The following is a 143,257-nucleotide window of genomic DNA, read 5'->3' as shown; positions in this document are numbered from 1 at the left end:
ACCTAACCCTAAAACTAACCTTAAGCATCAACCTGACCTTAGCCCTATCCCTAGCCCGACCCCTAACCCTAATCTTGACTCTAACCCTAACACCCAGAATTATAGTCTAGGGCCCTGTGTCCATGGAACTTTTCAGCCACAAGTATTTCTCTCAAACTGTAACTCAGGGCAAAAAATTAATCTAACCAAACCTATGCCTAACCCTAACTCTAAACTTCATCCTATCTTTAGACCTAACCCTAACACTAACTAACTCTATGCTTAGCCCTAAACTTAAAACTAAGTCCAAATCTTCAGGGCTGCATGTCTGGGGGCCTGTGGAGGGGGAACTTTCATCCCCAAGAATGGTGCTCAACCTGTAACTCTTTTTCAAGGCAACAAAATTGCCTTGCTGCTAATTCTGGTCCTAATCCTAATTCCAATTCTACCCCTACTCTATCACTACCCCTAAACCAAACCTTCATCCTAATCCTAAATCTGAATATAACCCTAACCCTAACCATAACTCTAGTCCTTACCCCAATGGTAACCATAGACTTTGCCCTAACCCTAATCCTATCACTAACCCTAGGTTTAGCCCTAACACTTAACCAAATCCTAAACCTAACCCTAATCCTAATCCTGTGACTCTAAACTTCACCTAGCCTGAGCCCTATATTTAACCCTAGCCCAAACTCTGACCCTAATCCAATTTGCCCTATCCCTAATCCTAACCCTAACACAAACCGTAACTTTAATGTTAATCCTCAACCTGAGTCTAATTCTAACCCTAAACACTAATCTTAACTGTAAAACTAGCCCCAACCTTAATCATAGCATTAACCCTAAACTTGGCCCTATCCCTAACCGTAACCTCAACCATAGCCCTCATCCTAACCCTAACCTTACCCCTCAGCCCTAGCTCTTAACCCTAACTCTCGCCAAAACCCAAACCCAAACCCTAAACCTACATGTAAGCCTAACTCTGTCCCTAATCCTCTTCCAAGGCCTAACACTAACTCTATTCCTAACTCTAAAATTAGCACTATGCCTCGCAGCTAATCTAACAGTTACCCTCACCCAACCCTAACTCTAGCTCAAACAGTAGCCCTAACCCTAAATTTAGCCCTATGGCTAACCCTAAACTTAATTCTAATCCTACTTTTAGCCCTAATACTAGCCCTAGACCTGGCCCTAGCCCTAACGCTAACCCTAACACAAATCCTAACCATCACCCTAAACCTAGCCATGAATCTAACCTTAACTCTAACCCTAGATCTAGTCCTTGCTCTTATCACTAATCCCAATTCTAACCAAAACCTAACCCCAAACTTAACCACATCTCAAATCCTATCCCTAACTCTTATCCTAACTCTAAGCATAACCCTAACCATAACCGTAGCCCTACAACTAGATCTGCACCTAACCCTAAGCCTATCCCTACCTTAGTGGCTAGAGCCCGGCCCTGGGAATAAGAAGGTCATGGGTTCTAAACCCAGCTCTACTGCTGATCTGCTGGGTGACCTTGTCTTAGTCACTTCACTATTCTGGGCCTTAGTTCCCTCATCTGGAAAATGGGGATGGAGAGCTGGAGCCTCACGTATGACATTGATTATGTTCAACATGATTACCTCGTATCTACCCCAACACTTAGTACAGTGCCTGGCACATAGTAAGTGCTTAAGAAATACCCTGATTATTATTATTATTATTACCTAACCCTTACAGGAGCTCTTGTCTCACACTGACTAAAACAATAACCCTAAACCTAACCCTAACCTCAAAACCAAACCTTATGCTTAACCTAACCCTAATCTTAAACCCAAAACTGACCCTAACCCTAGCTCTAAACCTAAACCAAGGCCTAACTCTAAAGCTTATCTTTATGCAAACCCTATGCCCAAAGCTAACCATACTGCTACCCCTAAAGGTAACCCAACACTAACCTTAACTCTATGTTTTACTCCTACCAGAGCTCTAGTCCAAACCCTAACACTACCCCTATCCTAACCCTAATCATAAACCTAAACCTAATCTCGATCCTAATTATCATCCTAACCCTATATCTTCCCCTAAACCTAAACGTAAATAGAATCCAAAACCTAACTCAAGCCCTATCCCTAACCATAGCCCCAACCCTAAACCTACCCCTAATCCTACCCCTAATCCTAATGCTAAATTTAATTCTAACCCTAGCCAAACTCTAAATTTTATGCAGTGGAAAGAACCCAGGCTTGGGACTCATTCAGTAGTATTTACTGAGTGCTTACTATGTGCAGAACACTGTACTAAGAGCTTGTAATGTACAATTTGGCAACAGATAGAGACAATCCCTGCCCATTGATGGGTTTACAGTCTAATCAGGGGAGACAGACAGACAAAAACAATAGCAATAAATAGAATCCAGGGGATGTACATCTCATTAATAAAATGAATAAGGTAATAAAAATAAACACAGATGGGCAGATGAGCACAGTGCTCAGGGGAGGGGAAGGGAGAGGAGGAGGAGCAGAGGGAAAGGGGGGGAAAAGGGGCTTTGAGGGGAGGTGAAGGGGGGGGCAGAGCGGCAGCAAAGGGAGCAGAGGGAAAAGGGGAAGCTTAGTCTGGGAAGGCCTCTTGGATGAGGTGAGCTCTCAGTAGGGCTTTGAAGAGGGGAAGATAATTAGTTTGGCGGAGGTGAGGAGGGAGGGCATTCCAGGACAGCGGGAGGACATGGCCCAGAGGTCGACGGCGGGATAGGCGAGAATGGGGGACGGTGAAGAGGTGGGTGGCAGAGGAGCGGAGCGTATGGGGTGGGCAGTAGAAAGAGAGAAGGGAGGAGAAGTAGGAGGGGGCAAGGTGATGGAGAGCCTTGAAGCCTAGAGTGAGAAGTTTTTGTTTCATGCGGAGGTTGACAGGCAACCACTGGAGGTTTTTAAGAAGAGGAGTGACATGCCCAGAGCGTTTCTGCAGGAAGATGATCAGGAAGGCAGAATAAAGAATAGATTGGAGTGGGGAGAGACTGGAGGAAGGGAGTTCAGAGAGAAGACTGACACAATAATCCAGCCAGGATGTTATGAGAGCCTGTACCAGTAAGATAGCCATTTGGGTGGAGAGGAAAGGGCGGATCTTGGCGATATTATAAAGGTGAGACCGGCAGGCCTTGGTGATGGATTAGATGTGTGGGGTGAATGAGAGAGCTGAGTCAAGGATGACACAAAGGTTGCAGACCTGAGAGACGGGAAGGATGGTCGAACCATCCACAGTGATAGGGAAGTCAGGAAGAGGACAGGGCTTGGGAGGGAAGATAAGGAGCTCAGTTTTGGACATGTTGAGTCTTAGGTGGCGGGCAGACATCCAGGTGGAGACGTCCTGGAGGCAGAATGAGCCTGAAGGGAGGGGGAGAGAATGGGGTGGAGATGTAGATTTGTGTGTCAGCTGCATAGAGATGATAGTTGAAGCCGTGAGAGCGAATGAGATCACCAAGGGAGTGAGTGTAGATGGAGAATAGAAGAGGGCCGAGAACTGACTCTTGAAGAACTCCTACAGTTCGAGGATAGGAGGGGGAGGAGGAGCCTGCGAAGGAGACCGAGAATGAACGGCCAGAAAGATGAGGAGAACCAGGAGAGGACGGAGTCCGTGAAGCCAAGGTGAGATAGGGTGTGGAGAAGGGGGTGATCAACAGTGTCAAAGGCAGCTGAGAGGTAAAGGATGATTAGGATAGAGTAGGAGCCATTGGATTTGGCAAGAAGGAGGTCATGGATGACCTTTGAGAAAGCAGTCTCGGTAGAGTGGAGGGGACAGAAGCCAGATTGGAGGGGGTCCAGGAGAGAATGGGAGTTAAGGAATTCTAGGCAGCGAGTGTAGACGATTCGATCTAGAAGCTTGGAAAGGAAGGGTAGTAGAGAGATAGGGCGATAACTGGAAGGGGAAGTGGGGTCTAGAGAGGGTGCTTTTAGGATGGGGGAGACATGGGTATGTTTGAAGGCAGAGGGGAGAGGGGAAGAAGCCATTGGAGAGTGAGCGGTTAAAGATAGAAGTTAAGGAGGGGAGGAGGGAAGGGGCGATGGTTTTTATAGATGAGCGGGAATGGGGTCCGAAGTACAAGTGGAGGGGGTGGCACTTGCGAGGAGGGAGGAGATCTCTGAAGATACTGCAAGGAAAGAAGGGAAAGTAGGGGAGAGGGTTAGTTGAAGCTGTGGGAGCGAATGAGTTCACCAAGGGAATAAGTGTAAATGGAGAACAGAAGAGGGCCAAGAACTGACCCTTGAGGAACCCCTACAGTTAGAGGATGGGAAGGGAAGGAGGAGCCTGCGAAGGAGACTGAGAATGAACAGCCAGAAAGATAAGAGGAGAACCAGAAGAGGACGGAGTCCATGAAGCCAAGGTGAGATAAGGTGTGGAGGAGAAGGGGATGGTCTTCAGTGTCAAAGGCAGCTGAGAGGTCAAGGAGGATTAGGATAGAGTAGGAGCCATTAGATTTGGCAGGAAAGAGGTCATGGGTGACCTTTGAGAGAGCAGTTTCGGTAGAGTGGAGGGGACGGAAGTCAGAGGTTATGGGTTCTAATCCCTACTCCGCCACTTGTCAGCTGTGTGACTTTGGGCAAGTCACTTAGCTTCCCTGGGCCTCAGTTACTTCATCTGTAAAATGGGGATTGAGACTGTGAGCCCCACGGGGGACAGGGACTGTGTCCAACCAATCTACTTGTATCCACCCCAGCACTTAGTACAGTGCCTGGCACATAGTCAAGCACTTAACAAATACCATAATTATTATTATTTTTATTATTATTCTTTACTCTAGCCCTAACCTTAATTCTTAACCCAATCCTAACACTAGCCCTAACCATAACCTTAACCCTAACTTTAAATTTAACACTAGATCTAGCCCTTAATCTCACTTTATCTCTAACCCTAGGCATAGTGCTAACCCTTACCCCAGCCCCAGCCCAAGATCTAGCCTTAACCTTAACCCTAACCTTAAACCTAACCCTATCCCTAACACCATCCTAAACTATGAACCTAGCCATATCCCTAATCCTAACCCTAAACCTAAACCCCACCATAAACCTAGCCTTTGGAAATGCTGTCTCTAAACCTATTCCTAATGATAACCCTAGGCCTACCCTTACCCAAATCTTAACCCTAACCCTAGCCCCAAGACGAGCCCTAGCCCTAACCCTATCAGTAACTCTAACCCTATCCATAACCCTAACCCTAACTCTAATTCTACTCCTAATTCTAGCCATAACCCTAACCCTACCGGCAAACCTAACCATAATCTTAACCCTCACTCTACCCGTACCCCTTACAGGAACCCCAGCACTAGCCTTAACTCTATCTGTACTTTGTACAGGAACCCGAGCACTAACCTTAAACCTAACCCTAACCCTAACTCTAAGTCTAAACTTAAGCCTTTTCCTAGGCCTAGACCTAGCCATGACCTAACCGCTAACGTTAACCCTCGCCTTTAGTGTAACCCTAATCTCACCTTAACTGTAATGCTAACCCTCTGACCCTTACTATAACCCTAACCCTAATAATGACTCTAACCCTAGCTCAGACCCTAACCCTAACCCTAACCCTACCCCAAGTTTTAACCCTAACCTTAGCCCTAACCCTAATTCTAACCATACCCATAATGGTAACCTGAACTCTAAACCCAAATACTAATCCTACCCCAAAGCCTAGCCCTAGCCCTAACCATAAACCTAGCATTTACTCTTACCCTGGGCCTAGTCACAACATCAACCCTAACACTAGCCCTGGACTTAGCCCAGGCCCTTACCTTAACTCTAACCCTAACCCTTAACCCTAAATTTAGCTCCAAGTCTCACCCTAACCCTAAGACCCTAGGGCTAACCCTGACTCTAACCCTAGTTTTAAGTCTAACACTATCTCTAACCCTTGTTCTAGCACTAGCCATAACTTTGAACTGAACCCAACACTAGGTCTACCTCTAACCATAACTCTACCCAGAGCGCTGACAATAACCGAGAGCAGGGATTGTCTCTCTTTATTGTTGTATTATACATTCCAAGCGCTCAGTACAGTGCTCTGCACACAGTAAGTGCTCAATAAATATGATCAATAAATAACCCTAACCATAACCATATACCTAAATCTATTCCTAACTCTTAGCTTAAACCTAACCTTAACTCTACCCCTAACCATAACTCAAGCCCTAACCATAACTTAACCCTAATAGTTACTGTAATCCTAACCTAATAATTATCCTATCATGAACCCTAGGCCTAGTCCTAGCCCTAAACCTAGCCCTAGCCCAAGCTCTAACCTTAACCCTAACTCAACCCTAATATTAACCCTACTTCTAGGACTAACCTTATATATAACATTCACCATAGCCCTGGGCCTAGCCATAGCCCCAATCATAACACTAGCCCTAGGCCTAGCTCCAGCCCTAACCCTAACGCTAATCCTAACCCTACCCCTTAACCCAAATTTAACCCTTAGTGGTAAACCCAACCCTAACCCTAATTGTGTGCCTAACTCTGTTTCTAGCCCTAGCCATAATAGTAACCTTAACCCTAACCCTTATCCTAACCTTAACACAACCCTAACTGTAGCCCTAAACCAAAGCTTAACCCTCTTTCTAACCCTAACCCTAATGCTTACCCTAATCATAACTCTAACACAATCTTTAACCTTATCCTAAGCCTAGCCCTCACCCCAGCCATAACCCTAAACATAGCACTGATATAGCCCTAAACATAATCCAAGCCCTAGCCCAAATCCTGACACTAATCCTAGCTCTAATCCTAAACCACATCATAACCCTAAACCTAAAACTAATGCCATCCCCAAACCTAATCCCAACTTTTACCCCAGGCCTAAAAGTAACCCTAACAATAACCCTAGCCCTAAGCCTAACACTAACCTTAATTCTAAATGTAAACCTATCCCAACATTAGCTCTAACACTAGCCTTAGCCCTAACACTAATCCTAACCTTAAAGCTAATGCTAATCCTAGGCCTTACCGTAGTACTTACCCTAACCTGAGCCCTAGCACTAACCGTAAAGCTAACCCTAGCCAGAGACATATTCCTAACCCCAACCCTAACCTTAACTCCAGCCCTAATCCTAAACCTCACCGTATCCCTTACACTAATTCTAGCCATAATCCTAACCCTAACCCTAACCCTAGCCTAGGACTAGGCTTAACCCTAACCCTATGTCTAACACTAGTCCTAATGATTGCCCTAAGCATTGCCCTAACCATAACCCTAACCCTAGCTCTAGGCATAACCTCAAGCCTGCCACTAACCCTAACACTAACCCAAAACTAACTTTAACCCTTACTTAACCCTAACCCTAACCCAAAACCTATACCCAGCCCTAACCCTAAAAGTAGCCCTAACTCTAATCCTAACTTTAACCTTAACCCTAACCATAGCCACAGGCCTAGGCCTAGTCCTAACCCTAACCCTAACTCTAACTCTAATCCTAAACCTAACTTTAACTTTACTACAGCCACGGGCCTAGGGCTAAACCTACCCTTACCTTTTCCCTCACCCTTATAGGAGCCCTAAACAGAATCCTAACTCTAACTCTAATCCTAATCTTCACCCTAAACCAACTCTAGCCCTGGATCTAAGAAGAACCCTAACCCTAACCTTAACCCAACCCTAGCTCCATCCATAACCCTAGCCTACCCTTACCCAAAGCATAAACCCTACTCTATAGCTAACATAACTCTAATCCCAACCTTAATCCTAAACCTGATCATAGCCCAAACACTAACCCTAGCCCATTCCTCCACCCTAAACTTATCCTTAATGCTAACCCTAGCCCTTTCCCCAACCCTAACCCTGTCCTTAACACAAAGCTTAACCTTTGCTGTAGCCTAACCCTAACATAAGCCCTAGCCTCAGCCCTAACCATTAAAGCCTTAACCTTAACTCTAAGTCTACCTTCCCCTACCCTTCCCCTCTACACTAACCGTAACCCTAATCTTAGCCCTTGGAAGAGTATTAGCCTTAATCCTAACACTATCCTTAACCCTAACTCTAACCCTAATATGAATCCTAGCTCTAACCTTTGCCCTAACCCTAAAACTATCCCGAATCCTAACCCTAATCTAACCCCTAACTCTAACCCTAGTCCTAGTCCTAACCCTAAACCTAATCCTATCCTTAACCTTAACCCTCACCCTAATTTGGTGTTAGGTTTAGGCCCAAGGTTAAGGTTAACTTTTTGTCCTGGAAGAATTACAATTGCAGAGACATACTTGGGGCTGAAAATTTCCACACACACACAGGGCTGTAGACCCATTTCTGGGAGTTAGGGTTAGCGTCAAGATTAGGGTTAGGGCTATGGCTAGGGCTAGGACTAGGATCAGGTCGATGTTTAAGGTTAGTTTTAGGGTTAGGTTTAGGGTTCTGGTTAAGGTCAATGCTTGGCATAAATTCAGGATTTAGGGCTTTAGGGTTAGAGTTAAAATTATTGCTCTTGTTAGCATTGGGTCAGGTGAACTTTAGGGTTGTGGTCCTGTTGAGACTCAGGGCAATTTCTTGCCCTGGGACAGTTTGAGATGGAATGATATTCTTGGAACTGGAAGAGTCCACCCACACACACCTCCAGATATGCTTCCGGAGGCCAGAGAGTTAGGGTTAGGGTGAGACTTAGGTGTAGCTTTAGGGCTAAGGTTAGGTTGAGAATTGGGGTTCGGGTTAGGGTAATGGCTAAGGTCAGGGCAAGCATTAGGGTTAGGGTTAGGGTTTGGTTTAGGACTAAGGTAAGGTTTAGGTTTTAGGTTAGCACTAGGGTTAGTAATTAGTGTTCTTTGTTAGTGTGAATGTTAGCTTTAAAATTAGGGCTAAGGGGACAGCTAAGGCTAATGTCAAAGTCAGGTCTAGTTAGGATTAAGATTAGGGTTATTTTCAAATTAGAGGGTTGTTGTTCAATTTATGACTAGGATTATTCATTCATTCAGTCGCATTTAGTGAGCGCTTACTGTGTGCAGAGCACTGTACTAAGCACTTGGAAAGTACAATTTGGCAACAGAGACAATTCCTACCTAACAGCAAGCTCACAGTCTAGAAGGGGGTGACAACAAAACAAAGCAAGTAGACAGGCAACAATACCATCAAAATAGGTGAATAGAACATCATTAATGCACATCATTAATAAAATAGAGCAATATATATGTAGAAATATATTCAAGTGCTGTGATGAGGGGAAGGGCGTAGAGCAAAGGGAGAAAGTAGGGGCCATAGGGAGGGGAGGAGGAGCAGAGAATTGGTTAGGGTTAGGGTTAGAGTTAGGGCAAAGCCTAGGCCCAAGTCTAGGGTTATGGTCAATGTTGTGGTTAGGTTTTGGAAAAAGGTCTGGGTCAGGGTTATGGCTAGGGCTGGGATTAGGGTTAAGATTGGGGTTACAACGAAGGTTGGAGCTAAATTTCGGGGTTTGGTTTAGGGTTAGCAGTAGGGCTAGAGCTAATTTGGAGGGAAGGGGTAGGCTTGGGGTTAAGGTTAGTGTAAAGGGTTAAGGCTCAGTGTAGGGGTAGGGTTCATGTTAGAGATATCATGCCACATGTCCACTTTGTGATTTTGGTCAAATCACTTAGCTTCTCCGTGCCTCAATTATCTCATCTGAAATATGGGAATCAAGACAGTGATCCTTATGTGAGACATTGACTGTGTCCAACCTGATAACCTTGAATCAACTTCAGCTCTTCAGCCAGTGCTTGGCCCAAAGTAAACACATAATAACAGTTTTTTTATCATTATTCTTATGATGTTACATAGAGTTAGAGTTAGTGGGAGGCTTAAGGCTAAGCCTAGATTTAGGGTTAGGGTGAGAGTTACCTTTAAGTTTAAGATTTGGTAAAGGATAATGTTAGGGTTAGAGGTAGGGTGAGGTTTAGGTTTAGGGTCAGAGTTCGGGTTGGAATTATATTTAGGATTGGGTTTAGGTTTATGGTTAGGGCCAGGATAAGGTATGCTGCAAGGATACAAGGATAGGCTTATGTTTGGATTTAACCTTTAGGGTTAAGGTTAGGGTTGGGGTTAGTGTAAGAGTTAATTGTAGACATAAGGCTGGGCCTAGGGCTAGGGTTATTGTTAGGTTTAGGGCTAGGCTTAGGGCTAAGATTGGTTGTAGAGATAGGGTTAGGCTTGGGGTTTAGTTTATGGTGAGGGTCCAGGGTTGGTGTTGCGGTTAATTGTAAACTGTTAGCTAAGGGTCAGGTTAGAGTATGGCTAGGGTTAGGGCTAGGCCTAGGGCTTGGCTAGGGTTATGAATAGGGTTTGGGTTTGGGTTAGGGAGAGGATTAGGGTAAGGAGTTGGCCTAGGGCTAGGCCTTGCGGTAGGGTTTGGTTTTGGGGTCAGATTGAGGTTTAGTGTTATGGTTAGTATTAACTCTAGGGCTAGGGTTAGGATTAGTTTGGGGTTAGAGTTGGGGTTAGAAATGGGGATAGTTATAAGAGCTAGGACTACGTCTAGGGCTAGAGTTAGGGATAGGGTTATGGCTAGATTTAGGGTGATGGTTAGGATTTGTGTTAGGGGTATGATTAGTATTAGGTCTATGGCCAATCTAGGGTTAGGGCTAGGGCTAAGAGTCGGATTAGGGTTAGGGATAGGATTAGCTCTAGGGTTAAGTTTAGGGTTAGGGTTAAGGATGGAGCTAGAGTTAGGGTTGGGTGAGGGCTAATGTTAAATTTACTAGTAGGCCTAGTCCTCATTTCAGAATTAAGATTAGGGCCAGGCCTCGAAATTGGATTATGGATGAGGTTGGTTTTCCAGATAAATTTAGGATTTGGGTTTAGATTTTGGTTAAGGTTAGGGTTATGGCCAGGGTTAGACTATGGTTAATAATAATAATAATGTTGGTATTTGTTAAGTGCTTACTATGTGCAGAGCACTGTTCTAAGCGCTGGGGTAAACACAGGGGAATCAGGTTGTCCCACGTGGGGCTCACAGTCTTAATCCCCATTTTACAGATGAGCGAACTGAGGCACAGAGAAGTTAAGTGACTTGCCCACAGTCACACAGCTGACAAGTGGCAGAGCTGGGATTCGAACTCATGAGCCCTGACTCCAAAGCCCGTGCTCTTTCCACTGTGCCACGCAGGCTGAGTGGTAGGGTTAGGACTAGGATGAGGGTTATGGTTGAAGTTTCGGTTAGGGATTGGCCAAGTTTAGGGTTAATACCATGGTTAATGTTGGGGCTAGAGTTACAGTTAGGGTTAACGCTTAGGGTTAGAATTTGACTCAGGCTGAGGATTAATGTTGCCATTAGGGTTTGGGCTAGCGTTAGGGTGGTGGTTAGAATTAAGGCAATTTGTAGTCCTGGCATATTTTTGGGGGCTGGAAAAGATCACACACATGGACTCCTGCCCCCCTCCCACCCCGCCACATGTTGGGGAGTTAGGGTGAAGTTTATGCCTCCCTTTTTTAACCTATGTTGCTTTAACTCTAACTCTAGGGTTAGGTTTAGGGTTCAAGTCAGCTTTATTGTTTAGTTTAGGATTAGTTGTTTTTTTAACACTTGAGTCAAGGTTTGGGTTAGAGGTAGGGGAAGCCGAAGGTTATTGTTAGGTACAGGTTTTAAGGTTGGGTTAGGGCTGGGGCTAGGCCTAGGTCTAGGCTAAGAGCATAAATTAGGGTTATGGTGAGGTGTAGGGTTAGTATTAATGATACGGTTAGTGTTAAGGACCAGCATTTAGGGAATGGTTTTGGGTTATTAATAGGTTTAGGAATAGATTAGGGTTATAGATCACTTTAAGGCCAAGTGAAGAGGTAGGGGAAGAGGCAGGTTTAGGATTACTGTGAGGTTTAGGGTTTAGGGTTAGTTCTAGGTGTACAGTGTTAGGGCTAAGGTAAGTGTTAGGTTAGTGTTTGGTTTAGCACAGTTTGTTGCCCTTGAGAGAGTTGCTGTGTGAAAAGCATTTCAGGGCTGGAAGAGGCCACTCACACAGCCTCCAGACAGGCTTCTGAAACCCCCATGGAAATTAGTGTCAGGGTGCGGATTAGAGTTAGGTAAAAATTTAAGGTGAGGGGTAGAGTAAGGGTTGGGTTTAGGGTAAGGGCCAGGATTAGGGTTAGGAATAGGACTACGTTCATTATTTATAATAATAATAATAAGGATAAGATTGCTACGCAGTTACTATGTAAACCCACCCTCAGGCATCCCCAGTCGCACTTTGAGAACTCAGGGAGTTAGGGCTAGGATTAGGGTTAGGGATAGGAATAGGGTTGGGTTTAGGGTTAGGGTTATGGCTAGGGTCACGAAAAGCATTATGGATAGTGTTAGGGTTTTGTTTAGGGCTAGGGCAAAATTTGGGTTTAAGGTTAAGGGATAGGGTTGGCAGTTGGAGTTCGTTGTTAGTCTAAATATTAGCTTTAGTGTTAGGGCTAAGGGAATGGCTAGGGCTAAGGTCAGGTCTAATTAAGGTTAGGATTAGGGTTATGGTTAGGTTTAAGGTTATTGGTCGATTTATGAGTAGGATTAGAGCTGATTAGGGTTAGTTTTAGGATTTGAGTTTGGGCAAAGCCTAGGCCTATGTTTAAGGTTACAGTCAGTGTTGCAATTAGGTTTTGGGTTAAGATTTAGGGTTAGAGGTTATTGATAGTGCTAGTATCGGGGTTAAGATTGGGGTTATGACTAGTGTTGGAGCTAAATTTCGGGTTTGGTTTAGGGTTAGCAGAAGGGATAGTGTTAATTTGAAGGGAAGAGTTAGGCTTAGGGTTAAGGTTAGTGTAAAAGTTAAGGCTCAATGTAGGAGTAGGATTTGTGTTAGAGATGTCTTGCCACATGTTCACTCTGTGAATTTAGTCAAATCACTTAATTTCTCTGTGCCTCAATTGTCTCATCTGTAATATGGGGATCAAGACATTGATCTCTATGTGAGACACTGACTGTGTCCAACCTGATGCCCTTGTATCTACTGCAGCCCTTAGAACATTGCTTGGCCCATAGTAAGTGCTTAACCAATGCCACAGTGTTTTAATCATTATTCTTATGATGATGAATAGATAGGGTTAGGGTTAGTGGGAGGCTTAAGGCTAGGCCTAGGGCTAGGGTTAGCATGAGAGTTACCATTCAGGTTAAGGTTCGGTAAAGGGTAATGTTAGAGCTAGAATTAGGGTTAGGTTTAGGTTTAGGGTCAGGGTTCAGATTGGGATTATGTTTAGGATTGGCTTTAGGTTTAGGTTTATGGTTAGGGCCAGGAGCAGGTTAGACCTAGGCAGCTAGGTTTCAGGGATAGGCTTATGTTTGGATTTAGAGTGGAATTAAGTTTAGGGTTCATGTTAGGGATTGGGTTGGTGTTATGATCAGTTTTAGACTTGAGGCTGAGGCTAAGGCTAGGGTTATGATTAGGTTTACGGCTAAGCCTAGGCCTAAAATTGGGTGTAGGCTTGGAGTTTAGGTTGTGGTGAGGTTCCAGGGTTGGTGTTATGGTTAATTGTCACCTGAAGGTTAAGGGTAGGGCTAGGGTATGGCGAGGGTTTAGGTTAGGTATAGGGCTTGGCTAAGGTGAGATATAGGGTTGGGTTTGTGTTAGGGTTAGTGTCAGGAGTCAGGCTAGGGCTAGGCTTTGGGGTAGTGTTTAGTTTTTGGGGTAGGTTGAGGTTTAGTGTTATGGTTAGTGTTAACTCTAGGGCTAGGGTTAAAATTAGTTTGGGATTAGGGTTGTGACTAGAATTAGGGTTAGTCGTAAGAGTCAGGGGTACGTTTAGGGCTAGAGTTAGGGTTAGGATTATGGCTAGGTTTAGGGTGATGGTTAGGATTTGTGCTAGGGGTATGATTAGTATTAGGTCTAGGGCCAATCTAGGGTTAGGACTAGGGCTAAGAGTAGGATTGGGGTTAGGATAAGGGTTAGGGTTCACACTTGGGCTATGTTTAGGGTTAGGGTTAAGTTTGGAACTAGAGTTAGGGTTGGGTGAAGATTACCATTAGATTTACTACTAGGCCTAGTGCTAATTTTAGAGTTAGGATTACGGTTAGGCCTTGGAATAGGATTAGGGACGGGGTTAGGTTTCTGGGTAGGCTGTTTTAGGGTTTGGGTTTTGGTTAGGCTAAGGGCTTAGGGCTCGGGCTAAGAGGTAGGGTTAGGGTTAGGATAAGGGTTATAGTTGAGGTTATGGTTAGGTATAGGACCAAGTTAAAGGTTAATGTTATGGTTAGGTTTGGGGCTAAGGTTACAGTTAAGATTAGTGTTTAGGGTTAGGATTAGATTCAGGCTGAGGATTACTTTTACCTTTGTGGTTTGTATTAAGGTTAGGGTTAGGGTTTGGGCAAGTTGGGTTAGGGTTAGGGTTAGGGTAAGGGTTAGGGTTAGGGTCAGGGTCAGGGTTAGGGTTTGGGTTTGGGTGAGAGTTAAAGGTAGGCTGAGGGCTAGGCCCAGGGCTAGTTTCAAGGTGAAGTTTAGGGTTAGAGTTATGATTAGTGTTAGGGTTCGGGCTAAACTTAGGGTTAATGATAGCGGTAGGCCTAGTGCTAGGGTTGTGGTTATCCTCAAGTCTAGAGTTAGGTTAGGGTTAATGTTATGTTTAGATTTAGGATTAGGGTGAAAATTTGGTTTTGGGGTAAAAGTAGGGGTAGAGTTGGGATTAGGTTTAGGGCCAGGGTTAGCATCAGGGCACTTTTTTGCCTTGAACAAAATTTACAGGTTGAGCACCAATCTTGGGGCTGAAAGTTTCCCCCCTCCACAGGCCCCCAGACAGGCAGCCCTGAGGATTTGGACTTAGTTTTAGGATTAGGACTAATGTTAGATTTGGATGGTGTTAGGGTTTAAAGTTGGGATGAATTCTAGGTTTAGGGGTTAGGTGTATTTTGGGGTTAGGTTTATAGGCCCAAGGGAAAGGTTAGGTTAATTTTTTGCCCTGGAAGAGTTACTGTTTGAGAGACATACTTGGGGCTGAAAGGTTCCACGGACACAGGGCCACAGATCCATTTCTGGGAGTCAAGATTAGGGTAAAGTTAGGGCTAAGTGTAAGGCTAGGGCTAGGGTCAGGTTGACGTGCAAGGTAAGTTTTAGGGTTAGGTTGAAAGTTCTGGTTAAGGTCAGCCCGAGCCAGGATTTTGGGCTTTAGGGTTAGAGTTAGGGTTGTTGCTATTGTTAGAGGTGGGTCAGGTTAACTTTAGGGTGGTGGGTCTGTTTAGGGTCTGGGAAATGTCTTACCCTGGGAGAGTTTGAGATTGAATTCAATAGTATTTATGGAGCGCTTACTATGTGCACAGCCCTGTACTAAGTGCTTGGAATGTACAATTTGGCAACAGATAGAGAGAATCTCTGCCCAATAATGGGCTCACAGTCTAAACAGGGGAGACAGACAGCAAAGCAAAGCAGAACAAAACAAAACAACATCATCAAGATGAATAGAATCATAGAGATAGAGACACCATTAACAAAATAAATAGGGTAATAAATGATATATACAAATATGCACAGTGCTAAGGGGAGGGGAAGGGGGAAGAGCAGAGGGCAGGAGAAGGGGGGATGGGAAGGGGAGGAGGAGCAGTGGGAAGGGGGGCTCAGTCTGGGAAGGCCTCCTGGAGGAGGTGAGCTCTCAGTAGGTCTTTGAAGAGGGGAAGGGAGTTAGTTTGGTGGATGTGAGGAGGGAGGTCATTCCAGGACAGTGGTAGGATGAGAATCAGCGTGGCTCAGAGGAAAGAGCCCGGGCTTGGGAGTCAGAGGTCATGAGTTTGAATACCGACTCTGCCACTTGTCAGCTGTGTGACTTTGGGTAAGTCACTTAACTTCTCTGTGCCTCAGTTACCTCATCTGTAAAATGGGGATTAACTGTGAGCCTCAAGTGGGACAACCCGATTACCCTGTATCTACCTCAGCGCTTAGAACAGTGCTCTGCACATAGTAAGCGCTTAACAAATACCAACATTATTATTATTATGTGGGCCGGGATCGAGAGCAGGAAAGGTGCAAATGGGGGACTGTGAGGAGGTGAGCAGTAGAGGAGCACAGTGCACGGGGTGGGCAGTAGAAAGAGAGAAGGGAGATGAGGTAGGAGGGGTCAAGGTGATGGAGAGCTTTGAAGCCAAGAGTGAGGAGTTTTTGTTTCGTGCAAAGGTTGATAGGTAACCACAAGAGGTTTTTGAGGAGAGGAATGACATCCCCAGAGCATTTCTGAAGGAAGATGATCCAGCCAGCGGAATGAAGAATAGACCTGGAGTGGGGAGAGACAGAAGGAAGGGAGATCAGAGAGGACGCTAACACAATCATACAGTTGGGATATTATAAGAGCTTGTACCAGCATGGTAGCAGTTTGGATGCAGAGGAAAGGGGGCATCTTGGTGATATTGTGAAGGTAAGACTGGCAGGGTTAGATGATGGATTGGATGTGTGGGGTGAAAGGAGGCTGGGGGGTGGGGGACAGAACAGGAAGGTGTTTATGGCCAGGCCTGAAAGACAAAGGCTGGGGGTGAAAAACTGGAACGAGAAGGGTTTGGGCCAGCCCTGGAAGGCCAAGGCTGTGGGGTCAAAACTGAAAAGAGAAGGGTTCAGGGCCAGGCTTGGAAGGCAAAGGTTGGAGGGCCAAAACTGGAAAGAGAAAGGTTTGGGCCCAGGTCTGGAAGGTAAAGGCTGGGGAGCCAGGCCTGAAACGAGAAGGATTCAGGGCCAGGCCTGGAAGGCAATGGCTCGGGGGCCAGGCCTGGAAGGTATAAACTGGATACCGAAACTGGAAAGAGAAGGGTTTGTGGCCAGACCTTGAAGGCAAAGGCCAAGGGTAAAATCTGGACCTAGAAGTATTCAGGGCCTGGCTGGAAGACAAAGGATAGGGGGCCAAATCTGGAACGCGAAGGGTTCGGGGTACGGCCGGGGGGCAAAGGCTAAGGGACCAGGTCAGGGATGAGAAGGGTTTGTGGCCAGGCCTGGAAGGCAATGGTTGGGGGCCCAGGATTGGAAAGAGAAGGATTCGAGTCAAGGAGTGGAAGGCAAAACCTTTGGGGGGGAGGGGGCAAAACTGGAACAAGAAGTGTTCAGGACCAGGCCGGGAAGGCAAAGGCTGGGGAGCCAAAACTGGAAAGAGAAGTGTTCAGGGACAGGAAGCAGCGTGGCTCAGTGGAAAGAGCCCTGGCTGTGGAGTCAGAGGCCATGGGTTCGAATCCTAGCTCTGTCATTGTCAGCTGTGTGACTGTGGGCAAGTCACTTCACTTCTCTGTGACTCAGTTCCCTCATCTGTAAAATGGGGATTAAGACTGTGAGCCTCACGTGGGACAACCTGATTACCCTGTATCTACCCCAGCGCTTAGAACAGTGCTCTGCACATAGTAAGTGCTTAACAATACCAACATTATTATCGATTAGACTGTAAGCCCGTCGAATAGACTGTAAGCCCGTCAGTGGGCCGGGATTGTCTCTATCTGTTGCCAAATTGTACATTCCAAGTGCTTAGTACAGTGCTCTGCACATAGAAGCAGCATAGCTCAGTGGAAAGAGCCCGGGCCTGGGAGTCAGAGGTCATGGGTTTGAATCCTGACTCTGCCACTTGGCAGCTGTGTGATTGTGGGCAAGTCATTTAACTTCTCTGTGCCTCTGTTACCTCATCTGTAAAATGGGGATGAAGACTGTGTGCCTCATGTGGGACAACTTGATTACCCTGTATCTACCCCAGCGCTTAGAACAGCGCTCTGCACATAGTAAGCTCTTAACACATACCAACATTAGTAAGCGCTCAATAAATACTATTGAATGAATCAAGGACTGGAAGGTAAAGGCTGTGGGGGCAGGCCTGGAGGGCAAAGGCTGGGGGGCCAAGATTGGAAGGAGAAGGGGTTGGGGCCAAACCTGGAAGGCAAATGCTGGGAGGGCCAAAACTGGAACGAAAAGGGGTTGGGGCCAGGCCTGGAAGGCCACGGCGGGGGGTGAAAAGCTGGAAAGAGAAGGGTTCGTGCCAGCCCTGGATGGCAAAGCTTGGGGGGCCAAAACTGGAAAGAGAAGGGCCAGACGTTGAAGGCTAAAGCTGTTGGTCCAGGCTTGGAAGGCAAAGACTGGGGTGCCAAAACTGTTAAAAGAAGGGTTTGGGGCCTGGCCTCGGAGGCAAAGGCTGGTGGAGGGGCAAAACTAGAAAGAGAAGCATTCTAGGCCAGGTCTGGAAGGCAAATGCTGGCGGGGCAAAAATGGAAATAAAAGGGTTTGGGGCCCGGTCAGGAAGACAAAGGCTGGGGGTTCAAAACTAGAAAGAGAAGGATTTGGGGCCAGGCCTGGAAATAAGAGTCTGGGGAGTCAACACGGGAACAAAAAGAGTTCGGGGCCAGGCCTGGAAGGCAAAGGCTGGCGGGGAGGGGAGGGGAGAACAAGGAAAGAGAAACGTTAGGGACCAGGTCTGGAAGAGAAAGGCTGGGAGACCAGGACAGAATTGAAAAGACTATGGGGCAAAGGAGGAAATGCAAAAGCTGGAGGGCCAGGCATGAAAGGCAAAGGCTGTGGGCCAAAACTGGAATGAGAAGGATTCAGTGCCAGGCTTGGAAGGCAAAGGCTGGGAGGGCAAAACTGGAACGAGAAGGGTTTGGGGTGAGGCCTGGAAGGAAAAGGCTGGGGGGCTAAAAAGTTAACAAAAATGGTTTAAGGCCAGGCCTGGAAGGCAAAGGTTGCGGGTGCAAAAGTGGAACGAGAAGGATTCTGGGACATTTCTGGAAGGCAAAGGCTGGGGTTCAAAACTGGAAATAGAAGGGTTCGTGGCCAGGCCTTGAAGGCAAATGCTGAGGGGCCAACACTTGAACGAAAGGGGTTTGGGGCCAGGCCTGGAAGACAAAGACTTGGGTGGCAAAACTGGAAAGAGTAGCTTTAGGGACCAGGTCTGGAAGGGAAAGCCTGGGTGGTCAGGGCAGAAATGAAAAGGGTATGGGGCAAAGCACAGAAGGCAAAGGCTGGGGGCCAAAACTGGAATGAGAAGGATTTGGGTCTGGCCTGGAAGACAAAAGCCTGGGGGGCAAAATAAGAAAGAGAAAGATTTGATGCCAGGCCTGGAATGCAAAGGCTGGTGTGCCAAAACTGTAATGAGAAGGGTTTGGGGCCACGCCTGGAAGCCAAAGGCTGCGGGGGGGGGGGGGGCAAAACAGGAAAGAAACAGTTTGGAATAAGCCTGAAAGGGAAAGGCTAGGGGGCCAAAACTGGAATAAGAAGGGTTCGGGCCAGGCCTGGAAGGCAAAGGCTGGGGGAGCAAAACTTGAATGAAAACGATTCCAGGCCAGAACATGAAGGCAAAGGCTGAGGTGCCAAATCTGTAATCAGATAGATTCGGGGCCTGGCCTGGAAGTCAAAGGCTGGGGTGCCAAAACTGGAAAGAGAAGGGTTCAGGTTCACTGAACTGGAAGAAAGATTGGAGGCCAGGCCTGGAAGGCAAAGCCTGGGGGTCCAGGCCTGAAATGAGAAGCGTTTGGGGCCAGGCCTGGAAGGCAAAGGCTGGGGACCAAAATTGGCACAACAAGAGTTTGGAGCCAGGCCTGGAAGGTAAAAGCTGGGGGGCCAAACCTGGAAGGTAAAGGCTGGGGGGCCAAAACTGGAACAAAAAGGTTCGGGGCGAGTCCTGGAAAGCAAAGTCTGGGGGCCCAAGACTGGAACAAGAAGGGATATGAGGCAGGCCTGGAAGACAAAGGTTGGGGGCCCAAAAGTAGAAAGAGAAGTGTGCAGGGCCTGGTCTGGAAAGCAAAGGCTGGGGTGCAAAACTGGAAGAAGGACTGGGGGACAGGCCTGGAAGGCCAAGCCTCGGAGGCCAGGCCTGAAATAAGAAGGGTTCATGGCCAGGCCACAAACGCAAAGGCTGGGGTTCAAAACTGGAAGGAGAAGGGTTCAGGGCCAGGCCTGGAAGGCAAAGCCTGAGATGCCAAAACTGAACCGAGAAGGGTTTGGGGACAGATCTGGAATGAAAAGGCTGTGGGGCAGACCTGGAAAGCAAAGGCTGGGGGATAAAACTGGCATGAGAAAGATTTAGGGCCAGGTCTGGAAGGCAAAGGCTAGGGTGCCAAAACTGGAAAGAGAAGGATTCGGGGCCAGAATTGGAAGGCAAAAGATGGGGGGCCAAATCTGGAACGAGAAGGGTCCGGGGCCAGGCCTGGAAGGCAAAGGCTGGGGTTCAAAACTGAAACCATAAGGGTTCGGGACCAGGCCAGGAAGGCAAAGGCTGGGGGGCTCAAACAGGAACGAACAGGGCATGGGGCCACTGCTGGAAGGCAAAGCCTGGGGGGGCCAAAACTGGAATGAGAAGGGTTTGGGTCTAGGCCTGGAAGGCAATTGCCGGGGGCCAGTCTTGGGAGGCAAAGGCTGGGGGGCCAAAACTGGAACGACATGGGTTGGGGGTCAGGCCACAAAAGCAAAGGCTGAGGGCCAATACTGTAATGAGAAGGGATCTGGGGCAGACCTGGAAGGCAAAGGCTGGTGGGCCAAAACTGGAAAGAGAAGCGTTTGGGGCCAGGCCTCGAAGGCAAAGTCTTAGGGGCCAAAACTGGATGAGAAGTGTTCGGGGCCACGCTTGGGAGGCAAAGGCTAGGGGACCAAAACTGGAACGAGAAGGGCTCGGGTCCAGGCCTAAAATGCAAAGGTTGAGGGGCCAAACTGGAATGAGAAGGGTTCAGGACCAGGACTTGAAGGCAAATGCTGGGGGACCAGAACTGTCAGGCAAGTGCTGGGGAGGCAAAACAGTAACGAGGAGGGTTCGGGGCTGTGCTGGGAATGCAAAGAGGAAGGTGAGGAGGTCGGCCAATGGCTGCTGCAGAGCTATGTCTTGACAACAGCTGGCACTGTCAGGGGAGAACATGCCAGGGGCCATTAGTACAGGAGGCCAAGACTTTGTTTCCCAGGCCACTCTCTGGGTGAGCTGGGACTCCCCCCCGGCATGCAACTGGAAGGCAGAATTAGGAAGGATGTATGAGAGGAGTTAGGACCCCAAACATGCCAGCTGGAGATGAAGGAGACCCTCAGAGCCCACTCATCTCTGGAGAACCACTCGTCTTCCAGCACGGCGCCCAAGGTGGAGAGGGAGGGTGGGAGGGGGATGAGGGGAGGCACAAGAGAACACCCGGGAGAGAAGGGGTGGGGGAGAAGGGGAGAGAGAGAGGGAGGGAGAGCAGTGTGGCTCAGGGGAAAGAGCCCAGGCTTGGGAATCAGAGGTCATGGGTTTGAATCCCAGCTCTGCCACTTGTCAGCTGTGTGCAAGTCACTTCACTTCTCTGGGCCTCTTCTGGAAATGGGGATTAACTGTGAGCCTCACGTGGGACAACCTGATGACCCTGTATCTCCCCCAGCACTTAGAACAGTGCTCTGCACATAGTAAGCGCTTAACAAATACCAACATTATTATTAGAGGAAGAAGGGATCTGGGTCCAGGCCTGGGATGCAGAGGCTGGGGGGCCCAGACCTGGAAGGCAAAGGCTGGGTGCCAAAACTGGAATGAGACGGATTTGGGGCCAGGCCTGGAAGGCAAATGTTGGGGTGTCAAAACTGGACCAAGAAGCGATTGGCGACAGACCTGGAAGGAAAAGGCTGGGGGGGCAGAACTGGAAAGCAAAGGCTGAGGGGCCAAACTGGCACAAGAAGGATTTGGGTACAGGCCTGGAAGGCAAAGCCTGGGGTGCCAAAACTGGAAGGAGAAGGGTTCATGGCCAGGCCTGGAAGGCAAAGGCTGGGATTGCAAAACTGGAACAAGAGGGTTTTGGGCCAGCCCTGGTAGGCAGAGGCTGGTGGCCAAAACTGAAAAGAGAAGAGTTCGGGGCCAGACCTGGAGGGCAAAAGCTGGGTGCCAAAACTGGAATTAGACGGGTTCAGGGCCAAAGGCCAGGATGCCCAAATTGGACCCAGTAGTGTTCATGGACAGACCTGGAAGGAAAAGGCTGGGGGACCTGGCCTGGAAGGCAAAGGTTGGGGGCCAAAACTAGAAAGAGACGGGTTTGGGGCCAGGAATGGAAAGCAAAGGCTCGGGGTGGGCAAGACTGGAAGAAGAAGGGATCTGGGACAGGTGTGGAAGACAAAGGCTGGGGACCCAAAACCTGAAAGAGAAGTGTGCGAGTACAGACCTGGAAGGCAAAGGCTGGGATGCAAAACTGGAAGAAGGATTGGGGGGACCGTCCTGGAAAGCAAAGACTTTGGGGCCAAAACTGGAACGAGAAGTGTTCGGGGCCATGCTTGGAGGGCAAAGCCTGGGGTAGCAAAATTGGAACGAGAAGGGCTCGGGGCCAGGCCTGGAAGGCTAAGGCCAGGGGGCCAAAAATGAAAGGGAAGGGTTTGGGGCCAGTCCTAGCAGGCAATGGCTGGGGTTGGGGTGGGGGCAAAACTGGAACGAGTAGGGTTCGGGGCCAGGCATGTAAAGTAAAGGCCTGGAGGCCAGCCTTGAAAGTCTAAGGCTGGGAGGCCCAAAATGGAATGAGAAGGGTTCAGGTCCAGGCGTGGAAGGTAGAGTTTGGGGGGCCAAAACTGGAATGAGAAGGGTTTGGGGCCCAGCCTGCAAGGCAAATGCTGGAGTGTCCAATCTGGAACGAGAAGGGCTCGGGGCCTGGCCTGCAAGACAAAGGCTGGAAGGTCAAAATTGGAACGAGACGGGTTCTAGGCCATGCCTGGTAGGAAAAGGCTGAGATGCAAAATTGGAATGAGAAAGATGGGGGCCAGGCATGAAAAGCAAAGGCTGGTGGGGGGCAGACCGGGAATGAGAAGGGTTCGGGGCCAAGTCTGAAAGGCAAAGGCTGGGGTGCCAAAACTGGAAAGAGAAGGGTTCAGGGTCAGGTCAGGAAGGCAAAGGCTGGTGGGCCAAAACTGGAATGAGAAGGTTTCAGGGCCAGTCCTGGAAGGCAGAGGCTGGGGGGGCAAAACTGGAATGAGAAGTGTTCGGGGCCAGGCTTGGAAGGCATAGGTTGGGAAGGCAAAACTGGAAAGAGAACTGTTCGGGGCCAGGCCTGGAATGCAAAGGCTGTTGTGCCAGGCCTGAAATGTAAAGGTTGAGAGGCCAAAACTGGAGGGAGAAGAGTTCGGGGCCAGCCCTGAAATGAAAAGTCTGGGTGGCCAAAACTAGAATGAGGTTTCTAGCCCTTTTCTTTCCAGCTTTAGACCCCCAACCTTTGCCTTCCTGGACTGGCCCCGCACCCATCTTGTTCTAATTTTAGCCCCCAGCCCTTGCCTTCCAGGTCTGGCCTTCTAGTCTTTGACATCCAGGCCTAGACATGAACCATTCTCTTTCCAGTTTTATCTGCCCAGCCTTTGCCTTCCAAGCCTGGTTCCTAATCCTTCTCTTTCCAGTTTTGTCCCCCCAGCCTTTGCCTTCCAGGCCTGGCATCGAACACTTCTCTTTCCAGTTTTGGCCCCCCAGCCTTTGCCTTCCTGGCCTGGCCCTGAACCCATCTCGTTCCATTTTAGCCCTCCAGCCTTTGTTTTCCAGTTTTGTCCCCCCAGTCTTTGCCTTCCTGGCCTGGCTCCGAACCGTTCTCATTCCAGTTTTGGCCCCCCCAGCTTTTGCCTTCTAGGCTTGGCCCCGAATCCTTCTCGTTCCAGTTTTGGCAGACCAGCTGTTGCCTTCCTAGCCTGGCCCCGAACCCTTCTTATTCCAGCTTTAGCCCTCCAGCCTTTGCCTTCAAGGCCTGGCCACAAACCTTTCTCTTTCCAGTTTTGCCCCCCCTTCCCCCAGTCTTGCCTTTCTGACCTGGCCCCCAACCCTTCTCTTGCCAGTTATGCCCCCAACCCAGCCTTTGCCTTCCAGGCTAGGCTCCCCAAACTTTGCCTTCCAGGCCTGACCCCAAACCCTTCTTGTTCCAGTGTTGGCCCCAAGCCTTTGCTTTCCAGGCCTGGTCCCATACACTTCTCATTCCACTTTAGTCCTATCAGCTTTTGCCTTACAGGTCTGGCACCGAACCCTTCTCATTTCAATTTTGGCAACCCAGCCTTTGCCTTCCTGGCCTTGCCCGAACCATTTTCTTTTCATTTTTGGCCCCCCAGGCTTTGCCTTCCAGGCCTGGCCACGAACTCTTCTTGTTCTAGATTTGCCTGCCCAGTCTTTGCCTTTCAGGCCTGGGCCCGAACCCTTCTCGTTCCAGTTTTGACTCCTGAGACTTTACCTTCCAGGCCTGGCCCTGAACCCTTCTCGTTCCAGTTTTGGTCCTCCAGGCTTTGCCTTCCAGGCCTGGCCCCGAATCCTTCTCGTTCCAGTTTTCGCCCCCGAGCCTTTGTCTTCCAGTCCTGGCCCTGAACCCGTCTCGTTCCACTTACAGGTCTGGTCCAGAAGCCTTTGCCTTCCCGTCCTGGCTCCGAACCCTTCTCCTACCAGTTTTGGCCCCCCAGCATTTGATTTCCTGGCCCAGCCCAGGAACGCTTCTCTATCCCGTTTTGGCCCAACAGCCTTTGCCCTACATGCCTGGCCCCCCAGCCTTTCCCTTCCAGGCCTGGTCCCAAACCCTTCTCGCTTCAGCTTTGGACCCCCAGCCTTTGCCTTCCAGTCCTGGACCAGAACCCTTATGGTTCCAGTTTGGTGCCCCTAGGCTTTGCCTTCCAGGCCTGGCCCCCCCCAGCCTTAGCCTTCCAGGCCTGGCCCAGAATCCTTCTCATTCCTGTTTTGGTCCCCAGCCTTTGCCTTCCAGACCGGGCCCCAAACGCTTATCGTTCCAGTTTAGGCCCATCAGCTTTTGCCTTACACGGCTGGGCCCCCAGCCTTTGCCTTCCAGGTCTGGGCCTGAACCCCTCTGGTTCCAGTTTTGGCACCCCAGGCTTTGCCCTCCCGATTTGACTCCAAACCATTTTCTTTGTAGTTTTGGCGCCCCAGCCTTTGCCTTCCAGGGCTGGCCATAATTTCTTCTCATTCTAGTTTTGCTCCACACCTAGTCTTTGTCTTCCGGGCCTGGGCCCGAACCCTCTTGTTTCAGTTTTGGTCCTACAACCTTTCCTTTCCAGGCCTGTCCTCCCAGACTTTGCCTTCCTGGCCTGGCCCTGAACCTTCTTATTCCAGTTTTGGGCCCCCAGCTGTTGCCTGCCCGGGCTAGGCCAAACCCTTATCGTTCCAGTTTTGGCCCCCCAGCCTTTGCCTTCAGGCCTGGCCTGAACTCTTCTCGTTCCAGTTTTGGTGTCCCAAGGCTTTGCCTTACAGGCCTGGCCAAGAACCCTATTTCCGGTTTTGTCCCCCAAGCCTTTGCCTTTCAATCCTGGCCCAGAACCCTTCTCATTCCAGTTTTGCGTCTGCACCCTTCACCTTCCTGGCCTGGCCTCGAATGCTTCTCCTTCCAGTTGTGGCCCCCAAGTCTTTTCCTTCCAGGCCTGGCCCTGAACCCTTCTCGTTCCAGGCCTGGCCCCCTAGCCTTTGTCTTTCAGTTCTGGCCCTGAACACATCTCGTTCTAGTTTTTGGACTCCAGCCTTTGCCCTCCAGGTCTGGCCATCCAGTCTTTTCCTACCAGGCCTGGCCCGGAACCCTTCTCATTCTAGTTTTGTCCCCCACAGCCTTTGCCTTCCAAGCCTGTCCCCGCACCCTTCTCGTTCCAGATTTGCCCCCCCCCCCCCACTTGACCTCCTGGCCTGTCCCATATCCCTTCCCGTTCCAGTTTAGGGCCCCTAGCCTTTGTTTTCCATGCCTAGCCCTGAACCTTTCTCCTTCCAGGTTTGGACCCCCAGCCTTTACCTTCCAGACATGGCCCCAAACCCTTCTTGTTCCAGGTAAAACACACCATCCTTTGCCTTCCAGGTCTGGACCCGAACCCTCCTCGTTCCAGTTTTGTCTCCCGAGCCTTTGCCTTCCAGCCCTGGCCCCAAACCCTTCCCGTTCAAGTTTTCACCCCCCAGCCTTTTCCTTCTATTCCTGGACCCGAACCTTCGCTTTATAGTTTTGGCTCCCAAGTCTTTTCCTTCAAGGCCCTGCCCCAAATCCTTCTTGTTCCAGTTTTGGATCCCATCTTTTTCCTTCTATGCCTGGCCCCCTAACCTTTGCATTCCAGGCTTGGCCCCAAATCCATCTCTTTCCTGATTTGGCACCCTCGCATTTGCCTTCCATGCCTGGCTCCGAACCCTTCTCATTCCAGGCCTGGTGCCCCAGCCTTTGCCTCCATAGCCTGGCTGTAAACCCTATTGTTCCAGTTTTGGCCCCCCACCATTTGCCCTCCAGGCCTGGCCCTGCAACCTTCTCTTTCTGGTTTTGGCCCCCTAGCCTTTGTCTTCCTGGCCTAACCCCCAAACTTTGCCGTGCAGGCTTGGCCCCGAACACTTCTCGTTCCAGATTTGGCTCCCCGGCCTTTGCCTTACAGGCCTGGCCCCAAACCCTTTTCTTTCCATTTATGTCCCCCTAGGCTTATCCTTCCAGTTTTGGCCCCCTAGCCTTTACCTTCCAGGCCTGGTTCCCCTGTCTGGAAGGAAAGGGCAGTTGTGCCTCCGCAGTCCCCCACACACCCAGTCTTTGCCTGACCCTGAACCCTTCTAGTTACTGGCCTGGCCCTGTACCATTCTCATTCCAGTTTTGACCCACAAGCCTTTGCCTTCCAGGTCTGGGCCCGATCCCTTCTCATTCTAGACCTGGACCCCAGCCTTTGCTTTCCAAGCCTAGCCTCCCAGCCTTTGCCTGCCAGGCCTGGCCCCAAACTCTTTCTGTACCACTTTTACCCCTCCAGGCTTTGCCATCCAGACCTTGCCCCCCATCCTTTGCCTTCAAGGCCTGGCCCCGAACTTTCTTGTTTCAGTTTTGGCCCCACATCCTTTGCCTTCCAGGAGTGCCCCCCGGCCTTTGACGTCCAGGCCTGGCCCTGAACTCTTCCCTTTCCAGGCCTAGCCCCCCAGCCTTTGCCCTCCAGGCCTGGTGCCCCAGCCTTTGCCTTCCAGGCCTGATGCCGCAGCCTTTGCCTTCATGTTCTGGCAGTGAATCCTCTCTGCCACTTTTGGCCCCCCAGCATTTGCCTTACAGGCCTGTTCACAAAACCTTCTCATTCCAGTTTTGACCCCTCAGTCTTTGCCTTCCAGGTCTGGCCCCAAACCACTCCCATTCCAGTTTTGGCTCCAAACCCTTCTCATTACAGTTTTGGCCCACCAGCCTATGCCTTCCAGGCCTGGCCCCGAACACCTCTATTTCCAGTTTTGGACCCTAGCATTTGCTGTCCAGGTCTTGCCCAAACCTTTCTCATTCCAGTTTTGCCCTCCCAGCCTTTGCCTTCCAGGACTGGCCCTGAACCCTTCTCTTTCCACTTTTAGCCCCCCAGCTTTTGCCGTCCGACCCTGTCCAGGAAATCTTCTCATTCCAGTTTTGGTCTCCCAGCCTTTGTCTTCCAGGACTGGCCCCTGAACCCTTCTCTTTCTAATTTTTGGCCGCCCAGCATTTGCCTTTCAGGCCTGGCCCCGAACCCTTCTCTTTCCAGTTTTGGCCCCACAGCATTTGCATTCCAGGCCTGGCCCCGACTCCTTCTCATTCCCATTTTGCCCACCAGCCTTTGCATTCCAGGCCTGTTCCTGAATGCTTCTCTTTCCAGTTTTGGCACCCCAACCTTTGACTACCAGGCCTATTCCCGAACCCTTCTCGTTCCAGTTGTGGCCCCCCACCCTTTGCCTTCCAGGCCTGGCCCCGAACCTTTCCTTTTTCAGTTTTGGCCCCCCAGCCTTTGCCTCCAGACCTTGCCTGGAACCCTTCTCGTTCCAGTTTTGCTTTCCCAGCCATTGACCTCCAGGCCAGTTCCCGAAAACTTCTCCTCCCAGTTTTGGCCCCCCAGGCTTTGCCTTCCAGGTCTTGCTCAGAACACTTCTCTTTTCAGGTTGGGCCCCCCACCCTTTGCCTTTCAGACCTAGCCAACCAGTTTTTGCCTTCCAGGCCTGGCCCCCCAGCGTTTTCCTTCCAGGCCTAGCCCCGAATCTTTCTCAGTCCAGTTTTTGCCCCCATCCTTAGCCTTCAATGCCTGGCACCCCAGCCTTTGCCTTCCAGATCTGGACGTGAACCCTTCTTGTTTCAAGCCTGGCCACCCAGCCTTTGCATTCCAGGCCTGGTCCCCTACCTTTCTCGTTCTAGTTTTGGACCCCCAATCTTTGCCTTCCAGGTCTGGCTCCCCAGCTTTTTCCTACCAAGCCTAGCCCCGAACCCTTCTTGTTTCTGCCCTTGCCCCCCAGGCTTTGCCTTCCAGGCTTGGCCCTGAGTCCTTCTCGTTCCAGTTTTGCCCCCCTTCCCCCCACCAGCCTTTTCTTTCCAGACCTGTTCACGAACCCTTCTCATTCTAGTTTGGGTGCCCCATCCTTAGCCTTTCAGGAATGGCTCCCAACCTTTCTCTTTTCAGTTTTGGCCCCTCAGCCTTTGCCTTCCAGCCCTGCCCCAGATCCCTTCTCATTCCAGTTTTGGCCCACAACCCTTTGCCTTCCAAGCCTGGCCTCGAACCTTTCTCGTTACTGATCTGGCCTCATACCATTCTCGTTCCAGTTTTGGCCCCTCAGCCTTTGCATGCCAACCTGGCCCCGAATCATTATCCTTCCAGTTTTGGGTCTCCAGCCTTTTCCTTATAGACCTTACCCAGAACCCTTCTCGTTCCAGTTTTGGCCCCCCCAGTCTTTGCCTTCCAGATCTTGCCTAGAACCTTTCTTTTATCAGTTTTGCTGCTCCCCCCGCCCCCGCCTTGTCGTTCCAGGCCCGGCGCTTAATTCTTTCCTGTTCCACTTTTCACCAACCCAGCCTTTGCCTTCCAGGCCTGGCCTGAACACTTTCTTTTCAGTTTTGGTCCCCATGCCTTTGCATTCCAGACCTGGCCCCGAACCCTTCTCTTTCCAGTTTTGGCCCCCCGGTCTATGCCTTCCAGGTCTGGCCCCAGACTCTGGTGGGTCAAGTTTTGGCCCTGACCCTTTGCCTTCCCAGGCCTGACCACCAGACCCTTTGCCTTCCCAGGCCTGACCACCAGCCTTTGCCTTGCAGACCTGGGCCCCTGGCCTTTGCCTTACAGGACTGGCACCGAATCCTTCTCTTTCCAGTTTTGGCCCCCCAGGCATTGCCTTCCAGATCTGGGCCTAAACACTTCTCGTTCCAGGTTTTCACCTCCCAGCCTTTGCCTTCCAGGCCAGACCCTGAAGCCTTCTTGTTCCAGTTTGGCTCCACAGCTTTTGGCTTCGAAGCCTGGCCCCGAACCCTTCTCGTTCCATTTTGAGCCCTCCAGCCTTGGCCTTCCAGGCATGGCCCCAAGCCCTCCCATTCCACCTCTGGCACCCCAGCCTTTGCCTTCCAGCCCTGGCCTGCAATGCTTCTCGTTCCAATTTCGGCTCCCCAGCCTTTGCCTTCCTGGCCTGGCAGCAAACCCTTCTCTTTCTAGCTTTGGCCCCAAAGGCTATGCCTTCCAGAGCTGGGCACCCAGCCTTTACGTTCCAGGCCTGGCTCTGAATCCTACTCGCTCCACCCCTGGCACCCCAGTCTTTGCCTTCTAGGCCTGGCAGCAAACCCTTCTCGTTCCAGGTTTTGTCCCTCAGCCTTGCCTTCCAGACCTGGCCTCGAACCCTTCTCATTCTAATTTTGTCTCTCTAGCCTTTGCCTTCCAGGCCTGGCCCCACGTCATTTTCCTTCCAGGCCTGGGCCCCAGCCTTTGTCTTACAGGCTTGGCCCCGAACGCTTGTCATTCCAGTTCTGGCCCCCTTGACTTTGCCTTCCAGGCTGGCCCTGAACCCTTCTCGTTTCAGTTTTGGCCCCCCAGTCCTTGTCTTCAAGGTCTGGTCCCAAACGCTTCTCTTTACAGTTTTGCCCCCATGGCCTTATCCTTCCAACCCTGGTCCTGATCCATTCTCGTTCCCATTTTGGAGCCCGATCGTTTGCCTTCCAGGCCTGGCCCCGAACCCTTCTTGTTCCAGTTTTGGCACTTCAGCCTTGGCCTTCCAGGTTTGGTCCCATGTCCTTCTCATTTCAGGCCTGTCTCCCTGAGGCTTGGCCTTCCAGTTTTGGCCCCTCAGCCTTTGTCTTCCAAGCTCGACCCCTAACCCTTCTCGTTCCAGATGGCCCCCCAGCCTTTGCCTTCCAGGTGTGGACTCGAACGCTCATCTTTCCAGGCACAGACCCCAGCCTTTGTCTTCTAGGTGTGGCCCTGAACACTTTTCATTCCATTTGGCCCCCCAGCCTTTGCCTTCCAGGTGTGGCCTCGAACCCTTATCTTTCCAGGCACAGACCCCAGCCTTTCTTTCCAGGCCTGGCCCTGAACCTTTCTCTTTCCAGTTTGGGCCCCCTAGTCTTTGCCTTCCAGGCCTGGCCCGAACCCTTCTCTTTTTAGTATTGGCCCCCTAGCTTTTGACTTCCAGGCCTGGCCCGAACCCTTTTAGTTCCAGTTTTGACCCCTCAGCCTTTGCCTTCCAAGTCTGGCCCCAAATCCTTCTTGTTTCAGTTTTTGGCCCCCAACCTTTTCCTTTCAAGCCTGGCCCCGGACCCTTCTCGGTCCAATTTTGGCTCCCCAGCCTTTGCCTTCCAGGCCTGGCCCCCATTCCTTTGTATTGCAGGCCTGGCCCCCGTTCCTTTGTATTGCAGGCCTGACCCCCTGGCTTTACCTTCTTGTCCTGGATCTGAACCATTCTCAGTCTAGTTTTGGCCTTCCAGCCTTGTCCTGCCAGGCCTGGCCTCAAACCTTTCACGTTCCAGTTTTGGCCTCCACCCTTCGCCTTTCAGGCTTGACCCCAAACCCTTCTCTTTCCAGTTTTTGCCCCCCAGACTTTGACTTCCAGGCCTGGCCCCAAGCCCTTCTGGTTCCCCTTCCCCACTTCACCTCCCCTCAGCTAAGCCCCCTTTCCCTCTGCTCCTCCCCTTCTCCCCTTCTCCCCTCAGCACAGTGCTCATTTGTATAGCTCATTTTATTACCCTATTTATTTTGTTAATGAGGTGTACATCTCCTTGATGCTATTTATCGTGATTATGTTGTCTTATTTTTGTCCGTCTCCCCTTATTAGACTGCAAGCCCGTCACTGGGCAGGGATTGTCTCTATCTGTTGCCTAATTGCAAGTGCTTAGTACAGTGCTGTGCACATAGTAAGCGCTCAATAAATACTATTGAATGAATGAATGAATGAGTTCTAGTTTTGGCCCCCCAGTCTTTGCCTTCCAGCCCTGTCCCCGAAACCTTCTCATTGCAGTTTTGGCCCCCCAGCCTTTGCTTTCCATTCCTGGCCTCCCAGCCTTTGCCTTCCAGGCCTGGCCATGAATCTCTCTCATTACAGTTTGGGCACCTCAGCCCTTGTCTTCCAGGTCTGGTCCCCCAGCCTTTGTCTTCCTGGCCTGGCCCCCTAGCCTTTGCCTTATAGGTCGGGCCCTGAACCCCTCTCATTCCAGTTTTGGTCCCCCAGGCTTTGCCTTCCAGGCTTGGATCCCAACCCTTTTCGTTCCAGTTTTGGCTCCCAAGCATTTGCCTTCTAGGCATGGCACCGAACTCTTCACAGTCCAGTTTTGGCCCCCCAAACTTTTGCTTCCAGGTCTGCCCCCGAACCCTTCTCATTCTAGTTTTGGGCCACCAGCCTTTGCAGTCCAGGCCAATTCCCAAACCCTTATCATTCCAGTTTTGGGCCGCCAGCCTTTGCCTTCTAGGCCTAGGCCTCCAGCCTTTGCCATCCTGGCCTGGCCCCCCAGCCTTTGCATTTCAGGCCTGGGCCCAAACCCCTCTCATTTCAGTTTTGGTCCCCCAGGCATCGCCTTCTAGGCCTGGCCCTGAACTGTTAACAATTTAGATTTGGCCCCCCAGCCTTTGGATCCAGACCTGTCTCTGAACCCTTCTCATTCTACTTTTGTCACCCCAGCCTTTGCCTTCCAAGCCTGGGCCCGAGCCCTTCTAGTTCCAGTTTCCAGTTTTTGCACCCAAGCTTTACTTTCTTGGCCTAGCCTCCCAGCCTTTGCTTTACTGGCCTTGTCCCCCAGCCTTTGACTTACACACCTTGCCCTGAACCCCTCTCATTCCAGTTTTGGTCCCCCAGTCTTTGTCTTCCAGGTCTGGCCCTGAACCCATCTTGTTGCACGTTTTGCACCTCAGTCTCTGCCTTCCAGGCCTGGGCCTCAGCCCTTCTACTTCCAGTTTTGGCCCTCCAGCATTGCCCTTCCAGGCCTGGCTCCAAACCCTTCTGGTTCCAGTTTTGGCCCTCTAGCCTTTAGCTTTCTAGTTCTGGCCCGATCCCTTCTTATTTCAGTTTTGGCCCCCCAGCCTTTGCTTTCCAGACTGGGCCTGAACCCTTCTCGTTACAGTTTTTGACTCCCATTCTTTTCTTTCCATGCCCGGCCCCCAGCCTTTGCCTTTCAGGCCGGGGCACGAACCCTTCTCTTTCCAGATTTGGCACCCAAGCTTTGCCTTCCAGGCATGGCCCAACAGCCTTTACATTCCAGAGCCAGTCCCGAACCCTTATTATTCCAGTATTGGCCTGCCAACCCAGGCCTCCCCGGCCTAGCCCCCCGGCCTTTGCCTTCCTGGACTTGAACCCCAGCTTTTGCCTTACAGGCCCGGTCCTGAACCCCTCTCATTCCAGTTTTGATTCCCTATACATTGCCTTCCAGGCCTAGTGCCAAAACTTCTCATTCCAGTTTTTGCCCCCCAGGCTTTTCCTTCCAAACCTGGTCTGAACCCTTCTCTTTCCGGGCCTGAACCCCAGCTTCTACCATCCAGTCCTGGCCCTTAACACTTCTCATTCCAGTTTTGGCACTCCATCCTTTGCAACACAGGCCAGGTGCAGACCACTTCTCATTCCAGTTTTGCCCCACCATCCTTTGCATTCCAGGCCCAGTCCCAAACCCTTCTCGTTCCAGTATTGGCCCCCCAGCCTTTGCCTTCCAGGCCTAGACCCGAACCCTTCTCACTCCAGTTTTTGCCCCCACACTTTGCCTTCCATGCTTGGCCCTCCAATCTCTGCCTTCCAGGCCTGGCCCCGAACCCTTTTCATTCCAGTTTGGCCTCACTGCCTTTGGCTTCCAGGACGGTCCCCCTGTTCCCAACTGAATCGTCCACCACATGGACTCGGGAGCTCTCCTCCCAGGCAGCGGTTCCTTGGACTGCCCGCCCCCCATTTCCAGGCTAGCTCTTTAGCAGCCTTTTTGGCCACCGACCGCCGACTTTGGCTGCTTTTTAGCCACCGACCGCCGACTCATCCACGCCGGAACCGCCTCTCTCTCCCGGGAAACTGAGCCTTGTCACCGCCCGGACCCTTGGCGCCATTACCATGTGGGTGAGCGCAGCCTTGGCCCGCCCGGCCCCGATTCCCGACAAGCACCCCCTTCAGCTGCCGCTCGCTGACTCATCTGCGCCTCCTCCGCCTCCCCGGAGGAGCTGAGCCTTGGACCGCCCGGACCCCCGCCCGCCTCATCCTTTCCCAACCTGGACCTCAGCACCCCCGCTCGGGAATTCCGACACTAAGGATCTTCATCCCCATAGACCCCCAGCCACCAGTTCCCATTATGTTTCCCTGCTCGGGCCTGGGGACACTGCGCTCCCCTTCTCTACCCTGGGGACATTGTGCTCCCCAACCGCCTTTCCCCTACTCCGCCTGAAGCGGCCATTTTGGGAAGGCCTCACTCCCTCTTCCCTTTTTGAGGTGATTCATCTCCCCCGCCCCCGCCCCGGGCGACGATGTCTTTGTTCTCACCGTGTTACCTTACCTTCGCCGCCGCCTACGACCGCAGCCACCCCCCGCCCCCCAGAAAAACTCAGGGCCCCCGCCGCCACCTCAGAGACATTTGGTCATGAGTTCTGGGACAATCTCGGCCGCTAGCCGCTTGACTTTGAGTTTGATTGGGTCGGGTCTGGTCCACCCCCGACCCTGGTCATCGCCCGCTTATTAACACTAATGTATTGTATCATACTGTATCATGTTGTTGTATTACCGATTTCGTTTGTTACTGTTTATTGTTGTCAATGCTGCCACCCACCTCTCTGGCCTCACCATGTCCCACCTCCCCCCCTCCTCCCTCCCGCCCCTTCCTATCCTCCCCGTCCCCTTCCCCTCTCTCACTCAGCTCTTTCCCGCTCTCTCCTCTGCCTCCTTCCCCCTACCCTCCCCCGCCCTAGAACCCCACTTTACCAGCGCTACCCCTCTTCCCCTTCCCCCTACTCTCCCTCCCATCAAACCCCCTCCTCACCCCCTCCCCCATCCCTCTTCCCCACCCCCGCCCCATCCCAGTCCTCCCGTCCCACTGCTACCCCTCATCCCCCTCTCCCCGTCCAGGGCCCCGCCACCTCCTTCCCATCCAAACCTTCCCCTCCCCCCGCTCTTTCCGCCCTCCCCCCTTGCACCCACAGCTACTTTCAAGTATGGCCTCTGGAACCCCCGCTCCATTACAGATAAACTATCTTTTGTCCATGACCTTTTCCTTTCCCGCTCTCTCCTCCTCGCCCTTTCAGAAACGTGGTTCACTCCCGAAGACACGTTCTCCGCCGCTGCTCTCTCCAGCGGAGGCCTCTCCTTCTTCCACTCCCCCAGACTCACCGGTAAGGGAGGAGGCGTCGGCTTCCTCCTCTCACCCCCTTGCCGCTTCCGCACTATCCCTCCTTCCCCTTCCCTCTCCTTCCCCTCCTTCGAAGCCCATATCAAATACATTCGCCTCTACCACCCCCTCCAGATACTTGTCGCTGTCATCTACCACCCTCCTGGTCCCACCTCCGACTTCTTTAACCACCTAGACCCCTTTCTCACCTTCCTTCTCTCCTTCTCTCTGCCCACTCTGATCCTCGGAGACTTCAACATCCATATGGATGTACCCGATGACTCCTCTGCTGCCCTCCTGCAATCCCTCCTCAACTCTGCCGACCTCCACCTCCACCATACCGCGCCCACTCACCGACTCGGTCACACCCTCGATCTCGTCATCCCCTACCGCTGCACTCTCTCCTCCCTCACCAACTCTGAAATCCCTCTCTCTGACCATAAATTTCTCACGTGCCTCATCTCTCACACTGCAAACCTTCGCTACTGCCCCACAGAGACCTCCACTCTCTTGATCCCATCCGTCTTTCCAAAAGACGATCCTCACCTTGCCGCCCTGTCCTCACTTCCCACTCTCGACGATCAGGTCTCCGCTCTCAACTCCACCCTCTCTACTCATCTCAACTCTCTCGCCCCCCTTTCCCTCCACCGCTCTCGCTCCACTAACCCACAGCCCTGGATCACCTCCTCTGTCCGCCTCCTACGCTCCTATGCTGGAGCTGCTGAGCGCTGCTGGCGAAAGTCCAAGCACCAAGCCGACCTCCCACACTTCAGTTGAAATGAATGAATTGAATGAAATACCACAATTGTTAGTAGGAACTCCTGTCCAGCCCCGACACTCTTTCCTCAGCGGTGTTGAAGGAAATTTCCCGCATGGACTGATAATGGGACTAGAAGTCAGGAGACAAAAGTTCTGTTAAAAGGAGACAGTTCCCCTAAAACCCACCCTTGTTCCCCTAAAGCCTACCCTACTGAAAGACCTCCCTGAAGGTAACTAGAGCACAGACCATGTCTCCTTCCTGCCCAGGACAGGCCTGGTTGCTCTCTTTTTTATTTTCATGGTATTTGTTACTCTATCCCAAGCACTCTAGTAGATACAAGGTAATCAGTTCGGGCACAGTCCCTGTCCCGTGCAAGGCTCACAGTCTAAAGTTGAGAGAGAATGGGTATCAAATGCCCCTTTTAATAAAAATAATAATTATCATACTTCTTAAGAACTTACTATTTGCCAAGCACTGTTCTAATCGCTGGGGTAGATACTAGTTAAGCTGGGGGGACACCGTCCCTATACCACATGGGGCTCACAGTCTTAATCCCCCTTTTATAGATGAGGTAACTGAGTCCCAGAGAAGTGAAGTGTCAGGGTCACACAGGGTCACACAGAAGCCCAGGGTCACACAGTTCATTCATTCATTCAATAGTATTTATTGAGCGCTTACTATGTGCAGAGCACTGTACTAAGCGCTTGGAATGAACAGGTCGGCAACAGATACGTGGCGCAGTGGAAAGAGCACGGGCTTTGGAGTCAGGGCTCATGAGTTCGAATCCCAGCTCTGCCACTTGTCAGCTGTGTGACTGTGGGCAAGTCACTTAACTTCTCTGTGCCTCAGTTCCCTCATCTGTAAAATGGGGATTAAGACTGTGAGCCCCACGTGGGACAACCTGATTCCCCTGTGTTTACCCCAGCGCTTAGAACAATGCTCTGCACATAGTAAGCGCTTAACAAATACCAACATTATTAGATAGAGACAGTCCCTGCCATTTGACGAGCTTACAGTCTAATCGGGGGAGACAGACAAGAACAATGGCAATAAATAGAGTCAAGGGGAAGAATATTTCGTAAAAACAATGGCAACTAAATAGAATCAAGGCGATGTACATTTCATTAACAAAATTAAGAAAATAAATAGGGTAATGAAAATATATACAGTTGAGCAGACGAGTACAGTGCTGAGGGGATGGCAAGGGAGAGGGGGAGGAGCAGAGGGAAATGGGGGGAAAAGAGGGTTAAGCTGCGGAGAGGTGAAGGGGGGTGGTAGAGGGAGTAGAGGGGGAAGAGGAGCTCAGTCTGGGAAGGCCTCTTGGAGGAGGTGAATTTTAAGTAGGGTTTTGAAGAGGGGAAGAGACTCAGTTTGGCGGAGGTGAGGAGGGAGGGCGTTCCAGGACCGCGGGAGGACGTGGCCCAGGGGTCGACGGCGGGATAGGAGAGACCGAGGGACGGTGAGGAGGTGGGCGGCAGAGGAGCGGAGCATGCGGGGTGGGCGGTAGAAAGAGAGAAGGGAGGAGAGGTAGGAAGGGGCGAGGTGATGTAGAGCCTTGAAGCCTAGAGTGAGGAGTTTTTGTTTGGAGCGGAGGTTGATAGGCAACCACTGGAGTTGTTTAAGAAGGGGAGTGACATACCCAGATCGTTTCTGCAGGAAGATGAGCCGGGCAGCGGAGTGAAGAATAGACTGGAGTGGGGCGAGAGAGGAGGAAGGGAGGTCAGAGAGAAGGCTGACACAGTAGTCTAGCCGGGATATAACGAGAGCCTGTAGCAGTAAGGTAGCCGTTTGGGTGGAGAGGAAAGGGCGGATCTTGGCGATATTGTAAAGGTGAAACTGGCAGGTCTCGGTAACGGATAGGATGTGTGGGGTGAACGAGAGAGACGAGTCAAGGATGACACCGAGATTGCGGGCCTGAGAGATGGGAAGGATGGGTGATAGGGATAGGGATAGGGAAGGGATAGGGAAGGTGATAGGGAAGTCTGGGAAAGGACCGGGCTTGGGAGGGAAGATGAGGAGCTCAGTCTTGCTCATGTTGAGTTTTAGGTGGCGGGCCGACATCCAGGTGGAGACATCCCAGAGGCAGGAGGAGATGCGAGCCTGAAGGGAGGGGGAGAGGACAGGGGCGGAGATGTAGATCTGCGTGTCATCTGCGTAGAGATGGTAGTCAAAGCCGTGAGAGCGAATGAGTTCACCGAGGGAGTGAGTGTAAATGGAGAATAGAAGAGGGCCAAGAACTGACCCTTGAGGAACTCCACCAGTTAAAGGATGGGAGGGGGAGGAGGCGCCAGCGAAGGAGACCGAGAATGACCGTCCAGAAAGGTAAGAGGAGAACCAGGAGAGGACGGAGTCCGTGAAGCCAAGGTGAGATAAGGTATGGAGGAGGGGATGGTCGACAGTGTCAAAGGCAGCAGAGAGGTCAAGGAGGATTAGAATGGAGTAGGAGCCACTGGATTTGGCAAGAAGGAGATCATGGGTGACCTTAGAGAGAGCAGTCTCGGTAGAGTGGAGGGGATGGAAGCCAGATTGGAGGGGGTCCAGGAGAGAATGGGAGTTAAGGAATTCTAAGCAGCGATTGTAGACGACTCGTTCTAGGATTTTGGAAAGGAAGGGTAGTAGGGAGATAGGGCGATAACTGGAGGGGGAAGTGGGGTCAGGAGCGGGTTTTTTTAGGATGGGGGAGACGTGGGCATGTTTGAAGGCAGAGGGAAAGGTGCCATTGGAGATTGAGTGGTTAAAAATAGAAGTTAAGGAAGGGAGGAGGGCAGGGGCGATGGTTTTATTAAGGTGAGAGAGAATGGAGTCCGAGGCGCAGGTGGAGGGGGTGGCACTTGCGAGGAGGGAGGAGACCTCCTCTGAGGATACTGCAGGGAAGGATGGAAAAGTAGGGGAGAGGGTTTTTGGGGGGGAGGGTAGAGGCGGAGGGGTGACTTTGGGGAGCTCAGACCTGATTGTGTTGATTTTTGTGATGAAATAGGTGGCCAGATCATTGGGGGTGAGAGATGGGGGAGGGGGAGGAACAGGGGGCCTAAGGAGAGAGTTAAAGGTCTGGAACAATTGGCGGGGGTGACGGGCATGGGTGTCGATGAGGGAGGAGAAGAAGTTTTGCCTGGCGGAGGAGAGGGCAGAGTTAAGGCAGGAAAGGATAAATTTGAAGTGTGGGAGGTCGTCTTGGTGCTTGGACCTTCGCCAGCAGCGCTCAGCAGCTCCAGCATAGGAGCGTAGGAGGCGGACAGAGGAGGTGATCCAGGGCTGTGGGTTAGTGGAGCGAGAGCGGCGGAGGGAAAGGGGGGCGAGAGAGTTGAGATGAGTAGAGATGGTGGAGTTGAGAGCGGAGACCTGATCATCGAGAGTGGGAAGTGAGGACAGGGTGGCAAGGTGAGGATCCGTCTTTTGGAAAGACGGATGGGATCAAGAGAGTGGAGGTCTCTGTGGGGCAGTAGCGAAGGTTTGCAGGGGGAGGGGGTGTGAGAGATGAGGCACGTGAGAAGGTTATGGTCAGAGAGAGGGATTTCAGAGTTGGTGAGGGAGGAGATAGTGCAGCGGTAGGAGATGACGAGATCGAGGGTGTGACCGAGTCGGTGAGTGGGCGTGGTATGGTGGAGGTGGAGGTCGGCAGAGTTGAGGAGGGATTGCAGGCGGGCAGCAGAGGAGTCATCGGGTACATCCATATGGATGTTGAAGTCTCCGAGGATCAGAGTGGGCAGAGAGAAGGAGAGAAGGAAGGTGAGAAAGGGGTCTAGGTGGTTGAAGAAGTCGGAGGTGGGACCAGGAGGGCAGTAGATGACAGCGACAAGTATCTGGAGGGGGTGGTAGAGGCGAATGTATTTGATATGGGCTTCGAAGGAGGGGAAGGAGAGGGAGGGGGGAGGAGGGATAGTGTGGAAGCGGCAAGGGGGTGAGAGGAGGAAGCCGACGCCTCCTCCCTTACCGGTGAGTCTGGGGGAGTAGGAGAAGGAGAGGCCTCCGCTGGAGAGAGCAGCGGCGGAGACCGTGTCTTCGGGAGTGAGCCACGTTTCTGAAAGGGCGAGGAGGAGAGAGCGGGAGAGGAAAAGGTCATGGACGAAAGGTAGCTTACCTGTAATAGAGCGGGGGAAATGTTCATGGAGAGACATATCAACATCCACGCCTTGTCCTGCAGTCCCTTTACTTCCCCAACTGCTGTCCATCTCCCTTCCCTTTCTCTCTTCCTCTTTCTTCGCTTCCCTCCACCCCACCCTCTCCCTAAATGAAATTTTCACCCTCAGCTCTTGGGGAGAGGAATGTGTAGCTTGAGGAACATAGGTAATAGGTGAGTGATTTTAAATAGGTCTATGGGGGAACTGGGGCCCCACTTGAGATAAGGAACTAGAGTAAATAAGGACAGACTGCATGTGGTGCCAGGATTTGATTGATTTCCCTTTGATCAGGTACAGAGAGTTGCAGGCCTATTGTAGTCTTGGGAGCTGTTTTTTCTGTATCTGCTCTCTTGAGTGGTAGAGCACAGAGCAGTTTGATATTCACCCCAGGCCCAAACACTTATTTAAATTGCCTCTTACTCTATTTCCCTAATCCATAATTTGTTTTAATGATTGCCTCCCCACAGGGTGTAAATTCCTTGTGGGAAGGGACGGAGCCTACCATCTCGGTTGTACTGTGCTTTCATGAGCATTTAGTATAGTATTCTTCATACACTAATAACTCAGTAAATACCTTCGACTGATAGAGAAGCAACGTGGCATAGTGGAAAGAGCACGGGCTTGGGAGTCACAGGTTGTGGGTTCTAATCCCGACTCTGCCACCTGTCTGCTGTGTGACCTTGGGCAAGTCACTTCACTTCTCTCTGCCGGTTACCTCATCTTAAAAATGGGGATTAAAAAATTTGAGCCCCATGTGGGATGATCTGATTACCCTGTATCTACCCCAGCGCTTAGAACAGTGCTCTGCACGTAGTAAGCACTTAACAAATACTGTTATTAATTAATTGATGGAGGGTAGGGTGGTCTTGGAGGTCAGAAGCTGTTTATCTTCTATGACTGCACTTAGTCTGAAAGCAAGACAAGAAGGATAGAAACTTTATTGAAGATTATTTTTATTTCCTTCGGAATGAAACTCTTGGGAGATTTTTAGTAGAAGAAACAATAATAGTGTTTCTCAAACATGCCAAGTGCCGAATTAAGGACTGGGACAGATGCAAAAAAGCAAGACACACACAGTCTCTGTCCCCCTTGAGAGACACATTCTAAGTCAGAGTGAAAAGAGGTATTGATTCCCCGTTTTACTGAGGAAGAAACCGAGGCATAGAAAAGCTAAGTGTCTTGCCCCAAATCACACAGCAGGCCAGTGGCAAAGTTGGGATTACCACCAGGTCTCCTGATGCCCAGGTTCTCTCCACCAGGCCATGGTAGTTCTCGAATAATACCGTTTACTGAGTACCCACCTGGAGCTGTGTATTACAGTAGGTAAATGGGCAAGTAAAAAATATAAAATGGACACATTCTTTGACACAAAGATCTTCCTCTCTATTAGGAGAGAAAAAGAAATGTTTATGATTGGAGTGAAGTGGAGTTCAGAGGAGGGTGTTTCAGAGAAGCGGCATGGCTCCGTGGAAAGAGCCCGGGATTGGGAGTGTTGCGGGCCGCCCCAAAATGGCGACGGTGAGGCCAACCTCAAGCCCGTGTCACCCGCGAACCGCAAGACAGTTCCTTCAAGTCACGTGATCCATCCAAACTTCGCGTGCGGGCCGGTCGGGTGTAACGGGAATCATAGCAGGAACCCGTCGGGAGTCACGTGATCACGGAAGTGCTTACTGATTGGCTTCTATTCGTATATGTGTCTAGCCCCGAGTGGGCGCCCTGTGCCAGCGTCGGGTTCTGCTGTACCAATAAAGTTGGCAGGGCAGCCCCGGATCGGGTACTGTAGTCACTCGTACCACTCCGGGGTCAACGGGTTGCTCGCCCCTGTCCTACTGCTCTGTTTTTTAACTCGTTCTCTCGGAGTCTTTCGTCCCTTTCTCGACTAAATGAATTCTCCCTATTTTTGTCGGTAACAGTACTGAGAGACCATGGTACTAGGAGCTTTCCCGTTCCCCCCGCGGCACCCTCAGCTGACAGGGTTCTTGATGGGGGAGGGTCAGCCTGAGGGGAGGGGGTTAGGGCCAACCGAGAGGATGGCGAGGGGAGAGTCAAACGGGGTGAGTCAGGTAGGGGAGGCTCAGATATGGGGCAGTCAGGGAAGAGTCAGATAAGGGGAGAATCAAAAGCGGGAAGATCAGAATGGGGAGAGTCACATGGAGGAGGGTAACACAGGGTTTGGGTCAGGTAGCCCCTCCTCCTAACGGCAGTCACTGGGCAGAGGGGGAGGAAAGAGGCTTCAATTTGCAGTTCAAGATGGCGTCAGTTACAGCTGCGCCGGTTCTTAAAGTGGCCGCGGCCCTTTACATGGCAGGATGTGGGGATCGGCTTCCAGTCTCAGCCTTCATTAGTCCGAGGGAGGGGGCGTGGCCAGCTCACCCACACCCGCCAATCAGCGGGTGAGCGAGCAGGCGCCTGGCCCAACGGAAGGGGGCGGAGAGACCTAACAAAGGGCAGCCAATCAGCAAGTGAGAGAGCAGCGGCAGGGCCCCAGGTGGGCGGGGACAGAGGGAGCTCACAAAGAGCAGCCGGGCAGCGAGGGGGCAGCGAGGGGGCAGCGAGGGGGCAGCGAGGGGGCAGCGAGGGGGCAGCGAGGGGGCAGCGAGGGGGCGCTCGGCCCAAGTAAGAGGGGGAGGGGTGAGCACGCGAAGAGCAGCCAATCATGGTGGCTCCGCCAGGCCCCGCCCCCGTCTCTCCTCCGGACCCCGCTCCCCCACCGTGCCCCCACATCCGCCGCAGGAAGAAGGACTCGATCTGGTCCTGGGCGAGACCGAGTGGGGCTGAAGGGACGAGGGCAGAAGCGCCATGTCTCTTCGAGGGCGTCGCCTGACAGGTCTCCCTGCTCGGGTGGGGTGGTTGATGGGGAAGCTGGGCGTCTGCCCCACCGCGGGGGTCTCTCTGGCTGGGTTGAGGAGGGAAGGGAGCACGGCAACCCCTTGCACCCGTCCAGCCTGCCCAGCCTCCTCGTCCGGCCGCCCTCCCGTCGGTGACGTCACCCAGGGTCACGTGGAGGGGCCCGACCCCATGTCCTCCTCTCCTCCCCACGGTGCAGTCCACCCAGGACCCCGCGTCTCCTCAGACACCCTGCCCAGCGGACGTGGGCCGGGGATCCGGTGGGCAGCAGAGCCGGCAGACCCGAACCCATCTCCGGGGGGGTCACAGGGTCCCTACCTCCTCTTCCTCTCACAGAGTGGTAATAATAATAATGATAGTAATAATAAGGATGATAATGTTAGTGATCATTGTGGTAAACAAGAGTTAATCCATCTTGTATCGCAAAAGCCATTTCATAAGACCCCGTGAGTAACGGTATCAAGGGAGGAATTTGAGGAGATGCTGAATTGTCTTACTGACTGCTTTGATGAGGGAGCGAAGTGCCTTGCTGTAGGGCAGGAGAATGATGCTTCTTGCAAAGAGAGCAGGCAGGGAAGGACTGGGGGAAGGAGTAGCCGTCCCCCCTGGCTTTACTCGGTAGCAAGCTTGACAAGGCAGGCCATCGGAGGAGCGAATCAGGACCCCCTTGAAATAGCTGCCATGAGGGAAAAGAGCTGGGCCCTGGGCGGCAGCAAAAGCCATCTAAGAAATGAACCGAGACGCTTACTGCGGCTGCTGGACAACACCTAAGACTCCAGCCAGGATGATGTGCTGGGGACAGGCCGAACTCCTTGAACTCCTCCCACGTGGGACCACCTACATGAGCCTGGGGGAAAGAGTCGGATGGTAAATGTATACACATATATATACACAAGAGAAGCAGCGTGGCTCAGTGGAAAGAGCACGGGCTTGGGAGTCAGACGTCATGGGTTCTAATCCCGGCTCTGCCACCTGTCAGCTGTGTGACTTTGGACAAGTCACTTAAATTCTCTGTGACTTAGTTACCTTATCTGTAAATAGGGGATTAAGACTGTGAGCCCCACATGGGACAACCTGATTTCCTTATATCCCCCCCAACACGTAGAATAGTGCTTGGCACATAATAAGTGCTTAACAAATGCCATCATCATCATCATATGTATGTTTGTGTGTGCATGTGCGTGTGCACGAGGGTATATGTACACATCTACTCCTCTTGATTAGACTAAGCCTGGAATAAAAACTTTCCGCTGTATACTGTGGTGGTTTGGTGTCACTTTGAACTTTTCAGCAAGTGCCCCACCCAGTAGAAGCTCCCGGTTATTTAGAGCTGCCCAGCGCAGGGTGGTGAATCCACAGAGCTCGCCCCAGGGGATCAGAATCTGGGGGAGATGTATCCAAGGATCTCGTCCAAGGAGAGCAGGAATCTGAGTGAAGTTAATCTTCAGGTGCCTGGGTTAGACCAGACAGGGCAAAAGTCTCAGACTATGCTTATCACAACAAAAATAGTAATGATAATGTTAGGTGTTATGCACTATGTGACAGGCCCTGTACTAGGCACAGGTACATGGAAGCTAATTAGTTTGGACACAGTCCCTGTCCCACATGGGGCTCAGAGTCTTAATGTCCGTTTTACAGATGAGTTGACTATGGCACAGAGAAGTTCAGTGATTGTTCAAGGTCACACAGCAGACACCATTATCTACCGCCCTTCTGGTCCCACCACCGACTTCTTCAACCACCTTGACCCCTTTCTCACCTTCCTTCTCTCCTCTCTGCCCACTCTGATCCTCGTAGACTTCAACATCCACATAGATGTACCCAGTGACTCCTCTGCCGCGCGCCTGCTATTGCTCCTCGACTCTGCCAACCTCCTGCTCCACCACACCTTGCCCACTCACTAACTTGGTCACACCCTTGATCTCATCATCTCCTACCACTGCACCATGTCCTCCCTCAACAACTCTGAAATCCCTCTCTCAGACCATAACCTTCTCACCTGCCTCCTCTCTCACACTCTCTCCCCCTGCAAATCTGTACTACTCCCCCACAGAGATCTCCGCTCCCTTGATCCCATCCATCTCTCCAAAAGCATCTCTCCCCATCTTGCCCCCCGTCCTCTCTTCCCACTCTCGATGATCAGGTTACTGCTCTCAACTCCACCCTCTCTACTCATCTCAACTCTCTCGCCCCCCTTTCCCTCCGCCGCTCCGCTCCACTAACCCACAGCCCTGGGTCACTGCCTCTGTCCACCTCCTACGCTCTTATGCTCGAGCTGCTGAGCGCTGCTGGCGAAGGTCCAATCACCAAGCCAAACATCCATTCCTTTATCATTTCCTGACTTAATACTGCCCTCTCCTCCGCCAGGCAAAACTTCTTTTCTTCCCTCAATGACACCAATGCCCATCAACCCTGCCAATTGTTCCAGAACTTTAATTCTCTCCTCAGGCCCCCTGTTCCTCCCCCTCCCCCATCCCTCCCCCCCAACGATCTGGCCACCTACTTCATCACGAAAATTAACACAATCAAGTCTGAGCTCCCCAAAGTCACCCCTCCCCCTTCTGCCTCCCCCCCACCCACTTTCCCATCCTTCCCTGCAGTATCCTCAGAGGAGATCTCCTCCCTCCTCGCAAGTGCTGACTTGTTCAATCCAAGCGCTTAGTACAGTGCTCTGCACATAGTAAGTGCTCAATAAATACTATTGAATGAATGAATGAAAGTGCCACCCCCTCCACCTGTGCCTCGGACCCCATTCCCGCTGAACTTATAAAAACCATTGCCCCTTCCCTCCTCCCCTCCTTAACTTCTATTTTAACTGCTCACTCTCCAATGGCTTCCCCCTCTGCCTTCAAACATGCCCATATCTCCCCCATCCTAAAAAAGGCCCTCTCTCAACCCCACTTCCCCTTCCAGTTATCGCCCTATCTCCCTACTACCCTTCCTTCCAAGCTCCTAAAATGAGTTGTCTACACTCGCTGCCTAGAATTCCTTAACTCCCATTCTCTCCTGGACCCCCTCCAATCTGGATTCCGTCCCCTCCACTCTAACGAGACTGCTCTCTCAAAGGTCACCCATGACCTCCTTCTTGCCAAATCCAATGGCTCCTACTCTATCCCAATCCTCCTTGACCTCTCAGCTGCCTTTGACACTGTTGACCATCCCCTTCTCCTCCACAGCTTCTCTCACCTTGGCTTCATGGACTCTGTCCTCTTCTGGTTTTCCTCATCTTTCTGGTCGTTCATTCTCGGTCTCCTTCGCAGGCTCCTTCTCCCCCTCCCATCCTCTAAATGTTGGGGTTCCTCAAGGGTCAGTTCTTGGCCCTCTTCTGTTCTCCATCTACACTCACTCCCTTGGTGACCTCATTCGCTCTCACGGCTTCAACTATCATCTCTATGCAGATGACACTCAAATCGACATCTCTGCCCCTGTCCTCTCCCCCTCCCTTCAGGCTCATATCTCCTTCTGCATCCAAGACGTCTCTACCTGGATGTCAGCCCGCCACCTAAAACTCAACATGTCCAAAACTGAGCTCCTCATCTTCCCTTCCAAGCCCTGTCCTCTTCCTGACTTCCCTATCACTGTGGATGGTATGACCATCCTTCCCGTCTCTCAAGCCCGCAACCTCGGTGTCATCTTTGACTTGGCTTTCTCATTCACCCCACACATCCAATCTGTCACCAAGACCTGCTGGTCTCACCTTTATAATATCGCCAATATCCCGGCTGGATTATTGTGTCAGCCTTCTCTCTGATCTACCTTCCTCCTCTCTCTCCCCGCTCCAGTCTATTCTTCACTCTGCTGCCCGGATCATCTTCCTGCAGAAACGCTCTGGGCATGTCACTCCCCTTCATAAAAACCTCCAGTGGTTGCCTATCAACTTCCGCACGAAACAAAAACTTCTCACTCTAGGCTTCAAGGCTGTCCATCACCTTGCCCCCTCATACCTCTCCTCCCTTCTCTTTCCACTGACCACCCCACACGCTTCGCTCCTCTGCCACCCACCTCCTCACCGTCCCCCAATTTCGCCTATCCCGCCATCGACCCCTGGGTCACGTCCTCCCGCTGTACTGGAATGCCCTCCCTCCTCACTTCTGCCAAACTAATTCTCTTGCCCTCTTCAAAGCCCTACTTAGAGCTCACCTCCTCCAAGATGCCTTCCCAGACTGAGCTTCCCCTTCTCCCTCTGCTCCCTCTGCTGCCCCTCTACCCCCCCTTCACCTCCCCTCAGCTAAGCCCCCTTTCCCCCCTTTCCCTCTGCTCCTCCCCCCTCCCTTCCCCTCCCCTTAGCACTGTTCTCGTCTGCTCAATTGTATATATTTTTATTACCCTATTCATTGTGTTAATTAAAGGTACATCACCTTGATTCTATTTATTGCTATTGTTTTGATGAGATGTCCATCCCCCTGATTCTATTTATTGCTACGTTTTTGTCTGTCTGTCTCCCCCGATTAGACTGTAGGCCCATCAGTGGGCAGGGTCTGTCTCTATCTGTTGCCGATTTGTACATTCCAAGCGCTTAGTACAGTGCTCTGCACATAGTAAGCGCTCAATAAGTACTATTGAATGAATGAATGATCCCTCTTAGGGTCTTGGGAAAACGAGCATGCCTGTTGGGGGACTGGGGATTGAGGGATCTGGGGAACAGGATAGTACTGAACCTGGGCTGGAGGGGTTAGAGACACACTGTCCTGCAAGTCTCATTCTCCTGTATACCTGGAGGCTTGGTGCCTCCATCTCCACTGAGCTGGCTTCCATGTCTGTATGTGTTTGTGACATGGAAGCAGACTGCCTGGTATCCTTGTACCCTGGTCCAATTTTCCCCATGGTCAGTGACACCAACCAATCCCTGATAATCCTGAGAGTCATCGGTTGGGGGCAGGAGGCTAACCCAGAACAGGGGAAGCAGTCAGTAACTATGGGTGTAAATTCAGGTCTGTCAGGGTCTGCCAGCATTCCCACGATGCAAGGTTTTTCATACAAGGACCGAGCCAGGGAGTGTGAATAGCTCAGTGCAAACCATCCTCACTAGTGCGAAATCAAATTCGTGTAAATGTCTTGCTGGATGCAGGGCATGTCTCCCCATGACTGGTGTCTGACCAGCGCTCATCAAAATGGCAAAGAGCCAGAAATGTGCATGACAGTTTTTATGGGCACAGTGGGCAAGTATGGGAGAAATTTACTCTCAACAACACAATCCTGGATACAGTCTCAGCACCAGAAGTGGAAATGAGAAGGAGCATGGCCAAGTGGACAGATCATAGGCCTTGGAGTCAGAAGGCCCTGTCTTCTAATCCTGGCTCTGCCACTTTCATGTGACAGCTGCCACAGTCAGCTGTGTGACTGTGGGCAAGTCACTTAACTTCTCTGTGCCTCAGTTACATCATCTGTAAAATGGGGATTAACTGTGAGTCTCACGTGGGACAATCTGATTACCCTGTATCTACCCCAGTGCTTAGAACAGTGCTCGGCACATAGTAAGCGCTTAACAAATACCAACATTATTATTATTATTTCATCCATTCATTCAGTCGTATTTATGAAGTTCCTACTCTGTGTAGATCACAGTACTAAGCACTTGGGAGAGAACAATATGACAATAAACAGAAACATCCTGGGTGACCTTGGGCAATTCACTTCACTTCTCTGAGCCTCAATTATCTCAGCTACAAAATGGAGTTCAAGACTACGCACTCTGTGTGAGGCAGAGACTGTGTCCAACCTGATTAACTTGTGTGAACCCCGTTGCTTAGTACAGTGCCTTCCCCATAGTGAGCGCTTAACAAATGCCATAAAGAAAGTCTTTGAACCAAGGACAATCTTTCTCATTATTTTTATTCTTGTCATCATCACCTTTATTATTTATTATCAGTAGTAAACATCAATCGCGTAAAGGAAGCACCCTAAATGACGGTGACGGCGCGCTCCTCCCGACCTCCGTGTAGAAATCCCGGTTTTCCTGAAGTTGCCGATTCTTCTGTCCTTTCGAAAAGGCGACAGGCCCCATAAATGTGACGTGTGCAGTGTGGCTCAGTGGAAAGAGCACGGGCTTTGGAGTCAGGGCTCATGAGTTCGAATCCCAGCTCTGCCACTTGTCGGCTGTGTGACTGTGGGCAAGTCACTTAACTTCTCCGTGCCTCAGTTCCCTCATCTGTAAAATGGGGATTAAGACTGTGAGCCCCACGTGGGACAACCTGATTCCCCTATGTCTACCCCAGCGCTTAGAACAGTGCTCGGCACATAGTAAGCGCTTAACAAATACCAACATTATTATAATAGTTTAGAGGCGAGGTAGTATAATAGAAGTGAGAGGAGCAATTAATGAGCACTTTCTTGGTGCACTGTACTATACTAGAAACTTGGAGAGAATAGAAAAGCCAAGAAATACCTACCAGCCCAACGATCTAACCAGAGAGACGAGTACAAAACTAAAAATAGAAGGTTATAATCACCACAAGATCTGGGATCTCCCATTTTAACTCTATTCTATGCCAGAGTCCAGTACAATAGTGTTGGTAGATGTGATCCCTATCCAACAAGAACTACACTCTAGAGGGGAGGCGGGCATTAAAAAACTTACAAATAAGGGAAATGGCAGAGTTTAAGGACCTGTACACACCACTGTGGGGCTGGGCATGGGGTTTCAACGTCCTTAAAGGCTACAGACCTGAGACCCTTGGTGATGCAAAGCAGGAGGGAGAATATGGTTGGAAAATTCTCTTGGGAGAGAAAAGATTATGTAAATAGTTTTGTTGACATTGGTGATGATGATGAAGATGGAGATTGATGATTAAAAGAATTCACAGTAGATATCTTGTACTCGTGTCCTTCCAAACTTGAGTCGGGTTTCCTCATTTGTTCATTCAATCGTATTTATTGAGCACTTACTGCGAGCAGAGAACCGCAGTAAGTGCTTGGAAAGTGCAGTTCAGCCATAAAGAGAAACGATCCCTGCCCACTCCGGGCTTTGAATCCACAAGGGGGGAGACAGATATCAAAACAATAAAGAAGCATCAGTATAAATAAATAGAATTATAGATATACACTCATCAAAATAAGTGAACAGACATCAATATAAATAGAAGGGGCTGGGAAAGTGAGAAGGCAGATAATAATGTACCTTACAGGTAGAAACAAGAAGGAATGTTACCACATACATGAGCTAATGCTTGAGAAATAGGTATGTAAGATAGGGACAAATGTGTACAGTCTAAGAGGGAGGGATGGCAGGTATCCCATCTCCATTTTACTTGTTAGGACATTCATTCATTCAGTAGTATTTATTGAGCGCATCAAAGTCCAGAGAAGAAAAGTGACCTCCTCAAGGTCATATGACAGGTCAGAGGCAGAGGTGGGACTACATTCCGGTTTTCCAGATTTTCAATTCCATGCTCATTCCTCTGGACTGCAGAGTCAAGGGCAGAGAAGAGACAGAGGAAAAACAGAATAATGGATTAAGACTAACGGTAAGTATCAGTGCCAATAAATCAGTATAACAGAGTTAAGATTGGAAAGTTGGGTAAGAAGGGATGACAGTCAAGTATCTGGAATTCTAGGAGACTCAAGTTCTCTAAATGCTCTATAGGTTACTGCACTCGGGAAGCTGATCTGGGCAATGTCAGCTAAAGAGAGCCAATTTTAAGGAGTATCATCGCTACAGGGGACAAGGACTTTGGGGTGGTGGCCAGTTTACCAGGACTCCCTCCTAAATTCTGATGAGGTCCCTCCATCTTAAACAGGCAAAAGCTTCGACTGGTTACTCATTCCTCTGTACAGCAGAGACTCACCAGTGGCTTAAAAACAATCCAACAGTTTATTGTTTCCCCCTACCAGTCATAATCATAAGAGTTTTTGTTAAATTTGCTAATCACTGTCCTAAGTGCTAACTAAGGTAGATACCAGGTAATCAGGTCAGACATAGTCCCTGTCCCATATGGATTTCACACTCTTAATCTTCATTTTCTATATGAGGTAATTGAACCCAAGAGAAGTGAAGGCACTTGTCCAAAGTCACACAGCGGGCAAGTTGAACAGCTAGATTTGAACCCAGGTCCTTCTGACTCATAGGCTTATACTCCATCTACTAGGCTTCTCTATCCACATTCTTCTCCCACTACACTGCAGCTTGCATTTTTTACTCCTCTCAAGCCAACCTAGTCACCCTACTTCATTCTCATCTTTCCTGCCATTGACCTCTTGATCATGCCCTCTCCTCCCCTTAGAGTTACCTCCCCCATCACATCTGGCTGACCTCAGATCTCTCTTCCTTTAAAGCCTCACTGAAATGCCAGAACAAGTATTAGAGTCTCCTGGGTAGACCTTTAGCGCACTTAAAATAGATTGAAAAAAATAAAAACAGCTGTTGACTGTAAAATTATTCCTGTTCTTTGGCTCTGCATGGTCAACAAGATGCATACATGATTGAGGACGATCTCCAAATTCTATTCTGCAGAATGGTCAACACCACACCTCAGGAGGTGGTCAGTATAAGACCCCGAAGACCCTTTTAGTTTACACTTATACTCCCAAAATATCATCCTTTTCTCTATATGCATTTTTCAATCACTACCATAGACATCTTTATTCTCATATATCTTAGGTATCAGGACTCAGTGGTCAGCAATAAAATTCAGCCACTTAGAAAGGACTCATTAAACCATAGGGATTTCTGATTAACAATTCAACTAGGAGAGGGATTTACTAAACCAGAGGGATTTCATATTAACAATTCCACTCAACAAGAGGGATCTCAGATTAACAAGTGTTTGTCCAAAAAGTGTTACTTCAGCCAAGGGCTATGTTTCTACCCCCGAAGCTGCGGCATCTTGGCTCACATGTGGCAGTTTCATTACATTGCTTTCCACACAGCTCAGCAAGACAATTGAAGGCATAAAATACTTTGTATGTGGTCAAAAGGAAAGTCAACAAAATCCTGACACCAATTGTCATCTGTTCTTATTTACCCTAATTCCTTATATCAACTGGGTTCTCTGTTGAGATCTTCTAAAAACCATTTAGTCCTTACCCATGTTCTTAAAGACACACAATCCTCTTGCCTTCAGCTCCAATTCAGGGAGAGGGTGGGATGGAGGGGAGGGGAAGGAAGGGAAAGAGAGAAAGGGTAGCAGAGGGAAAGGGAACATCAAGGGAGAGGGACAGGAAGTAGGGAAAGAAAAGGATGAACAGGTACAGCATTGATGATGCCATGTCCCTCCATGGGCACCTCTGATGTGTTAATTGACATCAGGTAATTGCAGGGAGAGAGCTGAGCTCATCTTGTCCCAGACTGGTGGACAAGAGGAAGGGGAGTTTGAGAATTTCCAGAGATGTCTTAGTCTCTCAGAGTGTCAGAGTGGATTAGAGCTCAGTGAGTAACACACTGACACCTTCCTTCCCCCCGTCGACCCACAAACACACTAATCACTCCCTGAGGGAGTGGAGAGATGAGGAAAACTGTGGATAAATGCTGCCTCAGCCTTGTCCTGACAGAGTCTCACTGCCTAGGAGCTGCCCTCGCAGGCTGGATTTACAAGTGGTGCGGGTAAGCAAGACAAAAAATGACAAATGGCATTTTAGAGAGGTGATCCAGGCCACAAAGTGAAGTATGGACTGAGTGGGAAGAGTGTAGAAAAAGGAAGACCAGTGAGGAGGGAGATGCTGTATCAGTCTCCTCACTGATCTCCCTACCAGCATATGTAACTTGATCACACAAACACACCCAAGCAATCTTGTCCTTGGTATTTGAAGAAGATGTCACTGAAGCAGTTATTCACCCATTTGTGTATGAGTGTGAAAAATCTAAGGGAACAGCCACAGTCCTGGCTGCATTATCCATGCATCAGTCCATCAGTGGTATTCACTGAGAGATTCCAGTGTGCAGAGGACTGTACTAAGCAGCAGGGAGAGTACAATACATTAGAGCTGAGCACTTGAGTCTAGTTCAAACTAAGTGTTTGGGAAAGAACAATAGAAATAAATAGTCACAACAGCATCTGAGCTGTTTCTCCTTTCCCTCTTACTTTCATGATCCTAACAGAGTTACTGCTTCCATATTCCCTTCCCAGTGGCAGTACACTGTGGTGGTGTCCCTAAGGCACAGTAAAGTTAAAGTGATTTCCCCAAAATCCCACAGCAGGCAATTGGCCTCTCTGAATTGGAACCCATGTCCTCTGATTCCAAGGTCCAGGCTCTTTCGTCTTGGTCATGCTGCTTTCCCACTAGATTTCTAACTATTGTTACATTGGATAGAACAGTCAGACAGAGCAGGAAGACATCCACAGATCTGGGGTCCACCGAGTCCAGACAACCCTCATTAGATAGGAGGGTAGGGCTACTTGGAGTTCTATGCCGGCACTAAAGGCGGGGGCTACTTGAGCCCCATTTCAGGCCAGCAAGGTTAGGGAGAACCCTCTATTTACAGCATGATTATAATTTTAAGAATGATAGAGTATGATAGCGTAAAGCCCCCACTTTGTTCAACCCTACTGTTAACTGAAGGTGCTGTCAATCAGTGGTATTTATTAAGTGCTCACTGTATACAAAGCACTGTGCTAAGGTCTTGTCTCTTGAAGTATCTCATGCCATCCTCTCTCAACATTTCTGTGCAGTTGTACTTTCGACTGCCACTTTAGAGGTGAGGAAATTGATAGCCAGAGAGGTTAGTGGCTTGCCAAAGGTCACCCAGCACTTGGCAGTGCTGGGAGAAGAATCCGGGTTTCCTGACTCCCAGACCTGGGCACTTTCCACTAGACAATGGGGCTAATAAGGATAATATTTATTAAGTGATTACTATGCACCATCCTCTGGGGGAGAAACAAGATAATCAGGTTGGACACAGTCCCTGTCCCCTTTTGGGCTCAGAGTCTAAAATGGAGAGAGATAAGAGATCTTATCCCCATTTAACAGGAGAGGTAACTGAGGCACAGAGAGATCCAGTAACCTGTCCAAGGTCTCCCAGCAGATAATTACCAGAAGTTGGGTCTCCTGACTCCTAGTCCCATCTTTGGTCCACGTAGGAAATTTCCAACTACCTCTGGAGGAGAAAGTCCTGGTTCTGGCCAGGTGTCCACTATTCCCCCAGTGGCTCGATATTCACCCATCAGCACCTCCAGCTCCTCTGGGTTCTCAGGTCCAGAGAAAAAGCTGGGGATGAGGCAGTCTGGCACCAGACAGTCGGCAGTGGTGGAGATGGGGGGTTAAAGGTGGTGAACCATCTCATAGGACATCACTGGCATCAGTGAATAATATGAAGGCATTATTAATGTAGTAATAAAAATGATAATAATACCAATAATAACAAGAGTAATCATGATGATGATAATCCCTTCCTATCTCACCTCACTTCTCATGTGCAGCCTACACTCTGTGTGCGTGGGCTGCACACTTGGGTCCTCTGGCTCTGACCTTCTCACTGTGTCTCCATCTCACCTGTCTCACTACTGATCCCTGACCCACGTCCTACCTCTGGCCTGGAACTCCTTCACTCCTCAAATCCGCCAGACAATTACTCTCCCCTCCTTTCAAAGCCTTACAGAAGGCACAGCTCCTCTAAGAGGCCTTACAAGACTAAGTCTCACTTTTCCTCTTCTCCCACACCCTTCTGTAGCACCCTGATTGCTCCCTTTTCTCTTCCCCCTTCCCCTCCCCCAGCTCTTATGTATATACTTGTACTTTTGTTTATTTATTTTAATGTCTATTCAGGAGAAGCAGCATGGCTCAGTGGAAAGAGCCCAGGCTTGGGAGTCAGAGGGAGGTCGTGGGTTCTAATCTTGGCTCCACCACTTGTCAGCTGTGTGGTCACTTAACTTCTCTGTGCCTGTTACCTCATCTGTAAAATGGGGATTAAAACTGTGAGCCCCACGTGGGACAAACTGATCACCTTGTATCACCCCAGTGCTTAGAATAGTGCTTGGCACATAGTAAGCACTTAACAAATACCACCATTATTATTATTATTATTAGTATTGATGTTTGGTTCCCCTGCTCTAGACTGTGAGCTTGCTGTAGGCAGGGGTCATCTCGATTGCTGTACTATAACTTCCCAAGCGCTTAGTACAGTTCGCTGCACACAATAGGTGCTCAATAAATATGACTGAATGAATGAATGAATCAATCCATCAATCAATCAAGTATTTAAGTGCTCACTCTAAACCAAGCACTGTTCTAATCGCAGGGGTAGACACAAGATAATCAGGTTGGACACAGTTCATGTACCACATGAGAAGAGAACATACATTTAATTTCCAATTTGCAGATGAGGAATTTGAGGCCCAGATAAGTTAAGCAACTTTCCCAAGGTCCCACAGCAAATACCTGATGGAGCTGAGATTAGAATCGAGGTAAAACCTCACTCTCTTCACCTGGCTCTTCTTACCCTGTCTCCATGCCTTTCTCTCCCTTCCCCTTTTATCCTTTATCCACTCCATATTTTCCCTTAATTCCTCTCCCTTGGCTCTCTCTTGGATCCTCTCCTATTTCCTGCTCTCCCTTTTTAATCTCTCTCCTTTTCCTTTCTCTCTTTCTTCCCATGACTCTTCTATCTCCTCCACTCTTCACTTTATCCCCCTGTCTCTTATTTCTTTCTCCTCCTGTCTCTTCTCTTTTTCACCTCCTGCCCCTTCTCTCTTACTCCCCCAGTCCTTTCTCTCTTTTTTTCTTTTCCCTTTCCATTCTCCTTTTCTTTTTTCTCCTCTATCTTTCCCACTCCTCTCAACACAGCTCCCTTTCATTCTTTCTGGTCACCTCCTGGGAAAGGCAGGAAGACAACACAGCTTTTCTTGTTCCCCAAAAACCCACCCTGCTGTGAGCCCACCCTGAAGCCAAGCAGAATGTAGAACATGTCTCTTTGCTGCTCAAGACAGGGCTGGTCTCAGGGACTGAGCATGCTCAGTGAGCTCGCTCGCTCGCTCTGATGTCCAAGAGTTACTATTCATCACTCGTTACTCCCTCCCCTCCACCATGGAACCCAGGAGGTGGAACAGAGAAGAGGCCAGCCTCTTCTCCCACAGGTAGTGGTCCCTTTGGGTCTCACAGAATCCAACATCCCAAGAGGAGAAGCAGAGAGTCCCCCAGGCCTCCTCCCACATCTCCTTTACATTTTCCCAAGAATTGTCTTGCCTGATTCCAATCTGGAGAGTTCCAGGCCTTCCTTGCTGAATTGGGGGCACATTTCCAGCATTGTCTGGGAGAAGACTGAACTGGGACAAAGTGAGATTTGGGAACCTTCTGAGTGGTTTGTTTAACTTTCCTGCAGGGAAATGTGTTTGTCTGGGGCCTATGAAGATAGTAGTCCTGAAATTAACTAGGCATTCATGTTAATTAATCAGAGTTTCTGTTTCTCTTTTCCTCTCTCTGTCATTCCCCATCTCTCTCTACCTCTCAGTCTCTCCACTTCTTTGTTTCTCTATGTCATTTTCTGATTGTCTTTCCATCTATTTGTCTCTGTCTCTCTCTCTGTCTCTCTCTACCAGGTCTCTCTGACTCTCTTCCTGGCTCTGTCTTTCCATCTCTCTCTGTCTCTCTCCCTGTATCTCTGTCTGACACCGTCTCTGTTTCTCTCTATATCCCTTTGTTGTACTCTGTTTCTGTCTCATTTTGTACATATCAAAAATGTATTTTTTACACTGATACACTTTTCCCCACTGGACAGTAATCTTGGTGTGGGCAGGGAAGCTATCAACTGTATCGTATTGTCCCAAGTGCTTGTTACCGTGTGCTACAAGTATGTACTCAATGAATACCACTGATAGATTGATTTGTGTCCCGCCCTACCTCTCCCCCTCCATCTGTCCCTCTCTCCCTCCCTGACTTGTGTCTCCTATCTCTCTATGACTCTTTCAGACTCTCTTTGACTCACTTTGTCTCTTTCTGACTTGGTTTCACTCCCTCTCCACCTCCTGTTTCACCAAATCTGCCTCTCTGGTTCTCTGAGGGGAATTAGCGTACATGATAGAGCACTTACTTGGCCTGGGAGAGGTAGCGGGATTGTTGCTCACATTCTCCACGTGGATCCATTTCCCTCGATCTAGACCAAGATCATTATGGGCATAGAACATGTCTCCCAATTCTGTCGGATTCGTTCATTCATTTGATCATATTTATTGAGCGCTTACTGTGTGCAGACCACCGTCCTAAGCACTTGGAAAGTACAATTCAGCAACAGATAGAGACAATCCCTACCTAACAAAGGACTCACAAGCTAGAAATAGTATTCTCCCAAGAACCTAGTGCTCAATAAATACCACTGATTGATTGATTGTTTGATTTCTGCCTCTCCATCTTCCTCCCATTCTCTGCTCTTCTCTCTCTTTCTGACTCTGTCTCTCTGTTGCTTCCTTTACCTCTGTCTCTCTCTAACTCTCTCTCTCTATCTCAGTGTGTATATCTGTCTCTCTCTGGTTCTCTTGTTTCCTAGGTTTTGCTACTAGAGGTCTTTTCTGATAGTGTGGAGTGAAGAGAATGGATGCCACTGAGCTGTCTATGGGACCGTCTTTCTATTTCAGATTGTATTTGGGGTATCGGGGAACGTGTTCCTCCTCCTGGTTTATACTCAAGTGGTCTCCACCAGACACCAGCTGAATCCCCCAGACCTGATCCTGGCCCATCTGGCCCTGGCCAACACCATGGCCCTTCTCAGTAGGGGGATCCCCAACATCTTGTCACTTTGGGGGCTGAGGAATTTCCTGGATGACGTTGGGTGCAAAATCCTCTTAAACCTCTACTGAGTGGGTCGGGGTCTCGCCATCTGCACCACCTTCCTCCTGAGCATCTTCCCGGCTATCATCATCAGTCCCAACACCTCCCGGTGGGCAGGAATCAAAACTCGATTACCCAAGTACATCCTCCCCTCCTGCCTCTTCTCCTGGACCCTCAATCTGCTGATTGACATGTCTGCACTGTTAGTCGTTACAGGCCCCCAGAACAGCACCAGTGTAAACAGAGTCATCCTCCTGAAATAATGCTCCATAAGTGTCAGCGCAGTCACAAACCTGGTCAATGTGGTGTTCCTCTCCCTCCACGATATGTTCTTTGTGGGATACATGAGCGCAGCCAGTGGCTACATGGTGTTTGTCCTGCACAGACACCACCGGCAGATCTGCCACCTCCATGGGCCCGGCCGCTCACCCAGGATGATGCCAGAGGTCCAACCAAGCAGCCAAGAGTCATTGCCCTGGTCACCCTCTATGTTCTACTCTATGGATGGGATACAATCACCCTGAGTTTATTATTTAATATAAAGAAAATTTCCCATCTCATTCTTAACAGCAACAACATTATGTCCTTCACTTTCTCAGCTGTCAGTCCATTTCTGATCATTCTTAGTGACAGGAGGGTGAGAGTGTTCTGGAAAAGGGTTTCTCACATTCCCAACTGGTATCCCACTTAGGGTCTTAGGAAATAGTGCATGTCCAATGGGGGATTCGGTTATTTGGGGAACGGAGAGTTTTGGAGCTTGGCTGGAGAGGTTAGAGACACCCTGTCCTGCAAGTCTCATTCTCTTGGATCCTGGAGATCTTCATATCCACTAAGCCAGTTTCCACATAAGCCAAATCTACATCTCCTCCCCTGTTCTCTCCCCCTCCCTTCAGGCTCATATCTCCTCCTGCCCCCAGGACATCTCCACCTGGATGTCTGCCTGCCACCTAAAACTCAACATGTCCAAAACTGAGCTCCTCATCTTCCCTCCCAAGCCCTGTCCTCTTCCTGACTTCCCTATCACTGTGGATGGTATGACCATACCAGTCTGTTGTATAATGCTCTCCCAACCACATAATGCAGTGTTCATCACACAGTAGCTGCTTAATAAATACCATTGACGATTAGATTGACTGCTTTAATGCTTGGTCACTCCTCACTTTTAGAAACACCGGTACCCTTGGTTTCCCTGTCATAGTTCTCTTCTCTTTCTCCTATTTCTCTCCCCACTAATTCTCATTGTCAGCCACTGACTCTCCTTCTTTCTCCCACTTCATAATAATGTTGGTATTTGTTAAGCGCTTACTATGTGCCGAGCACTGTTCTAAGCGCTGGGGTAGACATAGGGGAATCAGGTTGTCCCACATGGGGCTCACAGTCTTAATCCCCATTTTACAGATGACGGAACTGAGGCACAGAGAAGTGAAGTGACTTGCCCACAGTCACACAGCCGACAAGTGGCAGAGCTGGGATTCGAACTCATGAGCCCTGACTCCAAAGCCCGTGCTCTTTCCACTGAGCCATGCATAACCACTGGTGATCCACAAAGCTGGTATACTGGGTTTCCTACACTTTAACTGTACACTGGATTGGAGAATTCATCCATTCACATGATTGGTGCTACCCTACTATGCGGAAGATTCCCACATCCATATTATAAACCCCAACCTCTCTCCAACCCCTGCTATGGGGGTTATGGCATGCTTCGGTCTTTGGTCTGCGATGTGGAGGGTACTGACTGCCGGACTGGCATATCTGTGCCCAAGTGTGACTCTGGGAGTGAGAGTTTTAGACATACACTTGAAACCCTGACTTGGTTACTGGCAGACCTGGGCTATGGGTGGGAGCCGGGTTGTCCATGGGGCTACAGGATAGAGCACGCTTACTGTCATGACTCTCCATGGGGGTCCCTGATGGGTTCACTAGCAGCATTTAATTGTGCAGAAAGATCTGGGTTCATCTTCACTCAGATTAGTGAACCAAACAAGGGAAGACACTCTTGGATATTTCCAGAAATGTCCCAGTCAGAGTGTCAAAGTGGATTAGTGCTCAGTGAGTCACTCATTCACATTCCCACAGACACAGACACGCAGATACACAAATCAGTGTGGCTCAGAGGAAAGAGCACGGGCTCTGGAGTCAGAGGTCATGGGTTCGAATCCCGGCTCTGCCACTTGGCAGCTGTGTGACTGTGGGCAAGTCACTTCACTTCTCTGCGCCTCAGTTACCTCATCTGCAAAATGGGGATTAAGACTGTGAGCCCCACTTGGGACAACTTGATTCCCCTGTGTCTACCCCAGTGCTTAGAACAGTGCTCTGCACATAGTAAGCGCTTAACAAATACCAACATTATTATTATTAAATCACTCCCTGAGGGAGGTAGACAGATGAGGAAAGTGGCTGATAAATACTGCCTCCACCTTATCCTGCCAGAATCAAACTGCTTACAAGCTGCCCCCCCAGTCCAAGCACTGGAGACAGGTGAATAGAATAAAGCCATAGATCCGTCAGTTTCAAGGTCAGAGTCTGATCTGGGTAGATTCACTGGGAGAAGGGATTTGTGTGCTGGGCTCAGTGAATGGTGGGTTTTTTTTTTTTGACAAGGCAACAATGAGAGTGAAACAGGGAGTTGGGTCATTCTCTGGTTCAGGAGATATGGAGAGGGAGCTGGGAGCTGGGAGCAGATGGGAAGGTTTAATGTTGCAGACTCATGCAGTCCTTCCTATTGTACTATAATCTCTAATCTACTTTCCCAATGCCAATGGGGCAGTGTTAATAATAATGATAATAATAATAACTGTGGCATTTGTTAAGTGCTTACTATGTGCCAGGCACTATTCTAAGCACTGGGGTAGTTACAAGATCATCACTTTGTACACAGTCCCTGTCCTACACAAGGCTCACAGTCTTAATCCCCATTTTACAGATGATGGAATTGAGGCACAGAGAAGTTAAGTGACTTATCCAAGGTCACACAGCAAACAGGTGGTGGAGCCGGGATTAAAACCTAGGTCCTTCAGACTTCAAGGTCCATGCTCTATCCACTAGGATGGGAAGGCTACATTTGCTTTGGATCCCCAATCCTTGCCAAGCTCAGTCCACACTCCTAGAGTCTCCCCCTCCATCCTGAGCTCTTCTCAATCTAACAATAAGCATGGCTGCTTTGATCTTTGGAAGATTCATAAGAATGTTATGAAGATTCCTATGACGGATCTCTGATCACCAGCAAAGTCCAGTCTTCACACCACAGACTTCTGAAAAAGCTTCTGCCCAATCTCCAACATGTGGCCCCTCAGACTCTGGATCCTGATAGTCAAGGAACGAACTCACAAGCCCCATTCCTTTCTCCATAGGTGTCTCCCGTCTGGTTCTGTTATTGAATTGGGCTGATGGACCACCAGGAGAAGAGTTGGTGGGGGCAGGGGGTAGGCAGTGAAGGCCAAAGGGATTGGGATTGGCTGTTAAGTGGTTTAGAGTATAGACTGTACTCTTCGGGTAGCTCTTTGGGAAATTTTCCTTCCTGAGTTTAATGCTAAAGGAAATAATCCTAAACTGAATTGAAGTCTACCTGGGCATTTTGCCTGAAAATAAAGCATTCTTTTATCTGCATATCTACACTGGCCATGTCCAAAGGATGGCCTGGGAGTCCACTCAAATTAGAATTGGGTGACCCGTCTTCCATAATCTTAGGCCCAGGAGCCTGCACACTGCAGCAACTTAAATGTGATTCAGTCAGGAGGCTCACGGGAGAATGCATTGTTTCCCAGTGATGTCTCCAATAACGATTATCATACTTATTTAGTGCGTACAAAATGTCAAACACTATAGTGCTGGAGTAGAAACAGCGTGACTTAGTGGAAAGATCATGGAGCTCGGAGGCAAAGATCTGGTTCTGCACATGTCCACTGTGGGAACTAAGTCATTTCACTTCTCCATGCCTCAGTTCCCTCAACTGTAAAATGGGGATTCAATGCCTGTTCTCCCTCCTAATTAGAGTGTGAACCCCATGGGGAACAGGAATTTTATTCATTCTGATTAAGTAGTACCTCCTGCAGCACTAAGAACAGTACTTGACACGAAGTAAATGGGGGAACAGTTAGCCTAGTAGAAAGAGCACAAGCCAGGGAGTCAGAGGAACTGTGTTCTAATCTCAGCTCCACCACCTGTCTGATGTGTCACCTTGAGCAAGTCACTTAACTTCTCTGGGCCTCAGTTACCTCATCTGTAAAATGAGGAATATGATTGTGAGTCCTATAAGGGGCACAAACTCTGTCCAACCCATTTGTCTGTTATCTACCTCAGGGTTCAATAGAGTGCCTGGCACATAGAAAGCACTTAACAAATACCATTAAAAAAACCTAAACAAAAATACGTGATAATCACACCAAACAAAGTCTCTGCCCCACATGGGACTCATAGTCCAAGTAGAAGGGAGAACTGGTGTTTAATCTTCAATTTACAGGTGAGGAAACTGAAGCACAGAGAAGTTAATAATAATAATAATAATGTTGGTATTTGTTAAGCGCTTACTATGTGCCGAGCACTGTTCTAAGCGCTGGGGTAGACATAGGGGAATCAGGTTGTCCCACGTGGGGCTCACAATCCTAATCCCCATTTTACAGGTGAGGGAACTGAGGCACAGAGAAGTTAAGTGACTTGCCCACAGTCACACAGCCAACAAGTGGCAGAACTGGGATTCGAACTCATGAGCCCTGACTCCAAAGCCCGTGCTCTTTCCACTGAGCCACACAAGTTAAATAACTAGCCTCAGGGCAAACAGGTGGCAAGTGGTGGAACCAGGATGACTTCTGACTCCCAAGTAGAATATTTAAGAAACAGTAAGACTGTGAATTTTTTACTCTTTATTTTGACCTACTCATTATTTTGAAAGTCTCTCTTTTTTGCTCTCCCTTTGCCTCTCTTTCTTTCCCTTACCTGTCTTTCAATTGGATTCTATTCCTCTCCTTCTCATGATTTTCCTCTCTCTCTTACTCTTCTCCCTCTTTCTTTGCTTCTCATTCTCTCCTTCCCTTTCTCTCTTTCTCTCTCTATACTTCTTTCTTTCCTTTCCCAGTTCTTTTCCATATATCTTCCTTCCCAAACCCAGTCCTTCCCCAGACTTTCCCATTCCTGTAGACAACACCACAATCCTCCTTGTCTCACAACCCAGTAACCCTGGCATTGTCTGTGACTCATGACTCTCAGTCAACTCACATATATAATGTGCCACGAAATCCTGTCATTTTTATCTTCATAGCATCTCTGGAATTGGTACTTTCCCCTCCACCCACACTGCTATCAGGTTGATCCAAGCACTTATAATCATGCTTTAACTAATGCTTCGACCTCCAACTTCACTTCCCTGTCCCTTCCTTTCCCCTCTCTAGTCCATATTTCAAACTGCTGCCCAGATCATTTCTCTTAAAAAATTCAGCCCATGTCAACCCACTCCCTAAAAACCTTCAATACTTGCCCATTCACTACTGCAAGAAACAGAAACTTCTTATCTTAATCAGCTCTCACCTGCCTTACTCGCTGATCTCTTCTTATTATCTCTTTCAATTATGGTACTTTTTGAGTGCTTACTCTATGTCAAGCACTGTTCTAGGCACTGGGAGAGATATAAATGAATCTAGTTGGACATAATCAGGGGCTCACATGGGGCTCAAAGTCTGAGTAATCATAGCCCAACAAATACACTTTATTCTTCTAACACTAACCAACTTTGTACTTTCAACTCCTCTTTTGCAAAGTGTACTGCTTGCCCATTTCCTCCCTCTGGCCTGGAACATCCTCCCCTTTCTCATCTCACAGACCACCACTCTCCCTAGCTTCAGAGCCTTCCTAAAATCACAACTCCTCCGAGAGGCCTTCCCTAAGACCTCATTTCCCTCATTCACTCTGCCTTCTACATCCCCTATGCCTTTAACCCTAGACTCCCTAGACACTTGAGATTCACACTACCCTCAGCTCGACTGAACTTATGTACATATATTTATACCCTGTCATTTGCCCTAGCTATAATTTATTTCAGAGTCTTTCTTCTCCACTAAACTGAAAGCTCCTTGTGGGCAAGAGTTCAACTTACATAAATTGTACTCTCCCAACAGCAGAGTACAAGAAGTCCTCAAAAAATATCACAGAGAGATTAATTTCCCACTCTCATTCTCCATCCTCTTTATTTTTCTCTTTCCTTTCTTATTCTCTTCCTACTTGTTTTTCCTTTCTTGGTTTCATTTCATAGTTTTTGTCCCTCTCTCTTACTCTTAGGTCTCTTTGTCCACGTATCACTTTTTCTCTCCTTCCTACTCTCTCCTCCCTTTGTCTTTTTCACTTTATTCTTGCTCTGGCCCCTATTCGCTTTCCCTCTCCCTTTCTCTCCCTCTCCCTATCACTGCCATTCCCACTTTCCCTCGCTCTCTCTCACACACTTCATCTATTGTTTCTCTCCCTCTTTCTTTTCCACTCTCTCCTCCCTTCAGATTGAGAACCTATATGAATGGACATCTGTGACATTTCCTTTGGGTCTGTGCTGCTGTTACAGACCAGCACTGGGGCGTCAGTAAATGTCTTTCTCCTCCTCTTTTATAACCACATGATTTCCTTCGGTCACTAGATCAGCTCCTCAGACTTGAACTATCCCCATTTGGCCCTGGCCAACACCATCATTTTTTCACCTATGGAATCTCAGAAACCATTACTGCATGGGGAGAGAGAAATTTCTTGGATGGGACTGGATGTAAAGTCATCTTATACATTTACCGGGTATCCCGGGGTCTTGCATCTGCACCACCTGCCTCCTGAGCGTCTTCCAGGCTATCACTATCAGTCGTGGCACCTCCTGGTGGGCAGGAGTCAAATCTAAATTATGCGAGTGTGTTATCCCCTCTTTTCTCTTCTTCTGAGTCCTCAGTTTGCTCATTGACATTAATATACTGATGTACGCAGCTGGCCCACAGAATAGCACCACCGTTCACATTACATATGATCTTAATTATTGTTCAGCAATCATTCTTAGTATGGAGGTTACCCTGGTAAATGCTATTTTCCTTTCTGGCCGTGATCCGATATTTGTAGTGATCATGAGTGTGGCCAGCGGCTACATGGTCATTGTCCTACACAGTCACCACCAGCAGGTCCGATACCTCCACAGGCCTGGCCGCTCCCTGAAGCAGATGCCCGAGGTCCGAGCAGCCAAGAGGGTCATCATCTTGGTCACCGTCTATGTCTTCCTTTACAGCCACCAGTCCATCATGTTCAGTGTTTTACTCAACATGAAAGAAAAGTCTCCTCTGCTGGTGAAAGCCCACCAGCTTTTGTCATTCGCCTTCTCATCTGTCTGTCCATTCCTGGTGATTTACAGTGACAGGAGGGTGAGAATATTCTGGAAAATGGGGTCTCCCATGCACAAAGTGGATCTTTCATAGAGTCCCTTAGAAGCCACTTGCCCTTCCTCTGTGATCTCCTGGGATGGAAATGACCAGATTTCCTGATTCGGGCTGACTCATACAGATGTGGGGAACCACCAGGAGCCATTTCAAGGACTGGCAAAGACAGCAGCTGTGGAGGGAGTTGTAGCTTTTACATAAAAGGAGAAATCTGCCCTCCCCACCTCCCCTTTATCACTAGACTGGAAGGGCAAGTTATGGAGAAACCGTGCAAAAGTGGGAATGGCAGCCACTGCTCTGATGTTATCAGTCAAATTTCCCTGGCCTCACACTTCTGCCACTTAATGTCCAATCTGGTTGTCCCAATTAGGTCCTATCCATGAGGTCCATCTAATCATCTTTATATATTGTTCTCTCACTAATTCTTAAATTCCTCTGCCCAATGTCACTCTCCTCAGCTGCTCTCTGTCCCACACATCCATTCCCTGCAAATTCACTCATTCAATCATTCAACTGTATTTACTGAGTGGTTACTGTGTGCAGAACACTGTTCTAAGCACTTGAGAGAGTACAATACAACAATAAACAGATATATTCCCTGCCCATAGTGAGGTCACAATCTAGAGGGGGGAGTCAGACATCAGTAGAAATAAATTACAGATAATAATAATAATAATGTTGGTATTTGTTAAGTGCTTACTTGGTGCAGAGCACTGTTCTAAGCGCTGGGGGAGATACAGGGGAATCAGGTTGTCCCACGTGAGGCTCACAGTTAATCCCCATTTTACAGATGAGGTAACTGAGGCACCGAGAAGTTAAGTGACTTGCCCACAGTCACACAGCTGACAAGTGGCAGAGCCGGGATTTGAACCCATGACCTATGACTCCCAAGCCCGGGCTCTTGCCACTGAGCCACGCTGCTTCTGTGTTCAGATATGTACAGATGTACAGATATGTGTATATGATAATAATAATAATGTTGGTATTTGTTAAGCACTTACTATGTGCAGAGCACTGTTCTAAGCGCTGGGGTAAACACAGGGGAATCAGGTTGTCCCACGTGGGGCTCACAGTCTTAATCCCCATTTTACAGATGAGGGAACTGAGGCACAGAGAAGTTAAGTGACTTGCCCACAGTCACACAGCTGACAAGTGGCAGAGCTGGGATTCGAACTCATGAGCTCTGACTCCAAAGCCCGTGCTCTTTTCCACTGCGTCACGCTGCTTCTCTGAATCTGTGTACAGATATATACATAAGTGCTGTGGGGCTGGAAGGGGGTTAGGACAAAAGGAGAAAATCAGGGCAATGCAGAAGGGAGAGGAAGAAGAGGAAAGGGAATCTGACCTGCTCCCTCTCAGAGACCTACAATCTGTTAACCCGCCTTGTTTCAATGCACAACTTGATGCCCTCCCTTACTCTCTCCCCTTTCAAAGCGTTATTGAAAGCATATCTCCTCCAAGAGGCTTTCCCAGACTAAGATCTCTTTCCCTTTTCTTCCACTAGACTTCTACAATGTCCTGACTTGTTCTCTTTATTCATACCCTCTTCCAGCCTCATAGCACTTTTGTACATATCTGTAATTTTATTTATCTATATTCATGCCCATCTCCCCCTCTAGACTTTAAGCTCACTGTGGTCAGGGAATGTGTCTCATATTGTGATATTGTACCCTCCCAAGCGTGTAGTATGGTGATCTGCACACAGTAAGTGCTCAACAAATACGATTGACTGACTGTTTAGTTCAGTGCAGACAACAGTCAGTTAATCATATTTGTTGAGCGCTTACAGTCAGTCAATCATATTTTTCTGCACGGAACTAAACTCCCTTGCTCCATTTTTCCTCCACTGATCTTGTACTGTAAGAATACCCTTTGACAAAGGAAAGATGATGTACATCAGTCCATTAACACAACTCGTGAAAGCCAGGTTTACTTAAGAACATAAGGCAGAATGCCCGGAGTGCAGATAAATATGTAAGGCAGAAGACTAGGAGTAAGATGAAAAGCTAGGCTTGTGAAATATATTGAGCAAGAACCCATTACACACCCTGACTAAAATCGGTTGAGACCAGGAGATGGGGAACCCCTCCGGAGAGCAATGGACTCCAGGCCACCCAAGAAACCAATCACAGAAGGACTCAGATGGAGAAGAGAACCCACAGCAGAAAGAATACTGGACCTGAAGGTGGGTGTACCTAAGTGAGTCGATTGTATTGGTCAATATGACTCTCTTCAGTTGACGCTGTATCCATTAGGGATCACCCATCGGATCATGACTGATGTGATATTCCTCCCTCATATGTTGGCAATAAACTGCAATCACTGATTCTGAGCATCTCCTCATTGTAGCTTTATGGTGTTCTGCTTGTCACTTCTGAACACCTTCTTAGTGTGGATGTACAGCATTGGCCCTCTGGGGATAATATCTCCGGAGGTTAATATGTTCTATCAACCCACAGCCCTTAGTCACTACCACAATACACATCCTCAGCTCCTGTCAACAAGAATCAGATCGTTGCTTGGCAGAAATCCAGACATGAGTCTGACTTCATCCATCACAGCTTTATCCATTCCTTTTCTAACTTTGCCATCTCCCTGACCTGACAACAATATCTCTATATCCTCACTGACTCCAGTGCCCATAAAACTCCCTCACCCAAATCCCTATTCCTTCACCCCCCAGTCTTTGCCCCTCATCACTTAGCCACCTCTTTAACAGGTAAAATTGCAAATATCAGACACAGTCTCTCTAAACTCTTCCCTGCTCCTCTCCAGTCCCTCCATCCTCTTGCCCCTTCTTTGACTCTCCCATCTCTATTAGGATCTCAAGAAGAGATTGCCTGTCTCCTTTCAAAATCTACCTCCTCCACCTGCACCTCCAAACCCATTCCTCAGCACCTTATCAAATTACTTGCCAATTATTCCTTCCTTCATCATTTTAAACGTTTCATCTTCTACTGGCTCCTTCCTCACTGCTTTCAAACATGATCGTGTACCCCCTTTTCTGAAAAAAATGAGCACTTTGCCCATGGCTCCGTCCAGTTGTCACCCCACCTCTCAAAACTCCTTGAGTGAGTTCTTACACACCCTGCCTCCACTTTCTTTCCTCCAATTGTCTCTTTTTGACACCCTCCAATCTGGCTTCCTCTCCCTTTGTGGGAAAAGGGAGATTTACCCTGGTGGCCTAGCACAACTGGCTCGACTCTTTCTGAATCTTCCTTTGACCCTCAACAAAGTCAACAGGATACTCACCCTTCTCAGCATTTTTACACATATCCTTCCACTTTTACCTCTGCTGCTTTGGTAATTTAGTTCAGTACATGTCTCATCCTCTAAACTATTACGTGGGCAGGGATCATGTGTAGCAACTCTGTTCTATCACACCTGCCAAAGTGCTTAAAGCAGAGATCATCACATAGTAAGTATCTGATGAACAGATACCATTGGCTTCCCTAGTTTAGTTTTCTCTCCTGACTGTTCTCTTATCTCTCTCCCCACTCCTCAGTTTCAGGCATTGAATCACCTTACAACTCTCACCCCAAAACCATGGGTGACCCACAAAGCCACTGTTCTGGTTTTCCCACACTTCTACTCAGCATATGATTGTATAATTCGACCGATCCATTGATTAAAAAAAAAATTATGGTATTTGTTAAGTGCTTACTTTATGCCAGGCACTGTACTAAGCATCGGGGTAAATGTAAGCTAATCAGATTGGACACAGCCCCTGTCCCACATTGGGCTCACAGTTTTAATCCCTGTTTTACAGATGAGGCCCATAGAAGTGAAGTGACTTGCCCAGTGCCACACAGCAGACAAGTGATGGAGCTGGGATTAGAATTCAGTTTTTCTGATACTCAGGCCTATGCTTTCTCCGCTAGATCATTCTGCTTCTCACTTGCTGCTATCACCTCTTTGCAGAAGACTCCTACATGCATATCACAGGCTCCGACCTCACTCCTGCTATGGGGTTTATGGCAGTCTGTTATCTACGGTGCTGAGGGAGCTGAGCCAGGACTAGATCACCTGTGTCCTTGTATGACACTGGGTGTGAGAGCATCAGACACACACTAGAGACCCAGGCTTAATTCCTGGCAGAGCTGGGCTGTGGGCGAGAGCTGAGATGTTCCTGGGGCTGCAGGATATGACACTGATGCTGCCCTGTCTCTCCATGGGCATCTCTGATGGTCAATTACTAGCAGGTAATTGCGGTGAGAGATCTGAGCTCCTCTTGTCACTAATTAGTGGACAGCAGTGAGGGGGTCTGGGTATTTCCAGAGATGTCTCAATCAGAGTGTCATAGTGGATTACTGCTCAAGGAGTCATTCATTTGTACGTGCACACAGCCACAACCCCACACAGAGTTATCACTCCCTGTGGTATGGGAGAGATGTAGAAATTGGCTGATATATTCTGCCTCAGCCTTGTTCTGCTAGAGCTTCGCTCCCAGACAGCAGAAGCGACAGAGACAGGTGAGTAGGAAAAAGTTATTAATCTGTCAAGTGTGGTTTTAAGGTTGTTTCTGGAGGGGAAGATTCAAAGTGAGAAGGGCTTTATGTTCTGGGCTCAGTGAGTGATGGTGGAATTGTTTGACAATGGGACAATAGGAGAGAAACAGGGGGTTGAGTCTCTGGTCCAGGAGAAGTGGAGAGGAGATAGGAGCAGCGAACAGAGGGGAAAGTTAATGATGACAATGATAACAATAATAGTACTTGTTAAGTGCTTATTTTGTGCCAGGCACTGTTCTAAGTGCTGGGGTATACAGGTTAATCAGGTTGGACACAGTCCCTGCCCACATGGTGCTCACACTCTTAATTCCCATTTTTCAGATGAGGTAACTGAGGCCCCGAGAAGTGAAATGACTAGTCCCAGGTCACACTACAGACAGAAGCAGGGTGACTTAATGGAAAGAGCATGGGCTTGGAAGTCAGAGGTCATATGTTCTAGTGCCGGCTCCACCGCTTGTCAGCTCCGTGAAGAGATTGGGGATCCAGAACAGTTTAGCTGGTTCATTCCCACCCAACACTGCCCCACTGGAGTCGGGATAATAGGCTAGTGATTCCGGTGCAGCAGGGAGGTTCATGCAACATAAACTTTCCAAAGAAGCAGTGTGGTTTAGTGGTTAGAGCCCGGGCCTGGGAATTAGAAGAACGTGGATTCTATTCCCATTTCTGACTCATAATAATAATAATGATGATGATGGTATTTATTAAGCACTTACTATGTGCCAAGCACTGTTCTGAGCACTGGGGTAGATATAAGGTTATCAGGTTGTTCCATGTGGGGCTCACAGACTTCATCCCCATTTTACAGATGAGGTAGCTGAGGCACGGAGATGTTAAGTGACTCGCCCAAGGCCACACAGCAGACACAGGGCAGAGCTGGGATTAGAACCCACTACCTCTGACTCCCAAGCCTGTGCTCTTTCCACTAAGTCACGCCGTTTCCAGCCAGCAGAGTGAAGTGTGGACTGAAGTAGGGAGAGGCAGGAGGTTGGGAGGTCAGAAAGAAGGCTGATGCAGTCTTCCAGTGGGGACAGGATGAGTGATTGCACTAACATGGTAACTTTCAGCAAAACACCACTTCCCCCCTTTCTGTGTCCCTCCACTCGCTGTGACCAATACCAGTCGAGAGTGGCTCCACCAATCCACTGACTGCAAAAGAGGTTGTGATGTACTCTTATCGAACTAAAGGAAACTTGGCCCACAAAACAGAGTGGGTCTGGTCAAGCCCCGTCCATCTATCCACCTCATTCTAATTAACAATAATCATTCCTTTCTTGATTTTTGGAATGACAGCCACGTCTGGTCTTTACCTGAGAAGTCTCTCACATTAGAATCAGGGAAGCCCCTGAAATCCTAACACCTTGCACACATTGCAGCACCTGAGATATGAGCCCATCAGGAGGCTCGCAGGAGGACATAATGCCTGCCCAGTGATGTCTTAAATAATCACTGACATATTTATTAAGTGCTTACTATAAACCAAGCGCTGTATGAAGTGCTAGGATATAAGTAATAATAATAATAATAATGTTGGTATTTGTTAAGCGCTTACTATGTGCTGAGCACTGTTCTAAGTGCTGGGGTAGACATAGGGGAATCAGGTTGTCCCACGTGGGGCTCACAGTCTTAATCCCCATTTTACAGATGAGGGGACTGAGGCACAGAGAAGTTAAGTGACTTGCCCACAGTCACACAGCCAACAAGTGGCAGAACTGGGATTCGAACTCATGAGCCCTGACTCCAAAGCCCGTGCTCTTTCCACTGAGCCACGCTGTCATTTCAGACATAGTCTCTGTCCAACATGGGACTCACAGTCTTAAGAAGGAGGAAGAACTGGTGTTGAATCCTTATTTTGCAAATGAGGAAACTGAAGCCCAGAGAAGTTAATTGGCTAGCCCCAGATCAGACAGATGGCAAGTGGCAGAATCAAGATTAGAACCCATGTCTCCTGACTTGCAGGGAGAATACCAAAGAAGCAGTAAGACTGTAATTTTTTTACTCTGTATTTCGACCAACTTATCTCAGTACGTTTGTCCCAATAAAAATAACTCTTTTTCCTCTCTCCCTCTGCCTCTCCCTCTCCCTTTCCTGTCTTTCTTTCTGATTTCCTTCCTCTCACTTCTTCACTGTTATTTCCTTCTCTCTTACTCTCCTTCCTCTTTCATTCTCTCTATCTCTCTCTCTTCCCTCAGTCTCTCTTTTTCCTCTCTAAATGCCTCCTGTCTCTCCTACTTTCTTTCCCACAAGTCTTTCTACTCGAAGCCTGTCCTCATGCAGACTTTGCCATCACTGTATAAAACAACACCTTCCTCCCGATCTCACAGCCCAACAATCTTAGCATTATCTACAACTCATCTCTCTCATTCAATGCACATATGCGAGATGCTATCAAATCCTGTCACTTCTACTTTTATAGCATCTCTAGAATCCACCCCTTCCCCTCCACCCAAACTGCTACCACACTGATCCAAGCACTTATCATATCCTTCCATGACTTCTGCCTCAGCTTCCTCACTGACCTCCCTGCCTCCCATCTTTCCCCTCTCTAGTCCCTATATCACTCTGCCTCTTGGATAATTTTTCTAAAAAAAAATAAATTCAGCCTATATCTTTCCATTCTTCAAAAGCCTTAAATGGTTGTCCATCCACCTCTGCATCAAACAGAAATTCATTACCATCAGCTCCAAGGCTCTCAATCATTTCACCCCCTCCTACCTTACCCTGCTGATCTTCTATTATTATTTTAATTATTATTGCTGCTATTATGGTACTTAATAAGCACTTTACTGTGTTTTAAGAACTGCTCTAAGCTCTGGAGTAGTTACAAATTAATCAGACTGAATGTAATCCGGGTCCCCCATAGGGCTCACAGTCTATGTAGTCATACCCATCCCAACTTCACTCCTCTAACATTAACCTACTCTTTAAGCTCAGCCTCATCCTTCGCAGATCTGACTCTTTGCTCCCATCTCCTCTCTGGCCTGGAATGCCCTCCTCCTTTTCATCCAACAGACCGCTACTCGCCCTATTCTCAAAGGCATCTAAGAGTCTCCTCTCCCTTGAGAGGCCTTTACCAAGTAAGACCTCATTTCCTGTAATCACTCTGTCTTCCCTGTCGCCTCTGCACTTAAATCTGGACCCCCTAATAATAGTAATGATAATGATGATAATAATTACTGTGGTATTTGTTAAATGCTTACTATGTGCCAGGCACTGTATTAAGTACTGGAGTGGATACCAGCAAATTGAGTTGAACACAGTCCCTGTCCTACATGGAGCTCACAGTCTTAATCCCCATTTTACAGATTAGTTAACTGAGGCACAGAGAAGTTAAGGAACCTGCCCAAGGCCACAGAGCAGACACAGGCCAGAGCTGGGAATTAGGACCCATGACCTTCTGACTCCCAAACCAGTGCTCCCTCCATTATGCCATGCTGCTTCCCTAAGCACTTGATATTCATCTAATCTGTACTGCGAGTATGTACAATTACTTATTCCCTGCCATTACCAAACGGTAATGTATTCCAGTGTCTTTCCCTGCCAGTAGACTGAAAGCTCCTTCTGGGCAAGTAACACAGCTACCAGCTCAGTAGTAGTGTGCATTTCCAAGAGCCTAACAGAGCATTCTACAGAAAATGAGCCCTCAATAAATACTTTTGATAGATTGATTTTTTGATTTACCCCTCTCATTCTCCAGCCCACTCTTTTTTATCCTCTTTCCTCTTTCTCTCATTTTACTTCAGACTTGTTTTCCTTTCATCTGTTTCTTTTCATTGTTCCTTTCCTTCTTTCACTCTCCTCCTTCTTTCTCCCTGCATCACATTTTCTCTCTTCCATTTACCCTCACTTTCACTCTTTCTCTTTGCCCTCTTTCTCCATCTTTCACTCTTTTCTCTCTCTCTTCTCTCTTCTTCCTCTTTTTCTTCTCACTCTATTACTCTTGCTACTTTTCTCATTCCCTCTCTCATTCCCCATCTTTTCCCTCTGCTTCTCTTTCTTTCCCACTTCAATCTTTCCCCTCTTCATTTCTATTGTTCCACTTCTCTCTCCCTCCCTCTCACACACTTAATTTACTTTTCTGTCTCCCTCTCCCTTCCATTCCCTTTTGCCCTTCAGGAGGCCACCTTTACTTCTGACCAAGAACACGTATGAATGGACATCAGTGACATCTTCTTGGGGACTGTGATGCTGCTACAGATCAGCACTGGTGCGTCAGCGAATGTCTTCCTCCTCCTGTTTTATACCTACATGGTCTTCTCCAGCCACAAGCTCAGCTCATCAGACTTGATCCTCACCCACCTAGCTTTGGCCAATACCATCCTCCTCACCTATGGAATCCCAGAGACCATTTCTGCTTGGGGATGGAGAAATTTCCTGCATACCATTGGATGCAAGATTGTCTTATATGTTTACCGAGTGGCCCGGGACCTCGCCATCTGCACCACCTGCCTCCTGAGCATCTTCCAGGCCATCACCATCAGTCCCAGCACCTCCAGGTGGGTGGAGGTCAAAGCCAAATTACCCAAATGTATCATTCCTTCCTTCATCTTTTTCTGGGTCCTCAATCTGCTGATCGACATCAATGCACTGGTGTATGTTTCAGCCCCCCAGAACAGTACCGCAATTCAAATTAGATATGATCTGAAATATTGTTCAGTAAATATTCTCAGTGTGGAAGCCACCCTGATAAATGCCATTATGCTCTCTGGCCGGGATCTGTTCTTTGTGGGACTCATGAGCGCAGCCAGCGGCTACATGGTATTCATCCTGCACCAGCACCACCGGCGGGTCCGCCATCTCCATGGCAGTTCCCCGAGGGCGATGCCCGAGGTCCGAGCTGCCAAGAGAATCATTGCCCTGGTCACGCTCTACGTCCTCCTCTATGGGCGCCATTCCATCATGTTCAGCATTTTAGTTAACAGGAAAGAAAAGTCACCTCTACTGGTGAATATCAACACTGTCATGGTATTTGGCTTTCCTGTCATCAGTCCCTTCCTGGTGATTCACAGTGATAGGAGGATGAGAACATTTTGGAAAAGAGAATCAACTGTTTCCATCGTGGATTCTTCTTAGAGTCCCAAGGAATCTTCCTGCTCTCCCACTCTGACCTAAGAAGGCTCAGAATGAGAGTAATCAGGACCTGCTGACTGAATCCATTTAATGAGGCCTTAGACTTTCCCGATACTGTGTATGCACTACCATCCTTCCGTTCTCACAAGCTCGCAACCTTGGTGTCATCCTTGACTCTGCTCGCTCATTCACCCCACATATCCAATCTGTCACCAAAACCTGCCGGTCTCACCTGCACAACATCGCCAAGATCTGCCCTCTCCTCTCCATCCAAACTGCTATCTTGTTGGTACAAGCTCTCATAATATCCCAAAAGGATTATTGCATCAGCCTCCTCTCTGATTTCCCATCCTCCTGTCTCTCCCCACTTCAGTCTATACTTCACTCCACTGCCCGGATTATCTTTCTACAGAAATGCTCTGGGCAGGTCACTCCCCTCCTCAAAAACCTCCAGTGGTTGCCTATCAACCTTCACATGAATCAAAACCTCCTCACTCTTGGCTTCAAAGTTCTCCTTCACCTTGCCCCCTCCTATCTCACCTCCCTTCTCTCCTACTACAGCTCACCCCATACACTCCACTCCTCTGACGCTAACCTCCCTACGGTGAGTCGTTCTCAGCTGTCCTGCCATTGACCCCTAACCCAAATCCTACCTCTGACCTGGAATGCCCTCCCTCCTCAAATCCACCAAACTAGACCACTTCCCCCCTTCAAAGCCCTACTGAAAGCTCACCTCCTTCAGTATGCCTTCCCAGACTAATCCCTCCTTTTCCTTGCTCCTCCTCCCCTTCGCGTCACCCCAACTCGCTCCCTTTGCTCTCCCCCCATCTCTGACCCACAGCACTTGTGTATGTAAGTACAGATTTCTAATTATAATTCTATTTATTTTTTATTAAGGATGTATTTATATCTATAATTCTATTTATCTGTAGTGATGCTAATGATGCCTGTTCTTTTGTTTTGATGTCTGTTTCCCCCCTTCTAGACTGCGAGCCCATTGCGGACAGGGATTGTTTCTGTTGCTGAACTGTACTTCCCAAGCGCTTTTTACAGTGCTCTACATAGAGTAAGTGAACAATAAATATAATTAAATGAATGACTACAAGAATGCCAGGTACTGCACTCAGATTTGGGGTAAAGAAAATTGGATTGGACCTGTCCCACGTGGGATTTACAGTCTCAATCCCCATTTTAAAGCTGAGAGAACTGAGGCCCAGAGAAGTGAAGCGACTTACCAAAGGTCACACAGCAGATGAGTGGAAGAGGCAGGATTAGAACTCAGTCCTTCTGACTCCAAAGCCTGGACTCTAGCCAGTAGGTCATGGTGCATCCCCTCTGAAGAAGGGGGGAACTGTGTTTTGGCTGAATTGAAGGACTAGGGAACTTGGGTAGGAGGTAGGGTGTGAGCAAGGGCAGAGGTTGGAAAATTGTTGTATTTAATGATCCAAAGTTGACTTGAAAATATACTAAAGCTTGGCAGGAAATAGGCAGGGAGAGGATAAAATGCTCAGTTCAATTTCCTTGGTTTTTCCACTTGTAGTTTTAGTGAGACCTGTCTCTGGAGTGCTCTCTCTGGACTGGAAGAAGGGGAAAGAGACATGAAACAGTGGAAGAAGGAAGAGCAAGAGAGAGGATGACAGTTGAGATTGATCAATCTATGGCAGGCAAAGTTCTGAGCTCTGGGGTGGAAATAACCAAATAGGTTAGGTTGTAGTCCATGTCCCAAATGAGGCTCACAGTCTTAACCCCCATTTTACAGATGAGGTAGCTGAGGCACAGAAAAGTGAAGGAACTTGCCCAGGGTCACACATGAGACAGGTGACAGAGCTGGGATTAGAATTTAGGTCCTCCTGACTCCCAGGCCTGTGCTCTAACCACTAATCATGAGGCTTTCCATGGTTCTGGTGGTTTCAGCCAGGGATGACCCTGACTGCTTTTGGAGGCTTGTTGATGGCTTCCGGCAGGCTGGAATGGGTCAACCTAAATATCCCCGGCAGTCCCCTATATTGCCTCAGGTTATAAAAGGAAGAGGAGCTCTCTATAGGAGTGTTACTCAGTGAGAGAGTAGAAAGAATGTTGACGAGGTCGCTGAGCTTCCAAAAAGTCGAGTTCATTGTCATTCCCCTAGGGTTTGGAGTTTACAACCCTCCAAAACTCTCACCAGGGCCAAGGCTAGCTTACATATTCATCAGCTAGGACACCCTGATTCTTTGTTTTTCAACCACACTTTAGGCAACATCACTTAACTAGTCCTAGGAGTTTATTAGTTCCCTCCACCAACAATCATAGTGATTAAATATCTACTGTAAATTTCAGGTTTTTGTCTGGGGAGGCAACATGATTGGAAACTCAATCCAATGAGTGGTGCTCTGCACAGACTAAACACTCAGTAAATATCAACAATTGATCGATTGATCATTGTTATTGTTAATAATGATAATAATAAGATTGACAATAAGAAGAACACCCATTTTACAGAGGAAGTGACTTGTCCAAGATATCACAGTAGACAAGTGGCGGGGTCGAGATAAGAATGCATGACCTTCTGACTCCCAGACCTTTTCTTTAACCATTATGCTACACCAATCTTCTCCCTGCTTTCCCTCCCTCTCGCTGAGAAAAGTGATGAGGTTGAGACACACAGACAAGGAAGGGGCTGATAGGGGTTGAGACCCAGGCGTGTATGAGGGTGAGAGGGTCGGATTTGCACTAGAGACCAGGCTTGGCTCCTGGCAGAGCTGGGCTGTGGGTGGAAGCTGGGATGTACCTAGAGCTACAGGATTCAACAGTGAGGCTAAATCTGCCCTTTCTCTTCCATCCAAAGTGCTACTTGACATCCAGCCACTTGTCTTGTATTATTATTATTATCATTATTATCCGGGCTTGACTACTTCATCAGCCTCTTTGCTGACCTCCTTGGCTCATGACTTTCCCCACTCTGGTCCATACTTCACTTTGCTGCCCAGTTCAGTTTTCTAAAAAAAATTCAGTCCACATCTTCCCACTCCTCAAGAACCTGCTGGGACTGTCCATTTTACCTCTGCACCCAACAGAAACATCTTGCCATTCGCTTTAAAGTTCTCAGCTTTCCCCCTCCTACCTTACTTCACTGATTTCTTATTTCAATACAGCCCACACATTTTGCTGCTCTAATATCAATCGACTCACTATACTTCAATCATGTCATCAACCCTTTGCCAACGTCTTCCCTCTGGCCTGGAACTTTCTCATCTTTCGTACATGAGAGGTCACCCTTCTCCCTACATTCAAAGCCTTTTAAAAAATCACAGAAGACTTCCCTGACTAAACTCTCATTTGGCCTACTCACACTCTCCCTTCTATGTCACCCTTGCACCTGGATCTATACCTTTTTTCACCCCACCCTCAGCGCCACAAGAGATACGTACATATTCACAATTTATTTTGGTATCCATCTCACCCTCTAGACTGTTTACTTCTTGTACACAGGGGTAATGTCTACCAAATCTGCTACAGTACTCTCTCCTAAGTGCTTACTACAGGACTTCTCACACAGTAATTGCACAATAAATATCAATGCTTGATTGATTGGTTGGTCACTCCTCCCTCCTGGTAACACCAAGCGTCCTCGATTTCCCTAGACTAGTTCTCTCCTGGTTCTCCTCTCTCCCCCAGCTTATTCTCAGTGTCAGTCACTGACTCTCTTTTCACCTCTCACTCCATAATCATGGATATCCCACAAAACCAGTCTTCTGGGTTTCCTACTCTTCCACTTTACCCCTGATCTTGGAGGTCATCTGTCACGTGAACTCTCCTACCACCTCTATGCAGAAGACTCTCACATGCATAATACAGGCTCTGATCTCACTCCTACTGTGGAAGTTATAACATGCTGTGGGTTTGTGGTCTGAGGGTGTTGACCTCAAGACTGGTGCAGCTGTGGCTATGAGTGACCCTGGGGGTGAGAGTATCAGACACGCACTACAGACATCTGCTTGACTCTTGGCAGAGCTGGACTGTGGGTGGGAGCTGGGATGTACACGGGGCTGCCGGATGTGATACAGTTGTTGCCATGTTTCTCCAAGGGCAACTCTGATGGTCAGTTAGCAGCAGGTATTCATTCCATTCAATAGTATTTATTGAGCGCTAACTATGTGCAGAGCACTGTACTAAGCGCTTGGAAGGTACAATTAGGCAACAGATAGAGACAATCCCTGCCCATTGACGGGCTTACATCTAATCGGGGCAGACAGACAGACAAAAAAATAGCAATAAATAGAATCATGGGGATGTACATCTCATTAACAAAATAAATAGGGTAATAAAAATATAGACAAATGAGCAGATGAGCAGAGTGCTGAGGGGAGGGGAAGGGAGAGAGGATGGAGCAGAGGAAAAGGGGGGGAAGAGGGGGCTTAGCTGAGGGGAGGTGAAGGGGAGGCAGAGAGGGACAGAGAGAAAAGGGGAAGCTCAGTCTGGGAAGGCCTCTTGGAGGTGGTGAGCTCTCCATGGATCACTCAGGGGAAGAGCAGAGGAAAGGGGCTTTGTTGCTAAAGGGAGTTGGAGGCAAAGAATAAGGGCCAGTGGTAAGTATATAGGGGAAAAAAAAATGATGCCAGAGAAACAGAAAAAACTAGCTCGATCACTAAACCTCCTCTCCTTGAGGACTCTGACGGGATTTGCCTCTCCTGCCCGCCCGCCGGGGTTTCAACCATTCTGTGTCTCCCTTTCACTCCCAGAAGCCCGAAATGGTGAGTGAAAAGGGATCCAAAGGGAAGCGCTTTTCCTCCCAGTTTTTTTCACTCTGCTCACTCGGGCGCCTGGAAGTCTGAGGAGAAAAGGCGCGTAGAGGCAAAATGGGGCCTGCCAGCATGGCTCCGTGGCAAGAGCCCGGGCTTGGGAGTCGGAGGACATGGGTGGGGTCTCATCCCTGCTCTGCCACTCGTCTGCTGTGGGACCTTAGGCAAGCCACTTATTCATTCAATAGTATTTATTGAGCGCTTACTATGTGCAGAGCACTGTACTAAGCGCTTGGGATGAACAAGTCGGCAACAGATAGAGACAGTCCCTGCCATTTGACGGGCTTACAGTCTAATCGGGGGAGACGGACAGACAAGAACAATGGCACTAAACAGCGTCAAGGGGAAGAACATCTCGTAAAAACAATGGCAACTAAATAGAATCAAGGCGATGTACAATTCATTAACAAAATAAATAGGGTAACGAAAATATATACAGTTGAGCGGACGAGTACAGTGCTGTGGGGATGGGAAGGGAGAGGTGGAGGAGCAGAGGGAAAAGGGGAAAATGAGGCTTTAGCTGCGGAGAGGTAAAGGGGGGATGGCAGAGGGAGTAGAGGGGGAAGAGGAGCTCAGTCTGGGAACGCCTCTTGGAGGAGGTGATTTTTAAGTAAGGTTTTGAAGAGGGAAAGAGAATCAGTTTGGCGGAGGTGAGGAGGGAGGGCGTTCCAGGACCGCGGGAGGACGTGACCCAGGGGTCGACGGCGGGATAGGCGAGACCGAGGGACGGCGAGGAGGTGGGCGGCAGAGGAGCGGAGCGTGCGGGGTGGGCGGTAGAAAGAGAGAAGGGAGGAGAGGTAGGAAGGGGCAAGGTGATGGAGAGCCTTGAAGCCTAGAGTGAGGAGTTTTTGTTTGGAGCGGAGGTCGATAGGCAACCACTGGAGTTGTTTAAGAAGGGGAGTGACATGCCCAGATCGTTTCTGCAGGAAGATGAGCTGGGCAGCGGAGTGAAGAATAGACCGGAGCGGGGCGAGAGAGGAGGAAGGGAGGTCAGAGAGAAGGCTGACACAGTAGTCTAGCCGGGATATAACTAGAGCCCGTAATAGTAAGGTAGCCGTTTGGGTGGAGAGGAAAGGGCGGATTTTGGCGATATTGTAGAGAGAGAGAGCTAGGCTCATTCATTCATTCATTCAGTTGTATTTATTGAGCACTTAGTATGTGCAGAGCACCATAGAAGCAGCAGCATGGTTTAGTGGAAAGAATGCGGGCTTGGGAGTCAGAGGTCATGAGTTCTCATCCTGGCTCCGCCACTCATCAGTTGTGTAACTTTAGGTAACTCACTTAATTTCTCTGGGCCTCAGTTACCTCATCTCTAAAATGGGGATTAAGACTGTGAGCCCCACGTGGGACAACCTGATGACCTTGTTTCTCCCCCAGCGCTTAAAACAGTGCTTGGCACATAGTAAGCACTTAAATGCCAACATTATTATTATCATCATCAATTGTATTTGAATCCCCAAATTACTTCTCGTTCCTTCATCTTCTGATGACACTCAGTGACTCTACCATGTGAATTAAAGAAGTTTGTTCAGTCCCAGGCTGAGAGCATAGTGTTAGATGTGATTACTCCTCAGCGAATCACTCATTCAGGTAGGCACAGAATTCATTACCTGAGGGAGGAGAGAAATGAGGAAAGCAGCTGATAAATGCTGCTTCAGCCTCATCCTGCCAGCGTTCATCAAGCTGCCCACCCAGCCAAAAGGAGAGTGGAGAACAGGTGAGTAGGACAGAGGTCCTACTCACCCTTCTCTTTTTTTTCAGCACCTGGGAGCAGTGCACACCTGATTTATAGCAGAACAGGATGTGTGTGTTGGGATTTGGGACCCTTTTGAAATGACTGGGCTGGGAGACAATGAGGGTTGAACAGGGGATTGGATCTCAGGTCTCAGCTGGGATGAAGAATGCAGATGTAACCGGGAGGGCTGAGTTGCTAACCTACTAAGTCACTGTTGTGTGTTTTTTTTTCTTTCCAAAGACTGGAGGTTCTGGACTGGGGGGCAGTGGTGGGTTGGAAGTGATCTCCGAAGGCTCTAAGCAAGAAAGCAATCTAGAATATTGATTTGAGTGTCTTTTGCGTGCTCCCTAGGATTAGAAAAATCAGGGGACAAGAGGTTTGCTTTTAAGCATGCCCTCTTTAGTAACATCTGCCCCCTTCATCCCACATCCCAATTCAGCTTGATGTTACCCATCACAATTCTCAGGTGACCACTGTCACTTGATCTCCAATGATGTTCATTGGGTTCAGGTTGTTACTACGGGGATGGTGGTGACTGGCCACTGGATCTCACAAATTAGGCGGTAGCTAACCATGATGTCAAGTCATTAATGGTAATAATTATGGTCATAGTATTTATTTAATGGCTACTGTGTGCACACCACCATACTAAATGCTGGGAAACAGTACACAGTTGGGAATTAGAGACAGAATACGACCCTCGAGGAGTTTATGATCTATGAATATTAGTTAATCGAGTAATCAGTTAAACGATTGAATGGATTGAACACTTACTGCGTGCAGAGCACTGAACTCAACATATGAGAGAGTACAAGATAACAATATAATTGACATATTCCCCGCCCACAACCATCTTACAGTCTAGAGGGGGAGACCAAATGAGAGCATAGCATAAGGGAGTGGGAGAAGAGGAAATGAAGGCTTAGTCAGGGAAGGCCTGTTGAAGGAAATGTGCCTTCAATAGAGCTTTAAAGGTGGGGAGAGGAATTGTGGGTCGGTTATGAAGAGGGAGGGTGCTTCAGGCCGTAGGCGAGATGTGGGCGAGAGGGTGGCAGGGGGATAAACGACATTGAGGTACAATGAGTAGGTTGGCATTAGAGAAACTAAGCGTGTGGCCTGGATTGGAGTAGGAAAGTAGCGAGGTGAAGTTAGGAAGGGGCAAGGCGGTTGTGTTCTTTAAATCCCAAGGTTTGTGTTTAATGCAGAGGTGGATGGGCAACACTTAAATTACTCGAGGAGTGGGGAAAAATGGACTGAAAAGTTCTGTAGGAAAAGCTGGGCAGCAGGGCTAAGTATGGACTCGAGTCAGGAGAGACAGGAGACAGGGAGGTACGCAGGCCCGCTGATACAGTGATTGAAGCGGGATAAGATAAGCAGTAAGTTAGTTAAGAATTAGTCAGGGAGAAAATTGGAGGCAGATACCTCGGGAGCAATGAAATATTGAAACAGCATAAGGGATAAGGACAAACGCCCCCAATGAAAACCAAGTCAATAGGGGCTGTGCCTAGAGAAGCTTGAATTTCAGGCTCCTCGTGATTCAGACTCCAAGAAATAAACAAACTTGCAACAAATGACTCCCCTGGCCACCAGCTTTCTCCAAGTTTTATGAGGCCATGATTTTAATTAATTCATTAATTCATTAATAATAATGTTGGTAATTTGTTAAGCGCTTACTATGTGCAGAGCACTGTTCTAAGCGCTGGGGTAGATACAGGGTCATCAGGTTGTCCCACATGAGGCTCACAGTTAATCCCCATTTTACAGATGAGGTAACTGAGGCAGAGAGGTGAAGTGAGTTGGCCACAGTCACACAGCTGACAAGTGGCAGATCCGGGATTTGAACCCATGACCTCTGACTCCCAAGCCCGGGCTCTTTCCACTGAGCCACGCTGCTTCTCTAATTCATTCATTCAATAGTATTTATTGAGCGCTTACCATATGCAGAACACTGTACTAAGCGTTTGGAATGTACAGTTAAGCAACAGATAGACATAATGATGGGCTCACAGTCTTAATGGGGGAGACAGACATCAGAGCAAAACATAACGAAACAAATAGTCGACATTATCAAGATAAATAGAATCAAGAGGATGTACCCCCTCATTAACAAAATAAATAGAGTAATAAATAATATATACAAATGAGCACAGTGCTGAGGGGAGGAGAAGGGGGAAGAGTAGAGGGTTTGGGGACGGGGAGGGGGAGCAGAGGGAAATGGGGGCTCAGTCTGGGAAGGCTTCTTAGAGGAGGTGAGCTCTCAGTACGGCTTTGAAGAGGGGAAGAGAGTTAGTTTGGTGGATGTGAGGAGGGAGGGAATTCCAGGACAGCAGTAGGACGTGGGCCAGGGATCGACGGCGGGATAGGTGTGAATGGTGGACAGTGAGGAGAAGAGCAGCAGAGGAGCAGAGTGTTCTGGGTGGGCAGTAGAAAGAGAGAAGGGAGGTGAGGTAGGAGGAGGCAAGGTGACGGAGAGCTTTGAAGTCAAGAATGAGGAGTTTTTGTTTCACGTGAAGGTTAATAGGCAACCACTGGAAGTTTTTGAGGAGGGCAGTGACAAGGCCAGAGTGTTTCTGTAGGAAAATGAGCCGGGCAGCGGAATGAAGAATGGACTGGAGTGGGGAGAGAGAGGAGGAAGGCAAAACAGAGAGACGGCTGACACAATAGTCCAGTCAGGATATTTTAAGAGCTTGTACTAGCATGATAGCTGTTTGGATGGAGAGGGATGTGCTGATCTTGGCAATATTGTAAAGATGACACCGACAGGTGTTGGTGACGGATTGGATGTGTGGGGTGAATGAGAGAGCTGAGTCAAGGATGACACCAAGGTTATGGGCCTGTGAGATGGGAAGGATGGTCGTGTCTTCCTCAGTGACAGGGAAGCCAGGGAGATGACAGGGTTTGGGAGGGAAGCTAAAGAGTTCAGTTTTAGACTTGTTGACTTTTAGGTGGCGGGCAGACATCCAGATGGAGACGTCCTGGAGGCTGGAGGAGATATGAGTTTGGAGGGAGGAGGAGAGAACAGGAGAGAAGATGTAGATTTGGGTGTCATCTACATAGAGATGATAGTTGAAGCCAAGGGAGCGAATGAGTTCACCAAGGGAGTGAGTATAGATGGAGAACAGGAGAGGGCCAAGAACTGACTCTTGAGGAACCCCTACAGTTAATGGATGGGAGGGGGAGGAGGAGCTGGCAAAGGAGACCGAGAATGAATGGCCAGAAAGATAAGAGGAGAACCAGGAGAGGATGGAGTCCGTGAAGCCAAGGTGAGATAAGACGTGGAGGAGAAGGGAATAGTCAACAGTGTCAAAGACAGCTGAGAGGTCGAGGAGGATTAGGATAGAGTAGGAGCCATTGAATTTGGCAAGAAGGAGGTCATGGGTGACCTTAGAGAGGCAGTCTCGGTGTGGAGTGGAGGGGATGGAAGCCAGATTGGAGAGGGTCCAGGAAAGAGTTGGAGTTGAGAAATTCAAGGCAGTGAGTGTAGACGACTCGTTCTATGAGTTTGGAAAGGAAGGGTAGGAGGGAGATAGGACAATAACTGGAAGGGGAAGTGGATTGAGAGAGGGTTTTTTTAGGATGGAGGAGACATGGGCATGTTTGAAGGCAGAGGGGAAGAAGCCATTGGAGAGTGAGTGGTTAAAGATAGAAGTTAAGGAGGGGAGGAGGGAAGGGGCGATAGTTTTCATAAGGTGAGCGGGGATGGGGTCCGAAGCACAGGTTCAGGGGTTGGCACTTGCAAGGAGGGAGGAGATCTCCTTGCGGATACTGCAGGGAAGGATGGGAAAATAGGGGAGAGGGTTGGGAGTGGGGAGGATGGAAAAGGGGGAGGGGCGACTTTGGGGAGCTCAGACCTGATTGTGTTAATTTTCGTGATGACATAGGTGGCCAGATCTCAATGGAAAGAGCAGGGGCTAGGGAGTCAGAGGTCATGGGTTCTAATCCAGGCTCCACCACTTGTCAGCTGTGTGACTTTGGGCAAGTCACTTAACTTCTCTAGGCCTCAGTTACCTCATCTGTAAAATGGGGATTAAAACTGTGAGCCCCCTGTGGGACAATCTGATCACCTTGTATCCCCCCAGTGCTTAGAACAGTGCTTTGCACATAGAAAGTGCTTAATAAATGCCATCATCATCATCATCATCATCATCATCATCATATCGTTCGGGGTGACGGATGGGGGAGGGGCAAGAACAGGGGGCCTGAGGAGAGAGTTAAATGTCCGGAACATTTGGCGGGGGTGATGGGCATGGGCATCAATGAGGGAAGAGAAGTAGTTTTGCCTGGCAGAGGAGAGGGCAGAGTTAAAGCAGGAAAGGATAAAATAAATTTTAAGTGAATAATATGGCTTGGTGCTTAGACCTTCGCCAGCAGTGTTCAGTAGCCTGAGCATAAGAGCAAAGGAGGCAGATGGAAGCAGAGTTCCAGGGCTGCGGGTTAGTGGAGCGAGAGCGGCATAGGGAAAGTGGGGCGAGCAAGTTGAGATGAGTAGAGAGGGCAAAGTTGAGAGTGGTAACCTGATCATCGAGAGTGGGAAGAGAGGATAGAGAGGCCAGGTGGGGTGAGATGCTTTGGGAGATATGGATGGTGTCAAGAAAGTGGAGGTCTCTGTAGGAGAGCAATACAGATTTGCAGGGGGAAGGAGTGTGAGAGAGAAGGAAGGTGAGAAGGTTATGGTCAAGAGAGGGAATTCAGAGTTGGTGAGGGTGGACATAGTGCAGCGGTGAGAGGTACGAAAGCCTTCTCCAACACCACATTTCAAAATAAGTGTTCCTCTTTCTATCCTGCTCTTTCACTGTCCAGCATTCAGATCCACACACTGTCACTGCAAACACCATAGAATTGACAACTTGTAATTTTGTGGCATCTGTTACACCAGCACATTTTGTAACTTTTTACAGGCTCTTCCTAGCAAGTCTTCCTAATGTTAATCTTTGGCATAATTCTTGACTACTAGTTCCTTTATCGTTGATTATTGATCCCAGGATTGTCAGCTATTTCAATCTTCTTTCCATATCCTACACATGTGTTAAAAACTTCCACTTGTCGTGATCTCTGTTTTCTTGACATTCAAAAGTAGGCCCATCTTTATGCTTTGTTCCTTAACTTTTGGTAACAAACCCTTCACATCTGCTTCACTTTCTGCTAGTAGGGTAGTATCATCAGCATAATGAAGGTTGTTTATATTCCTTCCTCCAATCTCTACTCCCCATTTGTCTTCATCCAATTCGGTTTCTCTCATTATGAATTTAGTATAAAGGATGAACAGATAAAGTGATGATACATCCTTGTCTCACACACTCACTAATGGGAAACCAATCTGCTTCTCCGTATTCTGTTCTTATTGAAAGTCTCCCATTCAACACACAGGTTCCATTCTAATGCAATTAAATGGTCCGGTATGCCCATTTTCCTTAATGTGCTCCAGAGTTTCTCATAATCCACACAATCAAAGGCCTTACTAAAATCAGTAAAACACAAGCAGACTTCCTTTTGACATTCTCATTCATACATTCCTTTATTCAATCCTATTTATTGAGTGTTTACTGTGTGCAGAGCACTGTACTAACTACTTGGAAAGTACAACTCAGTAAAAAAGAGAGACGATCCCTCCCGAGACTGGGCTTACAGTCTAGAAGTGTATAACCATTAAATCATATGGCTATTGAGTGGCTAGCCATACCTGTTGACAAAATTTGGGAAGAACTTTGAAAGATTCCTCTCCAGTTGCCTGAAACCACCTCAATAGGAAGCCTATCACAGCAGGGTGCCTTATTTTAGGGAAGGCAGTGTAAAACTGACCTAACCTCATTTTCCATGATGAGTGGCGCTAATTCAAAAGGAACTTCCTCAAATACTTTTTGCATATTGCTTTCTTTCTGTTATAGTTCCTGTGTGTATTCCTTCCATCTCTGTTTGATTCCACTAGCATCTTTTATTGTCATTCCATCTTTCCTTTGACAAAGCCAATATGAGCATGAAAGGTTCCCTTAATTTCCTTCATCTTCTGAAATAGAGATCTTGTCCGCCCTCTTTTATTATTGACTTCCATTATTTTACGTATGCTGTTAATAGCATTCCTGTCTGTCCTTCCTGGCAGAGCGCTGGAATTCTCGGCTCAGTTCTTTAACTAGGATCTTTTGTCTTCTGAGTTGTGCTTCCTTCCTTTTCCTGGCTACTTGGAGAGTTTACATTTGACATCCGTTTGGGCTTTTTCTGCTTTCTGACCTTTGGCAAACCGGTGTCGCTTTCTTCCTTGATGGCATTTTTCATCTCCGTCCACATTTTCTCTGGTTCCTTGTCTGTGAGATACAGTGCTTCAAATCTATATTTTACATGATCCTTAAACTCAGGGGGGATATTTGTTGGGTGCTATTTGGACAACTGTAAAGTGAAATTGATCTTTTTAAGTTTTAGCCTGAGTTTACACATTCACAGCTCATGATCTGTTCCACCAGCAGCTCCGCCATGTTTTTGCTTCCAAAATCGAACTCCTTTTTCTACAAATCTCTTTCTACAAATAATATAGTCTATTTGATTTCTACATGGTCCATCTGGTGAAGTCCATGTCTACAGCTGTCGTTTAGGTTGGATAAAGAGGGTGTTGGCAATAAAAAGTTGCTTGATTCTCAGAAACAGCTGGTACCCGGCTTGATTCCGACTTCCAAGGCCCTATTTTCCAGAAACCTCCATTTCCATTCCATTACCAGCTTTTGCCTTCCAATCCCCAGCAGTAATCAACACAATCTGATTGCAGCTTTTATCAATCACTCTCTGCACTTCATTGTAAAACCTATCTATTTCTTCTCGTTCTGCATCTGTTGTTGGGCCATACACCTGAAGTATCGTCATGTTGAATGGTTTTCCTCTGAACCTAACAGATACCAGTTGGTCATCGACAGCATTCTATCCAATAACTGTCTTGGCAATTTTCTTCATCACAATTACCATTGCGCCATTTCTTCTTTTTTCAGCATGAGCAGAGTAGTAGATGATAGGCTCATTCAATTGGACAAGTCCAATACCAGTCCATTTCAGTTTACATATTCCTAGGATGTCGATCTTCGATCAGTCCATTTCATCCTTGACTATTTCCAGCTTTCCCTGGTCACACTCTGCATGTTCCACGTTCCAATAAGAAAGGTATCTTTCCAGCTCAGATACTCATTTCTTGTCTGGCAACATCAGCGACCAGAGTTCTTGAAGGCTTTATTCTGACCACATCATAAATACAAACAATACACTGAGTCATCATCCACTCATCTCTGGTAGTTCATCGCGTGCCTTCTGACCTGAGGGGCTCATCTTCCAGCATGATAATTGTAGTTGTCCTGGAATATGTATCCATAGAGTTTTCTTGGTAAATATATGGTAGTGGTTTACCATTGCCTCCTTCCATGCAGAGAGAAATTGAGTCTATGCCATCATCTTTGATCAACATTTTGATAATTTGAGTACCCGCCTTTGACTCTTCCCCAAACCACTGCTGCCCAGCACAGGTGAATCAACTTTGTGTGACACTTCAGCTTAGACCTCTCCATTATGGGTAAGCCTACTGAGGGTATCTCTCAATGGCTTAGTTCTAGACTTCACTGGTGTACACAAACTCTCCTGCCCTGGTAAGGCGTTGATTCATAGGAGAGGAATACTATATTACTTGGGGCAAAATTCTCCTATGAAAAGATAGGGTTAATTTACAGAGAAAAGAGATAAATGGAATTATTTATTGAATAGCTGAATAAACCTATGCCCAAACATGCTGATGCTGGGTTTCAGAAAATACAGTGCTATTAATTCACGTACCCCACCTTATGATTCATTGGCAGGTATATAAAGGTGATTGATATACAGGATCTGTTATCTGCAGCACAGTTTCAATGTCGAGCTGTAGCTCTGTGATCCAGAAGGCTTTGGAGCCACTCCGTCTCTTCGTCGCCCACCTCTGCTCGCTTTTGATCTCATAATCTCCAGGTCATGTCCAACTCGAGGAATGCCTTGGGTAGTTCTTCAGATAGTATCCTACACTCCTGGCACCGGCAGGCAAGTCTAGGTCTAGGACTCAGACCTCCCTATCCTCTAAGCTGGGTTCTTCCCCTTAGGCAGGGGAAACAGCAGGTCACCTTGTCCTATTACCAGTGGTTGTCAATCAGCCATCATATTCGGGAAATATTTTGTGGATCCAAGTAGGAGCCCTTCTGTTGGGAGCTTGAAAAGAAATGGAACTGGAACAAATGTGGGATCTGTGTGGGTTTACAATTTGATATCAGGTCCAATAGCTACAAACATAGGCATTGCCCAATTTGCTTGTGTGCACCCCAGAGTTTAGTACAGTGCTGGGCACATAGTAACCACTCAACAAATAACAAAATTATGATTATGATTGATATTATCCTGAGTTGCTTGTCTTTCTATGTCCTGTAAGTGTGTGCGTCTCTGAGCATCTCTGCGTGTATGTGGGCATGTTTGTGTGTCTTGCCACTCCACCTTCTAATCCTCCTCATTCCCCAGACCAGGTTCCTTTGGATGAAGTCTCCCGACATTCCCGCTGTGAATCCCAGAGAATAGATGCCAGTGAGTTATCTTATGGCTTCCTGCTTCTGCTACAGATCATTATTGGCATCTGGAGAAATGTCTTCCTCCTCCTGGTTGATGCTCACGTGGTCTATACCAGCCACAAGTTGTACCCTTCAGACTTGATCTTCACACAGCTGGCCTTAGCCAACACCATCGTCCTTCTCTCGTTTGGTATCCCTGAGATCTTGTCAGCGTGGGGGCTGAGAAACTTCCTGGACACCATTGGATGTAAAATCCTCTTCTACCTCTGCCGAGTGGGCTAGGTCATTGTCATTTGCAGCACCTGCCTCCTCAGCATCTTCCAGGCCGTCATCATCAGTCCCTGCAACTCCCGGTGGGCGGGGGTCAAAGTCAAACTACCCAGGGGCATCCTCCCCTCCTGCCTCTTTTCTTGGGTCCTCAGTCTGCTGACAGAAGTGACTACACCGATGTACATGGAGGGACCCCTAAACTTCATGGATATTCAGATGAAGTTTATTATCAAATATTGTTCCTCCAATAGTCCAATTGCAGGCACCACTCTGGTAAATATGGTAGTCCTCTCCCTGTGGGACCTGTTCTTTGTGGGGCTCATGAGCACGGCCAGTGGCTACATGGTGTTTGTCCTTCACACACACTAACGGCAGGTCCAGCACCTCCACGGACCTGGTCATCCCACCAGGGCGATGCCCGAGCATAGGGCAACCAAGAACATAGTCACCGTGGTCACTCTGTACGTTTTCCTTTATGGACAAGGGACGGTCACGCTGAGCATTTTAGTCAACCTGAGGAAAAAGATCCCCTCAGCTGGTGAATTCCTCCAAGATATTGCCCTCACCTTCTTGGCTATCAGTCCATTTCTGATCCTTCACAGTAACCAGAGGATGAGCATGAGCAAAATAATAATGATAACTGTGAGGTTTTTAAGCATTTAGTATACACCAGACACTGTACTAAGCACTGGGGTAGTCATAAGGTAATTGAGTTGGACACAGTCCCTGCCCCACATGGGGCTCATGGTCTTAATCCCCATTTTACAGATGAGGTAACTGAGGCCCAGAGAAATGAAGTGACTTGCCCGAGGTCACACAGCAAAGTGGCAGTGCTGGGATTCCTTCCCATTCCCATTCCAATCCCATCCCATCCCATTCCAATGGGATTCCCATTTCCTTCTGACTCCCAGGCCCATGCTCTACTGCTTCTTTGTGTGGAGGCATGCAGCCTCCCCTCCCCCAGAGTCCCTCTATGGCTGCTCATTTTGGGGGATCTTCATTCCTTTATTCATCATTCAATCGACTTTATTGACGGTTTACTATGTCCAAATTAATCAGTAAGCACTTGGGAGAGTACAATATAAATGGACACATTCCTGCCCACAGCGAGCTCACAGTCTAGAGGGGGAGACAGACACAGTCTAAAGAGGCGAGATTTGCTTTGCTTACAGGCAGTAGTGCTCTGGCATCCTGTGTAAGAGTGTTGGCTGGAGGCAGCCTAGGAGGAGCAACCGAAGATTTAGCTTCCCTCCTGCCATTATACCCATCCACATCAACAGAAAGCAGGGAAAACGGTCCTGGAATATGGAGAAAGAATGAGGTTGAGTGGGAATCAGAAGGGCTTCACTAATCGGTCCTCTGGGGGTAGAAACCTGGTCCAGAAGGAAAAGGCAGCAAATAGCCCTTCCCCATCATATTCATTCAATCATATTTTTTGAGCTTACTGTGTGCAGAGCATTGTACTAGGCACTTGGGAGAGTACAATGCCACAATAAATGGACATGTTCCCTTCCCACAGAGATTACAGTTTGTTGGGGGTTGGAGTGGGAGGAGATGGGCAAAAATATGAATAATAATTTAAAGAAGTAAATTTCAGATATGTGCATAAGCACTGTGGGGCTGAGAGAGGGGACGAATAAAGGGAGCAAGTCAGGGCAATGCGTAAGAGAGTGGGAGAAGAAAGGTGGGGCTTAGCCAGGGAAGGCCTCCTAGAGGAGATGTGCCTTCAGTAAAGCTTTGAAGTGCAGGAGAGTAATTCTCATCGAACTTGAGGAGGGAGGGTTAATACCAGGCCAGGGGCAGGATGTGGGCAAGGGGTCGACTTTGAGATAGGCAAGAGAGAGGCACAGGGAGAAGGTTAGCATTGGAGGAGTGAAGTGTGCTGGCTAGATTGTAGTAGGAGAGAAGTGAGGTGAGGTAGGAGGGGACAAGGTGATCAAGTGCTTTAAAGCCAAAGCGGTGGAGTTTTTGTTTGACATGGCGGTGAACGGGCAACCTCTGGAGTTTTTTGAGGACAGGAATGACACATCCTGAATGTTTCTGTATAAAAATGATCCTGGAAGCAGGGTGAAATATGGACTGGGGGGGGAAGGGGGGAGGATGGCAAGTCAGCAAGGAGGCTGATGCAGTAATTAAGGCGGGATGGGGTGAGTGATGGTTTTAGAGTGGTAGCATCTTGGACGGAAGGGAAGGAGCAGATTTTAGAAGTGTTGTGAAAGTGGGACCTACAGGATTTAGCAATGGATTAAATATGTGAGTTGAAGAGTCAAGGATAAGGAAGGAGTCAGCTTCTGGAAGCAAAGACTTGCCTCATCTGGGTGAGCAGTGGGGCCAATCGAACTCTTTGATAGCACCCAAAAGGAGCTCTGCTGGCAGCAGAGGAGCAACTCAGAACGGTCTATGCTTGTGTTTACTGCTTTTATAAAAGAGATTTGTTCATTTTCTCCCCTTGAATTGTATATGGAAATTCAAAATGCACGCACCCATCCCGTTTTTCTCATTTTCTTAGCTAATTCATAGTATATCTTTGTGGATAGTGTGAAGAGATGTGTGATTTTCTGTGAAACTGGCATGACACTGACTAATGTTATTCATTCAGTAATATTTATTGAGCACTTGCTATGTGCAGAGCACTGTACTAAGTACTTGGAATGTACAAATCGGCAACAGATAGAGACAGTCCCTGCCCATTGACGGGTTTACAGGCTAATCGGGGGAGACAGACAGAGAAAAACAATAGCAATAAATAGAATCAAGGGGATGAACATCTCATTAAAACAATAGCAATAAATAGAATCAAGATGATGTACATCTCATTAAAATGAATAGGGTAATGAATCCACACAATTGAGTGGATGAGCTCAGTGCTGAGGGGAGGGGAAGGGGGGGTAGAGGGGCAGCAGAGGGAGCAGAGGGGAAAGGGGAAGCTCAGTCTGGGAAGGCCTCTTGGAGGAGGTGATCTCTAAGTAGGGTTTTGAAGAGGGGAAGAGAGTTAGGTGGAGGTGAGGAGGGAGGGCATTCCAGGACAGCGGGAGGACGTGGCCCAGGGGTCGACAGGTGAGAACGGGGGACGGTGAGGAGGTGGGCGGCAGAGGAGCGGAGAGTGCGGGGTGGGCAGTAGAAAGAGAGAAGGGAGGAGAAGTAGGAGGGGGCAAGGTGATGGACAGCCTTGAAGCCTAGAGTAAGAAGTTTTTGTTTCGTGCGGAGGTTGATAGGCAACCACTGGAGGTTTTTAAGAAGGGTAGTGACATGCCCAGAGCGTTTCTGCAGAAAGATGAGCCGGGCAGCGGAATGAAGAATAGACTGGAGTGGGGAGAGACGGAGGAAGGTCGATTAGACAGAAGGCTGACACAATAATCCAGCCGGGATATTATGAGAGCCTGTAACAGTATGATAGCCGTTTGGGTGGAGAGGAAAGGGCGGATCTTGGCGATATTATAAAGGTGAGACAGGCAGTCAAGAGAGCGGAGGTCTCTGTGGGGGAGTAGTACAGATTTGCAGGAGGAGAGAGTCTAAGAGAGGAGGCAGGTGAGAAGGTTATGATCTGAGAGAGGGATTTCAGAGTTGGTGAGGGAGGAAATAGTGCAGCGGTAGGAGATGACGAGATCGAGGGTGTGACTGAGTCGGTGAGTGGGCGAGATATGGTGGAGCAGGAGTATTAACCTTCCTTTTAATTTACTCTGAGCTGAAACTTCAAAACCAAGTTGGCCCTAATAGAGTCTGGACAGGAGAATATGCTAGAGAAATTGAAAAATATGTGTCTTTTGTATTGGTCTTAAAGTGATGCTAAATGAAACCTGCAGGCTTTTCTATACTTGCAGTTTAAATGGCATGGGATTTAAGGCAAATTATTTCTTGCAGGAATAGAATCCTTGTGAAAGTATATAGATTTCTAGTCTGACCATCCCTCCTTAGTTGTATACAAAAAAAAGACCTAGGAATATAGGAATTCTACTATATTGAGCTCAATTTTGTAATAAATATATTAAACTCTTGAAAATAATCAAGTGGTTCTTACCTATAATTTTTCTTTACTTTGCTGTTTTGCTCTCTGAAAAAGAAATGTAATTTGAGAAACACAATGTACATAATGGACTCTTGATCCACTGAGCTCTGCAACTTGGGTTCATAGCCCATCCTAATCACATCTCTTGGGAAGCAGGATGGCCTAGGGGAAAGAGCCCAGGCCCAGGAGTCAGATGCCCTCTGCCACTTACCTGCTGGGTGGCCTTGGGCAAGTTCCTCAACTTTTTTGTGCCTCAGTTCTCATCTGCAAAATGGGGATTCAGAACCTGTTATCTCTCCCACTTAGTCTACGAGTCCCATGGCTTAGTTGAAAGAGGACAGACTCAGGAGTCAAAGGTCGTCATGGGTTCTAATCCTGGCTCTGCCACTTGTCAGCCTTATGACTCTGGGCAAGTCACTTCACTTCTCTGTGCCTTAGTTACCTCATCTGTAAAATGGGGATTAAGACTATAAACCCCATGTAGGACATCCTGATTACCTTGTATCCCCCCCAGCCCTTAGAACAGTGCTTGGCACATAGTAAGCGCTTGAGAAACACCATTATTGTTATTATTGGTATTCCTCCCATCAGTCCCACTCACCTATCTATGTAACAGCAATTCATTTTAATGTCTATCTCTCCTATAAGACTGTAAACTCCTTATGGGCAGGGAATGTGTCCACCAGCTCTATTGTTTTGAAATCTTCCAAGAGCCTAGTACAGTGCTCTGCATGAGGTAAGTGCTCAATAAATGCCATTGATTGACGGGGTTCACAGATAGAAGAAGAGTGAAGAATGAGGCCTGGTGAGCTTGGTTATGAGCTTGGTTAGATCAGAAAGTTTGAGTTGGGGCAGAGTAACTGAAGGGAGTGGATACGACACAGAGAGAAAGCTCATAGAGAGCCCTAGAACCAAAAGTCACCAATGTCTGATGCGCAGAGGAATGTGTAATCATTGACAGTTTTTCTAGGAGTTGGAAGAGAGTGATAACCATTTAAACTGTGAGGAAGGAGCACATCTGGAATAGCTCTTTAGGAAAAACTCACAAGACTTAATGATAGACTGGATATGAGAGTTGCGATGGAGTGGAAAGCCAAAGATTTTGCTCTGACTGTGGGCATCCTAGACAGGGAGGGGATGTTGGAGTTGTCCCCCATGATGGGAAGGTTAGGGGGAAGAGAGAATTTTAGGAAAAGGAATAATTCAATTTTAGGCATATTGAACTAGAGTTGCTACCTTGAAATCTAGGGGGGAAATCCATCAGGCACGAAGAAACGTGAGATTTGAAAATGAAGGAGAAGGAGATCAATGGCGACATGGGCTAGTCTCATTAAGATGTTAGCTGAAGCCCTGGAAGAAAGAGTGCATGCTATCTATGGATGTGGTCCGAGAAGAGCGCTTCGAGGGAAGTAGAGACAGATGTGGAGCCAGTCACTGAGGCTAGGTGAGAGTGTACAGACTGTATAGAAGAAAGCTGGAAGACAACTGTTAAATCAAGATTTTACTAAACTTGGCCTGTTCCCGGAAAATGAAAGACTATTCATCTGTAAAGCAACTGTTTCCAGGATGGCAGAATCCTGGAAAAGTTGATGACAAAATGCCACCCACCTAAATGGAAACAGTATGCAAGCTTGAAAGGAGGTGAGCTGCTTCCCAAAGAGAAATTGCCTTGTAAAGCACGACTGAACCCACAGAAATCACCCCCCGGCCACCAGGTGAGAGTGCCTAGGTTTGCCTACATTCCCAGGGAAATAAATGTTTACTGCACATTATCCCAGTTAACAGAATATTCACACTATATGCCTAACACTTGGGTCAACAGTTTGGGGTTTTTTTCTTAAATTGACTCACTTTTTTCCCAGGGGAAGACCCGGACAGAATCTCTGGCCAGCAGGACATGAAATACAAATCATTATGGCCTCTAAAGTCTGGAGTCCTGACCTCTGAAATGGATGTTATTGCTTCACCAGAAGACTTGGAGGAGAATCTAAAACTGTGAGTTCCTTACAGCCACCAAACACCATGGGGACTAAACTGCATGTCCTGAGCTGAGGATTTCACCTCTTACCTCTCTTACAATTCCTATTTGGCTTAAAGAATGAAATAATTCAGGAAGAGATGGGCCTGTGAGCCCACTGTTGGGTAGGGATTGTCTCTGTTTGTTGCCGAATTGTACTTTCCAAATGCTTAGTAGAATGCTCTGCACACAGCACTCCATGAATCTGATTGAATGGACGAATTAATTTGATATTAGTCCCACTCCTCAACCCCACTGCTCTTCCACACATATCTGTAAATTGTATTATGAATTGTATATTTGTGTTAATGTCTGTCTCCCCCTCTACGTGCCTCCCTGGGACATTTCATTTCATTTAAAATATAAGTATAGTTATCAACCGGTAATAGTAACTGCTCACCTACTGGGCATGTGATATTGTTGAATTAAGTGAACAACCATCCACCTTAATCAAGGTGTAAACGTCAATCATCTCCCCTTCCAGCCCTGAATTTTGTGCTCTGCATCATGGTGCTCTGAACACGGTGAGTGCTCAATAATTACAATCAAACAGATTTATATTAACATCTGTCTTTTGCCTTCTGCCAAGCTTGTCGTGGGCAGGAAACACATCTACCAACTCTGTTATATTGTACTCTGGTGGCTCAGTGGAAAGAGCCTGGGCTTGGGAGTCAGAGGTCATGGGTTCGAATACCGACTCTGCCACTTGTCAGCTGGGTGACTGTGGGCAAGTCACTTCACTTCTCTGTGCCTCAGTTACCTCATCTGTAAAATGGGGATTAACTGAGACCCTCACATGGGACAAGCTGATTACCTTGTATCTCCCCCAGCACTTACAACAGTGCTCTGCACATAGTAAGCGCTTAACAAATACCAACATTATTATTATTATTACTCTCCCAAGCATTTAGTGCAGCATTTAGTGCATTGAGCACATGGTAAGGGCTCAATAAATACGATTAATCGATTGGGTCTTTTTTCTCTAGTGCTGGGTCCCATTGTAGGATTTCCTAATGAGATCCTTCTGAATATGCAGCGTCACAATTAAAAAAAAAGTGAATTTATGGGCCGACCAGGGGTCATTTTTGTTTAAGGGGGGCTGGTATTTAAGGGTATGACCTGGGTGATTTACCCATTGTGGGTAAATTACCCCTGAAAACCTGGGTTATTTCCATATGGGTGATGGGCAATTCGTTCGTGCTTGTGTCAGGGGGAACCGTCCCTGAAAGGATATTTAGATAGGGAGAAGTTTGTTGCTTCAGTTGAAGAGGAGGACACGCACTTCTGGAAGGATGGGTCTCTGGGAGCCCCCCAAAGCCACTGAAAGAGAAGCTGCCAAGATGAGTTGGGGATGCACTGTAAGGGGTGATGGGGGCTGATTGGAATAAAGGGCTTTTTTGGCATTATGGAAATGGCCTCCCATCTGAATCAGCACAAAACATATTTTGAAACAAAGGGGAGCAAGTATCGTAGAAAAACTTTTTGTTTTTATTTTTAAAAGAGCTCTTGACAAGGAAGGTAAGCCTGGGGCCTTCTGGTTGGAGAAAAGCCTTTCTCCTCAGCCAAGTCACAGGGACAGACATCCAAGAAATGTCCACACATCCCTGGGACAGGGGGATAAAATGACTGGGAGGAGGTTCATATCTACAATTAGGTCAAACAGCCCGATCAGCCCTCCTGGCTGGAAGAGGAAGGAAGAGGTGAAAGACAAGGTACGTGATAGCATTTTCTAGGTGGTTTGTGCTCCTCTCCATTGTGATGTGTCGAACTCGGCTGCTTCGGCAGATGATGGTGAGCAGCTGGGAGAAACGTTCCTTTAATTTTCCTACTCAGAAATACCCTGCCCTGTTTTCCAAGATGGGGAATCTCCATCTTCCACCCGTCTGCCTTTGTCTGCGCCACTTTCCCCCTGCTGGTCTCCAAGATCGCCAGGTTCCAGCACACTGATGCAGCTGCCAGGCGAGGAGTCATAAACTGACTGGGGTCGAGGACTTGTTGCGGGGGTTTCACCAGAGCTTGTGCCACAAGGAGAGTATTGGGCTTCTCCATAGGCGACGCTCGATTGTGTAGGAGAAGCAGGTGGTGTGGAGTCTTTCAGGGGAATGTCTCCCATGTTTGAGCTGGCATTAGCCTCCATCTGTTTTTCTGCTCCACTTTCACAATCTGAATTCAACTGATTGCCTTTGCAAATTCTAGATGTGTGGCATCTCATCGGTTTGCTGTAAAAAATACACAGAAAAAAATTCATCAAAATTCCATATTTATGAATTCAAATTAATCCAAACAGATTTCTAGCTTGGCATTCCAACCTCCAGCTGCCACTGAAATGAGAATTCGAACACACACATACACACCCTGCTATATAGACAAACATATAAACACACAAAGATCTATACATACCCATAAACACAACCCTCCCCTGTCCATCCCCTCTCCCAGGCCAACATTCACACAGCCACATAAAGAAGCAGTCAAATATACAGACATTTGCAATCCATCCACATGCTTCTTCGCCCTTCACGTATACAAACACATCTACTCACATTCAATACATATATGCAGCTATTCCACTTGTAACACGCTGGACTGTCAGCTCATTATGAGCAGGGAACATATATATCAACTCTATTGTATTTCACTCTTTCAAGTGTTCAGTAGAGTTCTCTGTGTTCAGTCAGTACCACTGATCAATTCTTTTGGTGCTCTTCTGTGATAACATTACCGTGCTTTTGGTAAAGGTCTATTTGAAATGGACTTTATTCACTCTTCTAAAGACAGTCAAAGTACATCAGAGTTTGAGAGGGGAGGAAGTGAGGCGTTTCGGTTAAAATATTCTGCAGCAGGATATCTAAGGTGAAGCGCAGAGATGAATACCAACCTTAATGATAGATTTACTGGGGACAAATGATGGTGGACATCCAATTTTGCTAGTCAAAGGGGTCATTTTGCCGAATCCAGTGTGTGAAAGAAAGGCTTGGAAAACTAAGTAGTTTAACATGTATATGTACAAAGGATGAATGAATGAACAAAAGCGTCTAATTTTAGCCTTTGATAAATAGTTGCACTGCTCTCGTTAGCTCTCATTTTTAACAGCATTTTGGGAGTCTGACAAACATTTTATCCTTTCTAACTAATTAGAACACTCTTTTAAGCCACTGTGGCAGATATAGGTTAATGAGACTGTGAGTCCCTTAATAATAATCATGATATTTGTTAAGCGTTCACTTTGTTTGTTTGTTCACTTCTCTGGCCCTTAGTGCATTTTCTCACAATCCCTTAATTCATGCAGTCATATTTATTGAGTGCTTACTGTATGCAGAGCACTGTACTAACCACATGGGTAAATAAGACACAGCAGTAAAGGGTGACAATCCCTGCCCATAAGGAGCTTACAGCCTGAGGTGTGGGGGGTAAGACTGCCATCAGTATAAATAAACAGACATCGATATAAATAAATAAAATTATAGATATATACAAAAGTGCTGTGGGGTGGGGAATGGGGGAAGAGCAAAAGGGGGCAGGGTGATGGAGAGCTTGAAAGCCAATGGGAAGGAGTTTTTGACTGACACGGAGGTGGTTGGGCAACGACTGGAGGATTTTGAGGAGGGGACATGTCCTGAACGTATCTGTATAGAGATAATCCGGGCAGTGGAATGAAGTATGGACTGGAGTGGGGAGAGGCAGGTTGGGCGGCCAACAAGCGCTTAGTACAGTGCTCTGCACATAGTAAGCGCTCAATAAATACTATTGAATGAATGAATGAATGAGGTTGATCCAATAATCTAGGAAGGACAGGATGAGTGACTGTACTGATGTTGGAGTGGTTTGGATGGAGAGGACAGATTTTAGTGATTTTGTGAAGGTGAGCCCGAAAGGATTTGGCAACGGATTGAATATAATAATAATACTAATAATGATGGTGTCTGTTAAGCCCTTACTATGTGCAGAGCACTGTTCTAAGTGCTGGGGGAGATATGGGGTCATCAGGTGGTCCCCTGTGAGGCTCACAGTTAATCTCCATTTTCCAGATGAGGGAATTGAGGCACAGAGAAGTTAAGTGACTTGCCCATAGTCACCCAGTTGCCAAATGGCAGAGCCATGACCCATGACCTCAGCCTCCCAAGCCTGGGCTCTTGCCACGGAGCCACGCTGAATATGTGGGTGGAATGAGAGAGAGGAGCCGTCACGCTGAATATGTGGGTGGAATGAGAGAGAGGAGCCAAGGTCATGGGTCTGTGAGACAGGAAGATGGTGGTGCCATCTACAGTGACAGGAAAGTCTGGGAGGGGTGGGAAGACAAGGAGTTCTGTTTTGGACACGCTACGTTTGAGGCGACGGAATGACAGCCAAGGAGAGATGGTTTGAAGGCAGGAGGAGATGCGAGCCTGGAGATAGGGAGAGAGATCAGGGGAGCAGATGGAGATTTAATCCACTAGTTTCCCAAAACCAATTAATAATGTTGGTATTTGTTAAGAGCTTACTAGTGGAAGGTGAGACCGAAAGGATTTGGCAACAGATTGAATATAATAATAATACTAATAGTGTTGATATTTGTTCAGTGCTTACTATGTGCAGAACACTGTTCTAAGTGCTGGGGGAGATATAGGGTCATCAGGTGGTCCCACGTGAGGCTCACAGTTAATCCCCATTTTCCAGATGAGGAAACTGAGGCCCAGAGAAGTGAAGTGACTTGCCCACATCCCCCAGCTGTCAAGTGGCAGAGCTGGGATTCGAACACATGACCTCTGCCTCCCAAGCCTGGGCTCTTTCCACTGAGCCACGCTGCTTCTCTTAAGAGAGCTACCAATTAACGTAACCAATTAAGAGAGCTTAACCAATTAAGAGAGCTACCTGAGATATAGCAGCTCATAACATTTAGACGTTATAAGCACACACGTGCACCCAAACTCATTTGTCCTCTCCTTTCTATTCATGCTTCCTTCCCCCCGCTTCATCACGGGAAGCAGCGTGGCCCAGTGGAAAGAGCCCGGGCTTGGGAGGCCGAGGTCGTAGGTTTGAATCCCGGCCCTGCCACTTGGCAGCTGGGGGACTGTGGGCAAGTGAAAGCAGTGTAGCTTATTGGAAAGAGCCTGGGCTTGGGAGTCAGAGGTCTTGGGTTCTAATTCTGCCTGCCATTTGTCAACTGTGTGACTTTGGGCAAGTCACTTTGCTTCTCGGTGCCTCAGTGACCTCATCTGTAAAATGGGGATTAAGACCGTGAGCCCCATATGGGACAACCTGATTACCTTGTATCTATCCAGTGCTTAGAACAGTGCTTGGCATATAATAAGCACTTAACCAATTCCATCCTCATTATTACTGTGAGAAGCAGCGTGGCTCAGTGGAAAGAGCCCGGGCTTGGGAGTCAGAGGTCATGGGTTCGAATCCCGGCTCTGCCACTTGTCCGCTGTGTGACTGTGGGCAAGTCACTTCATTTCTCTGTGCCTCAGTTACCTCATCTGTAAAATGGGGATGAAGACTGTAAGCCTCACGTGGAACAACCTGATGACCCTGCATCTCCCCCAGCGCTTAGAACAGTGCTCTGCACATAGTAAGCAATTAACAAATACCAGCATTATTATTATTATTATTATTATTCACTTCTCTGGGTCTCAGTTCCCTCATCTGGAAAATGGAGATTCAGAATGTGAGCCTCACATGGGTCGACCTGAATACCCTCTATCTCCCCCAGCGCTTAGAACAGTGCCCTGCACATAGTAAGTGCTTAACAAATACCAATATTATTATTATTATTATTGATGGACTCTCCTCCTTCCTCTTTCTCCATCCTGTCCCTTTCTGTATACCTGTATGCCCAATCTAATCTCGTGTTGGTAATTCAGTTTGAGCTCCACAGGGGCCGTAGGGAAGCCCCCAGGGCCTCCATGGTAGCCTCCGTCTGGCCCAGTATGGACCAGTGAAAGATTCATGGAGCAGAATCCCCCTTCCTCCCCACCCCTGGGAAATCACGATTTCTGGGACTTCTGGACCAGCTCATCATCCCTGACTAAGAAGCAGTGTGACCTAGTGGAAAGAGCACGGGATTAGAGTCAGAAGATCTGGGTTCTAATCCTGACTTTGCCACTTGACTGTTCTGTGACCTTGGGCACGTTGCTTATCCCTTTTATGGTATTTCTTAAGTATTTTCTATGTTGAACACTATTCTAAGCCACTGTGGCAGATACAGGTTAATTAGACTGTGAGTCCCATAATAATAATGATATTTGTTAAGCGTTTACTATGTACCAAACACTGTTCCAAACACTGGGATAGATACAAGGTAATCACGTTGTCCCACAAGGGGTTCACAATCTGAATCCCCATTTTACAGATGAGCTGAGGCACAGAGAAGTGAAGTGACTTGCCCAAGGTCACCCAGCAGACAAATGGCAAATCCATTAGATTAGAACTCATGACCTCTGGCTCCCAAGCCCATGCTCTTTCCACAAACCACGCCATGAGAGGCAGGGTTTGTGTCTGACCTAAGTAGGAGGGAAGACAGGTATTAAATTCCCATTTTACAGTTGAGAAAACTGAGCCACAGATAAATGAAGTGACTTGCCCAAGGTAACTTCTCTGTGCCTCTGTTACCTCATCTGTAAAACAGGGATTAACAGTGTGAGCTCCATGTGAAACAGGGGCTGTGTCTAACCTGGTTATCTTGTACCTACCCAGGGTTTAGTTGAGTGCCGGGTACATAGTAAGCACTTAAATACTATAAAGAAAACCAATAAAAAAAAAATGAACAGCTCTCCCCTCACCCCGTGGGAGGTGGCGCCCATGAAATATAACCCCTTAAGAGAACTCCTCCTCTTAACCCCCCAATCCACCCCTCCTGAACTCTTTCCAATCTAAATCGATCATGCGAACATACTCCGTGCCCAAGAAACATGAGACTTCTTCGAGGCTTCTCCACTGCTCAACTTTCACCTGCAGTTCACCCCAGTCCTGATGGTTCTTTAGGTACCAACATCTCCTAGATCATCCCTTTTCCTTTCCCCAAACTGCTACGACTCTGGTATGAGCTGATCCCGCTACAGCTGAACTCTTGCATTAGGCTGCTTGCTCGTTTCCCAGTCTCCAGCCTCTGCCCACTTCAAATGGAACTATTCATTCATTCATTCATTCATTCATTCATTCATTCGTATTTATTGAGCACTTATGTGCAGAGCACCGTACTAAGCGCTTGGAATGTACAATTCGGCAACAGAGAGAGACAATCCCTGCCCAGTGACGGGCTCACAGTCTAATCAGGAAGACGGATGGCAGAGCAAAGGAGAACGAAAGAGAAACAAGACGACATTATCACAATAAGTAGAATCAAGGGGATGCACATCTTATTAACAGAATAAATAGGGTAATAAATAATATATACAAATGAGGACAGTGCTGAGGGGAGGGGAGGGGGAGAAGCAGAAGATGGGGTGGGATGGGAAGGGGAGTGGGAGTAGAGGAAAAAGGGGCTCAGCTGAGGGGAGGTGAAGGGGGGAAGGGAGATGAGCAGAGGGTGGAGGGGGAGCAGAGGGAGAAGGGGGGGAGCTCAGTCTGGGAAGGCCTCTTGGAGGGGGTGAGCTATCACTACATGCCAGAATCATATTGTTGATGCATCTCTCTATCCACCCCTTTCCTTTGCTGAGAAGTCTCCACTGGCTTCCTCTCTTTCCCTCCCTCTCCGCATAAAACAAATTGGACTCGAAGCTCTTCACCCAACCCCACCTAGCCCATCTGTTTGGTAGAGTAAAAAGGATGGAATAAAAATAAATAAAAATCAATAAATCAATAAAAAGGGTGGAAAGAATCTCCTCCCTCTCCCCATCATTCCCAACTTGTTTGATTTGTTCTGGGCAAACCTTACATGTGGCTCTCCAGCTCTGTCCCCTCACTCACACTGTTCCTCCATATTTGGACTCTCTTCCCACATTCAGAGGCATCCTATTTTCCCACCTCCTCTAACAAGCTTTCTGTCATGAATCTGAGCCACACAATTCCATCAGCCAACTCTAGTGGTTACTAATTTATTCATAATCAATCTCAGTACTCATGTATATGTATTCTCATTTATGTATTTGGACCGCTGTAACAGGGAATGCCAAAAAAAATTGCAACTGACTGTAAGTTCTCCTAGGCAGGGATCATAAAATTTCATGATTCTGTAATTTTCAAGAATATAGTACAGAGCACCGCACCAGAGGGGAGCGCACCAAGTGCTCCTACTATGTAACACTGGTGATTCCAGGCAACTTCTGCTTTGACGGCCTCTAACAGATGGTCCTGGCTGCAAAATCCCCAGATTGGGAGGGCATTTTGGTTACTCTCTTGGCACAGACTTGGCTGATTCTCAAAAATTAATTAATTCATTCAATAGTATTTATTAAGCGCTTACTATGTGCAGAGCACTGTACTAAGTGCTTGGAATGTACAAATCGGTAACAGAGACAGTCCCTGCCCTTTGACAGGCTTACAGTATAATCGGGGGAGACAGACAGACAAGAACAATAGCAATAAATAGAATCAAGGTGATGTACATCTCATTAACAAAATAAATAGGATAACGAAGATATATTCAGTTGAGTGGATGAGTACAGTGCTGAGGGGATGGGAAGGGAGAGGGGGAGGAGCAGAGGGAAAGGGGGGAGAAGATAGGCACAGAATCCATAGGAATGGGGCCACCTTTGAAAGTTTCCCCAGTGGAAACTGAGCTTGTGGGATCGGATGTTACGGTCCGCAAAGTCAAAGCTGTATGGTGGAATAGGTCTTTCCCCTATCGGAATGCTTCCCTTGACTGTTGTAGGATAAAAACCGACTCACTTGATGTAACAAAAAATCAGAATTTGGAAAACCATCACTATGATCAGCAGGAATCCTGTGGCTACCAAGCAGGCCAAAATGTTAGTCTTTAGGGTGTCCTGTGGGGAAGGTGGTTTCAAGTTTTTCTTTTCCAGAACTTCTAGAAGAAAATAGAGAAGTGTTAGCCTTCTTGAGAAAATACTTGAGGTTCTCTAACTTGGACAGGGAATCCCTTTGAGGAAGGAAGCTTAAGGAGCCTGGAGAAGAGAAGTGTAGGTCCCATCACTGCTTGCTGCAGTCCCCGGGGACTTTAGAAAGAGTCTCATCTAGGGTGTAACGGAAAAGACTTATTGATCCAAAATCCCTCTCCTTAACCCCATACTCCCTTCAGCTGTGGCCCAGGCCCCCTCATCTACCTGACAACATTTTGAAAGTCCCCAAGAGGCCTCAGGTCTTTTTAGATTGATTCAGAGGAATGTGACCAGAACCAGCACGGACATTTCGACCTACTTCCAGCCCTACATCTGTGCCCCTGCAGTGTGGGGAACATGTAATAATAATAATTTTGACATTTGCAAAACATTGTTCTAAGCACTGGGGTTACTACTAGGTCACCAGATTGTCCCCACGTGGTGCTCACAGTCTTAATCCCCATTTTACACATGAGGTGACGGAGAAGTAAAGTGATTGCCCAAAGTCACACAGCTGATAACTGGTGGAGCCAAGATTAAAACCCATGACCTTTGACTCCCAAGTCCGTGCTCTTTCCACTCAACCACACTGCTTCTCCTCCTCATATGTCATTATACCCTCAATGACCTAAGGCAGGAACCAATCCACCAGCTAATCTGTAAGCAGGAAGAATATTTTGGGTAACCGGTCAATTTGACCACTGCTAACTTTGAGCCCTGCTAATTTCTAAAATGTTGTTTTGGCTCCTCTAATTGAGAGACTTTAGCAAGGCACCAAATAATGAAAAGTCATGTTTTCAATATTGTCAGTATAACTTAGTATTCCTCTTGAACCCTATAGAAGGCCTTAGCTGTAACAGTCAAATAACCACAACAAAATCTGCCTTGCTCATTTTGCAGTAGAGATCTAGCCAACCCAAGGACTGTAGTCAGAGAAAAATATTGGCTTTCTTGCAGCTGATCCCACCCAGTACGTTTATGTTGACAGGATCCAAAGAAAAGCTCAAATCAAGGGTGACCCCTAGAATGCAGACAGCAGTGGCTTCCTAAATCAAAACCTACAGCAAGATTTCCAAACCCAGTAAAGCAGAATTGCAATTTCCTTAGGCTAAATGGAAAAACCACCCCATTTTTTACACAGTGTATCTGTCATTTTCGCCCCAAGAAAATTCTTTCTCTGTGGGGATACTTAGGGGAAGAAATCAGAGAAGGGGACAGGAGGAGATAAAATGAAACATAATTTTTACCTTCAGGAGTTTTAACAAATTCAAAGCGGATGGCATCATTTGTTGAAGTTAATTTTACTGCTGTAAAGTGAAACAAAAAATGGTAAATCAAAATAATCCTTAGCCAGATTTTGTTGTTACCACATGAGATGGTGAACAAACACACACAAATGTATATTGTCCAGTGGGATCTTCCCTTAGGAACTCCTACTTGGAATGTCTCTGTCGGCTTCACCAGAGTAGGGATAGACAAAATGATGGAAAAAAAGTCATTCGTCATTGAAGGATGCTGGTCACCCTGTGAAAATGCTACAGAATATTTTATTTTCCCTGAGCTGCTGTGAAGACTCAGAGACAGGAGGTTAGGCAAGTCATGGATCGGGCCCAGGATAGCAGTTATTTTTAACCCCCTGGTCTCTCTCTCCTGAACTCCAACGCTCTTCTCTCTGTGTGATCCCTCTGCCCCCTACAAGGAAAAGAGGAGATGAAAGAATCAGGGAGTCCAATTTGCAAAGCGTGTTTTTCAAGCTCGCACATCATAAAGGGAAGGGTTTTGGAGAAGGTGATGAGGCCAGGGGGATTCTCAGGAAATCCCTCAAAATACTGAAGAAGAATTAATTCCTAAAAATCAGCCCCTCTGAAAAGATTAGAAAATCAGTGTCTTGATCAGCAAAGTTTTGGAAGTGAGGTGGAATTTCTGCAGTGTACTACAAATTCAAGGCATCATAAAGGCCCAAACAAACAGGTTGGGTTTCAGAGCAGTTTTGCACGTAATTACTAGTCCAAAGGGGGAAGCTGCTATATGCTAAAGCAAAACCCAAGTACAGAACACAGCAAAAGAAATGTAGACCCACACAGAGTGGAACGGCATGTCCGTTGTGCATGGGCATTCTGGCCATGGCCCCATGTCTACAAAGGATGTCATTGCCAAAGCATCATTTTTTAATGTAAAGCGGAGCAAGATACATTATTTCTGCAAAGTAAGAATTGGAATTTTGGGAAACTTCGAAGATTCATAACCATTACTACTTTATTACTATTATCATCAGCATTACTCTTCTCTTTTCTATTATCATTGATATTTCTGTCAATACAAGGTATGGCAAAACATAAACCCTAACGAGTAAGAATAATGATGGTATTTTTTTAAGCGCTTACTATGTGCCAAGCACTGTTCTAAGTGCTGGGGGAGACACAAAGTAATGAGGTTGTCCCATGTGGGGCTCACAGTCTTCATCCCCATTTTCCAGATGAGGTAATTGAGGTACAGAGAAGTTAAGCGACATACCCAAAGTCACACAGCTGATGTGTCTATCTGTTGCCGAATTGTACATTCCAAGTGCTCAGTACAGTGCTCTGCACATAGTAGGTGCTCAATAAATACTATGGAATGAAGGAATAAGTGGCAGAGCTGGGATTAGACCCACGACCTCTGACTCCAAAGCCCGGGCTCTTTCCACTGAGCCATGCTGCTTCTCCATAATAGAAATAGTTCCACGGGCACTGAAATCTCACAACCCCACAGGGTGTCCCCGTCTGAAAATGTCATGCTGCTTCCTCAAAACCGTCCTCAAGCAACTTGACTCAGAGACTCAATTTCACACCCCACAGATAAACTGTGCATCCCACCTTTGAAATGGGCATCGGTGCTGCCATTTTGGAGAGCAGGTTCCTGACCGTGATTTCACCAAAGGGTACAATCGTGTAGCAATTTGGGAAGAGAAACAATATGGTAGCTGTTTGGAGGAGGCCTACCTAGTTGCTATTTTTAAGAATGGCTTAGTGGCTGCAATTCCAGGGAGAATTTAAGGAACCTGGGTCAGGGTCTACTTGGCTTTCCTCCTGGAGAAGGCCTGGCAGCCATGGGGAGAGCATTTATTTGAGGCAGGCTAGTAGGAAGAATAGAAAGTTTTGCTCCCCTCTTGCTACTGTGGCAACCCATGTCTCTCATTCAATAGTATTTATTGAGCGCTTACTATGTGCAGAGCACTGTACTAAGCGCTTACGAGGGCAGGGTAGATGGTCCTGAAAAGCAAAAAAAATAATGAGAGTGAGAGGCTGAAGGGAACTTTATTTTCTGGAAAGGAAAGCCTGGGCCTGGAAACTAGGCACTGAGGATGACGGGTGTTCCAGTCAATGCTGGGGAACCCTATATGGATGGGGAATACCAGAAAGAGAAGGAGAATGGGAGGGGGCAGACAGTTCCTAGCAGGAACACAGAAAGTCAGCCATCTGGATTTACACAACAGTAAATAGTACAAAAAGGGAGGATGGGATCTGGACAGCAGAGAGGGACAACAGGGCTTCAACGCAGACTAGACAATCGCAACACCATCAAGAAAATTCCAGATATTGGCAGGAAAATCTCCCCCAGATGATCCTCCCTAGGCGGTTGTCCTTGCTGACCCAACCATGACACTTTTGCAAGAACAGTGCAACTTCCTAAACTGTGGACCCCCTGAGATATTCAGACATGCCACAAGAACATCCATTCGGTTGTATTTATTGAGTGCTGACTGTGTGCAGGGCACTGTACTGAGCTGATGTACAATTTGGCAACAAATAGAGACAATCTGGAACATCTGGAACCGTCCAGACTGACGCCGGAGGTGTGGATGTCCACCTCCGGGGCTCCCTGGAGAGAGACAAGGAGCGTTCGAGGGTTTGGGCCAGTGGTCTTTACCAGCTCACCTCTACCCTGGCACAGGGACTCTGGCCCACAGAACAGACTGCATCGTTGTGCAGTTCTTGATGCAGTTCAGCTCAGTGGTTAGGGACCTGGGAGTCAAAAGGTCATGGGTTCTAATCCCACTTCTGCCACTGGCCTGCTGTGTGACCTTAGGCAAGTCCCTTCACTTCTCAGGGCCTCAGTTCCCTCATCTGGAAAATGGGGATTAAGACAGTGGGCCCCACGTGGGACAGGGACTGTGTCTAACCCGATTTGCTTGTATCCATCCAGTGCTTGGCCCAGAGTAAGCACTTAACACATCCCATGACTATTATTATTAGTTCCCCACATCCCAGTGATGCTTAGGTCCTTCCCTCCCCAACTCAGCAGGCATCCCTGTCTCCTGTGCCCCATCGCTGTGGGCTCGCTGTCTGCTGCCAGGTGAGCCAGTTGGGATTTGGGCCACTCAAACTGTAACAGGAATGCCTTGCCCTTCCATTCAGCCTTCGGTTGCCACCCTCTGCTGGCTCCTCCTATCCACAAGGTATATTTTTCGAGCCTACACAATGCAAGGAGAAGTAATTCTGAGGAGGTGCGGGACATTCTCAGAAAATATCTCAAAACATTAAAGAGATATCACAAAACATTAAAGAGAGAAGAGCTAAAACCTGAAAATCAGCCCCCGAGTTAAGGCAAAAACAGCCTCACTTCCATAACTTTGAAATATTAGAAAATCAGGGTTTATGATATCTCAAACTTGTATTGCATTGCATAAATGTCCAAATGGAAGTGTTGGATTTCAGTGCAGTTATGCAATTACTGCGAAGGTCAGAGGGTGCAGATATTTTATGCTAAACCTCAGCTCCTGGACAGAACCACGGCAAAGGAAATTTAGACTTGTACAGAATTAGGTGGAGGGTCTGGGGTGCATGGGATTTTCAGTCACAGACCCTTATCTGGATAGGATCTCACTGCCGAAGCGTTATTTTCAATTGTGAAGTGGAGCGAGATATACTATTGTTTCAAAGGAAGGATTGGGATTGTAGATAAACTCCAGAAGTCCATAAAATAATAATAATAATTTTGGTATTTGTTAAGTGCTTAATATGTGCCAAGCACTTTTCTAAGTGCTGGGTAGATACAAGGTAATTAGGTTGTCCCACGGGGGACTCACAGTCTTAATCCCCATTTTCCAGACGAGGTAACTGAGGCATAGAGAAGTGAAGCGACTTGCCCAAAGTCAACAGCTGATAAGTGGCAGAGCTGGGATTGGAACCCATGACCTCTGACTCCCAAGCCCGTGCTCTTTCAACTGAGCCACGCTGCTTCTCATATCCATTATTCCAAATTCATTATTGCTGCTCTACTCAACATCAATCTTCTCGTTTTTATTATCATAGCCATTTCAGTCACTAGTAAAGGGAATAGCCTTTTGCCAAGCATTGTGCTAACATAAATAGGACCAAGGACTTTGAACCCTCACCCAAATTTACATCCCAAAAATAAACCATACACATCCCACCTTCAAGAGGAGTAATGACGCAGCCATCTTTGAAATAAGGTACCTGGGAGTGATTTCTCAAAAGGGTACCTGCTTTCGTGTGGGCATCTGGGATGAAAAGGGACATGGAAGCCATTTGGAGATGGCCATCTTTAAAAGTTTCTTCTAGCTCCCTGGGGAGGACCTACTTTGCCTACCTGCCGGAAGTGATTCAGAATCCTGTGTAGGAGTATTTGCGAGAGGCAGCCTGGAAGGAGGAACCAGAAATTTAGCTCTCCTCCTGTTGTTGTACCAGTCCACATCTCCAGAGGACAGGTGATACGGTCCTGGAAAATGGAGAAAGAATGAGATTGAGTGAGAAGCTGAAGGGGTTTCTCTCATCTTTCCCTTGGAGTGGGAAGCCTGGTCCAGAAAGCCAATGAAATATAACACTCCTTCCCATCATGTCCAGATTCACTCAGGATAGACTTGCATCCCCTGGGTGATCAAGAGGCTCAGCCCAACTCTGCTAAGGCACCGGACCCACGCTCTCCAGGCAACAGAGGAAAAAATCTGAACAGTCCAAGTGAAGAGAGCAGAAATTGCTTAGAGCTTAAAGGAAGAGGAGCAGAAACAGCACATCGAATTCATAATGTTCAGAATATCAGGGCCCTGCTCTAATAGGCGAGCCAAATTAGAGGAATATTCAGACTTTTTGGGGATGATGTTCTCTTTCAAACAAGATGGCCCAGAGTCAAACCTTGTGGCCCAGAGGCCTTGGGGGACCAGTGGATTAGGGGTCTGGAGGTCATTAAATGTTAATGATTTTTACCTTCAGCAGGTACCGACATTGGCGAAAATCCTTCCCCAGAAGAGGAATGGAGTTTCCCCGGAATCAGAAAGGCTGAGCTGTAGGGAAGAATTGCTCTGCCTGGGAGAGGGTGTTTTTTTTTTTTTAATTGATGGATAAATCTGTAATAGAAACTGAGGTGAAGCTGTGATCTAATAAATCTTATGGGTAGGATGAATGCTTTTACAACCAGTGACTGCCGGCTCCCACTCAGGCCTCTACTATTCCATCTGCTACCTTGGCAGTCTCAAATTAGCTGAAGTGTCGAGGAAGCTAAGCATCATGGGCAAACACGGCCAGTCAATAGGTACCTCCGGGTGCATTTGTTTGGCCTCCCAGAGAAAGAGACCCAAGGATAAGACTCTTGTGGGCATGTAAGCAGTCCATAAATATGATCGAGGAGAGGCAATCAATCAACTATTCAATCACTTGTACCCAAGGCTTTTTGTCCGGTGTTTCTCTACATCTGTGTTAAGGAGCAGCTGGGATGTTGTCATGTCTGCTTTCCTCATGCGAATGATGCATCAGGATCAGAGACCTGAGTGGAATGGGGCCTGTCCTTGGGAGACAGAGTGGAAATTATTAGACTGAAAAAATAATTACAATTAGGGTAATGGGGTAATGAGGGAACTCCGTTCCGTCTCTCCACTGCAACTCTTTCCCAAATGCCCCAAGACAGATGTGTTCTCCACTGACCCCAGAGGTACGGAACAATAGAATTTTCCCAGGATCCCCCTGGTCCGGTCTTAACTTCTGGAGTTCCCCACTTGGAGACTGTGGAGGAGGATAATATCCTAGTCCCCAGGCAAACTAGTGGAAGCCATGGAGGACAGTGCACTCTCTTTTCACAAGTCAATGCTGCCATCTTCCCAAAGTCTTCCAGCTGTGGACACCCAAGATGCCTTCCGGGATATGGTATCTGGATGCTCCCTCCAACACCCACCTCCATTCTCTGTCTGGTTCATGTAATTGTCAGTTTGAATGCAGTGCCCTGAGTTTTAAACTGGGGAGCAGTAATTAGAGGAGAAGACTCAGTTTATTTCAACCGTTCATTCATTCAATTGTATTTCTTCAAGAATAGCAATGAAAGCACATTTTGTATCTCCAGAGAATTCTCAATGCTCTATCCGGTTTTTGAATGACAAGAAATCATAAAGGGTTGAATTTAATTGTTATATAATAATATTGCAAACCCTTTGAAAGCAGAATCTTGGGGAAATGACAGTAATTAACTTCCTTTTCAGGGCACTGCCAGTAAGATGTATCCACTGGTGGCCATTGGTTTTAAAGCACTCCTCTCTTACCTGCCTCATTTCTAGTCCAAATACTTCTCTCCCTCTAACACCCACTCTCTGAGCCTCGATCTCATCTGTCTAAAAGATGACTCCTTGTCTATCTCCTTCTGACCTGGCATTCCCAGGACCTGCAGGTGTGACTGACTTTCAAAATCTTCAAATCACATCTTCTCTAAGAGGAGTTCCCAAATAAGCCCTCTTTTCTCCCACTCCATCACTCACCTGAATCCTCTGTGCGTTCAGATCTGTACCGTTTACATACTTGATATTCACCACCCTCAACCCCACAGCACTGATGTACATATTCATAATTTATATTAACGTCTGTCTTTTCCTCTAGATGGTGAACTCCTTATGGGCAGGAAAAATATCTATCAACTATGTTGTATTAACAATAATAATATTAATAATAATAGTACGGTGATTGTTGTCACATAGCTTGTAATCTCCATCATCATCTTGAATGAACCCCAGAGCTTTGCGATATTTGTTAAACACTAAATGGAAGGGGAAACAGATGGTCAATCCCCATTTTGAAGGTGAAGGAACTGGGGCACGGATCAGTTAGGTGACTTTCCAAGGTCACACAAAATGGGATTAGATCGTCCTCTCCCAAGAACTGCCGTGTACTAATTGTTCAATAATAACCATTAACCTACGGATTTATCAGTGAAAAGTTAATGGGGATGACAAGAAGCAGCAGGGCATAGTGGATAGAGCACGGGTCCGGGAGTCAGAAGGTCATGGGTTTTCAACCCGGCTCCACCACTTGCTTGCTGTGGGAACTTGGGTACCGTGCCTCAATTCCCTCACATAAAATGAAGATTGAAGCTGTGAGCATCCATTCGGACAGGCACTGTGTCTAACCCAATTTGCTTTATCCACCCCAGTACTTAGAACAGCGCCTGGCACATAGAAAGGGCTTAACAAATACCACAGCTATTATTATTATCATGTGGGAGGTGGCCATCCCAGGTTTAATGTTGGTATTTGTTAAGCGCTTACTATGTGCCGAGCACTGTTCTAAGCGCTGGGGTAGACACAGGGGAATCAGGTTGTCCCACGTGGGGCTCACAGTCTTAATCCCCATTTTACAGATGAGGGAACTGAGGCACCAAGAAGTTAAGTGACTTGCCCAAAGTCACACAGCTGGCAAGTGGCAGAGCTGGGGTTTGAACCCATGACCTCTGACTCCAAAGCCCGTGCTCTTTCCAGTGAGCCACGCTGCTTCTCACCAACAGCGGGCTCGTCCGGGATACTGTTTGCATACTGGCTTCCTACTTCATTTGTCCCAGGTCTCTTATAATAGCTGCGAGTTGTCAATGGGGGCTTCTTGGGCCCAGGGTGATATCTTTATCATAATTCTGTCCTCTCCCATTCCGCGCCTCCCCTAATGCACATGGATCCTTCTCACCTGTAAACCACGGGGCAAAATTGACTCCTACGGATATGTCTATAAATGCTGCTGATGGGGCAGAGCTCTTTCCCTTTGGAGAAATGGCAAAGCCAATAGTTTTAATAATTACTACCGCTAATGGTAGTCTGAACTTTCAATGCACAAATATTTTCAAACGAAACAGTTCTTCTGGCATCCACAAGTCTCAAACCTGTAAACTCGGTAGTCATTAAAAAGAAATCCCCAGTACGATTTTAGGATTGTGGATCTCTGCAGCTTTTCTCCACAAACCTGCGATGACAGATGTCCTTCCTTCCCCACCTCAGTAGGAATAAGGGACTCCCTGGTGCAGGAGAGAGGAGTGAAGGACCCTCCCCCCCCCCCCAGTCACCCTGGGCTTGGGAGTCAGAGATCATGGGTTCAAATCCCAACTTGGCCACTTGGCAGCTGTGTGACTGTGGGCAAGTCACTCAACTTCTCTGTGCCTCAGTTACCTCATCTGTAAAATGGGGATGAAGACTGTGAGCCTCACATGGAACAACTTGATTACCCTGTATCTACCCCAGTGCTTAGAACAGTGCTCTGCACATAATAAGCGCTTAACAAATACCAACACTATTATTATTATTATTAATGCCAGACCACCTCCCACAGGTAAGCAAAGTAGGCCAGTTGGCAGGGACAGTTTGGCCTGCAGGAGCCAGATGGATCAAATGGGATGCGGGCAGCTCCAGCTCTCACTAGCAGACCCTGTTCTGTCATCCCTCTTTATATGACCACTCCCAAAAAGTTGTGTTTTTCAAGCTTGCCCATCGCATGAGGAAGGGTTTCTGAAGAGGTGGTGAGGGGAAATTCTCAGAAACCGCCTCAAAATATTAAAGAGAAACGAGCTAATATCTGCAAGTTGGCTCCTCTGCTGATCAAGAAATTCACCTCTTCCAGGAGGCCTTCCCAGACTCCAACCCAGCCCCCCACTCTCTGCTCTTCCCCCTTCCCCTCCCCTCAGCACAGTGCTTATTTGCATATATTATTTATTACCCTATGTATTTTGTTAATAATAATGTTGGTATTTGTTAAGCGCTTACTATGTGTCGAGTGCTGTTCTAAGTGCTGGGGAAGATACAAGGTCATCAGGTTGTCCCCGTGAGGCTCACAGTCTTCATCCCCATTTTACAGCTGAGGTCACTGAGGCACAGAGAAGTGAAGTGACTTGCCCACAGTCACCCAGCTGCCAAGTGGCAGATCCGGGATTCGAACCCATGACCTCTGACTCTTCTTTCCACTGAGCCATGCTGTTTCTCTAATGAGGTGTATTATTCTCTTCCCCTCTTCAAAACCCTACTTAAAAGTCACCTCCTCCAAGAGGCCTTCCCAGACTGAGCTCCCCTTCTCCCTCTACTCCCTCTACCACCCCCCCTTCACCTCTCCGCAGCTTAACCCTCTTTTCCCCCCATTTCCCTCTGCTCCTCCCCCTCGCCCTTCCCATCCCCTCAGCACTGTACTCATCTGCTCAACTGTATATAATTTCATTACCCTATTTATTTTGTTAATGAATTGTACATCACCTTGATTCTATTTAGTTGCCATTGTTTTTAGGAGATGTTCTTCCCCTTGACTCTATTTATTGCCATTGTTCTTGTCTGTCTGTCTCCCCCGATTAGCCTGTAAGCCCGTCAAACGGCAGGGACTGTCTCTATCTGTTGCCGACTTGTTCATTCCAAGCGCTTAGTACAGTGCTCTGCACATAATAAGCGCTCAATAAATACTATTGAATGAATGAATCTCCTGGATTCTAATTATCTTGATGACGGTGTCTTGTTTTTCTTTTGTTCTGTTTGGCTCTGCCGTCTGTCTTCCCCATTCAGACTGTGAGCCCATCGTTGGGCAGGGATGGTCTCTCTCTGTTGCCCAATTGGACATTCCAAGCGCTTAGTACAGTGCTCTTCACACAGTAAGTGCTCAATAAATACTATTGAATGAATGAATGGAATGAAACTGAATTTTTGATATTTCAAAATTTCTGACAGTCAGTCTGTTCACGCTCCGTGTACTTACTGAGAAGATCAGAAGGTTAAAGTATGGGCCGTGTACAGAACCACAGCAGAGGAAATACAGGCCCACCCGGAGTGGGTTGGAGTCGCAGTTGTGCATGGATTTTTCAGCCACAGCCCCGTCTCTGGATGGGTTCTCACTGTCCAGAGCATCACTTTCCAATGTGAAGCAGAGCAAGATGTATTATTGGTGCTACAGAAAAACTGGGACTATGGGCAACTGAAAAGTCAGATCCCTTATTGCTGCTATCATAACCAGCATTTTACTTTGCTAATTTCCATTATCATTATTACTATCACTTGTTAAGGGATTAGGCTCGTCCTAAACATTGTACTAAGTGATAAGCAAATGATCGAAAGGCATTAAACTCTCACACCTTTCTAGAAATTGGGTCTCCGGATGCCACTTCCACCAGAAATCTCCTCAAGCCATTCAACTCCCCATTGCACCCCACCAATTAACAACGTGTGTTCAGTTTGTTCATTCAGCCTTTGCACCACCATCTTTGAGAGAAGCTTCCTGGAAGCACTTTCTGAAGAAGGTACTTACTGCCTTGGGCCCACTGGGGAAACAAAGTGGGGTGACAGCCATTTTGAGAAAGGCTGAGCAACCGCCATCTTTGAAAGGTCCCCCGTGGCTCATTATTTTGGAAGATTGGCAGGATCCCGTCACCCCTTATCTCTCTGCAGGAGGTGGTGTGTCATGGAGGGAGAGACTGGGGGATACTACACTCCTCTCTCCTGGGCCAGGAAGCCCATTCCAGTGGGATAATGAAATGTTAAGCCCCTTTCCATCTTGCCCATATTTACCCAGGACAGACTTGCGTCCTCTACGTAGGCCCAACTCTCTTAAGGCACCAAACAGGAGTATTTCAGACAGCGGAGGAAGAACTCTGAATGGCCTTTCCTTTCAGGCCGGAGTTGAGTCTGTTGTTTCAGTGATTACGACATTACTAATGGACTGAAATTCCATGGGGAGGATGATAATAATAATCCATAATCATCACAATCCTCCAGCTAAATTCTAGAAATCCTCACACACCGGGATTTGAAGGAAAACTGAATCCCAAGTTGCTCCAGAGAATCAAACCATAGTTGACTCTTAGGAAACAACATCGAATGACCTCCAGACCCACTAGCTACTTTAGTGACTTTGTCTATTGAAAGTATTCCTGCCCCCCCCCCCCCCCCCCCCCCCCGTCGCAGCACTTAGAACAGTGCTTCACACATATTAAGCACTTAATAATTGTGGTATTTGTTAAGCGCTTACTATGTGCAAAGCACTGTTCTAAGCGCTGGGGGAATACAAGGTGATCAGGTTGTCCCACGTGGGGCTCACAGTCTTCATCCCTATTTTCTAGATGAGGTCACTAAAGCCCAGAGAAGTGAAGTGACTTGCCCAAAGTCACACGGCTGGCAAGGGGCGGAGCCGGGACTCGTACCCATGACCTCTGACTCCCAAGCCCGGGCTCTTTTCACTGACCCACACTGCTTAAAAAATGTCATCATCATTATTATTATTAAACCCGAACTACAAGACGATCTATCAGTAGCCATTGTAAACCCATGTTTAATTATTCATCCACTCTATCACATTTGAACTGGGAGTCAAAAGACGTGGGTTCTAATCTCGCCTCCGCCACTGGTCTGCTGTGTGACCTTGGGCAAGTCATTTCACTTCTCCGAGCCTCACTTACCTTTCCTGGAAAAAAAATCCCTCCCTAGGACAGAAAAGGAGCATCACCAGAGTCAGAAAGCCTGAGCCATAAGGTAAACCTGCTCTACTTGGGACAGATGGAACTCTGAAGAAATAATTTTCCTTAAAAAAGTTAGCTTGGAAGACAAGTCTACAATAAAATCTGAAGCAATGCTGAGATTTAATGAACCACATGATATAATGAACACTTTTACAAACTCTGACCACTGGTTACACTACCCTGGTGGTCTCCAATAACTCTATTGCCTTACTGTTATTCAGGAAGTCCCACAGCCCTTCTGGATATTATCTGTAAATGTATTTATTTATATTATTATTTATTTGTATTGTCTGTTTATTCGCATTGGCGTCTGCCTAGACTCTGAGCTCATTGTGGGGAGGGATCGTCACTATTGTTGAATTGTGCTTTCCCAAGTACGGTAAGCTCTTAATCAATAATTATAGTTATTATGAAGTTGGTATTTGAGCACTTACTATGTGTGAAGGACTGTTCTAAGCGCTGGGGTAGATAGAGGGTAATCAGGTGGTCCCACATGGGGTTCGCGGTCTTCATCCTCATTTTCCAGATGAGGTAACTGAGGCTCAGAGAAGTGAAGTGACTTGCCCAAGATCACCCAACAGACAAGTGGCGGGGGCAGGAATAGAACCCACGACCTTTGACTCCCAATTAAAATACGATGGAATGGATGAATGATTAAACGGGGGTTTACAATGGCTACTGATAGATCGTCTCATAGTTTGGATTGATATGAATAATGATAATGGCATTTAAGTGCTTACTGTGTGAAGCACTATTCTAAGCGCTGGGGGTGGTATGAGGTAATCAGGTTGTCCCTGGTGGGGCTCTCAGTCTTCATCCCCATTTTCCAGATGAGGTAACTGAGGTTCAGAGAAGTGAAGCGACCTACCCAAGGTCACACAGCAGACAAGTGGCAGGGGCAGGATTGGAACCCACGACCTCTAACTCCCAATTCAAATACAATCGAATGGATGAATGATTGAACTTGGGTTTACAATGACTACTGATAGATCGTCTCATAGTTTGGATTAACAATAATAATGATGATGATGATGGCATTTGTTAAGTGCTTACTATGTGCAAAGCAGTGTTCTAAGCGCTGGGGGGGATACGAGGTGATCAGTTTGACCCACGTGGGGCTCGCGGTGTTCACCCCCATTTTCCAGATGAGGTAAATGAGACTCAGAGAAGTGAATAATTATGATAATGGGGGTATTTGTTAAGCGGCTGCTATGTGCCAAGCACTGTTCTAAGCGTTGGGGGATATAATAGAGAAGCAGAATGGCTCAGTGGAAAGAGCCTGGGCTTGGGAGTCAGAGGTCATGGATTTGAATCCCTACTCCACCACTTGTCAGCTGTGACCTTGGGCAAGTCACTTAACTTCTCTGGGCCTCAGTTCCCTCCTCTGTAAAATGGAGATGAAGACTGTGAGCCCTACTGGGACGATTTGATTACCCTGTATCTACCCCAGCGCTTAGAACAGTGCTGGGCACATAGTAAGTGCTTAACAAATACCAACATTATTATTATTATTGTTATATAAAGTGATCAGGTTGTCCCACATGGGGCTCGTAGTCTTCATCCCCATTTTCCAGATGAGGGGACTGAGGCTCAGAGGAGTGAAGTGACTGGCCCTAGGTCATCTGGCAGACAAATGGTGGGGGCGGGATTAGAATCCATGACCTCTGACTCCCAATTCAAATACGATTGAATGAGTGCATGAATAAACGTGGGTTTACAATGGCTACTGATAGATCGTCTCATAGTTGGAATTTAAAATAATAATAATAATAACAATAATGGCATTTAGGTGCTTACTATGTGCAAAGCACTATTCTAAGTGCTGGGGGGATACGAGGTGCTCAGTTGTCCCACGTGGGGTTCACGGTCTTCATCCCCATTTTCCAGATGAGGTAACTGGGGCTCAGAAAAGTGAATTGACTTACCCAAGGTCACCCAGCAGACACGTGGCAGGGGCGGGATTAGAACCCATGACCTCTGATTCCCGTTTCAAATACGATTGAGTCGCTAATAATAATAATAATAATAATAATGTTGGTATTTGTTAAGTGCTTACTATGTACAGAGCACTGTTCTAAGCGTTGGGGTAGATACAGGGTAATCAGGATGTCCCACGTGAGGCTCACAGTCTTAATCCTCATTTTACAGATGAGGTAACTGAGGCACAGAGAAGTTAAGTGATTTGCCCACAGTCAAACAGCTGATAAGCGGCAGAGCTGGGATTCGAATCCATGACCTCTGACTCCCAGGCCCGGGCTCTTTCCACTGAGCCACGCTGCTTCCTACCTAAGTGCTGTCGGATGGTGAGGGGGAATGAATAAAAGGACCGAGTTCGGGTGATGCAGAAAGGAGTAGAAGAAAAGGAAAAGAGGGCTTAGTCGAGGAAAGCCTTTTGGAGATGTGCCGTCACTAATGATTTGAAGGTACGGTGAATAATTGGCCAGTTGATATGAAGAGGGAGGGCATTCCAGGCCAGAGGCAGGATGTGAGGGAGAGGTCAGTGGAGAAAGAATCGAGCTCGAGGCTGGAATTAGAGGAGTGAAGCGTGCGGAGAACAGGAGAACAGCCAGGTGAGGTAGGAAGAAACAAGCTGATGGAAGACACTGAAGCCAACGATAAGCAGTTTCTGTTTGCTGCCCGGGTCGTTTTTCTACAAAAAAAGTTCCAGCTACATCTGCCCTCTCCTCAATAAGCTCCAGGGGTTGCCCATACACTTCCGCATCACAGTGAAGCATCGACTGGAGTGGGGAGAGACGGGAGGCAGGGAGGTCAGCAAGGAGGCTGATAGAGTAATGGTGACCGGATAGGAAAAACGCTTGGATTAACGTGGTAGAGTTCGGATGGAGAGGAAAGGGTGGATTTTAGCGATGTTTAGTGATCAATTCATTCATTCAGTAGTATTTATTGAGCGCTTACTATAATAATACTAATAATGTTGGTATTTGTTAAGCGCTTACTATGTGCAGAGCACTGTTCTAAGCGCTGGGGGAGATACAGGGTCATCAGGTTGTCCCACGTGGGGCTCACAGTCTTCATCCCCATTTTACAGATGAAGGAACTGAGGCACAGAGAAGTTAAGTGACTTGCCCACAGTCACATAGCTGCCAAGTGGCCGAGCTGGGATTCGAACCCCTGACCTCTGACTCCCAAGCCCAGGCTCTTTCTACTGAGCCACGCTGCTTCCCTGTGTGCAGAGCACTGTACTAAGCGCTTGGAATGGCCAATTTGGCAACCGATAGAGACCATCCCTGCCCACTGATGGGCTTACAGTCTAATCGGGGGAGACAGACGGCCAAAACCAAGACATCTTAATCACGATAAATAGAATCAAGGGGATGTATCCAAGTGCCTTCTTCATTCGGCTAATTTGAGTGCAGAGTGCGAGAAAGGGCACAGCGTGGAGCGTTTTGGGTTGGGCCAGGCTGCGAATGCGGGTGGAACAACTCCAGGCGAACCCTATCCAGGCCATCAGAACTCCATTTCTGTCTATTCTGGTCCCAAGGGCTCTTCTCTCCTCAGCTCCACCCCAGCTGGACATATTCGCTACCTGTCACCAGCTGCGTGGCATAAATGTGGCACATCTGTACATTTCTTTCATTCATTGAGCTCCACTTTATTTCCTCCATCTCCATGTTCCCAGGTACTACTTCCTTACAGTTCTACTTTAGAAACATCTGTACATTTCTTTCATTCATTGAGCTCCACCTTATTTCCCCCATCTCCATGTTCCCAGGTACTACTTTCTTACAGTTCTACTCTGGACATCGCAGGGCCCGGGTGTCTGGCCACATGTGAGTAACATACCAGTGTATTCTTCCCGTTAGGGAAGCTCTTACACCACATTCCTCCTAAAGGGGAGCTCTAACACCATATTTCTCCCGAAAGGGAAGGCCGATTTGTTGCGACTAAATAACTAATTAATTCAATTCGCCGCACAGAATAAATTTTATACAAAACTCAGGCTTTCCGTCCCTGTCCTCTCTCTCTTTCTCTTGCCGCGCCAATTCCGAAAGAGCCCGTCCCCGGGAACAGGTGACATTCCTCCTTCCCCCTTCCCCTCCCCTCAGCACTGTGCTCATTTGTATGTATTATTTATTAACCTATTTATTTTGTTAATGAGATGTCCATCCCCTTGAATCTATTTATCGTGATAATGTTGTTTTGTTTTTGTTTTGTTCTGTTTTGCTCTGCTGTCTGTCTCCCCCACTTAGACTGTTAGCCCGTCACTGGGCAAGGATGGTCTCTATCTGTTGCCGAATTGTACATTCCAAGCACTTAGTACAGTGCTCTGCACAGAGTGAATGCTCAATCAATACTACTGAATGAAAGAATAAACACTCCTTCCCTCCACCAACCCCACCCGGTTCCCCAAAACCTCTCCTGGTACCTTCCCCTTTCAGTTCTGATCCATTGCATGCCTCTCAAGACAGCACAGCACGAGCAGAATGGCACATGTTTGAGAAAAACATCAGGGGAGGCAGGTTTAGGATTTTGGAGGGCAGGGCCAGCACGAAACTTGAGGAGGTATTCTTCTGTGCCTTGGACAGATCAATCCTCTGGCATTAGGATTTTAATTGGCAGGAGACAATTAGGCCATAATGGAGGACATGCCTTCAACGTGGGAGAACCCAGAGGCCACATCCCTGTCCGTCTCACCTCTCCTTCCCCAGCTCCATGGTTCACCAGTACAACCCAAAGAGCATCTTCCTCCCTCCTGCACAGAGGTTCCGGAAAATAAATGGTGGTATTTGTTAAGTGCTTACTATGTGCAAAGCACTGTTCTAAGGGCTGGGGGATACAAGATAATCAGGTTGTCCCACGTGGGGCTCACAGTTTTAATCCCCATTTTACAGATGAGGTAACTGAGGCACAGAGAAGTTAAGTGACTTGCCCAAAATCACACAGCTGGCAAGTGGCAGAGCCGGGATTCGAACCCAAGAACTCTGATTCCCAAGCCCACACTCTTTCCACTGTACCACGCTGCGGTGTTAACACTCTCCCAGAGCCCATTTCCCCTTTTTCATCAATTTCTGTCATACCTGGAGGGTCGGGCGGGGGCAGGGATCGGGCCTCCCCCCAGCCATAAAGCTGGGAAAGAACGAAGATGATCAGAGGTAATGCTGATGTGTCCACAGAGCATTTGCGGGTGGAAACGGGGACCCGTCGATCGCCCATCTTCTACGTGGAATCCCAGCACGGGCAGCCCATTGACGGGGGATTGTCTCCGTGACTCTCTTCCGTTGTAAAACACACGGTCTTGTGATGTCACCAGGCTCCAGAGGGTGGGCGTGGAGCCCTTACTTGGGGAGGGCCCGGTCAGCGCACCATTTTTTGTCGTAAGAAAGATGGCAGTCTGGGCTCTAGGCGTGATCCCACGGCAGAGCCAACCTCACTCTTGCCATCTTCTCAACCAGAAACATGCCTTCCCCTCCAGCTGAGGAAAAATATGTGAGGAGGAAGAAAGCAATCCACCTGAATATTTTCTTTTCTTGTACTTTACCCCAGATTTGTTCCTTTTTAGGATTGAAATACAGTGTTCCACAAGCTGTATGCTCTACTTGGGGAAAGTTCCGTTAATTTAATTTTACGAATTTAGTTTCCTTTTTCATTCTGCCAATCCAGGGCTTTCCCTTATCCGTGCACTAGTCCTGTCTCTTCTGGATCAGTTCCATATCAGCCAGGCAGAAATAATTTCTTTTTTAAGTGATTCAACTTTGTTCTCAACTTCAGTGAATCCACCAGAAAAGTAGATCCACCCTGTTCTTCCTAGATCAACTCTCCCTGTTCCCTCAATTTTCTTGGCCCATCTCCTACATGTCCGTATTTCCTTCCTTTCCCCCCAGTTCCCCACAACTCTCTCTGTGCTAAATCTATTTTTGCACCTATTATTTTATGTTGCTCCCATGACTGATGAATCAATGGTATTTACTGAGTGCTCACGTTGTCCTTAGTTACTAATTACGAAGTTCTTGGGAGAGTACAACACAATGGAGTTTGCAGACAAGTTCCCTGCCCACATTGAGCTGACAGTCTAGAGTGGGAAGCAGACATTAACACAAGAAAAACGATTTATAATATATAATTTAAGTGCTTTTGGGTTGAGAGTGAGGTAAATATAAAGTGCCTTAAATTTATAGGAACAAGTAGACGGACGGCGAGAGGGAGCTGGGGGAAAAGAAGGCCTACCGGGGGAGATACGACCTTAATACGTTGAATTGGCTTTGGCTGCTTCCTCCAAGCATTCGTTCACCCACCTGACCTTAACCTGCCTCATCTTTGTAACTCTGTGGGGGTGAAGACTGCTGGGTGTGGAAGAGGCTGAAGCAAAGAGAGCTTTATAGGGTGGGGTGCTTCAAGGAAGAGGGAGCTGTACGAGAGGGGAAACTTTGGGGAATACCCAGGGTTAATGATGGGGGGGGCGGTTAGAAGAGGAGGGGGCCTTTGAGGAGGTGGGCAATCTTCACCGAGCTTGCCCTCCATCTCCTCTATCTCTGCTTTCCTCTCCCTCCAACTCACTCTGCTTTCCACTCACTCATTTGTCAGGCACAGGGGACGGTGGCAGGTGGTGGCAATGAGGTCGGCAGTTATGGCCTGGTAGAGGGGGAAATGGAAGGTGAAAGAAAATGGGGGGCATGTGGGATGTAAAGGAAAAGGACCGGGAAAGCTGAAAGCCATATATTCCCTGGGAGAGACAGGACTCAAATGGACTCTAATGGGGTTGGAAAGGGACTACCTTTTTGTAACTGGACAGGAAAGGTGGTTATTAATAATAATAATAATAATAATGTTGGTATTTGTTAAGCGCTTACTATGTGCTAAGCCCTGGGGGAGATACAGGGTAATGAGGTTGTCCCACGTGAGGCTCCCAGTCTTAGAGAAGCAGCGTGGCTCAGGGAAAGAATCCGGGCTTGGGAGTCAGAGGTCATGGGTTTGAATCCCGCCTCTGCCACTTGGCAGCTGCGTGGCTGAGGGCAAGTCACTTACCTTCTCTGCGCCTCAGTTCCCTCATCTGTAAAATGGGGATGAAGACTGCGGGCCTCATGTGGGGCAATCTAATTACCCTGTATCTCCCCCAGTGCTTAGAGCAGTGTTCTGCACATAGTAAGCGTTTAACAAATACTAACATTATTATTATTATTATTATTAATCCCCATTTTACAGATGAGGTAACTGAGGCACCGAGAAGTGAAGTGCCTCGCCCAAAGTCGCACAGCTGACAAGTGGTGGAGCCGGGATCAGGACCCACCCACGACCTCTGATTCCTAAGCCTGTGCTCTTTCCACTGAGCCACGCTGCTTCTTAACAGCGTGAACACGTAATTTCTAGAGGAGGGACCTTTAAAAATAGGGGCAGTGTCAAAGTCATGGGCGGCTTTTTGGCTAAGCGTTGGAGTCTCATGTGGAAATGATGGGTGAAATTAAGTCCGGTTAAAAACACTTCGGGCCTGAGAGTGTAATTATAATAATAGCACTTTGTTAAGTGCTTACTATGTGCAGAGCACTGTTCTAAGCGCTGGGGTAGATACAGGGTAATCAGGTTATCCCACGTGAGGCTCCCAGATAATCCCCATTTTACAGATGAGGTAACTGAGGCACAGAGAAGTGAAGTGACTTGCCCACAGTCACACAGCTGTCAAGTGGCCAACCGAGATTCGAACCCATGACTTATAACTCCCAAGCCCGGGCTCTTTCTACTGAGCCACGCTGCTTCAGCGTACACGAAGGAGTTAATTCTAATGCTAGTGGCTTCTTTCATTCATTCATTCAATAGTATTTATGGAGCGCTTATTATGTGCAGAACATTGGACTAAGCGCTTGGAATGGCAACAGATAGAGACAATATTTGTATATATTTTTATTACCCTATTTATTTTGTTAATGAGCTGTATATCCCCTTGCTTCTATTTATTGCTATTGTTTTTGTCTGTCTCCCCCGATTAGACTGTAAGCCTGTCAAAGGGCAGGGATAGTCAGCGTGGCGCAGTGGAAAGAGCATGGGCTTTGGAGTCAGGGCTCATGAGTTCGAATCGCAGCTCTGCCACTTGTCAGCTGTGTGACTGTGGGCAAGTCACTTAACTTCTCTGTGCCTCAGTTCCCTCATCTGTAAAATGGGGATTAAGACTGTGAGGGCCACGTGGGACAACCTGATTCTCCTGTGTTTACCCCAGCGCTTAGAACAGTGTTCTGCACATAGTAAGCGCTTAACAAATACCAACATTATTGTCTCTATCTGTTGCCGAATTGTACATTCCAAGTGCTTAGTACTGTGCTCTGCACATAGTAAGCGCTCAATAAATACTATTGAATGAATGAACAATCCCTGCCCAGTGATGGGCTCACAGTCTAATCGGGGGAGACCGACGGACAAAAACAAGACAACATAATCACGATAAATAGAATGAAGGGGATGGACACCTCATTAACCAAATAAATAGGATAATAAAACTATTTACTAATGAGCACAGTGCTGAGGGGAGGGTAAGGGAGAGGGGGAGGAGCAGAGGGAAAGGGGGCTTAGCTGAGAGAAGGTGAAGGGGGAACAGAGAGGGAACAGAGTTGAGCAGAGGGAAAAGGGGAAGCGCAGCCTGGGAAGGCCTCTTGGAGGTGCTGAGAAGTAGGGCTTTGAAGAGGGGGAGTTAGTTCTTCAGCCCCTCACACTCTCTGTATCAGCTGTGCTCTTCCTGTCCACGTTAGCTAGCTCTTTTCATATTCCTCTCGGTCCATCTGCCGCCGAGGACACTCTGAGAGATTCCTTAGTTAGAAAGAAACCTTCGCCAGAACCTCAACAGGAATTTTGCAATTTGCTCCCCGGTTCCGGACTGAGGTTTGGGGAAGGCTATGCTGGAGAAGGTGGGACTCAGATAAGTATGATACTCTTATAAATTCAACTTTATTAATAATAATAATCATGATGTTTGCTAAGCGCTTACTCGCCAAGCACTGTTCTAAGCGCCAGGGTAGATACAAACTAAGCAGGTGGCGCTCACGGTCTTAATCCCCGTTTTACAGATGAGGGAACTGAGGCACAGAGCAGTGAAGTGACTGGCCCAAAGTCACACAGCTGACAAGTGGAGCAGCTGGGATTAGAACCCACAGCCTCTCCCAATTCAAATACGAAGGAATGTGTGAATGATTAAAGGTGGGTTTACAGTGGCTACTGATAGATAGTCTCATTGATCGGATTAACAATAATAATAATGATGATGATGGCATTTGTTAAGCGCTTACTATGTGCAAAGCAGTGTTCTAAGCGCTGGGAGGGATACGAGGTGATCAGGTTGTCCCACGTGGTTCTTGCAGTCTTCATCATAGAGGAGCATAGTGGCTCAGTGGAAAGAGCACAGGCTTGGGAGTCAGAGGTCATGGGTTCGAATCCCAGCTCGGTCACTTGGCAGCTGTGTGACTGTGGGCAAGTCACTTAACTTCTCTGTGTCTCAGTTACCTCATCTGGAAAATAGGGACGAAGACTGTGAGCCTCACGTGGGACAATCTGATTACCCTGTATCTACCCCAGCGCTTAGAACGGTGCTCTGCACATAGTAAGTGCTTAACAAATCCAACATTATTATTATTATCCCCATTTTCCAGAGGAGGTAACTGAGACTCAGAGAAGTGAATAATAATGATAATGGTGGTATTTGTTAAGCGCTTACTATGTGCCAAGCACTGTTCTAAGAGCTGAGGGGGACTATAATAGAGAAGCAGCGTGGCTCAGTGGAAAGAGACCGGGCTTGGGAATCAGAGGTCATGGGTTCGAATCCCAGCTCGGCCACTTGGCAGCTGTGTGACTGTGGGCAAGTCATTTCATTTCTCTGGGCTTCAGTTACCACAACTATAAAATGGGGATGAAGACTGTGAGCCTCAGGGGGGACAACCTGACTACCCTATATCTACTCCGGCGCTTAGAACGGTGCTCTGCACAAAGTAAGCGCTTAACAAATACCAACATTATTATTATTATTATTCAGTGACTCGCCCAAAGTCACACAGCTGACAACTGACGGATCCGGGATTAGAACGCATAGCCTCTGACTCCCAAGCTTGGGCTCTTTCCACTAAGCCAGGCTGCTTCTCAAGTGACTTTACTAATCACTTGTCCTATCCAGCCTTGCTTAATGGATCAACCTCCTTGCTGACCTCCCAGCCTCCTATCTCTCCCCGCTCCAATCCATACTTCATTCTGCTGCCGCGATCAACGTGCTCCAAAAACGTTCAGGACACGTTTCTCCACTCCTCAAGAAACCTGAGCGGTTACCCATCCGCGTTCAACAGAAACTCCTCATCATTGGCTTCAAAGCACTCCATCATTTCGTCCCCTCCCACTTCACCTAGCTTTCTCTCCTATTGGAACCCAGGTTGCACACTTTGCTCCTCCATTGCTAGCCATCTCACTCTTCCTTGGTCTCATCTCTCTCCTTGCCGACCCCTTTCCTACATTCTGCCTCTGGCCTTGGTTGTCCCCCCTCTTCAAAACATGACAGGTGATGACACTGCCCCACTTCCAAGCCTTGTTGAAGGCCCACCTCCTCCAAGAGACCTTCCCTGACTAAATCCCTCTTTCCTCTCCCTTCTACGTTGTAATGACTTGCTCCCTTTGGCCACATCCCCACCCCCAGCCCAGAGCACTTAAGGACCTATCTGTAATTTATTTATTTCTATTAATGTCTGTTTCTCCCTCTACACTGTAAGCTCATTTTGGGCGGGGAGTGTATCTGTTCATTGTTCTAGTATCCTCTCCTAAGCAGTTAGTACAGTGCTCTTCTCCCAGTAAGCCCCTAGTAAATACGATTAAATGAACAAATTGTTGTTTTTGTTAATGATGATGATTGTTGTGAGACCCGACAGATCCTGTGATCCCTGCCCTGCCTGGTCTCCCCCAGACTGCCATAGATTCACCTCACCCCAGCTTCTCCTCCCCTGGGATGAGATCCAAGCCTATACCTCAACCAGCCCCTGGAATGAGATCCAAGGATGCCCGTCATCGCCGATTTATGTCATGAGCTCCGACTGAGATCCTCGCTCTGCCTAGCCTCCCCCCATGCTGCTAAGAGTTCCCCCCACCCAGGCTCCTGATCCCCTAAGATGAGATCCAAAGAGGCACCTCACCCAGACCCTGGATGAAATCCAAGGATATACCTCACCCGAGAAGCAGCCCTAATTAATCGGGAGCTCCTACTGGGTTGGGCGCTTGCTAACCAGTTCAAAGGGACACCAAACCACCACTGAATACAGCAGAAAGTTTTTATTCCATTCTTGGTCTTATTAGAAGGAGTAGAATGCATGCAAGTATGCTCATTCTACTCCAGTAGAGATAGCTAACCATCTGACCCTTTGCCCCAAGTGTTCCCGGGCACCACAGTAGGCATCTCAGTGCATTTCTTAGGTAGTTTTGCCACTGCCCGAAGGTCCATTTCTTCCCTTCTTTTCTCAGTTGTTTGTGGGGCAGGGAGGATTGCCGTGGAGTGTCCTAATTCCTCCAGTTGCCTGCTCTCTCAAACTCATTACCGGGTGAAGCCAGGGGAATGGCTACTTCTCCCCCTGCGGGCTTATCCACCAGTCTTTCTCCTGCTCAATATCATGGCAGTTCAACCCCTCCTTAAACTCCTATGCAGGACAATTCTCTTTCTCCTTAAATCTGACGATTCTCTTTCTCCTTAAACCCCTCTGCAATTGAGGTCTTCCTCAGACTTTTCAGCAAGACAATTCAGTTTTTCCTTAAATTCCTCCTTTGACGTTTTGCTCATTGGGTCAAAGAGCAGTTGCCTATGAAATGGCTTCTGTGTTACAAGGTGGATTCACTCTTACTCATCACAATGATGATGGCATTTATGGGTCCCTATTAAAGTTGTATGAAAATGTCAAGAAACTATGATTTACTAGGAAGAAGTTTCACTGGGGTGCTTCACTGAAAATATGAGTATGTTCATGAAGTGATAGTAACAACTGCACACCTATTGGGTGTGTGATATTGCAGCACTTGTGTTTATTTGAACATATTTATTACTCTATTTTGTTAATGATGTGTCTTTATGTATGATTTTATTTATCTATTTTGTTGGTATTGATGCCTGTCTACTTGTATTGTTTTGTTGACTGTCTCACCCTTCTAGACTGTGAGCCCGTTGCTGGATAAGGATTGTCTCTATCTGTTGCCGAATCGTACTTTCCAAGCGCTTAATACCGTGCTGTGCACACCATAAGCACTCAATAAATTCGATTGAATGAATGAATGAATGAATATACTGCAGCCCCGGGGACATCCCTGGTCCCACCCACAGCCCAGCTCTTCAAGGAGCCAAGCCTGCATCTGTAGTGTGCATCTGACACTCTGACCCTTGGGGTCCCACAGGACAACAGATCTTCCTTTGCCCCAACGGGTACGGAGACTTAAAGAGCAGGAATGTAGAAAGAGGGATGGAAACAAAAGCGAACTGTTGCTGAGCCAGACTGGAAGGAGTTCGGTTGGCTTCGGGGTCTTTGCTGCTTCTGGTCTGGAAAAGGCATTCAGGGTCCCAGCCTGACTACCCAGGGGGCTCGGGCGGCTAAGGACCCCTTTCCCTGAAGGCCCTCGTCCCCCACCGACTGGGAGTTCAGGGGAGAGTCACCTGTCAGTGAATGCTCAGAAATTTACGGGCACATGCAGCCAGGGGGAAAAGCACAAGAACTGACAATCAGGAGATCCGGGTTCAAGCCTCAGCCCTGCCCCTGGCCTACCGTGTGACCTTGGGTAAGTCACTAAATCCTCGGGGCTTCAATTTCCTCATATGTAAAATGGAGGAAATAGATCTCTGCTCTCAGGCCCTCTTGGAGTGGGTGCACTTTTTGTGACGTGGCATGATTCTGATCTCATTACTTCGTACCTTCCACGGAAAGAGTAGAGTATTTATTGAGCACCACCCGGGTGTAACACACTGTACTGAGTGCCTGGAAACGCAAAAAACAAGCGACTGACACATTCTTTGCTCACGAGGAGCTCCTTCTTCAATGGACGAAACAGATATAAAAATATTTACAAATAGAATAATCAAAATTGAATGTATAATTAAAGATATATGTATAAATATATATATGTATATATGTGCGTGCACACACACACACAAATGTGCTGATAGTAACAGTCGTAATAGCATTTATTGAGTGCTCGCCGGATGCAGGCCACTGTCTACATTCCCCACAAGTGCACTCTACTTGGTGGACAGCAATAAATCGATCCAGAAGTGCTGGAGACGGCAGATGGGCTGGCACCCCTCAGGGCACAGAATAAGTATTCAGTCAATAAAGTCATCGCCCAGCCTGGGGACAACATCTTGGAGTTCTCTTGGGGGGCTGGAAAAGAGAACTAGGGACCAATTTAGATAGAGAGTCAATGTAGCCAATTCCGAGCACCACGTGCCCAGAACATGGGGGCGGCAGGGGGTTATCGTGCTGCCAGACCTTCAGGGATATGGAAGGAATCCTTCCTCTTTTTTTCGTTTTTATTAACCAAGAAGAGAGAGAGTGGGACAGGAAAATGAGGTTGGGCGGTGGAGGGAGTGCAGGGCGGAAAGCAGCGTTAGGGAGGGGAAATGGCATACCAGATACAAGAAACAAAAGATAAAAGAGAATGAGGAACATTTCTCAGCCTCACATCTTAGGAACTGGAGCTTTTTTTCTTCTGTAAAACAATATCTTTTTCACAGTCTCTGTGTGTATTGGTGTCTCTGTTTCTGTCTCTGTCTCTGTTTCTTTTTCCTGCCTCTGATTGTATCTTTGCGTCTCTTTATCCCTGTTCTTTCTCCCTTTATTGCTCACTCTTTCTTGGTTTCCTGCCTGTCTCTCCCTCCATGATCTCTCTTTATCACTCTATGTCTCTTTGCTTCTTTTTCCTTTCTCTCCCTTTCTGTCTCTGACTCTTTTTCCCTCTCTTTCTATTTCTCTGCCTTTTTCTCCTTTTCTATTTCTTTTTGGCTCCCCCCACCCCAACCCCCTTTGGATCTTTCCATCTCTGATTCTTTCTCTGACTCTCTTTGGCTCTCTTTCTCTGAGTCTTTTACTGTTTCTACTTTTATCTCCTTCTCCCTCTCACTTTCTTTCTGCTCCTGTCTCTCCATATTCCTCTCCATTTCCCTCTCTCTCTGCTCTTCTCTCTCTCTTTCCCTCTCCCCTTCTGTTTCTGTTGATTTCTCACACTACCTTTTTCCTTCTCTAATTCATTCTGCTTTGCTTTATCTTTCTCTTTTTTCCTCTTATTCTCCCATTCTCTCCATCTTTCTCTCGTTCTTCTCTTGTTCTCGCCTTCTTATTCTCTTTTTCTACCTCCCTCCTTCACAGAGTAGCAGAATGCTTTCCTTTGACACTTGACACACTTACCATCTGCATCATTGTCAGATACAGTCTTCTGGCAGAACTGTGAAGTTTAGGAATGACCCATGTAGGTTTTCTAGACTGAATGTCCTCAAAATGTCCCCCAAGACCACAGAACCAAATTATTGTGTTCTCAAATATTTCTGGGTCTCAGTTGAAGTCCACATTGACCTTTCATATCCCACAGGACATCGATAAGGTGCAACCCAATCAAGACAACTGGTCACCTTAATCCAGTGGATTTCAATGGGAGAGCAGGGGCCCGCCCTGGGACCCTCGGAGGGATACAGGTTAGACTCAGGTGATCCCCTTTTCCAGAACATTCTCATCCTCCTGTCACTGTAGATAATCAGGAAAGAACTGATGACCGAGAAGGTGAATTTTAACACCATGTGACTTCACCAGCAGAAGAGATTTCTTTCTCATATTCACTAAAACGCTCAGCATGATTGCCTGCCTCCCATACAGGAGGACATAGAAAGTGATGAGGGCAATGATTCTCTTGGCTGCTCTGACCTCAGGCATCGCTCTGAGAGAGCGTCCGGGCCCATGGATGTGCCGGACCTGCCAATGGTGTCTTTACAGGACAAACACCATGTAGCCACTGGCCACGTACATGAACCCCACGAAGAACAGATCCCAGAAGAAAATCACAGCCGCCACGGCCAGGGTAGATGCGGGACTGGCCATGATGGTCGAGCAGTATTTGAGGTCCAGTATGAGCAGTATTTGAAGTCCAGTGGGGGCCGGTCATGTAGATCAGTGCGTAAATGTCTACTAACATATTGATGACCCAGGAGAGGAGACAGAAGGGGAGGATGCACTTGGGTTATTTGCCTTTGATTCCAGCCCACCGGGAGGTGCAGGGCTGATGGTGATGGCCTTGAAGACGGTCAGGAGGCAGGTGGTGCAGATGGCAAGGCCCTAGGCCACTCGGTAGAAAAATAAGAGGCTTTTACATCCAACAGCATCCAAGATGTTTCTCCATCCCCAAGCCGACATGACCTCAGGGATTCCACTGGTGAGGAGGAGGATGGCGTTGGCGAAGGCCAGATGAGCTAGGATCAGGTCAGATGAGCTGGGGTTATGGTTGGCAGAGACCACAAGGATATAAAATCGGAGGAGGAAAATGTTCGCTGAAACCCCGAGGCTGACCTGTAATAGAATCGATCTGAAAGGAAAGCTCAGTGCCATCCATTGCCTCGAATTTTCCGACAGGTTTTAGATCACCCTAGAGCAGGGAAGGAGACATGAGAGGAGGAGTAAAACAGAGGAAGAGAGAGAGAGGAACAAGAAGAGGGAGATATCGAGAGGGTTGGACAGAAAAATGATGGGGAAAGGGATAGACAGAAAGTAGGGGAGGAGAAATAGGATATAAGGAGATGGAAAGAGGAAGAAGGGGAGAAAAATGAAGAGAAAAATATGGGGAAAAGAGAAATAAGCTAAAGATAGAAAAGGAGAGAAAGAGGGAAAGAGGAAGAAAAGGTGAAAAGGGAGAAGCAGAGAATAGGAAAAAGAGAAAGAAGGGGAGAGAACATTTTTCCATGTTCAGTGAAAAATTTCTGCCTCCCTTATAGACAGTTACACCAACCTTGTTAAATTTTCAGGCCTCTGTTCTACTCACTGGCCCCAGCCACTACTGGTGCCATGATGGACACTAATGAGAAAAGGAATCTTTCCTGCAAATTGTCTGAAAAATCAGCGAAGCTCAGTCTCAAGAAGCCTCAGTCTCATAAAATGCTTATTAAAAATTAATGATAGTAATAATTATAATGCTTAGTAAATATCATAACTAAAGAAACAAGGGAATAATGGAGTCTGAAGGGGTAAGCGTTTGTGAGTGGGCTAAAATCGTGGAAGAAGACCTGGGGAAGAGACTAACCTGGTCTCTTTCTTGCTGCCTAATTGGTATGAAGTGGATTAATGACATTGTAGGAGAAAGAGCAGATATCTGAGACCAGGACCCACCAGGACATCAGCAATGGCATGCTAGATCAGATCAATGTGTCCATCCAGCCCAGTTCTCCTTGCTCTGGTTCCAAGGGGCCTTGAAGAAGCTGTGGTGCAATTTCCCATAATCATTCATTAATTAATTCATTCATTCAATAGTATTTATTGAGCGCTTACTATGTGCAGAGCACTGTACTAAGAGCTTGGAATGAACAAGTCGGCAACAGATAGAGACAGTCCCTGCCATTTGACGGGCTTACAGTCTAATCGGGGGAGACGGACAGACAAGAACAATGGCAATAAATAGAGTCAAAGGGAAGAACATCTCATAAAAACAATGGCAACTAAATAGAATCAAGGCGATGTACAATTCATTAACAAAATAAATAGGGTAATGAAAATATATAGTTGAGCAGACGAGTACAGTGCTGAGGGGATGGCAAGGGAGAGGGGGAGGAGAAGAGGGAAATGGGGGGAAAAGAGGGTTAAGCTGCGGAGAGGTGAAGGGGGTGATAGAGGGAGTAGAGGGAGAAGAGGAGCTCAGTCTGGGAAGGCCTCTTGGAGGAGGTGAGTTTTAAGTAGGGTTTTGAAGAGGGGAAGAGACTCAGTTTGGCGGAGGTGAGGAGGGAGGGCGTTCCAGGACCGCGGGAGGACGTGGCCCGGGGGTCGACGGTGGGATAGGCGAGTCCGAGGGACGGTGAGGAGGTGGGCGGCAGAGGAGCGGAGCGTGCGGGGTGGGCGGTAGAAAGAGAGAAGGGAGGAGAGGTAGGAAGGGGCAAGGTGATGGAGAGCCTTGAAGCCTAGAGTGAGGAGTTTTTGTTTGGAGCGGAGGTTGATAGGCAACCACTGGAGTTGTTTAAGAAGGGGAGTGACATACCCAGATCGTTTCTGCAGGAAGATGAGCCGGGCAGCGGAGTGAAGAATAGACCGGAGCGGGGCGAGAGAGGAGGAAGGGAGGTCAGAGAGAAGGCTGACACAGTAGTCTAGCCGGGATATAACGAGAGCCCGTAGCAGTAAGGTAGCCGTTTGGGTGGAGAGGAAAGGGCGGATCTTGGCGATATTGTAAAGGTGAAACCGGCAGGTCTTGGTAACGGATAGGATGTGTGGGGTGAACGAGAGAGACGAGTCAAGGATGACACCGAGATTGCGGGCCCGAGAGACGGGAAGGATGGTCGTGCCATCCACGGTGATAGGGATTTCTGGGAGAGGACCGGGTTTGGGAGGGAAGATGAGGAGCTCAGTCTCGCTCATGTTGAGTTTTAGGTGGCGGGCAGACATCCAGGCGGAGACATCCCGGAGGCAGGAGGAGATGCGAGCCTGAAGGGGGGGGAGAGGACGGGGCGGAGATGTAGATCTGCGTGTCATCTGCGTAGAGATGGTAGTCAAAGCCGTGAGAGCGAATGAGTTCACCAAGGGAATGAGTGTAAATGGAGAACAGAAGAGGGCCAAGAACTGACTCTTGAGGAACTCCAACAGTTAAAGGATGGGAGGGGGAGGAGGCGCCAGCGAAGGAAACCGAGAATGACCGGCCACAGAGGTAAGAGGAGAACCAGGAGAGGACGGAGTCCGTGAAGCCAAGGTGAGATAAGGTATGGAGGAGGAGGGGATGGTCGACAGTGTCAAAGGCAGCAGAGAGGTCAAGGAGGATTAGAATGGAGTAGGAGCCATTGGATTTGGCAAGAAGGAGGTCACGGGTGACCTTAGAGAGAGCAGTCTCGGTAGAGTGGAGGGGACGGAAGCCAGATTGGAGGGGGTCTAGGAGAGAATGGGAGTTAAGGAATATAAACATCGATTGTAGACGACTCGTTCTAGGATTTTGGAAAGGAAGGGTAGTAGGGCGATAGGGCGATAACTGGAGGGGGAAGTGGGGTCGAGAGCGGGTTTTTTTAGGATGGGGGAGACGTGGGCATGTTTGAAGGCAGAGGGGAAGGAGCCATTGGAGATTGAGTGGTTAAAAATAGAAGTTAAGGAAGGGAGGAGGGCAGGGGCGATGGTTTTAATAAGGTGAGAGGGAATGGGGTCCGAGGCGCAGGTGGAGGTGGTGGCACTTGAGAGGAGGGAGGAGATCTCCTCTGAGGATACTGCAGGGAAGGATGGGAAAGTAGGGGAGAGGGTTGGTGGAGGAGAAGGGAGAGGCGGAGGGGTGACTTTGGGGAGCTCAGACCTGATTGTGTTGATTTTCGTGAGGAAATAGGTGGCCAGATCATTGGGGGTGAGAGATGGGGGAGGGGGAGGAACAGGGGGCCTAAGAAGAGAGTTAAAGGTCTGGAACAATTGGCGGGGGTGACGGGCATGGGTGTCGATGAGGGAGGAGAAGAAATTTTGCCTGGCGGAGGAGAGGGCAAAGTTAAGGCAGGAAAGGATAAATTTGAAGTGTGTGAGGTCGGCTTGGTGCTGGGACTTCCGCCAGCAGCGCTCAGCAGCTCGAGCATAGGAGCTTAGGAGGCGGACAGAGGAGGTGATCCAGGGCTGTGGGTTAGTGGAGCGAGAGCGGCGGAGGGAAAGGGGGGAGAGAGAGTAGAGATGAGTAGAGAGGGCGGAGTTGAGAGCGGAGACCTGATCATCGAGAGTGGGAAGTGAGGACAGGGCGGCAAGGTGAGGAGAGATGCTTTTGGAAAGACGGATGGGATCAAGAGAGTGGAGGTCTCTGTGGGGCAGTAGCGAAGGTTTGCAGGGGGAGGGGGTGTGAGAGATGAGGCAGGTGAGAAAGTTATGGTCAGAGAGAGGGATTTCAGAGTTGGTGAGGGAGGAGATAGTGCAGCGGTAGGAGATGACGAGATCGAGGGTGTGACCGAGTCGGTGAGTGGGCGCGGCATGGTGGAGGAGGAGGTCAGCAGAGTCGAGGAGGGATTGCAGCCAGGCAGCAGAGGAGTCATCGGTACATCCATATGGATGTTGAAGTCTCCGAGGATCGGGGTGGGCAGAGAGAAGGAGAGAAGGAAGGTGAGAAAGGGGTCAAGGTGGTTGAAGAAGTCGGAGGAGGGGAAGGAGAGGGAGGGGGGAGGAGGGATAGTGCGGAAGTGGCAACGGGGTGAGAGGAGGAAACCGACGCCTCCTCCCTTACCGGTGAGTCTGGGGGAGTGGGAGAAGGAGAGGCCTCCGCTGGAGAGAGCAGTGGCAGAGACCGTGTCTTCGGGAGAGAGCCACGTTTCTGAAAGGGTGAGGAGGAAGAGAGAGCGGGAGAGGAAAAGGTCATGGACGAAAGGTAGCTTACCTGTAATAGAGCAGGGGTTCCAGAGGCCACCCTTGAAAGTAGCTGTGGGTGCAAGGGCTACTTTCACCCTTGCAGGTACTTGCAGGGGGGAAGGGTGGGGGGAGGGGAGGGTTTGGATGGGAAGAAGGTGGCGGGGCCCTGGATGGGGAGAGGGGGATGAGGGGTGGCGGTGGGACAGGAAGACTGGGATGGGGCGTGGGTGGGGAAGAGAGAAGGGGGGAGGGGGTGAAGGGGGGTTTGTGGGGGGGAGAGTAGGAGGAGGGGGAAGAGTGGTAGCGCTGGTAAAGTGGGGTTGTAGGGCGGGGGAGGGGGGAGGAGACAGAGGAGAGAGTGCAGGAAAGAGCTGAGCGAGAGAGGGGAAGGGGAAGGGGAGGATAGGAAGGGGCGGGAGGGAGGAGGGGGGGAAGAGGGACATGGTGAGGCCAGAGAGGTGGGAGGCAGCACTGACAACGATAAACAGTAACAAACGAAATCGGTAATATAGCAACATGATACAGTATGATACAATACAGTAGTGTTAATAAGCGGGCGATGACCAGGGTCGGGGGCAGGCTCGATTAAGGGGCGACCTGATCAAACTCAAAGTCAGGCGGCTGGTGAGGCCAGAGAGGTTGGTGGCAGCACTGACGACAATAAACAATAACAAGCGAAATCGCTAATATAGCAACATGGTACAGTAAGACACAATACAATAGTGTTAATAAGCAGGCGATGACCAGGGTCGGGGACGACCCGACCCTACCCGATCAGACTCAAAGTCAAGCGGCCAGCGGCCGAGAGAGTCCCAGAGCTCATGACCAAATGTCCCTGTGGCGGCGGGGGGGCCCTGAGGTTGTCCGGGATGGGTTGCGGCCGTAGGCGGCGGCTAAGGTAAGGTAACATGGTGAGAACAAGGACATCGTCGCCCGGGGCGGGGGCGGGGGAGATGAATCACCTCAAGGGGGAAGAGGGAGTGAGGGCTTCCCAAAATGGCCGCCTCAGGAGGAGTGGGGGCTTCCCAAAATGGCCGCCTCGGGCGGAGTAGGGGAGCGGTTGGGGAGCACAATGTCCCCGGGCCCGAGCAGGGGGACACAATGTCCCTAGGGCCGAGCAGGGGAGCGCAAAGTCCCCAGGGTCGAGAAGGGGAGCGCAAAGTCCCCGGGCCCAAGCGGGGGGGGGGTTGGAATGGGAGCCGGTGGCTGGGGGTCTGTGGGGGCGAAGATCCTTAGTGTCGGAGTTCCCGAGCGGGGGTGCGGAGGTCCAGGTTGGGAAAGGATGAGGCGGGCGCGGGTCCGGGCGGTCCAAGGCTCAGCTCCCCGGGGGAGGCGGAGGAGGCGCAGATGAGTCGGCAAGCGGCAGGCGAAGGGGGGGCTTGTCGGGAATCGGGGCCGGGCGGGCCGAGGCTGCGCCTCAGGGGAGCAGAGATCCCGAGCCCACGCGGTAATGGCTCCAAGGCTCCGGGCGATGACAGGGCTCAGCTTCCCGGGAGAGAGGGGCGGTCTCGGCGTGGATGAGTCAGCGGTCGGTGGTCAAAAGCTGCTAAAGTCAGCGGTCGGTGGCCAAAAAGCAGCTAAAGTCGGCGGTCGGTGGCCAAAAGCTGCTAAAGAGCTAGCCTGGAAATGGGGCGCAGGCAGCCCAAGGAACCGCCGCCTGGGAGGAGAGCTCCCGAGTCCACGTGGTGGCCGATTCGGCTGGGAAGAGGGGGACCGGCGGTCTGAGACTCACCCCCAGGGGAGCAGAGATCCCGAGCCCACGTGGTAATGGCTCCAAGGCTCCGGGCGATGACAAGGCTCAGCTTCCCGGGAGAGAGGGGCGGTCTCGGCGTGGATGAGTCGGCGGTCGGCGGCCAAAAAGCTGCTAAAGAGCTAGCCTGGAAATGGGGGGCAGGCAGCCCAAGGAACTGCCGCCTGGGAGGAGAGCTCCCGAGTCCATGTGGTGGCCGATTCGACTGGGAAGAGGGGGACATTCAATCGTATTTATTGAGCATTTATTGGGTGCACTTGGAATGTACAGTTTGGTAACAGAGAGAGGCAATACCTACCCCACAACGGGCTCACAGTCTAGACGTGGGAGACAGACAACAAAGCAGATAAATAGAATTATAGATATATACACATCATTAATAAAATAAATAGAATAAGAAATATGTACATATAGACACAAGTGCTGTGGGTGGGGAGGGAGGGAGAGAAGAGGGAGGGTGTAGGGGCGATGGAGAGGGGAGGAGGAGCAGAGGAAAAGGGGACTCAGTCTGGGAAAGCCTCCTGGAAGTTTTTTTTTTAATCCTCACACAGCACTGATTCATTGGTATTGGGAATGCCACTGGCAGACTACGAGGTAACAGTGGGATTCACCAAGGTAAATGTCCCCCACCCCCCACACATCATCTAAAGAGAAGCACCATCCTAGTAGAAAGAGTATGGGCCCGGGATCCACATAACTCAAGGTCCAATCCTGGTGCTGCCATATGCCTGCTATGTTTGTCTCTGTCCACACAGTCTGAGAGTTAGAACGCACGTTGAATCCCCATTTTGCAGGTACTGAAACTGAGGCACAGAGAAGTTAAATGACTTGCCCAGGATGTGTCCAACCTGCTATCATATATATCCCAGCAGTTACAACAGTGCTTGGCAGATAGCACTTAACAAACACCAAAATTATTATCTCAATACCAGCTCCCTCCCCACTTCCCGTTTTACTCTCACTCTCAAAAAATAATCCTCCATTAAACATCTAGCCTCTACACAGATCCCGAGTCCAAGTATCATCTCCCCATTCAGATGCCGAACCTGAAACCACACTGACTGAAAGATGGCTTTTTCCTTCTCAACTGTTTCCATTTCTTGTGCTGGCTGGGAGGGCAGCTCATGGACAGACAAGTGTTCCTTCAGCCTTTTCCTGCCAGAGTCTATCAGCCATTTTCCTCACCTGTCCCCTCCCTCAAGGCGTGATTAATGTGTGTATGCGTGTGTTTGTGCATGCCCATGGAGGGTGGTGGTGGGAGGGAAGGCAACCCTCCCTGACTCTAAGACAGGGACATTTCTGGAAATGCCTAGACTCCCCTTCCTACCACTCGCCTATCAGGGTCACGGTGAGCCCAGATCTCTCTCCACAATAACTTAGAGTTAACAGACTACCAGAAATGCCCAAGGAGAGACATGGCATCATGGGCGTCGTATCCTGCTGTCCCGGGGAACATCCCTGCTCACACCCACAGCCCAGCTCTGTCAGGAGCCAAGCCTCACTCTCAGGGTTATGCACCTCCACAGATGCTCCTGCCATCTGGAAAGCTGGGTGGTGGAGGATGGAGTGGCGGATTCATTCATTCATTAGTGTTTATTGAGCGCTTACTTAGTGCAGATCGCTGTAATAAGCGCTTGGAATGTACAATGTGGCAGTAGATAGAGACAATCCCTGCCCAATAACGGGCTCACAGTCTAAACGGGGGAGACAGACAGCAAAGCAAAACAGAACAAAACAAAACAAGTAGCCTGGTGCAGACATCATTAAGACAAATAGAATCATAGATACATACACATCCTTAACAAAATAAGCAGAGTAATAAATAATATATACAAATATGCACAGTGCTGAGGGGAAGGGAAGGGGGAAGAGCAGAGGATGGGAGAAGGGGGAATGGGGAAGGGAGGAGGAGCAAAGGGAAAGGGGGGACTCAGTCTGGGAAGGCCTCCTGGAGGACGTGACCTCTCCGTTCCCAATCACCCCCTCCATATCAATAGTCAACAGAGCAGAAACAGCACCTTTCCTCCTTTGTCACCTTCCCTAGATTCTCCTCCCTCACGATTAAGCGTGGGAAATTGATAACTTCCTCAGGTCAGTGGCATCTTGGACAACTCCCCCAATGTCCCCACCATCAACTCCCGCTCCCAGCTGAAGTTGAGTTCTCAGCATGCTCTCTGCCTCAGCCTGAGGCATGGTCAGGGCTCCTGTTCCCTCATCGGGAAGAGACACTGAGGTCTGAAAAGCTCGGAGTGAGGAAAGAGAGTACAGAAAAAGGTCCTTAGAGGTGCTGAATCACCTGTGAAGTATTCCCAAATATAGACCTTAGCAGAAGGTGTCATCTAATGCCAGGAACACATGCATTGATGACCAGATTTTAAGTTTTTTTCAATTCTTCTAGGTTTTAAGTTAATTAAGCATTGAGGTTAAATCTAAATAGGGAACCTTTCTAAATACTGTACTTGTTCAGGGAGCTAAATTTGAAGTCCCTTGAGCTGTAAGCTCCTTGAGGGAAGGGGTCATGTCTACTAATTTTAATGACTCCTTGGACAAATCATTTAACTTCTTTGTGCCTCCCTCTTCTGCAAAATGGAGTTTCAATACCTGTTCCCTCTACCTCTTAGGCTGTAAACCCTATCAGCGTGGCTCAGTGGAAAGAGCATGGGCTTTGGAGTCAGGGCTCATGAGTTCGAATCCCAGCTCTGCCACTTGGCTGTGTGACTGTGGGCAAGTCACTTCACTTCTCTGTGCCTCAGTTCCCTCATCTGTAAAATAGGGATTAAGACTGTGAGCCCCACGTGGGACAACCTAATTCCCCTATGTCTACCCCAGCGCTTAGAACAGTGCTCGGCACATAGTAAGCGCTTAACAAATACCAACATTATTAGGACAGGCACTGTGTCTGATCTGTTTGTATTGTTTTGACCCCAGCACTTAGTACAGCATTTGGAACAGAGTAAGTGCTTAATAATTATTATCGTTATCCTCATTATTATTATTGCTATTTTATTATTACTACTCAGTGCTGCTCTCTGCATATAATAGGTCCTCAGTTAGTACTATTAGATTGTGAATTCCTTGAGGGCAAGAATCCTGTCTACCTGGAATGTGCTCTCTCAAGTGCTTAGTACAGTTCTCTAAACACAGTAAATTACAATAAATTACTTGGAGACAGGGATTATATCTTGTAACTCTTTTGTCCTTTCCTGCCCATATTTATCAAATGTCTCCAAGATGCAATCCTCATAAGACATGCGGGAAGGTCAGAAATTAATCAGGGAAACCTCTTGGAAGAGATGTGATTTCAGAGTGGCCCTGGAAATAGGGAAAGCTGTGGTCCATCAAATTTGAAAGGAGAGGGAGTTCAAAAGATGGGCAGGGTTGTGATCAAGTATTCAGCAGTAGGAGAGACAACAATGGGGCCCAGTGATCATCTTGGCTTCAGAGGAGTGAAGGCCATGAGCTGGGGGCTACTGGGAGGAGGGAGTTGAAAAGTAGGAGGGAGAGAGATGATTGAGTGCTTTGAAGCCAACACTCAAGAGTTTCTCCTTCATGCAGAGAGGAATGCAACCAGTGGAGGTATTTGAGGGTCAGGAAAAGTTTGTTTCTGGATCAGCTGTGTCAGCCCAGATATGGAACAATCCTCTAGCGATCTGACCTGTTGACACAGACATTTTCCACCATAACCTTGTGCCTGAACCAGTCCAATGCTGTAGTTTCCTTATCCAGGTTTTCTTGCACCCATCTTGTTTCTGATGCCCAATCTGTCTCTGCTCCACAGAGTGGGAGGACAGCGACTGGGAGCACAAGTCAGGCAGGGATGGTTCTCTTTGATCAAGCCATCAATCAATCTATTTTTCTTGAGTGCTTACTCTTTGCAGAGCACTCTACATGGGAGGCTACAACAGAGGTAAAAGACAGTTTCTGCTCTCAAGGATTTTAAAATCTAGTGGGAGAGACAGACATGAAAATAAATTGCAATTAAAGGGAGGCAACAGATTTTTAAGATGTGTTTTAAGATGAGCTAATAACTTGGGCAGCCGAAGGGGTCCCAGCGGGAGGTGAGGCAAAAATCCTGCAGAGGCAGTAGGGGAGGAGTTAAGGTGGAACGATTAGAGATTTAAGAAGGGAAAGCTTCCTGGAGGAGGGGAGTGCTGAACCTGAATAAGGGGGAGGGAAATCTAGGCAGGAGGAAGGACATGAGATGTGCTTTCAAATGGCAGGCAGTTGGTTTGAGCCCCTTTCCCCTGTCCCTCACCAGGGATCACAAAGGGTTGTGTTTTATTCCTAACAAAAAGGAGTATGAGCGGGGTTGGCGTGGGAGTAATGGTATTTATTGAATATCCCCTTCGTGTGGTGCCCTGTTTTAGGCACTTGGGAAGTCCATATTAATGGAGTGACATGTTCTTTGATCACAAGACCTTTCACTCTAAGAGGGAAGACAAACGCAAACTATATAGTAGTTGAAAAAATAATTGAATGCACAATTGCAAAGTATGTATACAAAAATGCTCAGGGTGCGTGTAAAGTTCATACGTGCTGCAGAGGACTGGTGGATTTGAATGAATTACGATGGTGGAAGCTGGTTGGGAAAGGCTTTCTAGAGAAGGTGAGATTTCAGGAGGACTTTGAAGATTGGGAGAGCAGTGGTCTGTTGGATTTCTGAAGGGAAAGAATCACAATCTTGGGGAACAGCTTGGGCAGGGGACATAGGCAGGAGAAATGAGAGCAAAGGGGAGTAAGAAATGGACATGGTCAAACAAAACCTCAGACAGTAATGTATCCCAGCTGAGAACTGGGAGAAGCAAGAAAAGGAGAAGAATGAGCAGGAAGAAAAGAAGAATAAAGAAGAAGAGAAGGAGGAGCAGCATAACAAGATGAATGGAGCATAGGCCCAGGAGTCAGAAGGTCATGGGTTCTAACCCTGGCCCCCGCCACCTGTCTGCTGGGTGACCTTGGGCAAGTCACTTCACTTCCCTGGGCCTCAGTTACCTCAACTGTAAAATGGGGATTGAGACTGTGAGCCCACGTGGGACAAGGACTGTGAATAACCCACCTTGCTTGTATCCACTTAGCTCTTAGTACAGTGCCTGGCACATAGTAAGCACTTAAAAAATGCCATTATTATAATTATTTGTTAGAAGCAGGGGAAGAAGGAGCAGAAGAGGAGGAGAGGGAGAGGAGGGGCAGGATGAGAAGAAGGAGAAATAAAAGAAGGAGGAGCAGGAAAGGAGGAGTGGGCAAGGAGGATCAGGAGAAAAAGGAAAAGAGGAGAAGCAGGAGGAGCAGGAGAAGAAAGAGCAGGAGAAGGAGAAGAG

At 48.1% G+C, this 143,257-nt stretch overlaps 2 protein-coding genes and 4 pseudogenes across 3 annotated transcripts; 4 read left to right on the top strand and 2 right to left on the bottom strand.

Annotated features, from left to right (window-relative positions):
• On the top strand, positions 56,479-57,383 carry ORNANAV1R-PS3417 (vomeronasal 1 receptor ornAnaV1R-ps3417 pseudogene; annotated as a pseudogene).
• ORNANAV1R3196 (vomeronasal 1 receptor ornAnaV1R3196) lies at positions 63,192-64,119 on the top strand. Its single transcript, XM_029079623.1, is given in 3 exon segments — positions 63,192-63,357; positions 63,360-63,470; positions 63,473-64,119. Coding segments are annotated over 3 exon segments (924 nt in total).
• Positions 64,120-72,725: 8,606 nt separating this feature from the next.
• On the top strand, positions 72,726-73,744 carry ORNANAV1R-PS3671 (annotated as a pseudogene).
• ORNANAV1R-PS3617 (vomeronasal 1 receptor ornAnaV1R-ps3617 pseudogene) lies at positions 88,727-89,653 on the top strand (annotated as a pseudogene).
• LOC103169246 lies at positions 96,479-121,961 on the bottom strand. Of its 2 annotated transcripts, none has more exons than XM_029079948.1 (5): positions 121,754-121,961; positions 109,584-109,712; positions 105,239-105,298; positions 103,822-103,960; positions 96,479-97,232 (listed from the first exon to the last, which is right to left on the bottom strand). In XM_029079948.1, the coding sequence occupies exons 1-5, from the start codon at positions 121,887-121,889 to the stop codon at positions 96,839-96,841; spliced, it is 858 nt and encodes a 285-aa protein (XP_028935781.1). In that variant the 5' UTR covers positions 121,890-121,961; the 3' UTR covers positions 96,479-96,838. The 2 variants fall into 2 exon arrangements, with proteins under 2 accessions (XP_028935781.1, XP_028935782.1); XM_029079949.1 differs by having other exon boundaries at positions 103,822-103,957.
• ORNANAV1R-PS4038 (vomeronasal 1 receptor ornAnaV1R-ps4038 pseudogene) lies at positions 131,393-132,250 on the bottom strand (annotated as a pseudogene).

This window comes from Ornithorhynchus anatinus, chromosome 15 (assembly GCF_004115215.2).
Source record: "Ornithorhynchus anatinus isolate Pmale09 chromosome 15, mOrnAna1.pri.v4, whole genome shotgun sequence".
NCBI classification, from domain to species: domain Eukaryota; kingdom Metazoa; phylum Chordata; class Mammalia; order Monotremata; family Ornithorhynchidae; genus Ornithorhynchus; species Ornithorhynchus anatinus.
The sequence above is the reverse complement of the archived record's forward strand: the minus strand, read 5'-3'. Positions and strand labels throughout refer to the sequence as shown.

Coding starts and splice junctions, on each gene's coding strand:
- LOC103169246 (XM_029079948.1), bottom strand. CDS start 121,889: ATGGGCGATCGACGGGTCCCCGTTTCCACCCGCAAATGCTCTGTGGAC. Junction 103,961..105,238: donor ATTTGTTAAAACTCCTGAAG/GTAAAAATTATG, acceptor ATTTTCTTCTAG/AAGTTCTGGAAAAGAAAAAC. Junction 97,233..103,821: donor CTGATTTTTTGTTACATCAA/GTGAGTCGGTTT, acceptor TATTTTTTACAG/CAAACCGATGAGATGCCACA.